The sequence below is a fragment of the Gracilinanus agilis genome, chromosome 3 (assembly GCF_016433145.1).
Source record: "Gracilinanus agilis isolate LMUSP501 chromosome 3, AgileGrace, whole genome shotgun sequence".
Lineage (NCBI taxonomy): Eukaryota > Metazoa > Chordata > Mammalia > Didelphimorphia > Didelphidae > Gracilinanus > Gracilinanus agilis.
Genome location: NC_058132.1, coordinates 600978604 through 601122782, shown reverse-complemented (window position 1 = coordinate 601122782; position 144179 = coordinate 600978604). Strand labels below are relative to the sequence as shown.

General features: G+C 36.4%; 1 protein-coding gene and 1 long non-coding RNA gene across 4 annotated transcripts; both read right to left on the bottom strand.

The window, feature by feature from the left end:
* Nucleotides 1–41729: 41729 nt before the first annotated feature.
* Nucleotides 41730–89894, bottom strand: ZDBF2 (zinc finger DBF-type containing 2). 2 transcript variants are annotated; one of them, XM_044670682.1, is made up of 8 exons: nucleotides 89760–89894; nucleotides 89034–89120; nucleotides 86799–86850; nucleotides 85773–85824; nucleotides 83723–83828; nucleotides 80373–80500; nucleotides 63389–64020; nucleotides 44155–44489 (listed from the first exon to the last, which is right to left on the bottom strand). In XM_044670682.1, exons 3-8 carry the CDS (start codon nucleotides 86848–86850, stop codon nucleotides 44401–44403), a joined length of 1059 nt encoding a protein of 352 aa, XP_044526617.1. In that variant the 5' UTR covers nucleotides 89034–89120; nucleotides 89760–89894; the 3' UTR covers nucleotides 44155–44400. The 2 variants fall into 2 exon arrangements, with proteins under 2 accessions (XP_044526618.1, XP_044526617.1); XM_044670683.1 differs by lacking the exons at nucleotides 44155–44489; nucleotides 85773–85824; nucleotides 89034–89120; nucleotides 89760–89894 and adding an exon at nucleotides 41730–42922 and having other exon boundaries at nucleotides 86799–86852.
* Nucleotides 89895–89902: 8 nt separating this feature from the next.
* LOC123242711 lies at nucleotides 89903–104498 on the bottom strand. Of its 2 annotated transcripts, none has more exons than XR_006505835.1 (4): nucleotides 104288–104498; nucleotides 98867–98921; nucleotides 91147–91301; nucleotides 89903–90022 (listed from the first exon to the last, which is right to left on the bottom strand). It is a non-coding gene; the product is annotated as an uncharacterized LOC123242711 (long non-coding RNA). The 2 variants fall into 2 exon arrangements; XR_006505834.1 differs by lacking the exon at nucleotides 104288–104498 and adding an exon at nucleotides 103708–104024.
* Nucleotides 104499–144179: the final 39681 nt, after the last annotated feature.

The following is a 144179-nucleotide window of genomic DNA, read 5'->3' as shown; positions in this document are numbered from 1 at the left end:
CAGAGATGGCCCATGCAATATGTCAGAGAAGAGGAGGTAGGTTCCTCTAATTCTTTTGACACTGCAGAGACAGAATCCAGACTGTCCATCCAAGATCCACCTTCTCCTCTAGCCATACAGCCTTTTCACTACATCATTTATGCCACCAACCCACCCATGCCCATTTGCGCTTCATCATTTCTCACTTGGTGGCCTGAAAGGTTAATTCATCTGAAACTTCTACTCATAGACATGCAACCTCACCAAAAGAATATTGGATTTTTCTTCAAAGGGAGACACAGTGGTAAAGGGAAAGGAACGCTAGCTCTGTAGTCAGAAAACTTGGGTTTAAATCTCACCTCTGAAAATTACTACCTGAGTGACCTTCTATAAGTCTTTTAGCCTCCCTGAAGCCTCAATTAGCTCATCTATAAAATGGGAAGTTTTAACTAGGTGATTCCTAAGTTCACTTCCATTTCTAAGTCTATGATACTATAACTAGCAGTTGAAAGCCATTAGAGGCATGGCGCAATTTCCCAAAGGCAATCTATCCCAGTTTTTCCTCTTTTTTCCATCCTGGACCTAATTCATTACCCATTTTCAGTATCAATCCAAAAGGTATATATTTCTAGCAAGAAGATCAAGATCAAGATCAGTGTATATCTTCTGAAACCCAAAAGTATTCAGTCCCTTCCATTCTTCATGGTGGTAAAATACCAAGGAGAAGCTTCATAAGAGACAATGGTGTCAACAAGTGTTGAAAGCATGGGGAGATCCATCAGAGGACAGTCAAGCTGTCCAATAATATAATTGCTATTGCCATGGCTGCAAGTTCACCTACCCAAGGCTACTACCATTTCCATTGTGAGCAAAGGGGAGACATTAAGAAAATTTGAGCCAGATGCAAGAGCAGGTGCTGGGACTTCAGCCATATCCTTCAAGAAAACCAAGAGGAGGAAGCAAGATACTGAGATCAGCAAAAGCAAAGGGAAATGGTTGCCATGGAATTAGAAGCAGAACTGTAGTTGTTAGGCCAGAACTAGGCTCTGGGGCCAAGAGGTATATCTGGGGAGACCCAGGACTTTCTGAAATTGCATGAGGAATAAATTCAAGAAGCTTATTGTATTCCCCACTACTTCCCTACTCCTCCCAGGAGAGCATGTGTATCTATTTCTTTAATGTTTATTTTATACTTCTGTCCACCTAATCTCTAAAAAGCCATTATTAAGATAAAAGTGTGGTTAACCACTACATGGTTGTCTGTATGTTTCATTTGCTCCAAGGCAGTGGAAAGGGAAGCTGTAGTGAGCCAGGTCCCCAGGAAGAAAGAGATAGATAGATTCCCTGTCTAAATGGTGAGTTTTTTCCTACCTTGAGGGTAAAGACAAACAAAGAAAGTTTTATTAATTGATACTTTATAGATTCCTAAATTTAGAGAAAAACAATTGGTTCTGGTCCCTCTAGGACATAGAATAAGAGTGGCAGCTTGGTGGAGGCTCTATCTGAAATAGAACATAGGACTTTGGTTTCCCCTTCCCCATTGCTTCATCCTGCACAGCAGGTTTAATAGGAAGCTCATTCCTCAAGGATGGAGGACAACAAAGATAGAGAAACTAGTTCTTTTTACTCAGGCAAACACTTTCTACTCCTACACAATTCTAGAAGCACTAATTTAGTGGTTTGTCCATTCAAATACATTTGTAGTTTGGACAATTGGCATTCTCCATCCAACTTGGTTTTTCCTCTGTGAATAGCTAGAACAAATTCCTTTGCATGATTATGAATCTTATTTGTAGAGGCTCTGATATATTTTTGGACTTTGTGCAACCAGCACAATTTAATTTAGAAACAACCATTTGAAAGCCTTCACTCTTTATAGGGAATCCCTCTCCACAATGGTCCCTGTACTGGGCATGGCACATGACATAGCAAATATTCCATTCTCTTTGATGCTTTACTTAATGGCAATCATATGAAAGAGGTTTTCAAACAAATTCATCTCTGTTGTCATCACTTTCAAGGAATCATAGTATTCTGTCAATGAGAAGACACTTTTTTAGAGGAAAGCCATAAAGGCAAAATTTTGCTCTGCCCAATCAAATGAGTTTGAATAGTCAACAAACAATGAGCACAGTAGGATTTCATAATCCTTATTCCTTTTAGTCAGGTGCATGACTATAAAGATGTGATCTGCTGTAAAATGTTATTTGTGAAAGCATGCCTGTGTCCTCCTCCTATTTTTATCAAGTACACCTTGGATACAGGTGTAGATCATTCACATAACATTTTTACAGACATGGCAAAGTAGGTATATAGGACAGCAATTATTATTCTCAATTATCTATTTTATAATAGTAAGGTACAAGAGTTTTTCCCATCCATATCCTCTTCTCTTTCAGATATCCTTAAGAACTTCAGCACCCTCAAAATTGTGCAGCGTCTGTGTATCCTTAGTGTGGTCCAGCTGCTCTTCTCATTTTTTGTTTTCTGTAGTGAATTTCTGCATCCTGATATGGAAACTTAAGGATTGTGATGTTAGAGACCAAATAGGATGGTTTCATTTTTATCGATGGTGAAAGGAGTTTACTATAAAAGTGTTTATATGTCTTTCCCATTTTTCATCTTCCTATTTTTAATCTTTAAATGACTTTGCTTAGTCAAATCCTTTAAGGAGCTCCACACAAACTAGTTCTGTTTTTCCTCCACTTCCTCTCCTTGTTATATATGATTCTGCTTATAATCCTCCACTATCCCCCACTTATAACATCTTGAAAATGAATCTGTTCTCTAAATGAGTATTGCCCTTGTTTCACATCTTTCCACTTGGAAAAATCAAATGTTTGCTGACTGAGGCACTTTCTGGGGTCTTTTAGACTTTTTTTGTGTTAGAAAATGTTATCTAGACGCATGTGTTTTCAGTCACTTCCTTTTTTTTAAGGTTGAACATTTTAAACACAAGATTAAGTTTGTTTGAGTTACACACTATCCATAGGTTCTAATTTTTTATTCCATCTACTTTGATAATGATTTGATCTTTCTTCTAACAATTCAATTGATTGTCTGTACAAAGATATGCAACTACAAATTATTCACACATCAATAGCTAAAGGAAATCAGAACTTAATACATTTTTATTGGATTGGATTAAATTGGATTTAAGTATCTGAAGTACTGTCACGTGGAAGAATGATTGGTATTGTGCTTTTTGACCTCAGATAACAGAACAAGGAGAAATGGGTAGAAGTTACAGAAAGGAAAATTTAGGCTTGATAGTATGAAAAAAAACTTATATCCATCATAGCTATCAAAAAAATGGAACAGGCTGCCATGGGGGAAAATGAGTTCCCCATCAATGGAATTCTCCATGCTGAGGTAGTATGACCATGTTGGATACGTTATAAGGTGGAGTTCCTTGCAGGTAGGGGGCAAAATAAATAGCTACTAAGGTCCTTCCAATGATAAATTCTGGAATTCCTTAAAAGATGATGGTAGAAGTTCAGGTATCATAGGATATGGTTATTGGGCTGTCTTTAAATAAAAGACAAGCATAGGCACTAGTGTCACCTTAAGTAATCTATACAATAACAGTGTTTTTAAACAGTTAGCTGGAGTTCATGTTAGCATAGACAACAATAATGATACTAACTGAGATCAATGGGAACAAAAAACAAAGGGAGAAAAGTCATAATTCCTAAGAATCTAGGCACATCCTGCAAAGGCAATAGTTAATTTAAATTATTAGGATAGAATTATCACCAATAAAATTCTTGTTGCATTTTAAATTTGTCCTGAATGATGGATTTGTATTACTACTCTTGAGGTGATTTCTTTCATTTTTCTTTTCCTCTTTAGAAACTCTTTCTGGTTTTCCATCATCAATTCTATAATCATAAGATGATTGCCCTTTCCCTGATTTTTTCCCCTAACTCTGAGGCTTCTGGAACATCCAAAGGCATGATATCAACAATTCTGCAAAGAGCAAAGATGTTTTTGTTTAACATTGTCAGAAAGAAGTCTACTAATTTTTATCCCCTCAGCTTGTCATCAGCAGCCACTATAAAAAATCCTCTTCAAGTATACAGATCTCTTAATCCATCACTGAAATTATACTTGAATCTAAAAAAAAGAAATCGCTGTTGAAGGGTGATTGAGTAACAGGTTGCTAGGCAAAAAAAAAAAAAAAAACATTTTATGTTTGTATACAGAAAACTGTTTATCTTCTTGGTACAGTCTCCATAGTTCCCAGCAGCCCTGACACTGACCATCAATATCATTTATGCACTTTCTTCTACTATTTAGTAAAGACAGTCTTGCTGACTGTCATTTTGCAGGCATAATAATAGCACTTGACATTTCTGTAATTCTTTAGATTTTACTCAGTGCCGCTACATATATTATCTTATTTGATCATAATAACTCTGCAAAGTAAGGAAACTAAGTATTATTATCCTTATTTTCCAGTTGAAGACAATGAGGTTCAGACATTTGCCCAAGGCTAAAGCTAAGACTGAAATTCAAGTCTTCTGACCTCTAATGGTCTTTCCCCTGCGGGACACCATCAACAGAACATGCTTTCTCCCACTTTATCCTCTCCCTTTGACTCTTCACAATTGCCTTTAAGAACATCACAGAGGGGACACCAAGGTGGCTCAGTGGATTGAGAGTTGGACCCAGAGATGGGAGATCCTGAGTTCAAATCTGATCTCAGACACTTCCTAGCTGTGTGACCCTGGGAAAGTCACTTAATCCCCTTTGCCTAGCCCTTACCACCCTTCTGCCTTGGAACCAATACACAGTATTGATTCCAAGATGGAAGATGAGGGTTTTAAAAAAAAGCATGATCCTGCCTTCCATTTCAAGGCATACACAGGTCTTCAGTGACTATTTCCAGTTGACAAAGGCTTTTAATTGGCTACTGAGCTAGAATTGAGTATGCATACAAGACACTGGCCAGCCAAATCAACTCTTTTTTTTTCCTGGTAGTGATGTACTCATGTAGTGATGAAGGAAAGAATCCTCTGGGTGAGGAGAGGCTTCTGGCCCTTATCTCTACCCAGAAACACAAAACCACCGATTTATTTCTATGTTGTATCTTGTTCTTTCAGGTTGTCAGTGAAGTAACAGCAATTGCATGATGGAACTAAGTCCAAATAGCTTTCAAAAGCTGGTGCTTAAATTTTCAGTGTGAGCTCTTTCACCTTTGAAATCACAAATGCTACACATCACAAATGCTACAAATTGATTCTTAAGTGTCTAGACTTAAAAAAGTGATGGATAAAATGTTACTAATACAGAGTAAGCTCATGTGTTGTATGTACAACCCCATCCTACCTCCACCCAGATCCAGTTGTTAAATATTTACCAGCACACCATTCCCTATATAGTACTGGGGAAGCAAATGTGAAAGAACCACCAGATAAAGTTTTCTTGCTGTCCCAGAGAGATCAAGTAATCAAACCTAACGTTTAATCCTTTAGGGGAGGAAAGAATTTGTTCAAAGCTTACCTGAACCTGTCCTCAAAATTATCTTGCTTGTCCTACTGTTTAGTGAATTTGGAATTTCATTTGAACTGTGTTTGCAATGTCAGGGACCCATGAAAAATTGGGGGTTCTCAGGGACTTAGAGGAATGCTACCGAGAAATTTTATCTGGAACTCCAGTGGCATTCCTTGTGTTTAAGGGATCTCTGAAGGAAAAAGATGGCACCTTATGTTGTTGCAGAAATGTAGATTTGTTCTGGTCTCTAAGTGGAGTCCCTATGATAGGACCCTTGGGAAAATTTTAGTATGCCTTATGTAGGCATAGTAAAAAAAAAGGGGGGGGGGAGGGACATCTAGAAATTTTGTCCAGACCCCTTGTTAGATGGCCTTTTATGCACTGAATCATGGAAGATGTTCACCCAGGACAGTTTGATGCCTCACTTGAGTGTGAAGGAGTAACTATTGGTAGACCCACTCATAGCAGTTTTGGTCCGCTTCCTGCCAGGGAAGAAAGAGTCCATTTGGCCAGTGAGTATCTTTTGTGGGCACATTCAGCATCCAATGGAAAGGCTTTCCATGATCATGAAGGAGTCTACAGAAAACACCTATGCATGATTAAAAAGGAAAGTCAGGTGCCTTCCATTTGGCTTTTTTTTTAAGCCCTTACCTTCCATCTTAAAATCAACACTGTATATTGGTTCCAAGGTAGAAGAGCAGTAAGGGCTAGGCAATGGGGGTTAAGTGACTTACCCAGGGCTGTGTTTAAGACCAGATTTGAACCCAGGATCTCCCATCTTTGGGCCTGGCTCTCAATCCAATGAGCCACCCAGCTGCCCCCTTCCATTAGACTTTTGAAGAAGCTGGCTCCCCGCCCTCAAGCATGGTTGTGTAAGGAATTAAAATTAAGGGTTTTACTAAATATGTGAGAATTCTAAATTAATATTGTGGTCACCAATTCAAAAATATTATAGCCCAAGTCAAAATGACTTCTAGTAGCTTTTATTTACAAAGACGTGGAAAGAGTGAAAGTAGCGAAATACAAAAAGAGGGTAGATAAGATATTTAGCCTATCACACTAAATATTGCTCTTGTGCTCAGCTCAGCCTGGTAGGGCTTGTTAACCCTGGTCCAGAGGACTTGATGTTCCACCCACGTGGCCTACTCCAAAGGGGGAAGGCCTCTCTGGAACTAATCTCCCTCCAAAAGCCAGGAAAGGAAAGCCAGCTACTCACTCACCCAGGAAACAGTCCAAGAACCAAGGTCCCAAGTCGAAGCTGAGGTCCAAGCCAAAGTTGTAGCTCTAGGCCGTAGTCCCAGTCCAAGATCCTCCAAACTCCAGTTTCAAGCTTGTAGATGACTATAGCTGAAGAAGTTCAGGACTTTTTATAGTCACTTCTTGTCCCTTCCCCTCTTCACAGGGGCCAATTACAGCTTCCAAAATGCCTAGCATTGCCCAGCTGGGCAGTGTTGTGGGATCCACCTCTTATCCTCTGAAGGTATCAACTCTTATCAAAGGATTCACAAATTTCTGATTGATGGGGTTAAAAGAGTACAGGTCTTCAAGTAAGTGACTTGTCAATTCTCTTACTTGGTGGCTAAATAGGGGTTAAGCAAGTGTTAACTCAAAATAGACAAAGAGAATAAAGAATTCCCTTTCACAATTGGCAGCAGGCAGAGTCTACTTGTGGGGTCCCTAAATGGGCCCCAATTGGCCCATAACATAATAAGCACTTGTTGATTGAATGAGTCTTAAAACCTGAAGTCAGAACTTTACACAATGTTCGATATGTGTTCTAACTCTACACAAGAACATCGAAGATAAGAAAACTTGTCACTGAGGCAGGTCTTTTCTCTATGTTCATACCATTCCAGAACCATTTTTGTTTAATTAGGAAGTGGATAGGGATTTATTGCATGTGAACTGTGTGTCTAGCACTGGAATAGTGTCTAGCCCTAAGGAATAACGTGGGGGCCAGATCTGTGGTTTCACTATTGAGCTTCTAGGGGAGGAAGCTGAGTGGTGAAATGGATAGAATGCCAGGCCTGGAGTCAGGAAAATTCATCTTTCTAAGTTCAAATCTTGACTCATAGACGTATTAGCTGTGTGACTCTGGGCAAATCACTCAACCCTATTTTCCTCAGTTTCCTCATCAGTAAAATGGGTTGGAGCATGAAATGGTAAACCACTCCAGTACCTTTTGCCAGGAAAACTCCAAATGGGGTCATGAATAGTCAGATGCAACTGAAATGAACAACAATGAAAGCATATTCCTGGCTACAGAAAACAAAAGGCAGAGCAATGGAATTAGAAAGAAGCACTCTGAAATTTGGTACATAAAAAGACTTCCAAGCAATCAGAAATACCCCTTGAGAGGTGGTAGATCTCCCTACACTTGAGGTCTTCGATGGCCTAATGATCACATGGTGGTATTGTAAAGGGAATTCCAGTTCATATCGTTTCATCAAGATGCACTCAGAGGTTCTTTCCAATTCAGAGAATTTGTGATTCTGTAATAATTTGCTTCCTTTTCCACCCCTTCTCTTGATTCCATACAAAACAGTAGGTCTGAAGAAAGAGCCCCCCAAAATGATGTGATTTGATTGAGGAAATTTTCATCAACAGTCATAACCCCATGGAAACAGGAGCTGAAGTCCTCTAAATTTAGATAAGAAACTGTCTAAAATCTAGACCTATTTTATTGTGCTCTTGGAAGCTTAGTTATCATTGCAAAGGACTTAAGGTAGCTTAGGGAATATACCCTCTGGAGAACTCTAAGGCCATTGCCTCAAAACCACATAACAAAAGACCTTGATTATTTGCTTATGTGATTTTTTTATACTCCATTAACTTTTTACCTTTCTACAAATATTCCAGAGACTCTCAAAGAACTTGCTAAATCTCAGTAGTTCAATTTTAAATGTGTTCATTAATTTCATGAACTCTGCTATAAACCATTGATCTCCCACATTTCTATATGTTGTCCTTCTTGTACTTAGCCTCCCATCATTTTATTTGCTCTCTCTCATTCTTTGATTTGGTTCCCTAAGACCTTAAAGCAAAGTTTTGCTTTGCTCTTCCTATTGAGGCATCCTTGTTGTCCAGATCTTCTTGGTGTTTTGCAGTGATACTGTCTCTGGTGGCTACAGGTTGGTCAATAAAAGACAGATACCTTGGACTTGCAGCTAGGAAAGTCACAGTGATGCTTCTAGGTGTCTTTGGACCTACCCTAGAGTTTAAAATGCAAAAGTTATTATTTTGCTTCTATCCTTTATAGGGTACTGTAAGGCATTAAATTTAGGGTTTGACTAAATATATGAGAATTCTAAAATAATATGGTAGTCACTGATTTAAAAATATTATAGCTCAAGTCAAAATGACTTTTACAAAGAGGTGGAAAGATTGAAAGTAAAGAAATGTAAAAAGAGGATGGAGAAAATGTCTAGCCTATCACACTAAATGTTGCTCTGGTGTCCAGAGCAACCCTGGCAGGGCTTGATAACCCTCAACCAGAGGACCCAGTGGTAAATTAATGGGGATTCCACCCATGAGGCCTCCTCCAAGAGGGAAAGGCCTCTCCAAACCTAATCTCTCCAGAAGCCAGGAAAGGAGGGTCAGCTAATCACTCACCCAAGACAAACTCTGAAGTAGAAGATCTACCAGAAGCAGTTCAAGAACCAAAGACTCAGTCCAATTCCCAAGCCAAAGATCCCTTGGACAAGAAGTTCAGGCCTTTTTATAATCCTTTTTCCACATCACTTCCTGTCCCTACCTCCACTTTACAGGGACCAATTGCAGTCTATCAATTTACTTAGCACTGCCCAGGGGGTGGTCAGTCACCTCTGGGGGTTTTCACCCACCTTAGTAAATGACTTGGGAACTCCCTTACTTAGCATTAAGGAGGGGTGTTAAAGTTTGGAGTTGATTAATTTAAAAACAGGCAAGGGAAATGCATATCAGCCGTGGGGGAGGGGGGGAGGTTAGGGGGAGAAGGGGAAAGTAAGAGCATAAATCATGTAACCATGTTAACTTTTCTAAAAAATAAATATTAATAAATGGAAAAAAGTGAATTGCACAGGTTATTGTAAGGCCTTTATGTGTTTTCTGCGTTTTCTGTGAAATAAAATAAAGACCTGTCCTATTCTCAAAAAAAAAAAAAAAACAGGCAAGGGGAGAGTTAATCCTATTTTTACAGTACTGAGGAGCAAGCTCTCAAGAAGGAAGATGATTGCATATTACCTGAGTGACCTAGAAGTACCCTGTAATGGCAAAAACTTTAAAACTCAAATCTTTTTAAGGTTATCTCTTTGTAGGAGGTCAATTAAGAGAGTTTCTTGATGAGTATACAGGGTGCTGAGCTCTTGGTGGTGGGGGCGGAGGGGTCAGAGCTTTTTATTTTGTCTTTCCAAGGAAAGTAGACATTCCTTTTTTTGCAGCCAAAGGATGGGTCTTGGTAATTATGGATGAATTAATTGGCTTCAGCTCCTATGGGATGGACTATTATTAGAGGAGTTCCTCTTTTGTGCTAGCCCATAAAAAGGAGTGGAGGATTTTTATAATTTTTTTCACCAATTTCACTTTTTCTGCAGAATCTTGAAAGTACAACATGAGGAGCAGAGGGTGAGTCCTAGAGGGATGAGGAAGGTGCCGTCTGTGAGGAAATATTAAAGGCTACTTTGATACAAGGTACAGGGAGTTACATGTGTCCCGAGGGAAAAGTTCCTTGCCTTGGCCCTAGAGTTACCATAGTATAATCTCTCAACTACATGGCATAATCTCTCAACTACATGGAGAGAGATTCATATAGTCTTTAACCCAGAAACCTATGTAGTTGGGGGGAATGTAGCCTTCTCCTTAGAGAAGGAGTTCCGGCAAAGTAGCAGCTTCTGAAATTCAGGCTTTTGTCAGAGAAGTGAAAGTTCCTAAGGAGTTCTTCTTGGGGAGAAGAGAATCTTGGACATGGCCCCTGAGGCTGGGAAGGCACGGCAAGGGACTAAAGCCACAATATGGGCAAACAAGGGATCTTCCACTTTTATAGTGAGAGATATTTAGACAATGTGGTCAATAGAAAGGAGACTGCCTATCTAGCAGTCCTAAGGGTGCTGCCTAGAGGGCAGTAAGGCTATATTCTTGTATAGATGTGTAAGGGATGAGTGTGAGCCCATGAGAATATCACCCACTAGCAAGTTCAAGTTTGATTCCCTAGTTGGGGAGTCCAATCAGTAGGCTGATCTATACCTAACATACGCACTGCTATCTTAAATGTGTGGTGTAGGGTCTGGGGGGTGCTTTTCCCTAGATATGTGAAGATCTAAATACAAGCCATAGTATGAAATTCCCCCATAGAAGACTTTGGGTGATGGCATAAGGAGCCAAAAAGTGATATTTGTGTCCTCAAGCCTAGACCAAGCAATCCTAGGAGCTTCTGGTGACAAGTTACATCTTCACTCTCTATGTGGGGCCTCTTACTGTTCAGCAAAGCGACAGGCCATTGCTCAGCTTTATTTTTTTTTTAATTCTTCACTAGAATTTCCACAGGAAGCCCAACTGGAGCTTACACATGAACAGCTGCTAAACTAGTGCCATCTTGTTTGAAAGAATGTTTTTTTTAATGTGTCTCTTGGATTGATATTAAGGGTTAAGGTTTTGTAGGATTAAGAGTTATGTCTTCAATTTAGAAAAGTCATTTTTATGTTTACATGTTGTTACTAAGCTAGAAATTCTAATCCCACCCCCAATTCTACACATGTACTAATCTTTCTCAAATGCCTCTCTCAAGCAGAATTGTCTATTTCTTCACCAGGATTCAATAGTCAATCAACAAAAACATTATTAAGTAACTACTATGTATTGTAGACACTAGGCTGTGTTGGCCTTTGGGAGATTGGAGGGATGAAATGTGAGCAGCAGATAAAGATAGATAGTGTACATGTGTTGTATACATGTGTGTGTCATTCCCTTCTGTGCATGTCAGAAAAAGAGAGGGAGAGAGAAAAGAGAGGGATGCAAATATGAAGAATGAAGCCATCTCTACCAACGAGGAGCTTAGAGTCTAGTGAGGGAGATGACAAGTGCATATGTAAATGCACACAACATAAATGTGATGACATACTAATTAAATTCAAGGTCATTTGCAAGGGAGGGCACTCGCAGATAGATCATGTAGAATTCAGTGCTTGAGCTGCATCTTAAAGGAAAAGAGAACATGAGTCACAGGAAAGGAGCATTCAGAGCATTCATTCTGAGAAGGAGCAGAAGCCCCCATGGACTGGGTCACACAATGTGGAAAGGGAAGGAATTTTCATTGGAAAGACAAGTTGGTGTCAGGCTGCAATGAGTCTTCAAAGCTAAACAGAGGAGTTTACATTTTATTCTAGAACCAACAGAAAATCATGAGAGTTGATTAAGGGAGCCACACAGTAAGATCCATATTTAGGGAATATTATTTTGGCAGCATGAATGAGGAGAGACTTGAGCTGGGAGACCAATTAGAAGGCTGTTGCAGAATTCCATTCTTCACTTAATTTCTTCCATGAATTTTCCTTTGATCTAAGCAATATTTATCTTCTTTCACAACATGATGAACATGGAAATATGCATTATATGATAGCACATGTACAACCTATATCATATTGCCTGTTGTCTTGGGAAGGTGGAGGGGTGGGAGGGAACATGGATTGCAAAATATCAGAAAATGATTCCTAAAAATGGTTCCAACATATAATCTGGAGGGGAAAATTAAGAACTAAAAAAAAAAAAAAAAGACTATAAGAGAGGTGATAAGGCCCAGAACCAGGGTAGTAGCTGTGTGAGTGGAAGTAAGGGTTTGCCAAATGGGAGATGTTATACATTTTGGCAGAAACCAAAAGATTTGGCTAATTTTGGCTATGTGGGAAGAGATCTGGGATTTGAACCCAGGTCCTCAGACTTCTAAATATAGCTTTCCACTGTATTACTCTACCTCTATTAAATATCTTAACTGGATTTTCTCCCTATTAGCTGCTGATGGAAGATCAAAATGAGAAGAAATTACTTCTACTAGGGTACCACTCATATATTGACCATATAGTAGATCTACTACTATGTCCACTGAGTCACAGCAGCTGGAAAGCTAAAACTACCAGACTAGTTATGCAAACTAAATGATGGCTAAATTTTCTTATTTTCTAAGGGACCTCTGAATCCATAATTATCTGGAAAATTACCATGCTCCTACCCAATAAGTTCCCTGGTTCCCTATAACCTCCAGGACCATATATAGAGCATGTTGACATTTAATCAACCTTTTATCTACAGTAATCAACAATCTTTAATCAAGGGGAATTAGGTTTTGAAGCAGATAAAGTACTGGGCTTCAAGTCAGGAAGATATCTTCCTGAGTTCAAATCTGGGCTTACTCACTAGCTGTGTGGTCCTGGGAAAGTCTCTTTACCCTGTTTGTCTCATTTTCCTCATCTGTAAAATGAGTTGTAGAAGGAAATAGCAAACCACTACAATATCTTTGCCAAGAAAACCCCAAATTGGGTCAAGAAGAGTCTGATACAACTCAATAACAACATTTAAAACATTACAGCCCAATACGTTACTCTCCCTGTTCAGATGATCTAACTACATTTAGAATTTTGTTCCTTGAAAACATCACTCCATCAGCTATCTCTGAGCATTTATACTGGATGCTTCCCATACCTGGAATGTTCTCCCTCCTCACTATGTCCCTGCCCTCCTTCAAGATTTAGCTAAAATTCCACCTTCTTCAAAAGGACTTGAATAATACATATAAAACCCAGTGGAATTGCTCATTGGCTCCAGGATGGAGGAGGGAAAGAAAATGAATCATGTAACCATGGAAAAATATTCTAAATTAATTAATTAAATAAATATTTTTTTTAAAAAGACTTTGTTTTCTCTGTGGATGCCTTCACACTATGAATACTGTTTATTCTCTCTCCTTTCTCCCATGCTAAATATATATATATACATTTATACATATATGTCAGTATATATATATGTCTGTTTACATAAGTACATACACATATTTGTATAATCTATGTAGGTTTTTCTTTATATATCATCTCCCCAATTAGAACTCTGGAGGGCAAGTTTACTATTTTTGTCCTTTTTTATATTCTCAGTATTTAGCATGGGTCTTGTCAAATAGAAAGCATGTAAGAAATGTTTGTTAACTGAGGCTATAAAGTCTTGGCTACAATGAAGCAAAAAGGTCTTGCAGAAATGACTTTATTTAATTATGAATTACACCTTAGCCCAGTTTACATTCATGTTGTAACATGGAAAATGGCAGGGTGGAATGTCTTCTGGAGAGAAAATAATCTGTCAACTCTGATTAGCTTAGCAATGAAGATGTTGAAGTAAACCAGACTATGGGACAAGACAGAAAGATTTTTCCCCCTAAAGGAGTTCTAATTTTAAATGGAAATGAGGTATAAGTTGGCCTAGAAGGGGGGTGTGTGTCAGTTTTCAACTGGAATTATTTAGTGATAAAAGTTCCTATTGAAGTAGACTGAATAAATGAAATAGATTAGAGAATAAAGTAGAATTGAATAATAGATTAATCCAGTCCTGCATTATTTAGGAAACTGACCTAATCCCTCCAGGAGGCCAACCAACCTACGCAAATGGTGGGTCAGAGTCATAATTTCCCCCTTTAGATATCAAAAGGACACCAGTACAAACAAATGGGTCAGAATGGAATACGAGGGAAACACTCATAGTTAACTGGGGATGAGTGTTTCCATACATACAAATAGGTTAAGATAGAATGTAGGGCAAACATATAGCTAACTAAGGTTGAGTGTTTAGGTATATGTGAAGAGTAAATATCCTAAATGTCACCCACTTATCACTATGGAGGTTTTGTGATGAGTTGTGTCTAGACAAATAAGAACCTGGATGTGAAAGGGAATAGCCTTGTATCATGTAAACCTATATAAGCTGTATTGTCTACACAATTTTCCACTAGGGGAGACTGTCCCAGCTGGTAATAATACTAATTTTTCTCTTTTCTCCTTCTTTAACCAATAAATAATGATTCCAATTATTGAATTTCTGGGTGTCTGGACTCGTGTTATGAAGTACCCCACTTCACTCTTTGTCCCCATAATGACAAATCATTTGGGATTTATTTAACCACTTGGATAGTTTGTTCTGTCAATCTAACTAGAACAAGCTAACCTAGACAATGAATTCTAATAATAGTTTTAGTAGGTGTCAGGGGAAAAGGGAGGTGGGGGATGAGAAGGGAAGGGGGAGGGAGAGAGAATTTAGGTGGAAAGAGAAGGCAGTGGGGGATGAGACCAATTTTGAACAATTAATTAAAATTTAACCGCTATATCATTCCTTCAACATAATTTCCTCCTCTCCCATCATCTCCTCCCCTATCCCAGAGGAAAAGCAGGCATAAATGTGAATTTAACAGGGTTTTATCTGTTAATCGTTGAAAGATAATTGAATTTTCTATGTTAAATTCTAACAATTACATCCTATGCTATGTAACCAAAAGATTCACTAATATGTCTTCCTGAAACATTTTCACTCACGGAACTGTCCCTCTTCCTGAATTCCCTAAGTCTATCCTCATGAAGTAATTCATTTAGCAGTTTGTGTTCTTTGCAAATGATTGCGGGGCACCAACAAAGCTAAAGGCAGTCCCAGTCCCTACTTTTTATTAGGGGTTGGGGTAGAGAAGAAAGCTGCGTGGACAAAGTCAGTGTGACATTTGGAAGTGAACGTGCTTGGGGCCGAGTGCTTTGGAGCGATCACTTAAGAATTTGAGCTCATTCTCCCCAGGAACTACTGAGTAGTACAGGGGAGAGGGCGCCGCTTGGTCGGGGGACAAAATATTTGTACTGCCCTGCTTTAACTTCTCCGTAAATACACCACGGTGAAGGCTAACGGGACTATTAAATGTCCTGGGGCTCTGAATCACGGACCAATGAAATAGTCGAGAGAATCTTCCGCACGAGGGCTCGCCAGTCTCTTCCCAGAGGGCAAAGTCCCTCCCCGAGGAAGGCTGGGAAGTAAGCCGGTTGGCAGGTTTTCTCAGTGACGTTTGTACCGCTGGCGGGGGTGTCCGGGATATGTGACAACATCCTCTGGAAGGCCCGATGGCCAGGGGAGGAGGAGGGAGGCTGGGGAGCTAACGGAAACGTAGGAAGGACCGAAGGAAGACCATTGGGGGCGACAGGTGGAGTATTACTCTGGGTTAGTTAGATAAGCCCCGTGATCAGCCATTGTTAGGGGAATGGAATTCAACTCTTCCCTCCCTCCAACTGGATGACCATAGACTTCCCGTGGCCATTTCCCGGCTCCCCCGAGGGCTCCCGCTTTCCCAACAGCGCAAGAATCCCTCTTAGTCACTGAAGTCCCACAAGGTGGGCAGTTCAGATCAAGCTTAGGCTGTGTCTCTTTGGCCAGTCGAATCGTGATCTTTCCCCCCCTAGTAAAGCGTCAGTAAATTCGTCCACCCTGTAAGAGGGAGGTAAAGGCATCAGACATCACAGTAATCTCCCAGGTTAGTTAAGTGTTTACTTTTCTCTTCACAGGACGCCTTCAGACCAAGGTAGTAACTGTTTCAGGCTGGACATCTGAGAGTCCCAGAATGCAGTGCGGATCTACCTGGGAGTGTAAAATTTTGGCATGTGATTTTGTAAATGCTTATTAAATATATAGAACTGTCTATAAAGCTTTGTATAAATGCAATTATTACTGCTACTGCGAGTTTATAAAAAAATCTCTTTAAAAGCACGTAAGAGGTGGGTTTTGTTTTTTCTCTTCCGTTAGATGGTGACCTCGAGAACCTGAACTGTTGTTTGCCTTTCTTGGGATCTCCGGTGCTGGGCGGACACGTAGTAGGTGCTTCATAAATGCTTATCGATTTGATTTGACAAGAATGAATGAAATCAGGAGAGCACAGTGCTCCTTCCCAAACCCGTCTGCAGAAAGGTCTAGTTCAAATGAGCTAAAACTAGGGGAAAAGAGGAAAGCTACCGGTGGTAGAAGAAGAAATACCTGGTGTTTTTCTGCCTGGCGCCGATCTGATGGAGTAGATCCAAATCAGACCTTACTGATTGACTGGCAGGCTGCCAATGACCCTTCCAATAATCCCAGTTCCTTTCATATTTACAGTTTCCTGGATTTGTGGGTGGCTCTTTTCTTCCTTCCTTCCTCCCTTCCTTCCTTCCTTCCTCCCTCCCTTCCTTCCTTCCTTCCTTCCTTCCTTCCTTCCTTCCTTCCTTCCTTCCTTCCTTCCTTCCTTCCTTCCTTCCTTCCTTCCTTCCTTTCTTCCTTCCTTTCTTAATTTCTTTCTTCCTTTTTTCCTTGGGTCTAGTAAATATTTTCTGTCTTTCACAATCCTTTTAAATTGCAGAAATCTTTTCTAAACTGGGTAATTATGGAAATGTGTTAAGGTAACTAGTGTTACTGCACAGTTCCTATATTCTTAAGCTCCTCTTTCTGAAGCTGATATAAAACTAATGACTATAAATACAGTTATATGGAGCAGCCAGGTGGCACAGTGGATAGAGCACCAGGCCTGGAATTGGGAGGACCTGGGTTAAAATCTGGCCCCAGATACTTCCTAACTGTATGACCCTGGGCAAATCCCAGCCCCAACTGCCTGACCTTCCTTATAACATAGGATGGAAAGTAAGAGTTTTAAGAGAAATCGAAAAGAAAAAATTAATCAACTACATGTTGCAGATTAATGACTATAGAGAGGAAGGTTCTCGACTCATTTTTCATTCTCTGATTTCTCCCTTTACATTTTAGGTTGGTGTTTGTTTTTTTTCTCTCCACCTGATCATATTTTTCAGTGGCACCTATCCAATGCAGTTCTTAATTCTTATTCACATACCCCATATGCTTTCTAAATCTACTTCTATGTACTTTCCTCTTTAGTATTTTCAATAATGCCTTTCTTCCTTCTCTTGGAAAAATCAAGTGATTGTTTCGTTTTCACCATTTCCTTTCTTCCACTTATCATCATCACTCAGCTTTATTTTCCAAAATTCTGGTCCAAGAACTTCTACCTTCCTCGTGAGAAGAAGGCATAAAACAAAGCATTTTTATTACTCTTAGTCCCAAATCAAGAAGAAAGTGAATCAGAAAACCTGACAGTTCTTTGCTAAGATTTATATTTCAAGTGCTCTTTCAGGTATTGGAATAGTCTTTCTCAGCATATAATAGATTAATCAAGATTTTTTTCAGGATCTTGCTATGTGCTAGACACTGTGTGAAGTGTTAAAAATAGAAGCAAAAAAAAAAAGAGAGAGAGATAGTCCCTACCTGCTAGTAGAGAATGGAACATATTAGCATATATAGAATATATTAAAAATGAATATGATATAGTTTAGGGAAGGTGTGTGTGCAGCTAGATATTGCAGTGGATAGACGACTTGGCCTGGAGTAGGGAGACTTAACTAGCTGTGTGACTCAGCAAGTCACTTACCCAGTTTCTGCTTGCCTTCCGTTCCCCATCTGCAAAATGAGCTGCAGAAGGAAATGGCAAATCTATATCTTTGCCAAGAAAATCCAAGACTGGGTAAAAGAGTTGGACACAACTGAAATGAAGGAACAAAAGCAAGGGAGGGTTCCAATAGAGTACCTACTATATTCCCAGCACTGTGCTAAATGTTGTACAAACATCATCTCATTTGAGCCTCACATAACCCTACAAGGTAGGAGCTTATTATCCCCATTTTACAATGGAGGAAACAGACAAATAGAGGCTTTCCAAGGTTACACTGCTGGTAGTGTTTGAAGCTAGATCTCAACTGGTTTTCTAGACTCTGGGCCCAATGTTCTATCCCCTTTACAGCCTGGCAAAGACTTCATAAAGAAGTAGCACTTGAACTGAGTTTTGCAGGGAACCAGGAATTCCAAGAGATAGAGGGCATTTCAGCATGGAGCCCAATGTGCAGGTGAGGAGGGTGGTCTAGGGAGAAGGCAGCACACTAGTATGAGAGTGAAGGAATATCTGGACAGCCACAAAGGCCAGGCTGCAAAAGACCTCTCGATGCCATACATACAAATTGATATTTGGTCCTGGAACCACCAGGGAGCAGAAGATCTTCATGTGGCAGGTGCCATGACCAAACCTTCACTTTAAGAAGTGACTTCAGCAGCTCCACAGAAGATGTGCAGAGTAAAGTCAGGTTCTGAGAGCCCAGGATGCTTCAAGGATCCAAGAGAGGGGGAGGACATGTGGAGGGATCCAAGACACTGAAACAGAGTCTAACAAATATCTGAAGAAATGGAGCAAGAAGTTACAAAGCCAACAGATGAAGAGGATGCTGGTGCCATTAGCAGTAACAGTGGCAGAGGACTAATTCTGTCTTGGATGTGGCCAGATTAAGATGTTCCTGCAACATTCATTCCAACCCTGCCCCAAAACTTACTTTAAGGGTTAATCAACCTTTCTGGTCAATAAAATGCCCAATATTTCAAAATATAATCAATGGATTGAAAGCCAGGCCTAGAGACAGGAGGTCCTAGGTTCAAATATGACCTCAGGCACTTCCTAACCCTATATCCTTGGACAAGTCACTTAACCCTCATGGCCTATGTAAGGCCACTGATGTGCAGGTAGGAATATATTTTATCGTAGTAAATATCCAGTAATTTCTCTTTTTTCTTTTTAAAATTTTACTTTTTTCAATCAGCTAAAATCTTTCTCTCCTTTTCACCCTACCCTCTATCCCAGAGGAAAAGAAAAACAAAATGTCTATTACAAATATGAAGTGAAACAAAATGAATTTCCAGATTAGCCATTTTTTAAAAAAAAAAAATTTCATTTTAGACTCTGAGTCTTTCAGTTCTTTATAAGATGGAGAGCATGTTTCATCATTAGTACTTTGGAATCATAGTTGGTAATTATATAGATTAGAATTCCTAAGTCTTTCTGTCATTTGTCTTTACTATATTATTGCTTTTGGATTAATTATTCTCCTGGTTCTGTTCACTTCACATTAGTTCACAAGTCTTTCTAAGTTTCTCCAAAACCATCCCCTTCTTAAAACTGTATGCCATCATACCTATATACTTTTAACTTGTTTAGTCATTACCCAGTTAATGAGCACTCCTCATTTTCCAATTCTTTGCCACTGTGAAAAGAGCTATGAATGTTTTTGTATTCTTAGATTGTATTTTACTTAGTAATACTCCCTCCCTTAATTTGCTTTCCCTCTAATCCCCTAGTCTCCCTTCTCCCCCATTTTCCTGATGAGAAAATTTCTGTATCCAACTCTCTATATGTATTGTCTTGTTTAACCAACTCAGACAAGTGAAATTCAAGTATCACTCACTGAACAGCCCTTTCTCTGTGTTTATGTAAATTTTCACTCACACACCCCAGTGACTTAAGATAATTTTCCCAAATCTTCCCCTCCCTTTCTTCCCCAGTACATTTCTCTTCCCCTCTCCATTCTTCTTTTAAGATCATCAAGATATAACAGAACTGCTACCTGGCCGTCTATCTAATGAGATTCCTTCTGTGACCTTTGGTGAGTGTTCAGACAAAACACATGAATCATCCTCCCATATTGGAATATAAGCAGGAATCTTTGTTTAGTCCTTTATTTATTTTTGTTTACCTTTTTATGCTTCTCTTGACTCCTGTGTTTGCCCCTCAAAGTTTCCATGTGGCTCTGGTCTTTTCATGAGAAATGTTCTATGATATTAAAGATCAATTTTCCTCTCTAGAAGATTGGATTTGGTTTGCTGGGTAAGTCATTCTTGGCTGCAGTCTATATCCTTTGCCTTTTGGAGCACTGTATTCCACACTCGAATCATTTATAGTGGGGACTATCCTAAATAATAAGTGATTAACTATGGTTTCTTGTTCCTTGAATTTTTTCTTTCTGGATGCTTGTGGTATTTTTGCCTGGATTTTTGGTATAATATTCTCGAGAACTTTCATTTTGGAAGTTTTTTGAGGGGGGTGACCACTGGATTCTTTCTGTTTCCACTTTGTCCCATACTTCTAAAAGATCCTGTAAGTTTTTAAGACTTTTTGAAATGTCTGGTTTTTGGTCATGGCTTTCAAGTAGCTTTTCCAGTGGTTCTTACATTTCTTCTCTTCAACCTATTTTCCAGATCAACTATTCTTACTTTGAGATACCTTACATGTTTTTGTTGTTGTTGCTGTTGCTGTTTTTTGTCTTTTGACTTTAATATTTTTTGTTATCTCATGGAGTTATTGGCTTTTATTTGGTCCATTCTAATTTTCAGGGAATTGGGTTAAGGGTTTTACCTATTAGGTCAAGCTGTAAATTTACATTCCAATTCTTTCTTCCATAGTTCTGATTTCTTTTCCAATTTTATCTTCTAGTGTTCTCATTTCATTTGTAAAAAAAAAAAATAAATTTCTAAACATTTGCTTCACCTCACCTGGAAATTCTGGTCGGCTTTATGATCAAGCTATGTTTTTTCTATTTTTTTAAATGATTTATTTACAGCTATTTGGGAGTCATTCTCTTTTTGGTTTTGAGCCTCCTGCCAACATAAACAGCTTTCTTGTCATTGGATTCTTTTCATTTCTTTGTTCATTATTCAGTCCGCTTAGTGGCTTCACACTTTACGGTAGGGCTAAGCTTGGAGCACTTTTTGGAAGGAATGTCTTGGATGGTTTTGGGAACTGCAAGCCCTCAAGATTCAAGCTCACTGCTTCCAAAGTACTCGGATCCAGAGCAAAGTGTGATCGCTACCCCTGCTCTAAGCTCCAGAAGTCCCCAATACGTCTTTGGGTCTGAGCCACACCTGGAGAGTCCGGAGGCTGCTGCTGGATTCCACTATTCTGGCAAGCTCTGCTGGTCCCGGCTTTCAATCCCCAGGACTTCCGGTCAGGAGGCGGAAACGGAACCACGTGGGGGTGAGCTTGTTTCCCTGCTCCAGACCTTCGGAAGCCCAGGATCACTCTACTCAGCCTTAGTCAGCCCTACATCTAGAATTCGGACCTGTGCTGAGGCCAGCTCCGCAGACTTTTGGCCTCTCTACCTGTGTGACCTTGTCTAGACAAATGAGCCGCAGGGAGTTTTTTCCTTGGATTTTCTGATCAGGTTTGAGCATGCTATATTTTCTAGATCAATTTGGAGCTCTGAGGGGCAGCTTCCTACACGTATTCCTGCTACTCTGCAACATTGGCTTCACTTTTCTCTTGAATTCACCTTCAAAAAGCTGGAAAGGAGACTTTGAAGGGATTGATCAAAGAATAAGAGTTCATGGAAGATGGTTCTCCAAGAGAATCCTACATGCTAAGTGACTATTATTCTGTTTCATGAAGCAAACCATTACCTAAATTTTGTGGACATTCTCTGTTTTGATTGTCAAATTTATTTATAAAACCCCCCTACAAAATATAACCTTAAAATTACTTATGTTGAGAGACATGGGCACTGGGGACATGAAGGGACTCGTCAATTTTGCCATGTCTTTACACAGAAAAATTTTTATGTTAGAATAATTTTAATGAATAAAAATGTTTCTGACAGGTTATGCCCAAAACAGAGGATACGGTCTTTTTTCCTTTTTTTTTTTTTTTCCTTCAACAATACAATGGGACATTCAGTTCCGAAATCGACTTTGCAAATATCCATTCACCTGGAATATATAACTTATGTGTTGTAAGTGAAAGGAATATTTATCCTCACAGGACGACAAATTTAGAGTTGGACAGAATTTCAGAAGACCATTCCCTTCTGGAATCATATCATGAATTAAAGGTGGGAAGTGGGGCAATCCTGTGATTTGAAGTTTTTTCAGACTTTGGAAGTGTTCACCAGTCTCAGTTTGCTTTAGTCTCAGAGTAACAATTTACAACATTGGAAGTGTTTGGCTCAGCACAGGTAACATTTCATCCTAAAGCATCAGGCACAGGAAAGAATATTCAATAGGTGCAAACACGAGCTTTTACATCAAATATATGTCGTAGGCAGAAAATCATGCAAAAGGAATCTCTCCATTTCTCCTGAGCAGCGCTGCCTGGTTTCTCTTCATTGCCTCCTCCAGGATCAAAAGCTTCCTTGCCATCTCATCCCCACGCAGACTGAGCTAGTGGACTCCCTCTCTGCGCGGAAGCTGAAGAGCTGAAGGGCGGCACACACTCCTCCCAAAGGCCTCCTTTCTAGGGCGCTCTCCCCTCCCCATTTCCCCGCCCCTCCCTTGGTGGTGTCTTCTCCAGGGGATTTTTAGCTCCCAGAGAGCCTGGACAGTCTTCTCTGACTCCCCAGGGCTTAACACGGTGCCTGGGATAGTGTAGGGGCTTCATGAATGTACAAACGTTCCTATGTATTCACGTGCGCCAACACTGGAAAATGGAGGCATCCGAAGATGATTCACAGACACAGTTCCTTTAACCAAGCAACTATCAATAAAGATAAGAAATGTTAACAAATAGGACACTGAATGGAATAGGAAAGGATATAAAAGAAGTCAGGGAAACCTTTCCCCAGATAACATTGTGGAGGGGGGAATTTGGGACTTTTTGGCAGAACTTTTAGTTTCGTCAGTTAAACCAGCGGTCCTCCTAAGTTCATTCCTTGTGTTGGGGGCATCACCCTCCTTCCACGTTCCACACACCCACATGACCCTTGGCTCTTCGCCCTCCCGGCCTCCTAATCAGAGCCAGCCCCTTCCGATCAAGTCCGCCTTAATCGTGTGGTTAGAGCACAAGTCCTTACTGCTCCTCCCCTTCCGGTTTGCCCCTTCCAGTCTGATCTGTCATCCCAGCAGCCACCACAGCGTTGACCATGCTACCCTCTTCCGTCAGTGGCTACCAGCTGTCTCGACGTGGAACATCTACTAAGGACATGGCCCAAATCTCTTTCCAGTCTTACCTTATGGGCCTTACTTCACAAGTTATACCTCAAACCTGGAATGAATCGTCTCCTTATAATACCATCTAACACTTGTAAAACATCTAATATGCACTGGGGAGCGGACTAAGTACTTTACAGATATTCATTTGGGTCTCAAAACAAACTTTGGAGGTAGGGAACATTATTATTTCCAATTAACAGCTGAGAAAAAGTGAGATGAAGTGACTTGCCCAGGGTCATACTGCCTATGCCCAGATTTGGACTCAAATCTTCCTTATTCCAGGTCCAGCACTATCCACTTAGCTGTCCCTTTTACTTCTTAGAAACTTCAGCTCCCTCATGTTGTCAGCATTCTCCTGGTTCTCGATTTACCTAACATTTACCTGTATTGACTTAAAATCATAGATTTTTACTGGGACCTTAATGGCCATGTGGTCAAATCCTTTTTATTTAGAGAAAAGCAACCTGTAGTCAAAGAAAACCAGTGCATTACATAAAATCACATAGGTATAGGTACAAAATCAAGATTTGAACACAGATCTTCTAACTACAGATGCAGCAACTGGTATCCACTACAGTACTCTCCTTATTATATGCCCATTGCAAAATCTAAGTTCCTTGGAAGCAATGAATTTCTCATTTTTGCTTCTATACTGAAATTGTTAAAAAGGGTGGTCACCAATTGTAATAATTACAATTAAAGTTATGAGGCTGTTAGTAGTTTTAACAATTTAGTTTAATCAAAATAGAGAGATAGTAAAACAAGAGAAATGTAGGAAGGAGATAGAGGATTGCCTAGCCTACCACCCTAGAATCTGCTCTGATGAAATCCAGCTCCAGCTCACCACTGCCAAAAAGCTCAATCTCTGATCAGAAGAGCAGGAGTCTTTTCAGCAAGAGTCCCCAGAGTAAGCATCTCCCTTCAGGCCAAGTCACCAACGCAGGAATCTGAATCCAAAAGTCCCTTCAGCAAGGGCCACCAACGCAAGACCAAGCTCCTTCAGCTAGAGCCTGGAATCCCAGTGCCTCCAGAGTTTGAGTACAAATCAAATCACAATCCCTACTTCGGGCTGGGTCTCACCTTATAAACATTTTTCTTCCACCCACTAGTTCTTCCACATCACATCTCAGGAACCAATCATAGTTCCTTAATTTTTCTCCCTGCCCAGAAGGCAGTGCCCATGGGATCAATTTCTTGTCTCTGAGCGTGTGAACTTTCTTTCTGTCAATGATAAAGGATCTTTAAGTTCCTGACTAAGTTAAAAGGGAGGGGAATTCCAAGTTTCTGATTGATTAAATTTTTTTTAAAAGGGAGTGTTAATTCCTTTTTCATAGTACCTACTAGTGTTGTTGTAAATGAAAGTGCTTAATAAAAGTTTAAGTTGAGGTTTTAGTGGATAAAGCACCTTTTAAGTAGACATTCATTTTATTAGCTTCTGTAATTCTTCAAAAGTCAAAATAACAAAATAGTTTTGTTTTTAAGGACAAAATCATTTACAATGGAATGTTAGCATAGAATTACAATGAAATGTAAATATGATAACCTAAAACTAATTCTACAAGTTTCTATTTCTAATAATGTTATTTACCTGAGATTTATGATAGAAGAATGAAACTACCAAGATTATCATATAAAACTAGTTGAAACTTTTTATTATCAATTCCCAGGGTCATGTGTGATGCAAAAGAATTGAAAAATGGATTGTTTTTTGTTATTTTTATTTTCCCTCTGTGTGGGAAGAGATTCAATATGTAATTCTCAGAGTATTATTTAGCTTGTAACCCCAATTCTCAAGACCCCTTAGTGTTACTATTCCTTAGACTAAAACTGTCTGCCCCCCCTTACCCCCACCCCATAAAACTTCTAGTTTTCCTGACCTATTATCAAAAACCTTGAGAAGAGTTTATCTGTACTCTTGAGAAGAGTTTATCTGGAAGAAAGCCAACTATAAGATAAGCTGAAGGAGGGAAAGTACAGGAAGTTTCAAAAGTATCCCTATGGTCCCAGCCTGGGAATCCCATGATAGTCATGGGTTTTCTGGACCATGGGGGTCTTTAGGGATTCGTAAATGTTGAAAAACATGCGCTCAAGACTGTAAACATCACAACCCCACCTCCTGTGGGATTGGACAGAGGGGAGGAGGAGAATCTTATATTAGGATAATTATAAAAGTCTGTGATTGAACCTACAAGAAGGGAGGACATTTTTGCCCCAAGCAAGCCATTTGTGTGGGCAGAATCCCTTTTCCTTCTTCCTTCCTGAAGCCATCCAGCAGCTCCACAAAGATTCCTAGTGGGTTGGACACTTAGAAAGGGGAACCAAGGACTGAATGAAAATGGGTAGCAGGTTAAAATCTAGTGGAAAGAGAACATAAGGCAAGAATAAAGACACGCAGACATAGAAAGTTTTAGGATATGATAGATGGACAGCAAGTAAGCTCTGGTGGTTGAGAACTTAGATGGTTCAGAGCTCTGATGGTTAAGAGCTTTTTTCTCAATTGTCATATGGCTACTTTTATTGGGGTTACAACTGTATATGGGGGGGAAGGGGAGAGCCAAGTGGTCTGATACATACATAATCATCAGGAGATACAAACTGTTGGAACCTGAAATAACAGGTAGAGCAAATATCTAGATCAGGAATCCATGAGGCCTAAGGTCTTGATACAAATGTTGATTGATTGAAGGTAAGGCAAGGAGACTGAGATAACTGACCAGTCTTCCAGAGTGTAGCCTTAGGGAAGGGCTAGGAGTTTGGCAAGGTTGAGGTTTAATTCAACTCAAGGTTACAGAAATCAATCATAAGCAATACAAGAGTCATTTTTTGAGCACTCTTAAAATAATATCAAGATTAATATATACCTGGATTGCTACACTTCTCTTCTCCTACCCTTTCCCCTCCCACCACTGTCTGATGTTTTCTCCAAATAAAGCATCTTTTCTCTGCCAACATCTTATCAAGTCTCCTGTCTGCTCATTAGAGTGATTCTGGGGGGTACGAGCCTCCCCAGAATTCTACTCCATATAGATGAGGGCCTGCTTGGGATTCTAGAACAATAGTAGTGACTCAGTTTACCCATCTGGACAATCTGAGTCCTTCTGTATGCTTCTAAAAGAACCCACAAGAGAGCAGACAGGGAATGGCAGATGCAAGAGAAAAGACTGGAACCAACACTCCTAACATGGAGATCATTCATTTTGCATGAGTATAAACAGAAAACCTGGGGTGGAGAAGGGGCAGTGTAGGTCTCGTTTACTCGGAGAGTCTAGGAGGCTTTCCAAGACCAAGCGAAGCAAATGGGAGTCCTCATTATTATGGTTCTGTATCTCCACAAGGAGAACAGCTGCGAATGGGACAAAGCGCCTCTGTATGTATGTGTGGAGCTTCAGAGAAAGAGACAAGTCATGAGAAAGGGAATTTCTAATTAGGAAAGATTGAAGATGAAAATGGAATAATAAGACTAGGGATAAGGGAATAAGCTGTGCTTCCAAAGGGGAAAATCCTTCAGCTTTGAATACCAGGTAGAAAGATTCAGCAAGTAATCTGAACTGGAGATCTTGTCAGAGGCCTGTTTATGATCATGTTGGGCAGTTTTCAGGCAAGAAAACTGAAGTAGTCCCCAGTTTATAGGGAGCCGGCAACTGAAAAGTACAGCAAGAGAAATGGCAAGAGATAGGGCATGCTAGGCAGTTTGCCAAGTTAAGCTGTGCCTGAAAAGAAAGCAAGATTAGAAATTTCAAGACAGAAAGATGGGGCAAAAAGCATTAGCCCAGAGGAAGAAGTCCACAACAGAGGATATAGATCCATATAAGAGAGAAGTGAACACAATTCCTAGAGACAGGTAGGAATTTTTATGGGCTAAATTGGACGCTTAGAAAATTTGCCCTCAATATGAGCACTTTGACCCAGGCATGTTCATTGAGTATTGCTGTTTTCAGTGGGCAGATCTGGAGACTGATGCATAACCCTATGGCCAAAATTTGGATCTAATGATTATATGGTTTGTGAGAACCTAAATAAGACTGTTAATAGGAGAAAATTTACAAATGATAGGGAGATAGCATACGCTGCCTTATGGTGGCCAGATGTAGATTTTGGTGATGAAAGAGTGGAGGAAAATAGAGCAGTGGAATCTGCAGTTTCACTGCTTGCTCCTCCTGTGCCAGCACCAGCACCCCCAAATAGAACCAGAGCCTATATCAATGCCTCCTGTGGCACCTATAGTTCCATCGGCTCTCCCACTGCCAAAACTCAAAGCAGCAGCAGAGGCAGCAGCTATTTTTCTGCCAGATCTCCATGAATAGGTGAACAGAGAAGTTAAGAGGTTACCAGAAGACCAGATGAATTTCCCGTTTGGGGGATATATTCAGCAGTATTCACTCAGAGAAGTACCAGTAGGACAGGGGCTAGGATATGTTAGTGCCCCTCTCAGTGTCTCTCAGGTTCAGAACTTTAAAAGAGACATCAAAGTTCTGTTAGAAGACCCTATGGGTGTTGCTGATCAAGTTGATCAAATTTTAGGGCCAAATTTATATTCATGGCCAGAGATGATGGCAATTTTGAAGTAATTATTCACTGAGGAAGAAAGAGGTCAGATTAGAAAAGCAGCTATAAGAGAATGGGACTGTGGACACCCAGAGGAAGGAGGTCCCAATGGCAAGGCCAAATATCCTATAACAGATCCTGGCTGGGTTAACAATGAACCTGCCCATCAAAAAAATATGAGAGATCTTAGAAAGGTGATTATCCAAGGGATAAGGACAGCAGTACCTTGGAGTCATAATATGTATAAGATTTATGAGACCAAACAGAGAAAAAAATGAGACTCCAACTGAGATTATACATAGATAAGAAAGGCATTTAGTAAGTATTCTGGAGTAGACTTGACTGAGCCTGATGGACAAAATGTCTTAAAGAGCTATTTTGTCACTAATTCATAGCCGGATAGAAGTATATAGTAAGATAGGAGAATGGATAATGAAACCTCTCGATGAATTACTCCAGCAAGCCCAGTTGGTATGTGTCAGGAGAGAAGAAGCCGCCAAAAGCCCATTAGGGCTGTCTGAGAGGTGATACAGAATGAATATGCCAAATTGAGAAAGAAAAAGATGAAGGGACAAGAAAGTCCCCAGAGAAAGCAAGAGCTCCCTTAATATACTACAACTGTGGTGAGGAGGGGCATATTAAAAGGAGAGACCCTAAACAAGAGATAGAGTGTAAAACCTACTCACTCAGAAGTAGAGAAAGAGGATGAGCAGGAATGCTCCCCTTAAGAACAGAACACTCCAGTCCCTCAGGAGAATATTGTTCAGGGCATAAGAACAGATGTGCCCCAGAACCAGAACCTGAATGAGGTTATGAAGTCAAACAGGAGAAAGATGAAATCTCCACTGATTCTTTGAATTCTGGCCTAGATGTAAATGCTAATCCCTGGCCAAATAGTAAGAGAAAGCTTCAGAAAATGGAAGATTGGGTGAATAATCCATTAAAGGAGCTCTTCCAGAAAACTCAGATTAAGAATGGACAGACTCCTAGGAAGGAAGGATGGAGTAACCTATTTGGAAAGCCTCCAGGGGCTATATGTAATAAATAGCCATGGAAAAATAGACCACTTGAAAGAGAATTGTTCTAAACATGAGAGCAGGAGATTCTCTCTCACAGAGACCAAAGGTTCAAGGATATTAAAGTATGAGTCCATCTTGTTAGAGAAAGATGACCTAGTTCTGATATCAGATTACAATTTGAACCCTGCGAAGTTTTTGTGGGGAACTAGGAAAGAAATTCATAAAGAGCAAAAGGAAATAAAGATGGAAGTGAAAGACTAAAGTGAGGAAGAATTTGCAAGAGTCTCCCCTACCTGGGGAAAGTGAACTTATTTATAGACGGATCCCTAAGAGTCTCAGATGGAAAGGGAAGGAATAAGTATGCTGTAACTGAGGAAAGCAAAGAGGCTCTAATGGATAGAGGCCACACTTCAGAGGCCTGGTCAGCCCAAACCTGTGAATTACATGCATTCAACCAGGTTTTGAAGATGCTAGAAGAGAGGCCTGATTTCTAGCAAAGGGAAAAATTAGTTTATGTGGAATTACTAAATCAAATGCTAAAGAACTTGCTGAAGCTAGAACAGCTGGAAGGACATTACTCAGACAGTGACTAGAATTTTACTTGAGCACCCTGTGCCAAGATAAGGACTCATCAAGAACATTGATTCTGAGAATAAGATTCGTTTTGCAGTTTACCGGGCTGATAATGGAGACTCATTTGCCATGGACTAAATGTCTTCCTTTGGCCTTACTGAAGTTAAGGACAAAGCCTTGAGTGACAAGAGGTTCTTGTCCTATGCCTGAAAACACAATTGTGAGAAAAATATTGAACAAGGCTGTAGAGCCTCTTATTCCCGGGATCACTGATGAAGCATGCTTTCAAAGTTTATGTTAACTGTTATGTTTTTGTTGTCTGTGACCTTGTTTTGTCATATGTGCACACAAAAAGGAAGGTTGGGAAAAGAAACCTCAGTGATTTGGGGATAAATCTGTTTCTGTCCAATCATTCCAGAAAATGGGAGAACAGAAAGACCAGAGAATGTATTTGAGAAATTCAAAAAGGAACGTGAATTTTTGGACCTTTTAAACTTTAAGACCATCTAAGTAAGTAAAAAAGGAACTTTGTTCTCAACTTTTAATAGGGACAAAGGCAAAAAGATTTGTTCAATATTTTTCCTTTCCCCTTTTTTTGGCTGGCCACCAAGGTGGGATAAAAGGGAAGATGAGAACAAGAGAAGGGAGATTTGATCCCACCATTTGATTAGATTTTAATTAGGATTAGTTTTTAAGATTGATGTATACAATTTTGGAAAATCACAAATGATTATGAAATGTATCTTGTGGAATTGTGTGAGATGACTGTAAAGTGATTCAGTGTTGAAAATTGTTATCAGTTGTAGAAGATTCCAGGTAAAATTGCTTCTGAACTTAATGATGAGAGAACTGTTAGTTCTCACTGATCAATTTGAAATGAACAATGGTTAGAGATTTGAATGTTTGGACATACCTAAAATGTTTGTTAAACAGAATTTGAGAATTGACTTAATGTAATTAATAGTCAGCCTGATGCAGAAGGGGATTTTTACTTTAAAGAAGTAAACTCCTGATAAGTGTTGTGCTGGCTGCTTAATGAATATAAAGGTTTAGTAAAATGAGTGTAAAGTGTGTAAGAATTTAGTGCCAGGTGAGAAGAAAATGTGATGTAATATGGAGAAGATTCTGTATGATCTAAATTTTGGATAGACAAAAGACAATGTGAAAAAGTTATTCTAGTATATGTGCTATTGAGTTAAGCAACAAGTAAAAATGTAATGAACATTGGGGAAGAGCTTTAAATTTGGAGATTTGAAATGAAATGTATTAAGAGTTTGGAATATTAAAAAATGGATTTCTGAATTTGTAAACATTTGTTATAACCATTTGGGACATATGAATTATTGTCAAAATATGTACCTTGGGTAAAAATGATTTTATTACTGAATGTAAATATTGATTTAAATGTAATCTATTTGCCTGTAAAATGTAATTTTGGGGGAACACACAGGATTTAATTTGTACTCTGAAGAAAACTAATTTCTGAGGTGAATTGGAATAGACAATATGTAAAGATATGAAATTTAAATTATGTATGTGAATGATGCAATTGGTAAGAATGATAATCAGGGTCCTTCTGAGCCACTAATAGCAGGTGACAGAATACCTGGTGGAAGTTGAGTAATGGCAAAAACAAGTAGTAGGAGGTGAGAGAGGTGTAGAATAAGCACATGAAAGACATAAGGTATAAGAGACATAATAGAATCTAGGGACTCTTTATGAGGGCCCAAGGCAGACATGCTGTAGGAACAATGTAGGTAGGTACATGAAGGTGTCAGAAGGGGAATAATGAATGTGATTCTGCTTGAAGCAGAAGTCTTGAGGTAGAAAAGAGTGGATGTTTAGAGATTGAGGAAGTTTAAGTGGATAGAGCAAGAGAGTCTTTTGAAGACCACAGTAAGGCAAATATAAATAAGTTATAGAATAAAGAGATACAGAATTGTCATTTACTGTATGAATAAGTTAAAGAGAAGAACACTTATTTTAGATAAATTTGAAGTAAGATTTTTAGAAACCATTAGAGTAAGTAAGCAAGCAAGCAGGAAACTTGTTTGAAATTATGGAAAATGAATAAAATTGGAACACTAAGAGAAAAAGTTTTCTCTCAACTATGATGGATAGGATTTTTTGTCATTTAAAACAAAGGTTTATGGGAATCACACCTAATATTATGGTGAACTTGGAATTCCTAATAATTGAACCACCACTGGAAGAGAATAAGAAGATACTGAGAGGACAAATGAAAGTCCTTATAGGAAGTTGAGAGGATGATTTCAGTCTGAAACTGAGGTAGGATCCTTATGACTTGGTAAGGCACACCAGATTATGATGGTTCCTGAGTGAGCCAGTGGCATGAGCCAGTGACAGCTGTAAAGGTTAAATTTAGAGGTTAGACTTAAATTATATGAAATAATGTGGTTGCTGAAGTTATTATATCTCAAGTCAGAAGTTTATTTACCAAATTAGAGGGGAAACAATAAAGTAGAGAAATGTTGAGAGAGGTTAGAGAAAATATTTATACTAGTCCTCAGCCAGGAGGACCAGTAGTAACTAACTACGAGATCTCCTCCAAGATGGAAGCTAGTGTCTTAGGAAACTAGGAAAGGAGTCAGACCTTTCCACTCACCCAATGAAGTGGTCCAGGAGTCAGAATCCAAATTGGAGCCACAATTCACACCAACATCTCCAGTAAAGTTCCCTTGAATACACTCTCCATTAGACTCAACTTACCAAGATTCCCCCAGCCCAAGGATTTTGAGGCTTTTATGGTGGTTTCCTGTTCCTGCCCTTCTTTACAGGGGCCAATCACAGTTTCCAAATTGTCCAGCCCTGCCCAGGGGCAGTGTCTGTCAATTGACTTGTCACTTCTAAAGGTGTTAACTCTCCTCCTAGGATTTGTGTATATGGAATTAGCTCAAGCCCATTTATAGTTAAAACTCTAGCCACCAGAGATGTCATCCCCACCTCCCTTAGAGGGGAGGGGAGATGAGTTACCCACACGTGACAACAAGTAACAAATCAAGAACAAGGGACTCCCCAAAGGGCAGTCCAAATCAGTGTAGAGGCTGCCATTTGTCCACTTGAATTAGAGGTGGACCCCCGGGAAGTGATGAAAGACTATCTCTTCAAGTATGTGGGTTACTTCCTGGTGAGGGAGTTCCCGCTTTCAACTTGGTGCTGAAGGATCTCGACTGAGACCTCAGGCAGCTTCCCCTCTGAATTGTCATGTGGGTAAGGTAGGCTGACTTCCTTGGCCTATGTTGGCGTTTCCAGACTCTCTACCTTAAGTAGGCTTCTTGCCTCTCTGATTGCTAAGGCCTTGTGGCCTGTAATCTAGTTTAATCAGCCTTTTAACCCTCTCTCCGTCTGGGCCTCTGCAGGCTCGGACTAGCCTCTCCCTCTATTTCCTTGCCTTCTACCTTCCTAATTGTAAATAAACTACCATAAAACCCATCCTGATTTGGGTCTATTTTAATTATGGAAATAATCTGAATTATTGATTCCTGGTGACCACACCTTAAAATATATACCTATATAATATCTAATTTCTCCATTATTACAGTTTCACACATTTCTGAGTTGTCACCCAGTTTGGATTCACACATTTCTGAGTTATCACTCAATTTAGCATGTAGGTTGCAGACTTCCCCCTATTTAAGGTTAAGCAGGGGCATCTTCCTTTTGGAGGTGTAAACTCCTGTAGTAAGAGTTTCCCTTACTTTGGGGTTAAGTATGGGTATATTCCTTTTTGTTGATTAATTCAAAAGTAGACAAAGGAGAGTTAATCCTGTCCTCACAATCTAGTGAGATACTAAGTAGGGGTATTTAATTGTTAACCAAAGTTTTAACTACAACTAAGTAAAGAGAATAAAGGATTCCCTTTTCACAAGATTAAACTCAGAATAGCAAAGAGAACCAAGAATTTCCTTTCACACAGCTCTGATCTGAACCCCTGAAGTCGGTGTTGACCTACCCATTGTGTCCTTAAAAGAACCATAAGGACAATTAAAGATCATTTTCCCTGCCTTTCTTTTGTGATAAATTCCTACAATCAGCACAGGATGCAAATTTTAAGATGGAAAGTTTCCATTTTCCAAACAAGCAAGTTGACTAGTAGAAGTTAGAATTGATTAAGTGATAAACAAGTGAGATTTTTTTGATGATCTGTAATTGATATTGATATTCCATAGAAATAAGTAGTAATAGTTACAAGAAGCTAAACTTTAGACTAAAAATTAGGGATCAGGAATTTCTGGATATCCTACAGAACCTGAGGTATAAGAATTAATTTTATAAAATGTTAACTTTGCAAAAGAATTCTTGTTAGTAGAAGGACCCTGCCCCCAAGATTCTGCAAGCAACCTGAAACAGAAGGAGCAGAGTCCAGATGAAGATGATTTCTGAAGATGAACTCTCCAATTATGCTTAATCAATGTCATTAGTTGTTGTTGCATATAGTGGAAACTGAGGCAAGTGATAATTATACAACTGAAATTAAAAAGAGGATGGTCTAGGGGCAGCTAGGTAGCTCAGTGGATTAAGGGTCAGGCCTAGAGACAGGAGATCCTAGGTTCAAATCCAGCCTCAGACACTTCCCAGCTGGGTAACCCTGGGCAAGTCACTTGACCCCCATTGCCCACCCTTACCACTCTTCCACCTAGGAGCCAATACACAGAAGTTAAGGGTTTAAAAAAAAAATAAAAAAAAAAAATATATATATATATAAAGAGGATGGTTTGTGTGGGATGATACTCCATGTGTAATTCTCAGACTATTATTTGGCTTGTAACCCCAATTCTCAAGACCCCTTAGTGTTACTATTCCTTAGACTAAAACTGTCTACCCCCCCTACTCCCACCCCATAAAACTTCTAGTTTTCCTGACCTATTATCAAAAACCTTGAGAAGAGTTATCTGTACCCTGAGAAGAAAGCCAACTATAAGATAAGCTGAAGGAGGGAAAGTACAGGAAGTTTCAAAAGTATCCTTATGGTCCCAGCCTGGGAATCCCATGATAGTCATGGGTTTTCTGGATCATGGGGGTCTTTAGGGATACGTAAATGTTGAAAAACATGCGCTCAAGACTGTAAACATCACAACCCCATCTCCTGTGGGATTGGGCAGAGGGAAGGAGAAGAATTTTATATTAGGATAATTATAAAAGTCTGTGATTGTACCTACAAGAAAGGAAGTTTTTGCCCCAAGCAAGCCATTTGTGTGGGCAGAATCCCTTTTCCTCCGATGTCTTCTTCAAATAAAGCATCTTATCAAGTCTCCTGTCTGCTCATTAAAGTGATGGGGGGGGTGGTACGAGCCTCCCCAGAATTCCACTCCACACCTTCTTACATTATGGCCTGATTTGTATTTATCAGTAGATATTATAGATGGCATATTTATTCAGAAGCAAGAGAATAAGAATAAAGCATCATTTCCTTTCTCCAAGCATTCATTTCATGTTTTATTTTACTACATCATATACAATGTGAAAACTATAAGGTCCAACTTATTTCTCATTAGAGCCTGTAAACCTTCCTGCAATAATAATGCTGAAATTTCCACTGCCTTTTCTGGGACTGTGTCTCCTATGAGATTGTGCTCCATTCTTCCCTTCCATGGATATCAAGTACCCTGTTGTGTACATGCCAGTGAGAAGTATAAATCTTTACAGCAAAGGAATAGCTGTTTAAGAAGCATAATTTCACAGAAAACAGAAGCACATTTTTTAAATGATGCTTGTTCTGCTTCTGATTGGCTCTATGCTCATTGATTACATATAGGTATTTTATACTTACAGTAGAATGTAAACTCCTTGGGATTGTTAGATTTTTCTTTATACCTATCACTCATCATGACACACAGCTGATGCTTAACAATAATCTGTGGCACTGACGAATTCAACAGATTTCATTAGAAATAATCCTACAAGCAAAGGCCAAAGTCCGCCCATGCCTTTGCATCTTGTGTGACTTTTATCCAAGAATTTCGAATGTGCTAGAAAGTATACTCCAGTTCTTTTTATTATTTTTGCAGAAGCCTTTAAAATACTTGGCTAATCATGTTATATCTCGTTTCTTGCTACTGGCAATTTTTCTCTTCTAGTCACATATTTCCTTAACAATGTCTTTAACACTACAACGTCTATGAAAGGCAACCTTAATAAATACAGCTGCTTATTTATACATAAAATGTTCTTTTCAATCCCTTTGGATTACCCGAAATTGTGATTCTTCTGAGAGAGATCTTGATAGTCTAGGCTTTATAGACCTATAGCATTGCTGGGAGAAAGCTGGTATTAAAAAGGTAATGGTAATGAGGACCTTTGGAGCAGAAAACAATAAACAATTCCTCTAATTTGGTCCAATTCAATTTCCTCTCCCTGGATCTGGCCTTTCTCATTGTTTATCTGTGATGTCTGTTCAATATGTATATGTACTGATGGATGAACTTAGTGGCCTAATCAATTATATACCACAATTGGGCAATAAGAAGACTGGGCATGCTTCAATGGCTTTATTTTTCCTATAAGGATAGCATAGTAAATCATTTTTTACCACTTTTGAATTTTAAAAAAGTTACTTTATTATTATAATTTTTATCATCAGCTTTTGTTTTTTAGATCACTTTCATTTCTGAATATCTCACTCCCCTTTTCAACCAAGTAAGCCATCCCTATAAAAGATAATAAGAAGATACAATTCAAAACCCAGCATGTAAACAATCTGACAATCATTTAATATTACAATATTCTAGGACTTGGTATATTTTCTCAACTCTTTTCCAGGATTGAGTTAACTTGGTTCTTATCCTCAGTGTTCAGATACTTTTTTTGGTCTCTCAATTTTCAGTGTTGTAGTTACTGTGTATATCATTAATCTTGTTCAATCTATTACTCTGCATCAGTACATGAGATTTTCATCATATTTTGAATTTATCATATTCATTTTTATGGGACAGTATAATTCTATTACTTTAATATACTTAGCTATTCCCCAGAAGATGGGCATCTACTTTACTAACACCAAAAATGCTGCTACAAATATTTTGGCCATTATTCAATCTTTTGACCTACTTGAGGATATTAGTTCAATCACCTTCAAATAACCATGGATCTCCCTGAGGAAGTCCTACAGTTTTTATGTACTCAGTGAATTTGTCACTTTTATCTATTAAAAAGGGACGATTGTAAAGTTCAAAGTTGTTAGGGAATATATTTTATTTAAATTTCACGAAGTGCAACTGCTATTGCAATGGGAAACACCATTTTAAAAATCTCATCTCCATGTTTTATGCTTCACTTGATATTGATACTCAGGCTACAAAATAAAGTTATTTCCATGGAAATATCTGTCATGGAATAATCTCAATACATTCATAAACTAACATCTTGGTTTTTAAATTTTTTTTCTTTTAAATCCTTACCTTCTTCTTTAGAACTAATACCGTGCATTGGTTCTAAGGCAGAAGAGTGGTAAGAGCTAGGCAATGGGGAGTTAAATGACTTGCCCAGGGTCACACAGCTAGGAAGTATCTGAGGCCAGATTTGAAACCATGACCTCTCATCTCTAGGCCTGGCTCTCAATCCAATGAGCCACTCTGCTTGCCCCCTAATATCTTATTTTGAAGATAGTTTTTAAACCTACTTTTTAACAAATCAAATGTTTTTGTGTAATCAGTCAACAATAGATGTAATAACACCATATATTCTTTGTACCTCTCAGTCAAGTGAGTGTCAATGTAGATGTGATGTGATGTACAAAATCACTTGAGAATTTTCTCTTCTCATATTTTTATCAAGGGAACTCTTGTTTAGAGGTAATTCTTATAAAGATGCTATAGAAATAAGAAAGTAAACATATGACTCAGTAGTTGCTCATTTTTCCTATTGTTTTTTGGGAATTCTATTCTTTTGAAGCTTTCCCTCTTTGGAATGCCTTGAAAATTAATTCCTCAAGTGTCATTAGGTCTTGTTGCTGCCACTTGTTCATTTCTTCCTTATTTATTTAGTCGGACTAAATCACAATTCCCAATCTCATCTTGTAGAGTATTACTGCCAGCTTTTTACATAGTTCAGCAGTATCAGAAGTAAGAAATCCACTATCATTACTGATGAAAATTAATCACTATAGAAATGTCACCTTAAATTTAATTTTATACCTATTTGTTATCCTTGTGATTTCATTTGCATATTCTTTCAGGATCACGTCTCAGGGAGAACCTCATATGAGCCATACAGGCTTTTCCCCTTGCCCAATTTTCACTATTCTGTGACTGCTACTTGTAATCTTAAACCAACCTTCAATATTAATGCTTTACAAATGACTTTATTGTCTTTGGCTGCCACATTTCCAAGTGTGCAAAAAAAAAATCAAATATTTGCTAGCTAAGGCAATTTTGATACTCTTAGCTTACTATACCCCAAATCTTTTGCATGCTACATTTTCTCTAAAACATGGTTTCATAATTAAGGTAATTATATGCTGACTTTTATCTACTTCCCATTTGGGGTAGTCAATAGCTTGTTAAAAGATTAGAATAGTAATACTATATCTTCCCATTTTTATTCTTTCTTTTAATTTGTTATTGGTTTTAACTCCCCCTAATCATTCTATGTGTCTACACATACAAAACTGATTCTTAAGTTAACTCCCACAATGGCAATAAGACATTTCCTGTCTTCATTTAATGCAATGCCTAACACATAATAGGCATTTAACAAAAGTCGGTTAATCACTTGTTAAAAATGATTTCATTTTGGGTCATTCTGTTTGGCTTTCATTATATCCAGCATCTTCTTCCAATTCTCTTCATGATGGACAGACATGAATAATATATAATCCTTTGGCTTCTTTAATATTTTGATCCCAAATTATATCTTTTACCATATTTCTTACTTTCCTCACTTGTGCTTATTTTTGCACGAGGTCACCAAGTAGCAATGTATGTCTTAATGTGAAAAATATTACCAAGTTTAAAAGAATGTCTTTACTTCTTCATTGCCTATAATAGATACTGGACACATAAGTTACATTTTTTTGTGCTTTTCTATTTTCATATGTCCTCCATAAACAATGCAAGGTGAGATCTCCAAGTTTCCCGTAAAATGAAGTTTCTTTTCACATATGAGCACAATTCCAACTCCTATATTTTTCAAGGAGACACTGAGCACTACCCCTCCATTTATCGGTAATGTCTATCTTCTGGTTTCACTTGTAGAGAGAATGTCAATATGGATATGATTAAGCAGTAATATTCGGTGACCACTGGAAAAGAATTATATATATATTTAGAGTATAATCAGTTAAATTAATATTGGTACACAATCCCTAAAAACTATGAGATACCTAGCCACTCCATTGCCATCATTGCAGAAGATAGCAGATAACTTTGCATATATAACCTCAAGCATGACCTACAATTTAGACATAAGTTTTTGTTTCATGAGAGATCTGAGCCTTCCTAGCTGGGTCCTAGAAATTATAGGCTACTCATTCCTTTCCTCTTCCTCTGGCCCACGCTTGGACCTTACTCAGTCTTGTGCAAAAGTGTCCTTGCTGTAGTTTCCTTTAAAAAGCTTGTACAGGGCAGCTGGGTAGCTCAGTGGAGTGAGAGTCAGGCCTAGAGATAGGAGGTCCTAGGTTCAAACCCCGCCTCAGCCACTTCCCAGCTGTGTGACCCTGGGCAAGTCACTTGACCCCCATTGCCCACCCTTACCACTCTTCCACCTATGAGACAATACACTGAAGTACAAGGGTTAAAAAAAAAAAAAAAAAAAAAAAAAAAAAAAAAAAAAAAAAAAAAAGCTTGTACACTTTCATCCTATGCTTACATACCGGGTATTGGATTAGTCTACTTCAAAACTATTGTCTTCACATCACTATTCAAGAGTAGTCTGGTTCCATTGAACCTACCAGATCAAATCCAAATGCTTCCACCTAGCACTTACGGCCCTTTAACAAACAAGAAGTTTAATGTCTTTATCTTTTCTCATTACTTCCTAATATAAAAAAGTAAGTTGAGCTATACGTCTGCTGAATCCAGAAAACACTAGCTTTTAAGTTGTCCCAAGACTCACTTTGGTGCCAAGTACACAGCAGGCTTATATGATCTAAAAGATATAGAGGTGTGCAATCTACTTTAAGACAGATGGAAATTCTTCCATATTAACAGATGGTCTTCATGAATTGATAGGACTAAAAATCATCACTTAGCCTCTAAATTTAACTGTTAGAGATAACTGACACCATACATTACCAAGCCAATATTTCAAGCCCCCTCCAGCCTCTTAAAACCTACCAGTTTGTATTTGCACAAAACAAATAAGTAAATGCAAATTAAGTTCAAGGCTTCCCAAATAAACTTTTAGTGTTTTCTAGAAAAGCATTATTTTTTTGGCAAACTAATTCTTTATGATTATTTATGATTTCACAGGAAAAGATTATTAACTTAGCAGAACATACCCGGCAGTAGAATAACACAGCTCCTGGTACCCACTGTCAGGAGCTAGAGCTGTCCTGAATGCATGACCAAGCAGAGTCCATGCCCCACCCGTTGGCCACTCAGGGTTGAAACCTACTGCACTATGGTCTTTTGCAAATCTACACCGAATCACTGAAAAAAGATGACAATGTTGCATTAGCACCAAATTCTCAGCCATGTGGAGGCCTCCACTATCATCAGACATCCTGTGCCAGTCCCACCTGGAATTTGGGTTTGCAAGTCTCCTTGTCCTAGAATCTAGCCCCTCTTTTTAGAGGTTGTGCCTGTTCTCCTCCCATCACAACAATGCCACAGCAGCAGGGGTTCTCTCTGAACCCCAAGGCTCCCACCTCTTATTCCTCCTTTCCCAATCATGGTCTAAAATTGAGGAGAGGTCATTAATCCCATCCCTCTTAGGCTAAGCAGAGCTGTCTCGGCCTTGTGTAACCAGGAAGGCACCAGCCGCCAGGCTCCCTCCAAGATCTAGGCTCTTAGAACTTAATCTAGAAATAGGGCCTCAAGCATCGAGCCTGACCAGAAGTTAAGCACATGCTCCATAAGATGTATATCTTCTAATGTAAATAAAAGGGAAAGGCCCTAGAATTTGAGCAAGACTTCAATCAGGATGCTGGGGACCTAATCACCAGGCTTTTACTGATCCTGCCTGCCTAGGCAAAAAACTACCTTCTCATCCTGCCCTTTCAAGTTCTCATGACCACCCATCCATCACGTCTCTATCCACTTGTTCCAGAGGAACGCCTCTTCACTCCTTAACTTCCCTTCACCTTAAGGTTTCTTTACATACTCCTATGTGCTAAGCAACAAAATCTGGCTTCTCCCAGAAGACACAATCTCTTTCTTCCAGGTCTTCCACATCAGGCCAAGAAGAGGAGGAGGTACTGGCATTTCTAAACCTTTTTTTTTTTTTTTTTTTTTTTTTTGCTATTCATTTCATTAATCTATATCAACATATCCAGGTTCTCTTCTTGTCATTATCCATTCATCCTCATGAAGAATAAAATCCTCAATTTTATTTGCATAAAATGAATGAACCCAGGGGTTCTAAATTAAGGCAACATTTTTCCTCTTTGGAATACTTGCCCTTTAGAAGTTGAGGCAGTCTTATATGCTACCTCCATGCCTTTATACAAGCTACCATTCTCCACTATGCTGGAATACATTTCCTCTTTTACTTAGCTTCTTAGAATCCTTAGTTTCCTTTGAAGCCTAGCTCAGATGTCATTTCCTAGTGCCCTTCTCCAAATCAAATTAAATTATAATTAGTTATTTTTGCATTTGTTGTATTCTCCAATAGAATATAAAATCTTTGAGAGTAAGGATTGTTTTCCATTTTGTCTTTTTATCCACAAATGTGCCTTATAAATATGGCAGATTGAAGTTTAATAAATGTTTCTAGGTTTCTCCCAAACATCTAGGTTTGGAAAAGACCTTAAAAGTTCATCTAGTCTGGCATCCCCACCCATATAAAAATACCTTCTCTGACATCTCTGACACATAGTGATCCATTCTCTACTTTCACTCCCTCAGAAACTTTTTGCTTTATTAATATTCTTGGAAAATGGTTAAATTTAGTTACTACATGTATAAATGACTAAAAATCAAACCTCCAGATTCCTTTAAGAATGAATTTGAACTAAATAACAATTAAACAAACAAGTAATATCTCTGTAAAACTGAACCCATGTTTCTTATACATCAGGCTCATTTTAATAACATACAAAAATAACTCTCTTAATAATTAACTATTAAATTCCTACTATGTGTTAGGCACTGGAGGATACAAATGCAAAAACAAAATAGTCCTGGCTCTCAAGAAACTTATTCTGGTTTTTTAGGAGATACAACACGTTTACAAATAAGTAAGTGTAATGGGTGCTGATCAGATAAGCAAATATGGATTAGATCATGATTGATGGAATAATGACAGGAATAATTAATGAGAATTAAGAAAAGAATCTTGAAGATGGCAATATTATGGGTTCTGAAAAAGGTTCCAAAAGCTAGTGGTGAGTGGGAAGAGCAGCAAGGCCTATGCTGTCATGGAAGCGAGATATGCTGGTCATGGTTAGCATTAGTCCACTTGGGCAAAAGGGAAAAGATTCCTGAAAGGAAGTAACATGTATTTGAACTGGAAAGATAAGCTGAAGCCAGTTTGTGAAGAGTTTTAAATACCAAACAGTAAAATATGTATTTTATCCTAATGTCAATGGAGAACAACCGAAGCTTTATGAACAAGAATGACATGGTTGGACCTATGCTTTACTCCCATCAACAGCAACTTCATGAAGACTGGAGAGGGGATAAACTGGTTCTGGGAGGCAGGTAGTAAAATAGTCTAGGGCCTAGAGGTAGTAGAGGGCCTAGTCTTGGATTTGGGTCATTAAATATTTATTATACCAATCAGAATAATAACATAGTCTATTTAACATTTTTTTAAAAGGAAGAAATTCAATTATATGGGAAAATGCATATTCCCAAGACCATGGAGGAACTGGTACAGGACCAAACTAAGTAAAAACCAAAAATTAGTAATATTCTAGACTGGCCCAGTGACCTTAGAAATGAGGAACAAAAAGCATTCATAAGAAGCAATAGGATGGAAGAAGAATTTGGAGCAATGACTGATGAATATTTAAGAAAGTAACTCTTATGTGCCTTTTGATACTCCCTGACAAGTTATTTGAAAAAAAAGTACCTACCAATAAAGTTTTCATTTCTGAGTCAACACTTAAGGTGCTTTGGATAGCTTTGGAAAGACTAGGCTGTTAAGAGTTATCTTTTTTTTTTTTTTTTTTTTTTGGTAAATGATAAAATCTAGACTTACCCACACAGTAGTCCTGATGGTACTCTTGCAAGTCTCTGAACTCTAATGTTTCTCAAGTCAATTCCATTTGATTCTTATGCGATTCTTGACAATTCTTTTCACCAACCTAAAAATGTCTCTACAGTTTTTGTTGGATGATGTGTTCTGTGCTTTCATCCTTGAATGCAGTGTGGTTCCTGGTTAAATGACCATGTTCAGAATACATATCATTTGCAAAGCCTGCTACTAATACAAAATTCTAACATAAATATGAAGTGAACTCAACAGAAACAAACCAAACATAGACATATGAAGGAACCACAAGAAACTGCCTATCACTGATAATAAAATAAAATGATATAGTAATCTTTGTAATTATATAACTTTCTTAAGGTGTGTCAGTTAACTTTTAAAAATCATTTTCCTTTAGTCCACATACACCTCTGGAAAGCAAAGGAAATCTATAATAAAAAGATCACTGTTTTCTCATATGAAACCATTTGTTACATTTTATATTGTGGAGATCTGAAGGGTTTATTTGTTTGCTCCCTGGGGCTGATCAAGATGGGGTTAAGGCAGCATTCCTTAAGACAAAGCTGAGAGAGACACTTAGAAAAGACTTTGCATTTAGCTCTATCGCCCTCCTCTTATTCCTATTGCATACTAGTTTCTCCAAACCCCTTAGAAATTATCATATGCACCTTTTTTATCCCTCAAAATAGTTGCTTAGCACGGCTCTTGTGTGTATCAAAAGTAAAGAATATTGAGCTGGCTATGGTTTTTTCCACAAGGGAAAGTCTACTTCAAAAAAATATATATAATGGATGATTTTTCATGTATATATGGTTATTTGTAGTACCATTTTTAGTAAGTTCATGTCATTCCTCGACCACTACTCAATCAGTATTCTAAAGTGTTACATAGCTATTTCAGATTTATTATATGATTATGAAGTGAAGTCAAATAATTTCTGTTAAATATAAAACGCTAAAGAATCTATAGTCTTTACCTAAAGTAAAGGAACAAAACTAATTTTCTTTTAAGAAACTCTTTGGAAACACTTTGCCTCATTGTTATATGACTAATAACATAAAATAGGTATTTTAATAATGAAGGAAACACAAACACCCCAAACCCAATCTTTTATTGTTAAATCAAGATTTATGATTTTTCTCAAAAGGTTTGGTTAGAGGAATAAACTGATTCGTAGCTTTAAAATACTGCAAAATTAAAAACCATAATTTCTGGGTATGCTCACTGATAAATCTTTAAGTAACCTACTGCAAAAAGGCTCAGGTCTACCAAAACTATCTTCCTATTTGTTATTTCTCTAATTGTGGCTGTTGGTGATAGCAACACTTTTCTAAAGAGAAAATTAAACATTTGGTATGTCTAGATGATACTTTAATTTGATGTGGTGCTCTTTGAGTGGAAGAAATTTGTCCCAAATTTGGGGGACCTCCAAAGACAAAACAAAGTTTCCAGAATTCAAACCAGCAAATATTTATTAATGAATTACTTGTCACATATGAGGCACAACTATACATTCCAGCAGATATTTGGTGATTATCCTCAATACTATTAAATTTGCAAAACATAAGCCAAAATTAAATATTAAGATGAATTTGGAAATAGGGGGAAAATCAATAATCCTTCAAAGGTCAGATTAAAAAAATTATTTGAAGTGAAATGACTTGGAGTTCATTGAAAAACTCTTTTGTGGGTAAGACATCAGTTCTGATATGTAGAGGGAACAAAAGAGATCTGAAAATAAAATATTAAGAGGTATAAGGGAGATAGCAAAAATTCCAAGAAAAGAACATAAAAACAATCTTACAAATTAAACAGGCCAAAAAATTTTAATAAATGTTAGCTTAGAAGTATAAGTAACTGAAAAGAGATCAAAGGATTTTAAGACAAAAAATTTTTCAAAAGGAGTAAAAAAAGTAACTTAGAAAAGGAAAAAACAAGGCATTGCTCAAATTAAGGCAGTGGTCTTGGGCATATGTGACTATGGAGTAATGAGTGAGGTTGGTTCCATAAGACATACACAAAAGTAAGTTTCATAATTTATAAGCCACATATCAAATCATTTATGAAAAAAGGAAAGTAAAAAACACCCCAATATTTTAAGATCTTTCCTATAGAAATTTTAATAAATTGTCTTGCATTCAAACTTGTGTATGAATTTTTGTTAAGTATTTTACACGAGACATAAAAAAGTGTTAAATGTTCTATATTTGAAATATGTGAAAGACTGGAGATTTCCACAAATCTTTTATTAAAAGGAAAAAAAAATCTATACACACTCAGATCAGTGGTATGTTTAATGACTTTAACTTGGTAATTTACTTGGCCACTTTTGACAAAGTCATAGAAGGCATAAAATGGATTCAGGGAAGGGCTGAGGATTTTTGTTGTACAACAGGGAATAAGAAATAAAATTATGAAGGAGGAAGGAAAAGAAAAAGTAATCTAAGGAATAACCAAGGGAGGCAGGAGATTTGGAGAGGGGTGGGGGCAGAAGAGGGAGAAAAGAACCAAATGTTGTTTTAAAGTACCATGTTAAATTTATGAATATGTAATCCTTAGAGGAACAAAAATTGGTTTCTTTTCAACATGAAGTACCTCAGTTTCATCATCTATAAAATGAGGGGGGATGGACTAGTTGCCACTGAGGTCCTATCTGGCTCTAGCCAAGAAGAGCTGGGTTCAAATTCTATCTCTTGTAGTTATTAGCTGTGTGACAGAACAAGTCTCTAGACTTTTTTAGGTCCAGTTTCTTCATCTGTAAAATGAAAGGGTTATATAAGATGGCCTTTTTAAAGTCCCTCTTAGCTCTAAGAACTATGATTAATGAAAAGAAACAAAAAATCAAAAAGATTTAAGCTGTTAGGGCCATAGGCTGAAAGCCTAGAGATGATCTACTCCAACTTCCTTTCCTCATTTTAGAGATAAAGAAACTGAGGCCCAGAGAGCTGAAGTGATTTTTCTCAAGGTCACACAGATGGTAAGTGGTAGAGCCAAGATTCAAGCACATGTTCTTTGACTCCAAATTTATTTTTCTTTCTCTTTCCATGCCACCTTCTCATTCCACAATATTGTATAAATGAGGTTATAATTAAAACAATCTTTTCTCAGACATGAGAGTGCTTTGAATGTTCAGAAAACTCACTGAGCACCTGAGCTCCCAGATTTCACTTCTATCAGTCTCCTACGGCTGCTTCCTCATCCAAAAGGAGCCTCAGGACACCGAGTTCTAGAATTGCAAGTTGGTCAGCACTCTATGCCTCAGGATTCTCATTTTAAAAATTAGCAAGTTGAAGCAAATAATCTGTAAGAACTCTTCTAGTCCTAAAATTCTATTATTTTACAATTCTTTCTCTTTAATAGCTGAAAATGAATAACAAAAAAAGTCTGTATTTCAGATATGAGGGAAACAGAATGAAAAGCCTGTGGGCAAACTGCATTCAACATAAACAGAAGAAAATATTCATACTAAAAAAAATAAAAATTAGATCATAGGTTTTTCGTGTGTGTGTGTGTGTGTGTGTGTGAAATGCAAGAAAATACCATAAAAAACTTCTGGATGAGTTCTATTTTATATATATATACATATATGTCATATATACACACACACATATATTTACAAACACACATACAGATACTTATATATGTACTATATACACAAAAGATACATGAATACTTCAAGGCACAGCTTGATAAATATACTATTATTCTAATATCTAAATGGAGTATTAAATAAGTGACTATTACCCCTATTTTCCCAAATTACATTTTGGTACCACATTTCTAAAACATTTATATTGGATATTTTCCAATTTTTAAATCTTTCCTTGAGTGGATTTTAATCCATTTCTCCTCTAATAATTTCTCCTATTAAATAAGAATGGGAATGGAAATTGTTTGCTTTAGGAACCCTCAGACCTCCAGGGCTCTCTACCTCTAAAAACAACTACTGTCAAGGCCAAAGGCACTGTACTGATATGGTTACTTTCTTCTATTTAAATCAATGCCAAATGACATTTTTACAATACCCCAGTTGGCAACAGGACTGAAGATATCCCTGATGCAGGATATTTGAATTGCGAAACCAATCACTGTTACACTGATAAATTTTATTATGAGTAAATGAAGTGATGCATTACAAAGTACTAACTTTACTAGGGACTATTTGACTAGGGCAAGAACATTATTCTTTTTAAAAAAGTATTTCTCATAGTGTATCTGCATTCTTTACAACATCAGCAATGTTCACAACTCACCATACTTCCTAAGGTTTTTTGTTTGTTTTTTTTTAGTTACTGGCTCCTTTATTGTCAAACCAACTTTAAAATGTACTTTGGTTGTTATAATTCTCAGATTTCTTGAGCATTCCCAGAAAAGGTTTCTAACATGTACAAAAAATATAGGCAATGTTCAACACACAATAATACATTTTGTTATCTGGACATCTTTGAAAACAAAAATTTACCAAGACTTACCCTTCAAATGTCTTTCTTTAAAAAAATAGTACACTGTTAGTCTTTATACTGGTTTTAAAAGAAAATATATAATTATTTCAATGTTTACTTAAATATAGTTGATCTTTATAAAAAAAAAGTGTTACCCTGATTAAGAGCCCTATTTACATTAAGGACTTAAATGCACAAATGGAAAACAATCTTTTACATCACAAGGTCCACATACTTTGTGTATCTTACTAGAGAGTTAACAATAAAAAGCTCTATTATAGGACAGGGACAAAGTTAATTAACTATTCATGACAGTGGCACTCAAATGTTTACTATTAAACTTTTCATGTATATTCTCAATAAAACATACAAAATAATCACACATTCTCTACCATGATGGCCCAATGTGTAATCTGCAAAATGGGCAAGAAAATATTTTGGCAGAAAAGGCTTTTTTTGTATCATACAAAATTCTGCTAGCAATAAATTTCCACAAGGTATTAATTTTGAGTTAAATTAGAATTGTATTTTAAAACACTCTTATAATGTATGTAAAGTGCTTTGTAACCAAGCGCTATATAAATGGAAGCTATTATTATTACTAAAATGTTAACAAAATTCTAACCTGTCAAAAGAAATAATCAATACTGTATCATAAGCTCTTATTTTCAATAGTTTTAGACAACCATAATATTCTTTTTCAAACTGAGACTTAAAATGTATTTCTATCTTTTAAAAAAGTTATTTATATGCAAATGTAAAAATGTTTGGTCATTTCTGAATTATAAGGAGTTCTCCTTCATAACAGCTATAATAATAATACCTTGCACTTATGTAGCGCATTTATTTCCAAAGTGCTTTCACATATATTATTTCTTTTTTTTTCTTATAACAAAAGCATGCAGAATTACTATTAAAGAGTACTTAATGGAATAATGCATGTGCATTTGAGACCCCCCCCACCCCATCCCACACCAGAAATATTTTTACATACCAATAATTTCTTTACTTCCCATCTGCAAAAGGATATATTTTTCTTCTGAGACCTAAGTTTTATAGGTCATTATGGGCTAGTGGTCCATGGCATTTTAGACAAAGAAATTAAAACATGTTTTGCACATTTACATGTGAATTTTTTAAAAGATATTTACCTTTTCTTTACATCTTATTTCTGATTCAATGTAAGAGCTTGCAAAATATAGTATAATCCATTGTTATTAATATCGTGTCTTTTGAAACATAGCTGCATACATTAAAAGTATGCTGGTAAATTATCCTACAAAATGAATTATTCTTATTCCCTAATATTAGTGTTATTTTTAAAAGGGGACTTCATCATACCAGGACGAAAAATTTATCAAGCCAAGTTATTTACTGAATAAAGATATTTAACAACATCTAAGTCAATGTTGTTATCACAAACTATAGCCATTACACCTCTTTTTGCTTGTCTCTAGAGTCCTGGAATTAGTTAACGATTTTAAAGATACTTAATGAAAGAATGTGAGTGTTCATAAAATAGACATCAGCATTTAAATAGTAGTCTAACTATTATTAGGTCTTTTGAAATAGTGAGTTTAAAAAAAAATTTGAATTTTATCTGCTTATATCACCTGACCAATGAAATTTGATTAGAGCTAAAAAAAAAAAAAACAACTAAATAGGCTTTTTTGACACATATTGTTGAAATATGAGCAGCAATGTGTTATAGGAGATACAAGTCTCAGCACAAGGAAAACACAGAATCAAGTCTCACTTCTGACACATAGTGGCTATATGAGCTTGGGCAAATCATTTACCCTTAGTGCATTCTAGGCAGCTCTCTAAGACTTTTACAAAAAAAGGTGCCAACCTGCACTGTGAGAAAGAGTTTCTTCATCATGGAGGTCCCAATATCAATAAATTCACTCTCTCTCCCTATCTCTATTTTTGGACAACATAACATCAAAAGATAACCTGAATATTCATATTTTAACTATATGTTCTGTGAGTTTAAAAGTCAAATGTAAATTTTTCATTGGGCAGGTTAAAAAAAAAGAAGTAGGACAAAAAAACTGGAAAGAATGAGATTTTCCTCCCACCCACAAACCTAAATTGTTACTATTTGGAAACTCGCAAGGATTTGAGCTTTTTTTGGGGGGAAGTGGGGCCAAATGAATGAAATTAGAGCATGAGAGAGCGCATATTTAATAATTGAAAAACTGATGAAAAATTTTTTGTTAGCTGGGAGATTTTGCAACTTTTTCCCCTATAGTCTTAAAAACAAGGTTAATTTTCATTCACCTAATCTTTCAGTTGAGATTCTACCAAGAAAGGAGGGAATTCTCTATTTGACATTTCATGGTCCCTTCCAGTCTTATGATTGAACTGTACTTACTTCATTTTCATTTACTAGTCTCATTCTGTACTGACACTGCTCCCAAAGCAGTCCTAAACACATATAATGTATGTGCATACAACCACTAATTTGTCATAAAAAATATGACGGTATTTGTTTCACTATATTTCCTGGGTGTCATTTTGACAATTTATTACAATCTGAGGCTACGAGAGGTACAATCACAAAGACTGAGAGGGAGAGCATCAAACTGGGGGCCAGTTTTAATATTTTATACTAAATTATATTATACAAGATCACAGTTTTTCTGCAGAAAAGGGTGGACAACAAGTGCATTTAAGTCTAAAAATAAGGCCCTAATTGCTAAATTCAAACAAATACAAAATTTCTGAAAAAACATTTATAGCAAAACAGTGCAATGTGTACTGTGCCCATATCCCAGCCATGTGAACTGAGTTATTAGCTTATTAATTTAAAATATATATTTAGCCAAGGTTTTGACTCCTCAGCTAGACAGCACAAAAATCTTTAGTTCATTTTCTCATTCAACTTGCCACTGGTTGTTGGCAAGGAAAGAGTTTTTGTGTTAAATAATGGTGTCCTCGTAGGACAAGATAAAGCAGGTAGTGTAGCAGTTCTAGAAGGCTGTTTTTCTGTGCTAAGTAGTCTTTGATCACTCACCTCCCACCTTGTAACTTTGGAAGAAGTCCACTCTGACTGTTCCAGAATAGACTCTGCTGAGGGTCTCTCTGGTGTTTCAGTAGCACCTGATGTGACTGTGGAGTTCAAAAACATTTTCTTGGGTCTTTTCCTCTTCTTTAACATTTTAAAATCAAGTTTTTGCGTCCTCAGGTATTTTCCCACAATAGTTTTTCTAGCTAGATGTCCACAACCCAAAACAGCAGAATATTTTGAGAGCAAAGGTGATATATACTTTCTTATTATTTCATTCTTTCTGCTCCTAATCCAGGGTATCTGTTTGCCCAAAGTGTTCTTAGTTCTTACTCTAGCAATTCCATGATGGAGAACCAAAAGTCCAGAAGCCTTTTTGGAAAAACCTGGGTCCTTACTATTTGCCTCCTTCCTTTTCCAGATTTTCTTTGGATTCTTCATTAGTAGCTTACTTCTGATTGATTTTACAGGTGTTCTGGTAACCCTCTGTTTACATGAGGCTGATCTGGAATAATTTTCTATTTGAACATGCCTGGTGGCTAAGGGTGAGACTGCTGACTGCCGATAAAATTTATTTACAGAACTGTCATTCAAAACTTCACAATCCTCTGAGGAAAGGTAAGGTCCATCCAGCTTTTGATTTGATGTTAAATCATCTCCCTTAGCTGAGGAAAGGTAAGGTCCATCCAATTTTTGACTTGATATTAAATCATCTCCATTAGCAGGGTCTGATGTAGAGGTATCAAGGTCTGATAAGTCAGAAGACTGGCTAGCTGGTAAACATTCTGTGTGAGAAGCAATATCTTTGTTCAACTTGACATTTAGGTTGAGACTTTTAAACAATTGTCTTACATGGGCAGGTTTTTTATCCTTTTCTCCTAATAAGTCAGTAGGAATTGTTTTCACGACTTTATTAGTCATTGGATCATAATACTTAAAAGAACATCGTTTGTATTTATATTTTATAGAATCTTTATTATCTATGGAATTGTGGTTTCTTCTCATTTTAAGATCTTCAAGATTTCCTTTACTCTGATTAGTCTCTGGGCAAGAAAGAACATAAACTACTGTTTCAGGTTGCACAGGGCTCAAAATTTTGGTATAGGATTCAGGAAGTTTAAGTGTACAAAATCTGGTACTCGTGTTTGGTGTCTTATCATTCTCCAACCAAATACCTGTCTCATTGTCCAATAGCTCTTGCTCACTAAATGCGTGTCTCCCAAATATTGAATAGTCTACCACATTGGTCTGAGTCCCATGGCTGACTTTAACAACTTGGCATCGAGAAGCCATACGCCACGTGCGCTTTTTAGGCCTCTTAGCTGGTGGAGCTTTGCATAGCGTATCTGAAGCCTCAGAAAAGTTGCCAAAACTACAAACACTTGCAGTATCATCAAATTCTGGCAGTGCTTTAGCTGATGTCTGACCTTTCTGATTATTTTCACTTGTTTTCTTAGTCTCAGGTTCATCATTAAAGTAACAACGGAAATTCCGGCCTTCCCGGAATTCACGCACCAGAGCTTCAATTTTTAAATCATCTTCATACATTATTTGAGTCCATGTTTTTCCCACAAAGGAAGGAGGCACATGAGGAAGAGCAGGAAGCACCGGCTCATCATAGCATTCCACTGTATTCATGTTTGCTTGTTGGGTATCCTCTAAAGAACCAACTTTAAGAACAGAGCTCAAACGAGATTGATAGTTTGCATCTTCCAGGTCCACATGCACCTCTGTCAGAAGGTCTATTTCTTTCATAGCTAATGTATGCTGGTCAGCTATTGATTCAATTGGGGCATCACAATCAAAACTCATTTCAGAATCTGTTGTTCTGTCATGATCCAAAATGGCAGATATATTAAAAAAGGAACTCTCCTCCTCTTGGCTGGACTGTATATTGGGCAGAATGACGTCTTCAACGACTTCGTTAACAGGAACTGTACCAATACTGCTCAACTTTGTTTCTGAGTTTTCTCCTAATGTGGGGGTGGACTCAAAGTTTAGTGAGCCACCAGTACCCATACACATAATGCTCAATTTTGTTTCTAAGTTTTCTCCTACTTTGGGAGTTGAATCAAAATTTAGTGAGCCAATAGTACCCATACCCACACTGCTCACCAATGTTTCTGAGTTTTCTCTTAGTTTGGGAATTGACTCAAAATTTAATGAGTCAACAGAACCCATACCCAAACTGCTCACCATTGTTTCTGAGTTTTTTCCTATTCTGGGAACTGACTCAAAGTTTAATGAGCCAACAGTCCCCGTTAGCACACTGCTTACCATTGTTCCTGAATTTTCTCCTAGTTTGGGAGTAGATTCAGTTAGTAGGTCATCAGTACCCAAATCCATACAGATCAATGCTATTTCTGAATTTTTTCCTAATTTGGTGGTTGACTCCAAGTTTAGTGAGTCATCAGTCCCCATATCCATACTGGTCAAGTTTGCTTCTAGTTTTTCTCCTAGTCTGGCAGTTGACTCAAAGTTAAATGAGCCATAATTCCCTATATTCATAATGGACAACAATGTTTCTGAGTTTTCTCCTAATTTGGCAATTGATTCAAAGTTTAGTAAGTCATTAGTCCCTATATCATCAATATTAGTCAATACTGTTTCTGAATTTTCTCCTAATTTTGGAGTTGACTCAAAGTTTAGTAAATCATCATTGCCCATATCCATAATGGTCAACACTGTTTCTGAATTTTCTTCTAAAATGCCAGATGAATCAAAGTTTAGTGAGCCCTCAGTCTCTATGTCCATATTGGTCAACTTTGTTTCCGAGTTTTCTCCTAGTTTAGGAGTTGACTCAAAGTTTAGTGAGCCACCAATCTCTATACCTATATTAGTCAAATTTGTTTCTGAGTTGGCTCCAAGTTTAGGAGGTGACTCAAGGTTTACTGAATCACTAGTCCCCATCACAATATAGTTTGCTATATTCTCTAAGTTTTCTCCAAATTTGGGAGGTGACTCAAAGTTGAGCAAACCACCAGTTCCTATATTCTTATTGATAAACTCTGTTTCTGAATTTTCTCCTATATTGGAAGCTGACTGAAAGTTTACCAAGTCATCAATTTCCATTGATATACTGATCAATCTTTTTTCTAGACTGGGAGTAGGCTCAAAGTTTAGTGAGTCATAAATCCCCATAATATTGATTAACCTTGATTCTGAATTTTCTTCTTGTTTGGGAGCTGACTCAAAGTTTAGTGAGCTATCAGTACCCACTCCAATATCAGTCAACAATGTTTCTGAGGCTGCTATCGGTATGGGATTTGGCTCAAATTTTGGTGAGTTCAACATAGTTTCTATGTCTTTTCTTATTCTGGGCATTGACTCAAAGCTTACTGAGTTACCAGTCTTCAAACCTACATTGACCAACTTTGTTTCTGAGTTGTCTTCTAATTTCGGATTTAACTCAAAGATTACAGTACTACGATTCCCCAAATTCATACTGATCAACTCTGTTTCCCTCACTTTTGGAGGTGACTCAAAGTTTGGTGAGCCATTAGTTTCCATACCCACACTGATCAATCTTGTTTCTGAATTTCCTTCTTGCTTGCGAACTGACTCAAAATGTAGTGAGCTATCTCTACCCACTCCAATATCAGTAAATAGTGTTTCTGGGTTTGCTACAAGTGTGGGACTTGGTTCAAGTTTTGGTGAGTTTAATACAGTTTCTAGGCTTTTTACTACTTTGGGCATTGACTCTAAGTGTACTGAGCTATCTGTCCTCAAATTCACATTGAGCAACTTTGTTTCTGAGTCTTCTAATTTGGGTTTTGACTCAAAGATTACTGAGCGAGTCCTCAAACTCATACCGATCATCTCAGTTTCCTCTACTTTTGGAGGTGACTCAAAGTTTGGTGAGCCATTAGTTCCCATACCAACATTGATTAATCCTATTTCTGAACTTTCTTGTTGTTTGAGAACTAACTCAAAATTTAGTGAGCTATCAGTACCCACTCCAATATCAACTAATAATGTTTCTGAGTCTGTAACTGGTATGAGACTTGGCTCAGGTTTTGGTGAGTTCGATGTAGTTTCTAGGCTTTTTCCTATTTGGGGCATTGACTCAGAGTTTACTGCGCTATCAGTTCTCAAATTCATGGTGACCAATTCTGCTTCCTCTACTTTTGGAGGTGACTCAAAGTTTGGGGAGCCATTAGTTTCCATACCCACACTGATTAATCCTGTTTCTGAATTTCCTTCTTGTTTGTGAAATGACTCAAAATTTAGTGAGCTATCAGTACCCACTTCGATATCAGTCAACAATGTTACTGAGTCTGCTACAAGTGTGGGATTTGACTCAGGTTTTGATAAACTCAAAATAGTTTCCAAATCTTTCAATACTTTAGGTATTAACTCAGCCTTAATAGAGCTATCTATTCTTAAACTCACATTAACCAACTTAGTTTCTGAGTCTTCTAATTTGGGATTTGACTCAAAGATTACTGAACTAACAGTCCCCATACTCATACTGATCAACTCTGCTTCCCCCACTTTTGGAGGTGACTCAAAGTTTGGTGAGCTATCAGTTTCCATACCCATGTTGATTAATCCTGTTTCTATATTTTCTCTTTGTTTGAGAACTGGCTCAAAATTTAGTGTGCTATCAGTACTCGCTCCAATATCAGTCAACAATGTTAGTGAGTCTGCTGAGTTACTGAGTATAGGTATGGAACTTGGCTCAAGTTGTGAGCTCAACATAGTTTTTAGACTTTTTCCTACTTTGGACATTGACTCAAAGTTTACTGAATTGCTAGTCCTTAAACCCATACTGACCAACTTTGTTTCTGAGTCTTCTAAATTCGTATTTGACTCAAAGATTACTGATCTAGCAGTCTCTAGATTCTTATCGATCAACTCTATTTCCCCCACTTTTGGAGGTGCCTCAAAGTTTAGTGAGCCATTGGTTTCCTTACCCATACTGATTAAATCTATTTCTGAATTTTCTTTCCGCTTGAGAACTGACTCAAAATTTAGAGAGCTATCAGTACTCACTCCAATATCAGTCAATAGTGTTTCTAAGTCTATTGCTAGTGTGGACCTTGGCTCAAGTTTTGGCGAGTTCAACATAGTTTCTAAGTCTTTTCCTACTTTGGGTATTGTCTCAAAGTTTATTGAGCCACCAGTGACCAACTTTGTTTCTAAGTCTTCTTTTAATTTAGGATTTGATTCAAAGATTACTGAGCTACTAGTCCTCAAATCCATTGTGATCAACTCTGTTACTTGCCCTTTTTGAGGTGATTCAAAGTTTGGTGAGCCATCAGCTTCCATACCCACATTGATTAATCCTGTTTCTGAATTTTCTTGTTTGAGAAGTGACTCAAAATTTAGTGAGTTATCAGTACCCACTCCAATATCAGTCAACAAAGTTTCTGAATCTGCTATAGGTATGGAATTTGGCTGAGGTTTTGATGAATTCAACATAGTTTCCAAGTCTTTTCCAACTGGGCTACCATTCCTTAAACTCACACTGACCAACTTTGTTCCTGAGACTTCTTCTAATTTGAGATTTGGTTCAAAGATTACCGAGTGACCAGTTCTGAAATCCATGCCAATAGACTTTATTTCTGAGTTTTCTCCTACTCTGGAAGCTGACTCAACATTCGGTGAGTCATCAGTTTTCATATCTACATTGATCGTTTCTGAATTTTTTCCTAGTTTGGGTGCTAACTCGAAGTTTGGTAGGACATCTTTATCTTTACCCATAATGACCAACCTTCTTTCTGAGTTTTCTTCTACTTTTGGAGTGGGCCCAAAGTTGAGAGAGCCATCAGTTACCATACCCATACCGATTAAGCTTGATTCTGAATTTCTTTCTTTTCTGGGAATTAACTCAAAATTTAGGGAATTACAAGTCCCTGTTCTATCAGTTTCTGAGTTTACTCTACGTATGGGACTTAGTTCAATGTTTGGTGAACTACTAGTAGTCCCCATAACAATACAGTTCAACATAGTTTCTAAGTTTTTTCCTACTTTAGGAATTGACTCCAAATTTACTGAGCTACCAGACAGCAAATCCATACTGATCAACTTTGTTTCTGAGTTTTCTCCTAATTTGGGAGATGACTCAAAGTTTTGTGAATCAGTTCCCATATCTACATCAGTAGCCTTTGTTTCTGGATTTTCTCTTAGTTTAGGAATTGAATCAAAGTTTAGTGGGCCACTAGTTCCCACACTCATAATTACTAACCTTCTATCTGAGTTTTCTTTCAGTTTGAGAGTGGACTCAAAATTTAGTGAGCCACCAGTCTCCAAATTCATACTGTGTAATCTTGATTTTGAATTTACTTCTTGTTTGGAAATTGGCTCAAAATTTAGTGAGCTATCAGTTCTCACTCCAATATTGGTTAAAAATGTTTCTGAGTTTGTTCTAGATATGGGACTTGGTTCTGTGTTTGGTCCTAAATCCATACTGATCAACTTTGTTTCTGAGTTTTCTCTTAATATGGGATTTGATTCAAAATTAACTGAATCACTATTTCCCAAATCCATACTGATTGTTTCTGAGCTTTCCCCTACTTTGGGAGCTGACTCAAAGTTTGGTGAGCTATCAGTTCCTAAACCCACATTGATTAAACATGTTTCTGAATTTTCTCCTAATCTGGGAGTAGAATCAGCATTTAGTGGGCTACTAGTACCCACACACATAATGACCAGTCTTCTTTGTGAGTTTTCTACCAGTCTATGGGTTGACTCAAAATTAAGTGAGTTACCAGTCCCTAATCCATTATCAGTCAACCATGTTTCTGAATCTGTTTTAGGTATGTGAGTTGACTCAAGACTTGGTGAGCTCCTAGTTCCTGTAACATTACAGCTCAACATAGTTTCTAAGTGTTTTCCTACTTTGGGTGATGACTCAAAGTTTATTGAGCTACCAGCCCCTAAACTCATACTGATCAATTTTGTTTCTGATCTTTCTCCTACTTTTGGAGCTGTCTCAAATTCTGGTGAGTCACTAGTTTCTATATTCACATTGATTAACCTTGTTTCTGAATTTTCCTCTAATCTGGGAATTGAATCAACATTTAGTGGGCTACTAGTCCCCACACCCATAATTACAAATCTTTTTTGTGAGTTTTCTCTCAGTTTAGGACTTGTCTCAAAATTTACTGAGCTACTAGTCCCCAAACTTATCAAATTTGTTTCTGACTTTTCTCCTACTTTAGGAGCTATCTCAGCTGAGCCACTAGTTCCTATATCCATATCAATAAACCTTGTTTCTGAATTTTCTCCTTGGTTGGGAGTTGATTCAACATTTAACGGGACACTAGTCCCTACACCAGTAATGACAAACTTTCTTTCTAAGTTTTCTTCTTTTGGGGGAGTGGATATAAAGTTTAATGAGTTGTCGGTCCCCAAACCTACATTAGTTAACACTGGTTTTGAGTTTGTTTTAAGTATAGGAGTTGACTCAAAGTTTGAGGAGCAATGGGTTCCCATAACAATACAACTCACACTAGTTTCTAAATTTTTTCCTACTTTAGGAGTTGACTCAAAGTTGGGTGAGCCACCAGTCCCCATACCAAAGCTGGTCAACTTTGTTTCCAAGTTTTCTCCTAGCTTAGTTGACTCAAAATTTACTGAACTACCAGTCACCATGTCAATGCTACTCAACTTTGTGTCCGAGTTTTCTACTAGTTTGGTAGCAGATGAATTGTTTACTGAGTCATTTGTCCCCAAACCTATATTGACCAGCTTTGCCTCTGAGTTTGTTCCTAATTCTGGACTTGACTCAAAGTTTACTGAGTCACTAATCCTTGAATCAATACTAACTAACTTTGTTTCTGAGCTTTTCCCTACTTCTGGAGCTGACTTAAAGTTTGAGGAGCCACTAGTTCCTATACCCACATTGATTAACCTTGTTTCTGAATTTTCTCTTAGTCTGGGAGTTGACCCAAAGTGTACCAAGTCACTAGGCCTCAAATTCGTACTGATCAACTTTGTTTCTATTTTTTCCCCTGTTTTGGGAGTTGACTCAAAGTTGAATGAGCCACCAGTCCCCATACCAAAGCTGGTCAACTTGGTTTCAGAGTTTTCTCCCAGTTTAGTTGACCCAAAGTTTACTGAACTACCAGTCACCATGCCAAAGCTGGTCATCGTTGTTTTTGAGTTTTCTCCTAGTTTGGGAGTGGAAACAAACTTAGGTGATCGACAAATTCCTATACCTAAACGACTCATTTTTATCCTTGGCTTTGCTTTTAATTTGGGGGTCAACTCAAAATTTAATGAACTACTGGTCCCTATACCAACACTGGGAAACTTTTTTCCTGAATTGTCTTCTACTTTGGGAGCAAACTCAAGATTCAGTGAGCTGCCAGCCCTAAAACCAAAACTGGTAAACTTTGTTTGGGAATGTGTTCCTAATTTGGGATTTCCCATACCAAAGCTGGTAAATTTTGTTTCTGAGTTTGCTCCTAGTTTGGGAGTAGATGCAGTTAAGTAGTTAAGTGAGTTACCAGTCCACATGCCCATATAGTTCAACTTTGGTTTTGAGTTTTCTCCTAATTTTGGAGTTGATTTAGAGTTTCCTGAGAAAGTAGTCCCCATACCCATACTGAATAATCTTGTTTCTGAGTTTGCTCCTAGTTTGGAAGTTGACTCAAAGTTTACCAAGCCATGTTTTCCCATATCCATGCGGCTAAACATTGTTTCTAAGTTTCCTCCTAGCTTGGGAGCTGACTCAAAGTTTAAAGAACCAAAAGTCTGCACACCCACACTGATCAATTTTGTTTCTGAGTTTCCTCCTAATTTTGGAGTTGACTCAAAGTTTACTGAATGAAAAGTCCCCATACCCATACTAATCAACTTTATCTCAGAGTTTTCTTCAAGTTTGGGAGTTGACTCAAATTTCAGGGAGCGACCAAACCCCATATGATTCAATTTTGTCTCTGATTTTGCTTTTATTTTGGGGGTTGACTCAAATTTTATTGAGCCACCAGTTCCCATGCCAAAACCAGCAAACTTTGCTTCTGAGTTTGTTCCTAATTTGGGAGTTGACTCAAAGTGGAGAGAGCCACCAGTTTCCATACACATACGGCTCAACATTGTTTCTAGATTTTCTCCTAGTCTAGATGTTGACTCTAAGTTTATTGAGCCACTTGTCCCCATACCCATACTGATCAACTCTGTTTTTGAGTTTTTCCCTCTCTGGGGAATTGATTGAAATTTCACTGAGCGACCAGTCCTCATACTGATCCGGCACAATTTTGTCTCTGGCTTTGCTCCTAGTCTCGGGGTTGACTCAAATTTTAGTGAGCTATCAGTACTCATACCCATGCCTCTCATTTCTCCAAATTTGGGAGCTGACCGAAAATTTAATGAACTACCAGTCCTCATACCCATATTGACAAATTTTGTTTCTGGATTTACTTCTGGAGTTAACTGAAAGTTTAGTGAGCTACCAGTACCCATACCCATATGGTTCAACATGGTTTCTAAGTTTTCCCCTAGTTTGGGTGAAGCCTCAAAGTTAAGTGAGCTACCAGTCCCTATAACCATAGTGGTTAACTTTGTTTCTGAATTTGCTCCTGGTTTAGCAATTGACTCCAAATGTAGTGAGTCCCTAGCCCCCATACGCATAAAGTTCAACTTTGTCTCTAAGTTTACTCCCGTTTTGGGAGTTGATTCAAATTCCACTGAGCTTCCAGTGTCCATACCAATACTTTTCAACCCTCTTTCTGATTTTGTTTCCAGGTTGGGAGCTGTCTCAAAGTTTAGTGGGCCACTAATATCCATACTGACCAACTTTGCTTTTGAATCTTCTTCTAGTTTGGAAATTGACTCAAAGTTTGCTGAGCCACCAATCCCCATACTTGCAGGGTTCGACTGTGTTTCTATTCTTTCCCCTAATCTGATGACTGATTTGGCCTTTCCACTATGACCAGTGTCCATATTCAAAGTGCTTACCTTTTTTTCTGAATTTTCTATCAATCTGGGGGTTGCCTCGAAATTTAAGTAGTTACTAGTGTCCACAGGTATTTTACTCAACTTTGTTTCTGAGCTTTGTCCTAATTTGATGACTGACTCTGCCTTTAGTGAGCCACCAGTACTGATATCAATACTACTCAGCTTTGTTTCTGAACTTTGTCTTAATCTGATGACTGATCCAAATTTTGGAGAGCCACTAGTATGCTTAGGAATACTGCTCAACTTTGCTTCAGAACTGTCTCCTAATCTGATGACTGACTCAAATTTTTGTGGGTCAACAGTTCTCATACTAGTACTACTCAACTTTCCTTCTGATTTTGTTCCTAATTTAGGAGTTGACTCAAATTTTAGTGAGCTATCAGCCCCCGTATTCATAGAGGTCAATTTTCTTTCTGAGCTTTCACCTAGTCTGATGACAGATTTAGAATTTAATAAGCCACTAGGGTCCAAGGCCACACTGCTAAAATTTGTTCCTGATTGTTCTCCCAGTTTGAGGGTTGATTCAGAGTTTAGCAAGCCATCAGAATCCTTACAAATACTGCTCAATTTTGTTTCAGATTGTTCTCTTACTATGGAAACTGACTCAAAATTTCCTGAGTAACTACTACTCATAGAAGGACTGCTCAACTTTATTTTTGATTTTTCACCTAGTTTGAGTGTTGACTCAAAGTTTAGGGAGTCACTAGTACCCATACCACTATTGCTTAACTTTGTTTTGGGGCTCTCTCCAAATCTAATGATTGACTGAAAGGTTTGTGAACTACCAGTACCCAAATCAATACTGGTCAATTTTATTTCTGAGCTTTCCCTTAATTTGGGAGCTGCCTCAATGTCTGGAGAAACACCAATACCCAGATCTACACCGTTCAACTTTGTTTCTGAGATTTCTCCGAATGTGGGAGTTGATTCAAAATTCTGTGAGGTACCAGAATCTAAAATAATACTGGTCAATTTTGTTTCTGAGCTCTCCCTTAATTTGGGAGTTGCCTCAATGTCTGGAGAAACACCAATACCCATATCTGCACTGTTCAATTTTGTTTCTGAGATTTCTCCTAATGAGGGAGTTGATTCAAAGTTCTGTGAGGTACCAGCATCCAAAATAATATTGGTCAAATTTGTTTCTGAGCTCTCCCTTAATTTGGGAGTTGCCTCAATGTTTGGAGAAACACCAGTACCCATATCTGCACTGTTCAACTTTGTTTCTGAGATTTCTTCTAACGTAGGAGTTGATTCAAAGTTCTTTGAGGTACTAGCATCCAAAGTAATACTGGTCAATTTTGTTTCTGAGTTTTCTCTTAATTTGGGAGTTGACAAAATGTTTGGTGAACCACCACTATCCATACCTATACTGTTTGACTCTCTTTCTGAACTTATTCCAAATTTGATGATTGATTGAAAGTTGTGTGAGCCAACCATACCTATACTACTCAACTTTGCTTCTGAACTTTCTTCAAGTTTAGGGAGTGAATCAATGTTTCTTGAGCTACCAATAGGTATGCCAGTTCTGCTCAATTTTGGTTTTGAGTATTCCCTTAATTTGGAAATTGTCTTTAAGTTTTTTGAGCCACCAGTTCCCATATGAATGCTTCTCAACTTTGTTTGTGGGCTTTCTCCATACCTGATGATTGATCTAAAGTTTCCTGAGTCACCAGTATCCATGCCCACACTGCTCAATTTTGTTTCTAAGTTTTGTCCAAGTCTGATTATTGACTTAAAATTTTGTGAGCCACCGGTACTCATACTGCTCAATTTTCTTTCTGAATTTCCTCCTACTTTTGGGGCTACCTCAGAGTTTAGTAGGTTACCAGTTCTCATGTCACTAATGCTCATCTTTGGTTTTGAGATTTCTCCTAGTTTGGGAGTTACTTTAACATCTTTTGAGCCACCAGGACCCACACTGCTGAATTTCATTTCTAAATTTTCTCTTAGGTTGAAGGATGACTCAAAGTTAAGTGAGTTACCAGTTCCCTTATCAAAACTGCCTAACTTTGTTTCTGGGCTTTCTTCTAATTGGGAGTTTGACTCAAAGTTTTCTGAGCCACTAGTTTCGATACTCTTATGGGACAATTTTGTTTCTGAACTCTGTCCAAATCTGATAATTGATTTAAAGTTTTGTGATCCACCATTATCTATATCTGTACCCCTCAACTTTCTTTCTATATTTCCTCCCAATTTTGAGGCTGGTTCAAAATTTAATGAGTCACTCTTGTGTTTTTCAATACTGCTTAACTTTGTTTTTGAGTTTTCTCCTAATTTAGGGATTAACTCAAAATTTAGAGAGCCATCACTTTCCATATCAATACTGCTCAATTTTCTTTCTGAGCTTTTTCCAAATCTGATGATTGATCTAAACTTTTGTGAGTCACCAATACCTATACCCATACTACTCAATTTTGTCTTTGGATTTTCTCCTACTTTGGAGGTTGACTCAATGTTTTGTGAGCCACTGGTACTCATACCAATAGTACTTAACTTTGTTTTTGAGAATTCTCCCAATTTGGGCATTGAATGAAGGTTTAGTGAGCTATCAGTATTGAAATCAATATTGCTTAACTTAATTTTGGGGTTTTCTCCTATTTGGGGGGTTGCCTCAAAGTTTAGTGAGCCAGTAGTTCCCATACCAGGAATGTTCAACTTTGATTCTGAACTTTTTCCAAATCGGATGATTGACTTAAAGTTCTGGAAGTCTATACCCATACTAGTAAACTTTGTTTCTGAGTTTTCTCCTGCCTTGGGGGTTAAATCAAAGTTTTGTGAGCCATTAATACCCATACTAATATTTCTCAATTTTGTTTGTAAGTTTTCTCCTTGTTTAGGGGTTGAACCAATATTTAGTAAGTCACCAGTTCCCATACCAATATTGCTCACCTTTTGGGGGGATTTTTCTTCTAACACAGGGGTTGAATCAAGGTTTAATGAACTACCAATTCCCATACCACTACTAAACTTTGTTTTTGAATTGTCTCCTACTTTGGGGGTTGAATTGATTCTTAATGAATCATCAATTTCAACACCAATACTGCTCAACTTTGTGTCTGAGCTTTTCCCAAATCTGATGATTGACTTAAAGTTTTGTGAGCCACCAATACCCATACCCACACTGGTCAACTTTTCCCCTACATTTTCTCCTACTCTGGGGACTGACTCATATTTTAATGAGCCACCAGTACCCATGGGTTTCCTGAGTCGGAAGTCAGCCTCCCAAGTTTTACCCTGAGATTGTAAACCATCTCGTTGCAAAAATGATTTACCTGAGGTCATATCCAAAGAGTTCCCTTGTCCAACTTTAGGGCTCTGACGTAAAACTGAAGAGGTTCCTAACTGGAGTGATGACTCAAAAGAGTTAGGACATTTGTCCAAGTGTACATCCTTATTGCACGTATCCTTCCTGTTTGGGGTACATTTGATAACAGAAACCGAATGAGTTTCTGGGGATGATGAACTGGCATTTTCGGTCGCAACTGGACTTACAGCAGGATCTCGAGGTAAAGAGTTAACAGAATTGGGGAACTCTGTAATCACTGGTGTAAACTGGATTTTATGGCTACTATGTGTAGTTTGCAAATTTTCCTCAGGAATGTGCTTTTTCATGTTGTTATCAATGCACATAGTCTCCTCCTGAGGGTCCTCTGTAGACAGTTGCTGTTCATTCACTGCTGCTTGGATAACTGACTGTCGAAGAGAAACCTCCTCCATATCCTTCTGAGATTTGTAAGAAAAAGAACCTGAATCTGCAATGGATTTCAAGTTCTTTGTAGGTGAATCTTCTCTGTCACCAACAGTTCCTTTCTCAGCCCCCTTTTCTGGAACCCGATCAACATCCAATTGAGCCTCCTTGGGAGGTGATGGACGGCTGAGTAGTGGTATGTCATCATATGTTGGTCTAAAATGTGGGGGAAAAAATTTCCATATAAATATTCTAAAAGTACAGTTAGAATTTTAAATAAAAGGTTTTCAAAGAACTTCAGAAATGAAGGCTTTTATGTAGAAAGGTCAAAGTAAGGGAACTGAATTATTCTCTGTGCTATTGCTGGGCAATTCAGGGAACCTGTTAATGGGAGGAAGAGATGATTTCTCCAACTGGTGCTATAAAATAAGCCCTAAAACTATACTCAGTTGAACAATATTCAACAAAATAATTAATTAAGCATTTACTATACACAAGTCATCATAACTACATAAGAAATGCAAAGCAAGCACTTACTATCCAAATAATCAGATATAAATTGGAAAGAATTTGATAAAGATAACACTTACTACAATATAATTTTCATCAACTGCAAAGGCATTTTCAGAATTGTTAATAATAGTTTAATATCATCATTTTAAAAACAGAAAATTATAAGTACTAAAAATTTTTATTTCCAGACAAAGGAAAGAAATTTTACCCACAGGATAACTATACTTGTTATTAAATAGTTGCATAAATTTTCCAGGATATTCTGGTATTACATAATAGAATAAGACTGACACTTTTCACAACACTGAATTTGGGGTTTTGCAATCCCAGCTATGTGACCTTGGAAAAGTCATAACCTCTCCAGGTCTCAATCATGAAATCTGTAAAATGAAATAGGCCAAGTAACATCAATTCCTATTTATCTATTATCAAATGAATCATTTATATACAGTGCATTGCAAACCTCAAAGCATAATGTTAACGATTATTATTCTTTCAGGCCAGCCAGCTCAGACCACAGCAGAAGTCTGTTATATAAAAGAGAATGGAGTTTGGACACACCTTACTACAAATGGATGCATATGGTTCAGGTGGCTGTGACTCTGCAGATCCCTTGAACTCAGGCATAGTTCCTGTCTACCTCCCAAATCTGATGAACTCTCCTTGAACTTCTGGATTTTCCCACTTTACTACTCTCTAATTCACTAAGGGAAACCTTGTGCTCAACCAAACACAGTAATCTAAAGCCCTGGGATGCCTTACAACCCCTTTCAACATCAGCTTCTCAGTTGCAGTACAAGCTTTAGGCAGAGTTGCTGCCATTTCTTTAGAGTCCAGGCCTTGGGGCAGGATAATTCTGCCTCCTCTGAGGCACTAGACACAATCAATATCATAAAATTTCTTTTTAGTTACATGATAGATATAATGTAAGGATCTAGATTATAAGATTATTTTTAAAATTTTGCTATTCATGAATCCTTCTAATTACCATGTGGACAATTAATCTGATCATGTGACAGAACCAGTTTAGCAATTTTTCACTTACCTTAAATATGTCAATATTACTAAAGAGGAAATAATATTGAGTTCTAGATTAAAATTTCAGAAATCATGATTAATTCTCAACTTTGGGGAATTTTTGTTTTTTGTGAAATTTTTTTAAAGTTATATAACCATAGATGTTGTTAAAGGGATCCAAAGTAAATGTTAAAAGAATATTTATTACTAAGAATTTGAGCCAATTAGTGTCAACTCTGCATAAAGACTCATAAAGACTCAGACCTATGAAAAACCTTAATATGACTACCAGAAAACTGGTAAGATTACAAACTTCCATTTTTATTATGGTAATTAGTTATTCTCCATTCTCACAGAGAACTACAGAAGTAAAAAAGGTTCAAATGACAACATGATGAGGTACTTGGGTGAGATATGAAGAATTATTACCCAATAGTGAGGACTATTAAACACTGGAATATTATGGGATTATCTAAACTCTGTATCATAAAAAAAAGTATATTCACTTATGCTTATAAAATGTTTTGTCAGTGTCCTACCTGAAAAACAGAATGGAAGGCAAAGGTAGTCAAACTATATTAGTTCTAAACCAAATCACCATTAAATACTATGTAAGTTACTATCATAAAAAAAGTTTCTGTTATCTACAGAATAAAATTATGTCCTTTTACAAATGGATCACTGGAAATACTATTTAGAACCAGAAAAAATCTTAAGAGTGCCTCTAATCAAATCCCTTCTTTTTACACATAAGGAATACAGGTACATGGTAAATTAAGGTAACTTGCTCAAAGTCCCATAGGTATTTGAGTAGCAGAACTGGGATCAACCTGAAATCTAGTGCTCTTTCCACTTACCCCCTAGATTCTTATGTCTTGAAATTAAAATTAAATTGTATTGATTGAATTAAATCGTGAGGTAGGAAAGACAACAGCTTCCACCTGAAATTTCCCTAACTTTATGGTAACTTTAGTTTTTTAGTCATATCTTCTAAATAAGGAATTTCTATAAAAATTTGAATAAAGGAGTAAATTTTCTTAAAATTTTGCTTCAAGGAATAGATTGCAGTACTATTTCCAGAATAAGAACCACTGCTAATGCTAAGAATCTCAATCACTATGATTAATTGAGATCTAAACTACCAGACAGCTAAGAGAATACTTTCTGATGACAATTATTTTGGAGAAAATAGCGACTAAAGAGAGACTCCCATCTTTTGTGGGTTAGTTTCCTTGAATTCCAAAGGTGTAGTATTTTGTTGCTGAGAAGTTTTCTTGTAATACTGAAGTTTTGCTGCTACAATGATTATGGTCATCATAAAAATCACTAGAGAGAGCACACTTAGGAATTTTAAATAACATTTGTCTATAGAAAATACATATTATTTTACAAAAATGCACATAGATCTGTATCTATATAGCCCATTGTATATCTCTCTCTCTACATATGTACAAAGTATATATGCATGCACTGGATAGATTTCTCTGTCTACTTATATAGTCTCTGGCCATCTTGTCACCACCTGCTTTACCAAAGCAGATGCTCTTCAACAGTCCAAACCACTCTGTCCATTAGTGGAATTATAATCAAATCAATACTGTAATTGCTACTAGAAAAGGCATATTGACATACTCTTCTACAGATTATTAATCAACCCCATAACTTTCCAAACCAAAATACTTAACCCTGGAGATCATTCACCTATATGTGTTGTCTCCTCCTATTGTATATAAGCTCCATGAGGGCAAGGATTGTCTTCAATTTTGTATCTATATCCAGAGAGCTTAGTACAGTGCTTGACATATAATAAGCACTTAAAATATTCTTTTTTCATTTGTTTATTCATTAATTCACTCAATCATTCATACACTTATGCATGTATTCATGTGTACATTAACACTCTAAATGAAAATCAAAATATTTTAATAATTTAATAAAATATTATTTTAGCAGTAACATTTCAAAAACCTAATGTGTCAAAATAGCCTTCTTGATAAATATCCCTAAATTCCCATTGATAGGACTGTGCTTAAAAACTAACCCAATTAGATAAACAAAGTGATAATGAAATATTCAGAGCAATATTTATTTTTACCCATTGTAAACTAATTATAAAATCACTATATAAAAAGTGAAATTATTTCATGCATGCAACATTTTATTCTTAAAATATGTATTTTAATCTTGAAATTGAAGATAATTGTAAAGGGGTATATGTATATCATCTGTAATTTATTAATATAACTTTAATTACAGCCATTACTGTTCCTATCTTATGAAAAACCTGTTATTTTCATTAATATTAGGTTGCATTTTGATGTTACAAAATACTATTAACAGTATACTGTATTTAAAAAAAATTAAACTGTATTCATATCTTAATTCATAACAAAATAAACTTTGGTGTAATTATTACTAGTGCTGGCTAATTCCCCAGAATGTCCTTATTTATTTGAAAAGATATTTGAAAAATTTATTAATCTTCATTTCAATAATAATCATGGGTCCTAAAGAGCCAATTATTAGAGGAAAGAATCATAAAAATAAATCGAATAGGCTAGTAGAGCTTCGTAAACAATTGAGCATGAGTGATTTTGTGCTATGTGTGTGTGTGAGGCATGTATATATCATAGCTAAAATGTATTAAGATTTATATATATGTGTATGTGTATATGTGTGTGTATTTATACACACATACATAATTTATAAAGGTTTTTTTGCATTACTATTACATTCTATCTTATCTCAAAATTAACATTCATAAAATAAGTGGTACTACTGGGATAATTCCAGCTTTCATATGATAAAAATAAAAGCAACCTATGAAACTGTAAAGAATGCATCCCAGGGGGCAGCTGGGTAGCTCAGAGGATTGAGAGCCAGGCCTAGAGACCAGAGGTCCTGGGTTCAAATCTGGCCTCAGACACTTCCCAGCTGTGCGACCCTGGGCAAGTCACTTGACCCCCCCCCCCCATTGCCCACCCTTACCACTCTTCCACCTATGAGCCAATATACTTTAGTGATTCCAAGATGGAAGGTAAGGGTTAAAAAAAAAAAAAAGAATGCACCTGTTCCGATTTTGTTTATTATCAAAAAACAATACTTGTTCTATACAGATTTATATCTTTATCATCCTATTTTTTTCCAAACATCGAATTCCCCCCACCCCTTCCCTCTCAGTGGTTAGAGCATTAGGTCCAGATACAAGTCATTTAACCTGTTTATCTCAGTTTCCTCATCTAGAAAAATAAGGATAATAATAGCACCTACCTCCCAGGTTTATTGTGAGGATCATATGAGATAATAATTACAAAGCACTTAACTCGGTGTCTGGTACATAGTAAATCATAATATGAATGTTAGCTATTGTTATTACTATCATTTCAATTGATAGGTAAAGGGGTGGAGTCAAGATGGAGGCTTACAGCTCTGAGAATCCTTTCAAATTAATTGATAGGTAATCCATTACTTTCCAGTTCTTTGCTACTACAAGAAGAGAAGCTATATAATTTTTTTTGTACGTTGTTGGTCCTTTTCCTCTTTGTTTTATTTCTGTGAGGCACAGCCATAACTAGATCAGAGAATATGCATAGTTTAGTGATTTTGGAGAGCAAACCCCATATTGCTTTCCAGAATTGTTAAACCAATTAAAGCTTGAACAATGTATTAATGTGCCAGTTTTCCCAGCACCATCAACATCAGTCATTTTTCCTTTTTTTGTCATCTTTGCCAAGCCAGTGGTTGTGAAGTATCTCAAAATTACCTTCATTTATATTTCTCTAATTAATGATTTGGATCTTTTTTATATAGTTATGTTGGAATTCTTCTTAGGAAAATTGGTTGCTCATATCCTCTGACCATTTATTAACTAGGAATATCTGAATTCTTACAAACCTGAATCATTTCTTTGTATAATCTTAGATACAAGACCTTTATCAGAGGAATTGATAGAAAGATTCTTCCCCTCCCCCCATCCTGTTATCTGTTTCCCTTTTGATTCTTAATAGCATAAGCTTTGTTTATAAAAATTTTATATAACCAAAATTGTCCATTTTATTTTCTGTGAGCCTCTCAAGAACACTTTTGAAAGATTTGAAGGTCAATTCCTTCCTCCAAGTCATATATCCATTTGGAGTTTATCTTGGAATATGGCATGAGATGCTAGTTGACGACCAATTTCTTAGACTCCTTACTAGTATTCTCAGTTATTTGGTAGAATGAGTTCTCACCTCACTAACTGGAGTTTGGGCATTAATTGCATACCATGCTAACTATATTAATATGATTTCATGTTATGGGGTATAATATGTACCTCTCTCCACTGTTCAATCTCTCTATTTTTTAACTAATATCAAAATGTTTTGAAAATTACTGTTTTGTAGTATATTTTGAGAGCTGATGCTGCTAGGACTCCTTCCTCACTTTTTCCTCTATTACTTCCTTTGAGACTCTTGACTTTTTGCTCCTCTAGATGAACTTTATTAATTTTTTCTAATTCTATTTAAAATAACATTTGGGTAATTTGACAAGTATGGCATTAAATAAATTAATTTCAGTAGTATTGGCACCTTAATTATATGTCAGCCTCCCCATGAGCTTTTTTGGTCTTTATTTGGGTCTTTATTTCTATAAAGTGTGTTTTGGAATTAATTAATAAACAAAAAGGTTGTTTTAGTAAGTAAGCTTCTAGATATTTTACACATTCCAGTTAGTTTTAATTGAATTTTCCTATCTTGTAGGATTTTATTGGTAATAGAAATTATGATGATTTATGTTAATTTACTTTATATCCTGAAAATTTGCTGAATCTATTATTTCAGTAAGTTTCTGACTCTTCAAAGTTCTCTGTATATCTCTATATATTATTATATCATCTCCAAAAAGTGACAATTTTCATTTTTCTTTGCCTATACTTATTTCCTCAATGTATTTGCCTTCCTTTACTGGTGTCCAATGAAATTTTAGTATTGTGTGGAACAGTAGTAGTGCTAATGAACATTTTTTTTCCCCAATGTTTACCTTCCATCTTGGAATCAATACTATGTATTGGTTCCAAGGCAGAAGAGTGATAATGGTTAGGCAATGGGGGTTAAGTGACTTGCCCAGGGTCACACAGCCAAGAAGTGTCTGAGGTCAGATTTGAACCCAGGACCTCCGGTCTCTAGCCCTGGCTCTCAATCCACTGAGCCACCCAACTGCACCTCTTCCAATGTTTTTAAGAGAAACAAACAATGGATTTTATCAAAGTTATTTTTAGCAACTAATGATAATCACATCATTAAGATTTATTATGTTTAGTCTTCTTTACATTTAACCAACTTTGAATTCCTTATATAAATCTAATATGATCATAGCATAAAATTTAAACATGTAGCCTATTTGCTTTTATTTAAAAAAATTTTAAGTCAATGTTGATTATGGATACTGTTCTATAGTTTTCTTTTTCTTTTATCTGCCTGGTATAGGTATCAAAGACATATTGGTATAATAGAATGAGATCAGAGGGATCCATCTTTGAATTTTTGCAAACACCATATATGATAGAAATAATTGTTCTTTGGCTATTTAGTAGAATTCACTTGTAAATCTCACTTGTAAATCCATCTGGTACTGACATTTAGTTCTCTTCTCCCTCACTTTGGGAATTTAATTATAGCTGTTAAATTTCTTTTCATAATATGGGGATAGTTAAATAACCTACTTCTTCTATTATTCTGAGCATTTTATATTTTCTTATATGTCCACCAATTCATCTAAGTCACTGGCTTTGACAAACACTTAGGCAAAACAGATTTTTATTTTTTCCTTTAATTCCTCCTCAATTATTATGGAATTTCCTACATAATTTTTGATAAAAACAATGTTTTTTCTCTTTTTAATCACTTTAGCTATGTCTATTTTATTGTACTTTTTCCAAAAATAAGTTTTATGTATCAATGCAATGGTTGCTTTTTCCTTTCAGTTTTGTTCATCTCTTCTTTGATTTTTTTATATTTTGCTGTTTAGTTGCAGTTTTGTCTTAGTTGATATTCTCATTTTTTACTTACATGACTAATTAATTGATTTTTTTCTTTCCTTTTATTGTCAATATAAGCACGTAAGCATAGGAATTTTCCCCTCAGGACTACTTTACCAGAAAGGAATATTTTGGTTAGCTGTCTCATTTTTTAAATTTTGACAGTTTTCTAATGTTCCTGTGATTGACTCTTTGATGTAAATAGTTTATTAGGGTTAAGCTACTTTAAATGTTGATTCTATTTTCAAAGGTTTTTTATTGAATATATTTTTAAGATACTGTGAATAGTAAATAATATATTTAATATTCCTGATTTTCTGCATTTTTTCCCTAAGGAGATAGGGTTGATTTTTGTAAAGGTGTCATGTATATACAACTGATATATTTAAACACCTTTCTGTTCTCATCAAATAATCACTAACGCTCCTTCAACTCTTTAAGTTCTCTAAAATCTATTTAGATCTTTAAATTCTTGCCTATTTAACGTTTTTTGTTAAGCTGTGTCTAGATCTGAGTTACCATTAAGGGTCCCCACTATTATGGTCATACTGTCCATTTCTCCTATAATTTAATAAACTTTCCTTTTAAGTATTTAGATGCTATGCTGTTCAGAGTATGTGTGTGAGCTATAATGTGGTTTGCCTGCTTATCTCTTATGTCTACATTTACTGTACCTTTATTTGAAATCATGACTGGTGTCCCTGGCTTTTCTGAGTTCACCTGAAACATAATGGATTCTGTTACAATCATTTACTTTAACTCTTTGTAAATCTTAATGTTTCAAATGTGTTTCTTCTAAACAAAATTCTGTGGTTATCCACTGTTACCAAAATCTATTCTGTTATCATCTTCTATTTTATGGCAGAGGTTCATGCCATTTGAGTTTACAATCACAGCTATTGTCTATTTCCTACTTGTACTTGTTTCTCTCTGCCCCAACCCACTCTACTTCAACCTTTACAAATAAGGCAGTAAAAAATAGGGTATTGACCCAGCCACCTATGATTGATAAATGAAGTGATTTCCCTTTCCATGACCATTGATTTTTTATTTTCCCACTTTCCTTTAAATCTCCCATTGCTACTCCCAACAATGGAGATTGTTTTGTCCTTACTGATGCTACCTTCCTTCTTTTTGCCTCCTCTTATATAACCCTTATTGCTTTTCATTTCTTTGTTGCATTTGATGCATTTCTAACCCATGATCTGCTTGTATGTGCCCACTTGCAATTATGTTCAATCTTCCTTTGCCTAATTCAGAACAAAGTGAAGTTCATGGGATACTATTCCTCTTAATCCTTCTTGCATATCTAAATGCTCTTCCTTTCATATACCTTTATTTTGTGAAGTGACGAGTCCTTCCCTTTCTTCTTCCCCAGTATTCTCACCTATCCCTTCCATTTTGGTCTTCTCCCAGGACCATCAAAACAAAACTAACTTCACTCAACTCCCAGGCCCTCTGCACAACTTACATACTTTTTCCAGTGTCACTTAAAGACATGAGGGTTCTAAGAATACATTTTTTGTCCTATTAGCAAATAAGCCATTTATCTAATACGGTCCCTTCCAAATGAACAAATGTGCTTTTCTATGTTGTTGTTTTTTTTACCCTTATATTTCCATTTCAAAGAATCTAGTCAATTATAGACTTTTCATTGAGAAGTCCAAGAGATCTATTTCATTAAAAGTCCATTTTCCCTTGGGTCAGCTTATATTCAATTTTGACAGGTTATTTCTTAGGAATATCATTCTCATCTCCCTTCTCCTTTTAACATCACAACTGCCAAGTCTTTTGTGGTCCTCACTGGTTCATCCTGTTCTCTGGCTGATTACAATATTTTTCCTTGATCTGGAAGCACTAGGATTTTGGCTATGATATTCCTTAGTGTTCTCATTTTGAGCTTTATTTCTTAGGGATCTGGATAGCTTCCATTTGTGAATTCTTAAAATACTGTGTCCAAGTTTTTTGTCTTGTTCTGTTGTTTTAGGTCATGATTTTTAGATAGTCCAAAGATTCTTGAATTATCTCTCCCTTCATCTGTTTTCCAGGCCAATTTTATTATTATATGCCTTACAATTTCTTCTACTTTTTCAATATTTTTATTTTCATATTTCTTGTTGGTCAATGAGTGATTTTTTTCCCCTATTTAGTACCTTTTAATTTTCCAGAGTATTTAATTCCTGGGTATAGCTTTGCACCATCTGTTGTTCCCACCATAAATCCTCCTTGCCATTCTTTCCTCCCTAGATATTCCATTTTGTATCACTTGTTTCATTTCTTACAAGGACTTCTGCATTCCTCATGAAAAGAATGTTCTCTTCTCTGAACTTCTACTTAGAGTCACTCTTTTTCTGATTGAGGCTATAGAGAACTTTTGGTTCAAGATATTTCTTCAATGTATTTGTCATTTTCTTAGATTTGTTCATATTCCAAACATGGATTGTTTAGATCAGTTATGGGCAAACTATTCCCTGTGGGCCAGATCCCACTGGCAAACTACAGCCTGGATCTGGCCCACAGGGAATAGTTTGCCCATCACTGTTCTAGACTGGGGGGTGGGGGGAGGCCTGTGAATGAATACAAACTCTGCTCATAGGGCAGCTGGGTGGCCTAGTAGATAGAGCATCAGGCCTAGAGATAGGAGGTCCTGGGTTCAAATCGGGCCTTGGACACTTCCTAGCTATGCTCCCTGGGCAAGCCACTTAACCCCATTGCCTAGCCTTTACCACTCTCCTGAATTGGAACTGATACTCAATATCAATTCTGAGTCAGAAGGTAAGGGTTTAAATAACAAAACTCAACTCATATTATTGTATGGTATGAGCAGGCCCCAATCTACTAAATAAATTGTTTGAATCAGCAGCTATGACTCAGCAGAGTTTTCTTGGATACTGACTCAGGGCTCTGGAGCTTCCCCACTGGTAAGGGCCCCTCTTTTGCTGCCCCCTCGAATGGGCATCCCGAGACAACTTCTGCTCAGAAAATCTCTCTCCTGCTATTATGAGTCCCTGGGCACTGCCTTGTATGAGGTGCTGTTCATTGTTTTTCTACTCATGGCAGGGCTCTGGGATCAACTTGTCTGTGGTCTATCAGTTATGTCTCAAAATAAAAGTAGTACACAAGTGATCCATTTCTCTGGCCACATATTTCTCTGAAACACTATTTATGCCATACCTTACATGCAGTTCTTAGTTGTTCATGGGTTGCAGCTATAAAATCCATGATTTAAATTTTTTTTTTAATTTAAAATTTTTAATTTAAAACATAAAATTTTTTTTAAATTGAAAAAAAAAACTTTGAGAAGAATTTCAGGGAAAGAAGCTTGCTAACTCCTTGAATCCAGAAAATGAACTGTTTGGAGAAAAATGCTTACAGAAACCTACACTGTATCAGAAGATCCAGAATGAACTTTGGGGTGTAACTGATTGAACTGAAGGGGGATGAACAGAGTTATTCTGAATATAAACTCTTATGACAAACGGGACTGCCCCCAATTGGCTTTTTGTCAATGCACCTAGCAAACATTGGTTTTGCTCTCTCTCTTCTATTTCCCTCTTATCTCTAACTATTGTAGTTTCCTCTTAGAAGGTGAAATATTGTATGCACCTGTAGTTAGAATATTTTTAAGGGTACAAGATGATTATGTCAAATGATACTTTAGGGAGATTAGTCACCCAAAGGATCACAGAGGGAGATTGTGAAGATGAGATTAACTCTCCCTTGCCCACTTTTAGATTTAATCACCAGAAGCATATACACCCCACTTTATGCTTCAGTGGAAGGAGGTCTATAACTTGTGCTAAAAGTGGTTGACAAATCAGAAGTGATTGACTGCCCCCTGGGTAGTCCTAAGAAAATTTTAAGATTGCTATTGGTCCACATAAAGTGGAGGAAGGCACAGGAAGTGAAGCAAAGAAGCATCTTTAAAAGCAGTTGTAACTTCCTCTGAGGGAGAGTTCTTCAGGGTTCAGAGTTTGAGTTCGAGTTGGAGGCTGGTGAAGGATTTGCTTCATGGACCTGAGACCCTGACATTGATGAGGCAGCTCTTGGGACCTTCCTTTGGAACTACCATGTGAGTAAGTGAAAAGGCTGACTGCTTTCCTGGCTTTCTAGAGGGATTAGCTTCTAGAGAGGACCTCATCTTAGAAGAGGCTTCTTGGCTGGAGGTCTTGTTTTATTCATCACCAGGCCCTCAGCTGAAGGCTGAGGGCCCTCTGGCTGAGGACTAACTATCCCTGTCTGGGTTGAACCAGGGATCCGAGCAAAATACCTATTAGTGTGTTAAGTTAGATACCTTACTCTATACTCTTTCACATTTCCTTTACTTACACTCTTTCCTTTTGTAAATAAACTACCATAAAAAGTCATTCTGACGAGTAATTAATCTCAGCAACCACATTTCTCATAAATTTAGTTTAACCTTTAATTTTAACCCTTACACAGCTTATTCTGCCTATTATGCCCCCTGCTTTTAAGGACTAGCATTTAACTAGTCCTTTATAATTTACTTAGTATAGTTTTAAATTTAAAATCCTAGAAGAGGAAAGTGAAATCTGAAAATCGTTGCTATTTCAAAACAAGAACAGATTCAGGACCACCTTAGGATGACTGATAAACAAAAGAATGAATATGCACACATACACATGTATATATGAGTATACACACACATACATATATGTATGCACACACTAACAAAACCAAAGCACTAAGAAAGCTTAAGAAGGGAAGAATGGAAGGAAGCGTTATTGTTTGTTTTTTTTTCATCCCAACAGGGCTCTGAATCTGTTCCAGTGGTCTTGAAATCATAGCTCTTATTAGACAACTTCTCACTCTGGAGTTTTAAAATTAAAACTATTCTGAACAATTATATGGGGCTAAAACAATATATAGAGAGGTGTGATAGACAAAAACAAGCTACAGAACATTCATGGCTGGGGGGGATATATATGAATGTATATATAGATATGTGTATACACACACATACACACATACACATATATATATGCAAATATATATACACACACATACATATATATAGAGAGAAAGTACACCTTAGTTAAGATTTGTTTTTCCTCTGTAGCACTTTGAGACTGTCTTCCCTCAAAATTGCATCAGAAAGAAACCTATACCTGTAAAAAAAATTCTTGTCTTCTTTGCTTATTGAGATCACTTTCTTTTGTTTTAATTTTAGCTGTTAAATAGATTAGCTCAAAGTAAAAGAGAAGAAAACCTGAAACTTCCACTTATTTAAGAATATATCTTACCAGTAACTATTAAACAAACTGAGACTATCTCAATCATGGCACCCATGAACTCTTCTAATACAAAATTTTCTGTAGGCTTAAAATGCCTTGCCACATGATTTATTAAAAAAAATTTCTGTCTTAGAAAAAAGAAAATGTACAATAAACAAAAGACAATTGGGACACTTTAGCAGAAACAGTTAAATGAACTAATGAGTGCATACATGTGAGTTTATATTTTAGATCAGAACCTTTATTTCACTTGTATAACTTCTAGAAAGGAACTGGGACACTAAGAGGTTAGGTAACTTGCCCAGTTGTAAGGATGGGATTTTTGGCTGGCTCCTCTCTCTATCTTACACAATGTTAGAGAAGACCCAGGTAGAAGTTTCCCCTTTAGAACATTCTGGTTCTGTGCTGCCCCTGGTCACAATCTTACAGTACACTGGGCTCTCCAGAGTGGCTAGGCTGCACTGTCTGACAGAAGGAGTTTTCTCTGAGTCAGTCAACCAACAAGTACTTAATAAGGGTTTACTACACAAGCCCAATCCCTGCTCTTGAGGAGCTCAAATTCTAACAGGGAAGACAACACACAAATGACTATGAATAGATGACTATGTATATCCCCTATAAATGGAAGATAATTGCTGAGAAAAGAATTTGGAGAAAGGTCTCCTGCAAAACTTGAGATCTGAGTTTTGTCGTGAAGGAAGACTGAGAAGCTAAGACTTGGTCATTCCAGGTGCAGTGGCCTGGACATCTAGTGTCGAGGCAAAGAGACAGCAGATAAAGTATCATGTTAGTAGATCAGTTTAGTTATATTATAAAGTATGCAAAGTAGAGTAAAGGTGAAAGAAGTCTGCAAAGGTAGGAAAGACCAAATTATAAAAGGTTTGAAAAATCATGGGGAGGAGAGACAACAACACAGTCCAACTTTTTTAGTAACAAGATCCAAATTTTTTCTAAGCCTTCTTTTCTTTTAGATCCTTTGACAAATGACCCCTCAACATCATTCAAATTGTACTGCTTCTAGAATGGACTTCCTCTGTGTACCTTCATTCTAGTCTGGATTCTCTTTTTTGGTTGTTTAACAATAACCCTTATCTTCTGTATTAGAATAGATACTAAGTATTGGTTCCAAAGCAGAAGAGCAGTAAGGAGTAGGCAATTGGATTAAGTGACTTGCCCAGGGTCACACACCTAGGAAGTGTCTGAGGTCAGATTTGAACCCAAGACCTCCCACCTATCTCTAGGCCTAGTGCACTATCCACTGAACCACCTAGTTTACCACTACCACCACCACCAAATTCTCTTCTTATAATTGTTTTCTTCATTGACGTTTCTCACTCAGCATACCCAGGATAATAATGCTAGAATCCAAATATAATAGCTCCATTATCACTTAGGGCAAAGAGTTGTTATGAAAACATTTACAGATCACCTCAATTTTTCATTAATGTTCTGTCTTTCTATTTTCATTTCCAAATGCTCTTGAAATAACTTTGTTCTCATCAAGCTTCCTGTAAATGAGCTTCTCTACTGCTTCCCTCTGCTAAGAAAATATTACTTGTAATCTTCCATACCACTTCTCTTCTATTAAATTTCACAAATGACTTTAAATTCCAAACTGGTATTGCCCTTGGCTGTTCTGTCTCTCCAAGCAATGCAATCAGAGGTTTGATGGGACAGGCAGTTTCTAGGTTCTTTGGATGCCATTAGAGCAATCGTAAAACATTGGCTCAACTTCCTTAAGAAAAAATGGCAGTTGGGTCCATTTATATCCCTTAATTTAATTTCCATTTATTTTTAGCTTCAACATTTTGATTAAGTAGATTCAGATAATTGTTTTAGTCACACACTATATCTTATTATTTCTCCAAGTAAGCAAAAAGCACTGACTGAGCACTTAATGCATGCCAGGCACTGTGCTAAGCAGTGGGATTACAAAAAAGGCAAAGGCGGTCCCCCTGCCCTCAAAGAATTTGCTTTCTAATGATAGAGAAAATACCTAAATCAAGAGGTACATACAAGAAACACAGAGTATGCTTTAATCAATACCAATTTGATCTTTACTAAAGAGTGCTGGATTTAGCAAGGATCTAGATTCAAACAGTGACTATTATTTATTTACCACCTATGTGGCAAGTCATTTAACCTCTCAGGTTCCATTCCTTCATTTATTAAATGAAGGGGAACCCTTCCAGCTCTACATCTATTTTTTTCTTACTATTATCCTTGGATGCATGATTAAAGCAATTCTTCTAATTTCTTTGCTACTCCAAGGAAAAATTTTAAGCCTTTTTTTCCATTTTGCTTTAACTTCCTTTTGTCCTCTGCTTTCATTTGTAACAAGAATGTCAAGATTGATATAATTCATATCCTGAAGAATACATGCTGGTCATTCAACAAATAAAATAACAGTATTTATTAATAAAACTGGCCATGAGCACAGAATATGATTTTTTGTCTCTCAAGCTATCACATGCAAGGTTTCCATTAAATGAACTTATATCCAAGCCCTGCCATATGGTTGTAGAATGTACCAAAAGGTTATCCTAACTAGGTCTATATGGTTCATAAAGAGTTTTCTATAGCAGTTTATTTTCACCATAATACTATGTTCTGAATTTTTTAATTCAACAATTTTAAAAAGTCTCCTGATACTTCCATGTCTTAGCTATTTTTGGGTAGACCTGCTTATATAGCCTATTCTGTCTTATCTTCTGTCTGTGCCAACTAGTTTAAATGTGGCAAATTTACAAGTCTGATTTTTTACATTTCAACATATTTCAAGGGTGTGTGTGATTTCATCTACAAAGGTCCTCCCTACAAAAGGTAGACCTCAAGCCCTCCACTATGTAACTAAATGATTAAATGTTTCTTTAATAACTTTTTTTAAATCATTACCTCTTAATCAACTTTCTGATACTAAAATTCTATTAACTCAGCAAGGACAGTCCTCATACACAATGAGGACTGTTGTCAAAAGCTTCTCATTTGGTAAGACCTGCCCAGACCTTGTGCTTCAATGATGTAGCTTTCAAAGAACACCAGGTTCACTGTTAAAAGAGGATCAACAGAGTAAGACTTGTTTATTCCAGCACTTGGCAAAAAAGAAAAAAGAAAAAACCCAAGACAATAAGTATAATATAACCACTTAATTCAACAAATATTTACCCATTCATCTAAAGCTAATACTATGTAAAGTATCATGTTAGGTAATATTTGGAAGAAAAAGATGAAGACAACCCCTGCCACAGTGGAGCTTCCATAAAATATCACAGAAAAGGCAGCTCTAAGTACCCTTTCTTTCAGTTTTTCAATTATTACAAAACTTAATAAAGACTTCTGGCCTATAATTAATCTTTTTCACTAGATTTTCAGTTATTAATATTTAAAAAGTTGGTTTCCAAAGCATTATTTATTCCTGTTGAATCCTATGTTGAGAGTGAATTATATTCTTACAATAACACATTTTTTCCCAGTGCTCTATACTGAGGTATCATCCTTTATAACCACTGAGCTAAGGCTTTCTTTAGGGAAAAGCAAGAGAAGAAACCAAATCTGAATCAGTGAAATTTCTTATTTTTAAAGACCGAAATAGTTACCAAAGTTTCCTACTCAAACTTTTCACTTTATCCTTTGTTCTTGGATATAAAAATTAACTTTTAGAGATGTATTCCACTAAAACATTTCATACTTCTATTTACTATGATATGGACTATAGCAATGTACTACTGATATCTTCCTTCATCCCACCCACCAACACCCTGGTTTACCTGTTATCATAATACTGATGTGGATGATACTGCATGACATCATGAAGGAAACGATCCAAAAGGCTATTGGTACCCATCCGATACCTACAGTATGTAGCAAAGTATCTGTGTTGGGGGCTGATTATATGCTGAAAAGAAAGGGAAGCTGGGCATTACTCAAAGAGAAACACAAATTATATGAAGCTGAATTCATGAAAAGGTTATACAGTTTAATTCCATTCAAGCCAATAAACATTTTTTGAATGTTATCTGGGATGTACTATTCTTTTTTTTTTTTTAAACCCTTGTACTTCTGTGTATTGTCTCATAGGTGGAAGAGTGGTAAGGGTGGGCAATGGGGGTCAAGTGACTTGCCCAGGGTCACGCAGCTGGGAAGTGGCTGAGGCCGGGTTTGAACCTAGGACCTCCTGTCTCTAGGCCTGACTCTCACTCCACTGAGTTACCCAGCTGCCCCCTGGGATGTACTATTCTTGATATTGTAAAAGTGAAATTTGGGAAAATGCCATCTAAAAGTGTATATATTTCTATGGACATGGAAAATGTATCAAAACTACATTTCCTGTGATCCAACATGGTCCAACTGGTTTCCGTTTCCGGGTCTTTGGGGCATGGGGAGGCCTACGTCGACGCAGAGAGGGTTTAAAATCTCCTGGGTTAGGAGGGAGTGGCCTCTTTGCGAGTAGGCTCTTGGCCAGGAAACAGGAGACAGTAATGGAGGCGGCAGTTTTGAATGCTTACAAGCGCATGGTCTAATTATCTATCAGCATGGCTTTAATTAAATTACTAATTTATATTATTATACCAGCCTTTATCATTTTTAATCTTTATAATTATTTCCCTTCATGGTCGCCAAATTTTCCCAAATTTCACTTTTACAATATTAAAGGTAAAAATTCCTTTCCATGTGAACTGGAAAGACCTCCAGGAATTGATGCAGAGTGAAAGGATTAGAGCCAGAAGAACATTGTACACAGAGACCAATACACTGTGGTAAAACTGAATGTAATGGACTTCTGAACTAGCAGCAATGCAATGACCCAGGACAATTCTGAGGGATTTATGGAAAAGAACGCTACCCACATTCAGAGAAAGAACTGTAGGAGTAGAAACACAGAAGAAAAACAACTGCTTGAACACATGGGTTGAGGCACACATGATTGGGGATGTAGACTCAAAACAGCCACACCAATGCAACTATCAATATTATGGAAATAGGTCTTGATCAATGACACATGGTTAAAACCAGTGGAAATGTGTGTGGGCTATGGGGGGAGGTACTTAGGGGGGGTGAAGAGGAAAGTAAGAACATGAATCATGTAACCATGGCAAATTTTTCTAAAAAATAAAAAAATTTAAAAATAAATAAAAATAATAAAAATAAAAAAAGATAAAAATTCCTGATTTTAAAATTTAAAAAGCTAGAAAAAGTTTGTGTAGTTTTTTAACTTTATTTTCTTTTTGAATTTCTCATACATTGGACCATTCCTTGGCACTTTATACATTCTGCCTTTCATTATATTCATTACTATACAGTTCCTACTTTCCCTATTAAACTGTAAATACAAACAATTTAAAGTAAAGAAGCCTAAAATAATGTCAAATCACCTGATAATCAGACAGCTGCAATCAAGGCCCACCAAGGTGAAGTAATCCACCAAAGATCCCCCCAGAGAAACAAGAGTCAGCACTAAATCAAGCATTATAATTCAATGCTCTTCCCAACAGACCAAGCTCCTTGATGGCAAAGATTATGTCCAATTCCATCTTTGTGGACTCCTAAACCTGGAACATACTTTGGTCTAGCTAAGAAATAAATTTAAATAAATGAATTCACTACATAATGTTTAAAGGTTGCGTCACTTTTACTTGACTATCTTTGGTAAGGTGATAAACACAGCTGTATTACATTTAAGTCACATTAACAATCCTGAACATTGAATTGGTTCATAAGTGGATATATGTACTTTCCAAAATGTAATCTATAGAGAGAACTATAAGGAGTACTTCCTTCCCAGGGTTATCTGAAAATCCCAATCAACTACTCATGATTATCACAATCTCATCTGGCTCTAAGCCTCCAGCAGCTTACTCATACAGGCCCTGACACTCATGAGTAACCGCAGAGATGAAGAGAACAATCTCAGAGAGAGGAAAAAAGTAAGCAAAGCTACATTTAAACCCTACTCTAATTCTTCTTATCCTCACCTTGTTCCTCCAAGAAAGGTTATATCCATATGGGCAAATTGATGATAAAAATAATACTGGCTAGTAAGAAATCACACCTAAAAACTCAACTACAAACTTCAATTTTCCATCTCTTTGTTTCCAAAAGATCTACCATCTATCTCAAAAGAAAATACTGAGACTCCTCAAAGAGACTTTTAAAAATATAACAGAATACATGTGTAAATCAAAATTAACAAAAAACATTTAACATTCTAAACTTTAGAGAATATACTTACACTATTGTCTAGCAAAAGTGCAAATGGACCACAAATTCCTTATCAAGTGATAATATTGGGTAACTAAGGAAAAGATTTAATAGGGAAGGCAGACATACTGTTAGTGGAATAGTGAATTAGTCTAACTCATCTGGAAAACAACTTAGAATTATGCTATAAAAAAGTGACTAAAATGTCCATATTCTCTGATTCACACACAGTGCCAAGCATATATTCCAAAGGAAATCAGTGTCAGAAAGAAGGGACCATATCCATCAAAATTGCAACAGAAGCACTTTTTGAAGTAGCAAAGAAATGAATGCCCACTGATTGGGGAATTGTAGTACATGAATATAATTGAACATTACTGTATCATAAAAAGTAATGAAGATGAAGGATTCAGAGAAGCATGGACAACTTATGTCCTGCATGACTACCGTAATTTAAGTGAAAAGGAAAAATGAGTGTTATATTTAATTAAAATGACCAAGTTTGGCCTCAAAGAGAAAAAATGAACTTCCCTCTATTTTTTGCAGAGGTGGGGAACCAAGGGCCCTGAAATACTAAAGGCAGAGTGAAATGTATTGGTTAGTTTTGACAAAGGGCTTTTCACTTTTTAATTGTTCTCTAAGTAAACAGATTGGGATGACAAATAGATTAAGAATGAAAGTGATATAAAAAATTAATATGAATTTAAAATTAAAAGAAAAAGAACTTTATTAAAACACTAAGAAAACCTTTCAAGTACGAGTCCTAAATAGAAGAAAACCTTAACTATGAAAACTGAATCTTATTTCTAAAAACAAAGGTCCTTAAATATTATTATAGTCACAAGACTCGAAATGAGAAAAAACAAGAATGAAGAGCAAGTTTCTGTTATATCCTGCCAAGTTATCAGCCACTTCTCACCTGCTCAAGGTTAATATAGTGCACGTGGCAACAGTTGCAATACCCTTGTCGGTTCTGCATGATGGATCTCCTAAAGTCAGCTGCCTCGTCGCTCTGAACACTCAAACTAAAATGAAAAGATATAAACAGCATTATAATACCAAATAAGAAATTTTCTAAGTATTTTTTTAAATTTATTTACTTATTTTAGTTTTTAAAAAATTTTAATATCATCAGTGGACAGCAATTTACTCTGAATACTATTCCTTCCTATTCTCAAGGCAGTATGTGCTGAATCTGGTGAGACACAAGCTACTCAGTCCCTCTTTGAGGATTGCAATAGGCACTGAGAAACAAGGTTTCTGAAGAACAGTTTCCAACACTGGGGAACAGTGAAGACTACATTTGTAATATTTTTTTGAGAATTAGTCATTTTTATAATTAAGAGGTTGATTCTATAAGAGTAACATCCTGGGGAATACCAGAATCAATCTTTTTTAAAAAAGATATTTTATTTTTTTCCTTATGTAAATATGAAAAAAATTTTAACCTTCATTTAATAAAAATGTTTGAAACAAATTCTATTGCTTGTTCCCTCCCCTTCCCAGCAAGCAATCTGATATAGACTTTACATGTACAATACTGTAAAACATGTCCATCTTTTAATAAAAATTACTTACTCTAGGACATTAGTATGCTAATCTAGTTTACTCACCTTAAAATATGTATCTTGAGTTTTAAAAATTCAAATATTTGTATCACATTTCTGTACTTGCAAAAAGTTCCTTTACATTTAAATTAAATATTCCAACAGAGGATTTGTGATACAATAATGTCATGTGAACACCATAAATGTGATATTCTTAACAACTCACTCTTATTATCTCCGATTCCTTGTTGTTAACATTTCCATGGCACATGATCTTTTCTAATTAGATCAGAAATAAAGAAGACAAATGTCTAATGATATTTATAACTGGAGAAGGAAGAGGACGTAGACCTGTGTCATTACCTTGGGGAATTCCCTCCATCACTGTAAACAAGAAACTGATCTGTAACTAACAATCTTAGAGAGCTATTTAGGATGTGAAGAGGTGATTGTAACCTGCCCTAGTTACCCACACAAGTGTTTTCCTGACCCCCAATGGTGGCCTCAATTTCCTAATGCCCCAACAAGTGGGACTTGAAATTAATTTAGAGCTTGAAATTTTAGGCAAATTCTACTATAATGATTTTACTCAGATTAAAAAATATATGGATAATGTGAACTGGAAAGACCTCCAGGAAGTGATGCAGAGTGAAAGGAGCAGAGCCAGAAGAACATTGTACACAGAGACTGATACACTGTGGTAAAATCGAATGTAATGGACTTCTCTACCAGCAGCAATGCAATGACACAAGATGGCTCTGAGGGATTTATGGAAATGAATGCTACCCACATTCAGAGGAAGAACTGCAGGAGAGGAAACACAGAAGAAAAACAGCTGCTTGAACACATGCGTTGAGGCGGACATGATTGGGGATGTAGACTCGAAACTACCACACCAATGCAACTATCAACAATTTGGAAATAGGTCTTGATCAATGACACATGATAAAACCAGGGGAAATACACATCAGCCGTGGGGGGTGGGGGGTGAGGGGGAAAGTAAGAGCATGAATTATGTAACCATGTTAACTTTTCTAAAAAATAAATATTAATAAATGTTTAAAAAATATATATGGATAATATATAGGTGAATTTTTTGCATTGATGTTTTAGCTTTCTCCATCCACCTCATCAAGTTTTCTGATGAGGAAACAGAGGCCCAAGGGAGGTAATGGCCTTCCCATGTTTAAATGCCTATGTTTAAGTCACTGCACTGAGAAGACGCCTGATTTTCCAATGGCTTCACTTAACATTGAAAATATTATATGATTCTTTCATTGGATCATTATGATTAAAACAAAATAAACAGGACATTATCTTGCAAGTGAAAAGATTTTATCATTAAAATAAATGAAAAAACAGATATAATAGCTTTAAATTGTTTATATATAGTAAGTTAAATGTTCATTGCTACCTGTTTACCTGAGATTTCTTTCTCTACTCTGAGATCCTCCAATAGCCTGTCTTCCTACACCTACAAGAAACATGAATCAATACTTACTGTGGAAATACTATATAAGAAATGATTTGCAAGTTTATCTTTCCCTATACTGCCTTACTATCACTGACACCTCAAAACATTTTAACAATTATAATTATAGACATAGAAATTTTCAATCCTTATTTTAATTGGGACCCTTAAAAAAAAGCATTTTAAAAAAGAAATAATATTCCTGAAGATAACATACAAATATAAATACTATTTTCACAGAAGTCTCAAAAGACTATAAGATTTTTCAAGTTTTTCTCAAAATATGTTCCCTCAAAATAAGCTTTAATGATTCAAATTTAATAATCTGCAAATATTGTTTTCTACTATAACACCAAAGATTACATACAAAGTGATTATGAATAAAACCAGACCTGAAAGCACAGAATTACTACTATAGATTATAATTTCTATTTAGTAATAAACATTTAGTAATTAAATATTACAATTCTTACATAAGCTTAAGGTGCAAAATAGACTTCTAATGAAAGAAATAAAGGAATAAATTATTATTATTCAAACAAGAGATTAAGCAAATGACTGTGATATTTATAAGTATAATCTATGTGAATTTAAATAATGAGTAAAATTCATTCGAGAAACTAAGAACAACACAAATATGGCCAAAAAATAACAATGATAATAACAATTGGTCACTTCTATGCACTATATCACAGGCAGTGGCAAGTAGCCTAAGAAGACAATCAGGTGAACATTGAGGTTTTAGCTCAAAAAAAGTTTTCTATGTAGTAATAAGCCCTACATTTGAATACCAAATAAATGGTAACACTGTCTAATTAATCAATGCAGACTAATGGGGAAAAGTAGTTTACTTAGAAGTTCTGCTTACACTAATTTAGATGTTTGAGTTCAAATACATATATCTTTTAGTGAATCTCATAAGCTTTACAGCGCCCTACTGATACTTCATATTTTAATAAAATTAACAAATTCTTTACCTTGTGTAGAAGAAGCAGAGGCCACCTTGGTACTTTTAATCCTGTAAGACATCTTTGAATTTAAAAGAAACAATGAAAAACCCTTTAATTAGAGTACTCTGGAGTTGTCTGTTCTTGAGTTTAACACTGACGTGACTGAGAGTCACTTTCATTTCAACCCAGGGCTATCTCTAGCAACAAATACTGGTCTCACCACCAGGTATTATTTCAACCCAGACAAGATTTAGGAGGATTATTTTTCAACAAAAAGCCCTTCAACAACTTTTCTTCAAGTTTCACAAAATAACTTCATCAGAAGAATGCTGGGTAAGAATGCTTGGAGCATCAAATTCATTATGAAAACCTAAAACTCTAGGGAAAGGAATTAATTGTCAAACATACAAAACAAGTTCTATACTATAGCTCTTAACTAGGATAAGAAAAAAGGGCCAACACAGGAAAAATCCAATCAGCATATAAATAAAAGTCTAAGTCATATGGTAAGAATAAAAGGGATAGGGAAAGAAAATAGCAAACTCAAAAGAATCTTCAAGACCAGAAGGAATAAAATATATGAACATAAAAAGTAATTTATTTCATTAAGTAAAAGGAGCTTCCAATGTGAAAACTCCATCTACCCTGCTAGATAAGATCATAACTAATGCCTGAGGTACATGGAAGTTAAGGGACATGCAGGAACTATTAACATCTGAGGAATAATTTGAACCCAGGTCTTCTCTAATCCAAACCCAATGTTTTATCCCACAAGGTATCTTGTCTCCGGAAAAGAATTATTCTACACAAAATAAACCAAAATCTTAGGTACTAACTGTGACAGGTCAAATTCTATTTTTCATTACTGACATTAACAATAGTACAAAGAGGAAAAAGTAACATTTTATTTCTCCCTCTTATGAATTACTATGAGTAATAGCAGACAGTTATTATGGGTAATAGCAGACAGCCTGAAGAGCTACTACTAACCTAGATAAACCATGACCTTTAGAAGGCAGTTCAATTAATCAATAAGTACTTTATTAAGCATCTGGCAAATATGTTATTCAGGGTGCTAAGCAATGAGTATACAAAGAAAAAAAATGGAATCATCCCTGCCCTCAAATTGTTTATTTTCTATTGGGAAAGACAAATATATGTAAATTACATACAAAACATAGAGAAGAGGTAAAGAAAATGAATACTTAATTGATAAAATAAAATTTTGAAAGAAAACAAGGAAAAATAGGCTAAGTTCAATTTATGTAAGGCCTTGAATACAAGATTCGACAATTCACTTTATCCTATGGACAACAAGTTTATTAAGCAAGGCACATCAAATGGAATTATAAGAAAATTCCTTAGCACTGGTGCTCTCCTGACTCAATGGAATAATTCTTCCATACTGCTTCTTTAACATCATGGAACTATTTAGCATAATAAAACCCCTAATTATCCATCATGTAGAATCTAGCTCTCTGGAGTTGACAACACTACAATTAACTCATGCATCAATGAAAAACTGGCAATGTTTTTCAGCCCAAAAAGTGAAAGCCACCTATGATTTTAGTTGTAAAAATAAAGCCTGGTTCTAATCATTTTTAATGCTGATGTTTTCTTTAAAAAAATTAAACAATCATTCAACATCATGATTGCAAGAGATCTCAGATGCCTTCTAGTCCAACCATAACTGAGCAAGAGCCTGTTCTTCAACAAGAGAATTATTCCTCCTCCCTGGAAAATTTGCACTGAGGTTCTGGAAACCTACTTGAGTACTTCTTGAGGCAAGCTATTCCATTCTGGACAGACTTAATTTCCAGAAATATTAAAAAACATTTTAAAACACACTGGTACTAGGAATAAAAGTCCCAATATGTAATCTTAAAGATAGATGGAAGCTTTTTGCCAACTCTACTTTATATTTTCTTTTTGAAAAGAAAAATGAAAGGTAATTCAATGAAATGAAAATTGCTGCTGAATACTTTTATAACTCCTTGAGAGAAAAAAATTCATTTAAGGTTTTCATCTTTACAATTTTACATTTTCCTAGCCTCGAATCTACAATTTTTTAAATTCCCATGTGCAATACAATCTGCCATAAGCCTTGGGAATAGAAAGACAAATACTTGCTCTCAAGAAACTTAAATATCACAGCCTTCATAGCATCAAAAATGCAAAGTTGAATTTAAAGAGGTCATCCGTTCCAATCTCAACATTTTACAAATGAGGAAATTGAGACACAGAAAAGTTCAAATAACTTACCTAAGGCCATACAGGTAGGAAGTGGGAGAGCCAGGAATCAAACACAGGTCCTTTAACTATACCCAGCACTCCTGCCACTGTACTATACTGGGATTAGAAAGGGATATAAATCAAAATGCAATCAATCAACAAGCATTTATTAAGTACATGCCAAGTATTGGGGCTACAAAGACAAAAACCAAAATAGTACCTACTCTTAAGGAATTTACATCTGTGAGGGAAATCAGAATAACACAATGGAGCTGTATGGAAATTTTTGTAATCTTAAATAATTTTCTCTTTGTAGCAAATATAAACAAGAAAGCAAAACATTTGTGTTTATTGTCTACCTAATAGTACTCACCAAAAATTTTCCTTTTTCCAATAATTCTAAAACTTTGAGACTTACCAGCATTGTTAAAATACACATGAGAAAATTAAAGCCAATAGCTTTGTATCAAATTAGCAATGTATCATTACTGATATCAATGATATCACAATATCCCAATCAAAAGTGGGTAATTTCCACAAAAAGAACTTTAACTTTTTAAGAAAAATCCCTTTTTTAGCAACATTTTGGGGAGATGAATATTCCTATAACTACTTAAAACCAGAAAAGAAAAAGAAGCCTCAGATTATAAATCTCAAACTGGAAAAAAAATTAATCCTTATGCATTGTTCATCACTACATGCACATTTCACACTTCATTTTCACATGCAAAATCAAAGAATCAATAAGGTCCTTACATTTCTTACCAGAGCATGATACAGAGATGGTATTTTCATCAATAAAACCTGTTGGAAAGATAAGTACAAAGGGCCCAAATTGCCAATTTAGTTTTATAAGTCTTAAATAGAAACTAAAGGAAGATTACTAGATACTAACCTTGATATTAGCCCTTTCCCCCATAAAAAAAGACTATTTCAAAAATGTCAGACATTAGACTTCAAAGTTATAGCCTTCATTGGTCTTAGGGCATCAAGTCAGGATAGTCATCTTGGCTTGAAACCTAAAAATGAAGAAAAACATAGGAGTTATTATTTATGGATATTCTCTAGCAATCATTAAGGAAAGATTAAATTTCTTAAAACTGTCCTAAACATAAATCTCCCTTATTTCTATGAAAAATCTGTACACAAGATATTTAATGGTTTTTATATAAAAGAAAAATCAATAAATATTTACTAAATGTTTATTAATGTAAAGCATAGTATCAAAATATCCTAGTGACCTTGTCTTTAAAGAGTTTATTTAGGAAAAGAAGACAAATTAATTATAAAGTTAAATAGCATATCTAGTCACCTTTTTGGAATCCAACTTAATATCAATCTCATACATATAGACCATAGCTAAGATCAGGAAATAAACAAAAAGCACTCTAACCAGCTGCAATGCATCCATCCATTCATTTAATAAATCAACATTTTTTAAGTGTCAACTGTGTGAAAATAACTAGGCTAAAAATGAAATAAAGAGAAAGTTTAAATATTAGTCCTTCTATAATCAAAGTAATTGCAGATAACTATAATAAATAATATTAGAGAATATAACAATGTTAAATACAAAATGCTAACTGGAACTCAAAGGGATCTTATTGATATCAAAAAGTTCATGAACCAAGCTCATGCATCCTTTTTATAGGTAAGTGCCTCTGACTTCTCAAATAAAGCTAATTTATTTTTATTTTACATAATCAATCAAGTACTAAGAACCCACTACCTCATGCATTGTGCTAGGAGCTGGGAATATAAATAAAAAGAAACAATTTCTAATTGCAATCTACTGTTTAGTTGTTTTCAGTAATATGATTCTCTGTGACCCCTTTTAGGGTTTCCTTAGCAAAGATCCTGGAATGGTTTGCCATTTATTGCTCTAGTTCATTTAAAGATGAAAAAACTGAGGAAAACTGGGTAAAGTGACTTGCCCAGGGTCACAGAGCTAGTAAGTGTCTGAAGCCAGATTTGAATTCCAGTCTTCCTGATTCTAGGCCTGGTGCTCCATCTACTGCATTACCTAGCAGCCCCAATAAGCTTATAAACTCACTGCAATAAACTTTTATTTTAATGGGGGAGATAAGTACATATAAAACATATGTAGCATAAATAGAAAGTTTAAAATAATATATATACCTACACAAAAAGTAATCCAGTACAAAATAATTTAAGGAGGAGGATACTAGCAGATGGGGAGAACAGGAGAAGCTTCATGAAGATAATGTCTGAGCTGTATCTTTTTTTTTCCAATTAGTTGACATTTCTTTTCTCCCCTTTCCACCTCCCTGACTACAACTGAAAAGAAAAAAAAGAAAATAAACTCTTCAAATAAATGCAAATAGGCAAACAAATTCCCCCAATTGGCCATGTCCAAAAATGTTTCACATTCTGCATCTTGAATTTATCTCTGTCAGAGAAGTGTAGCATGTATCATCATCACTGGCCTAGGAATTATGGTTGGTCATTATAATTATCAAATGTCTTTCATAAATTGTCTTTACAATGTCGCTGGTGTATAAATTATCTTTCGCTTCTGTTCACTTCACTCTCCATCAGTTCATATGAGTTTCCCCATGTTTCTCTAAAACTGTTCCTTCTGTCAAATATAAATTACTCACCTTTCTTTTATCTCACCCCAGATACATCATAAAAATAGAAACATTGAGATCAATAGCAAGAAAGAGCTAGTCAAGCAAAGGCTACATAACTCTCTCTTAGGGATATTATAAGAGGAATTTTTACATTGAGGAAGAACTTGAGAAAGAAACTGGACTTCTTTAAAGTTCCTTCCAATTTTTAAAAATTCTACAATTCACATTGTTTTATATGAATGCTGACCCACAGAGGCACTACAAGTGGTGTGTGTGTGTGTGTGTGTGTGTGATATCATTTTGACTACAAACATATACAGGGTACTCAAAGTCTTGGTGGAGTTTTGAGCTAACAAAATTTTAGAAGTGCACTGGGACTTTTGGGGCACTGCACATTTATACATATCCATTTGTATGTAACTAAGCTTAACAATAACAAAATGTATTTTTTCCAAAAAAGATCGTATAATTTATTTGTTCATTCACTTAATAACCATTTTATTAATAAGCACCTGTGCTAAGAGGTAAGGAGGAAAAAGAGATAGGACAAGGTTCCTGCCCTCATAAAGCTTACAATCAGAGGGAATACAACAATCGGATAGAGTGCTCAATTTGAAGTCAGAGTCTAACATTTATATGGTCAATTACTTAACCTCTCTGAATATCAGTTTCCTTATCTGTAAAACAGAATGATATCTGTAGTACCTACAAACATTATTGTTTTTATTGTATTTTATAATGCTTACAATACTATATAAATATTTTTCAATTAGTAACAATACTTTACATACTCCCCTCCATATGCCCCAGACTCCAAGCAAGTCACGTCATTCACCCATGTCTTGTACAAATTCAATGTTTCCCATTCCTGTGACACGAACATAGGAAGTACTTAATTAATATATGCTTACTGAGTTGAGGTACAAAATAGCACACAGATTGAAGAAAGGAGAGGTAGGAGTTTGAGGAGTTCTGAGTAGGAGCTCAAGAAGAATTTCATGGAGGTCATTTGAGTTGGAATTTAAAGGAATCGATAGTATGTTAACAGGCAGAGACGGAAAGCCATTTCAAATATAATAGCATAACAGTGGTTTAAAAAGTGCCAAATCGATCAGCAGATACAAGAGAAGCTAAATAACTGAATGTGGTCAGAGTAAAGGGAGTCTAGCAGGCAGAACTGTAGGATAAAGATAAAAAGGTAGGCAACATCAGATTGTGGAGGGCCTTGAATGCTGGAATACAGGAGGATGTGCATTTTCTTTGGTTAGCAATAGGAAGACATTAAGGGGTTAAGAGCAGAGGAATTAACTAATTAGATCTGTGTATATTTTTTAAAAAGATCAATTCAGGAAGAGTGTAAAGAACAGACAATAGCAGAAGAGAGACTGAAAGATGGGGAACTAGCTAAGTGGATAGTGTGTAGGACTTGAAGTCAGAAAGACCTGAGTTTCAAACCCATTTGGATTTGCAAAGACATCATAATTGCTTTATGGACGACCATGCAAGCCCCAGAACCAACTTCCTTTCAGGTTAAGTCCTGGGGGCAGCTGGGTGGCTCAGTGGATTGAGAGCCAAACCTAGAGAGGGGTGATCCTGCATTCAAATCTGACCTCAGATACTTTGACGTTGGGCAAATCATTTAACCTCCATTGCCTAACCTTTACCACTTTTTTGTCTTAGAACCAATAGACGGTACTAACTGTAAAATGGAAGGTAAAAGTTAAAAAAAAAAAAACTTTGCTACATAAATGCTGGCATTATCATTATGTAAACAGTTGATGCAATCGTTTAGAATGTAGAAATGAGCAGCGGTACTAAGATGCTAACCATGGAAATTCAGAGTAAAGTATAGAAGAGAGAAAAACAGCGGAAGCCCTATCAACATACCTTAGTAAATAACTGGAGGTAAAGGACAATCAAAGTCATAGTTTTCATGCATAAAAACTAGATGAATTGGGTCCCATTTCTGCCAAAGGTTTTCTACATCCACCTCAACCCAAACAAGTCCTCCTTTAAAATATGGATGCCCAGAATAACTCTGGAATTTCACTCAATTCTGGAGCCCTAATATCCCTAGAATCACCCAAGTGTCTCAGATACAGATGATCTAATCTAATAAGATAGATATACTCCTCACTAGAGGATTTCTGACTAACCTGTAAGACAATTATAATCCTCCTTTCCTTGAACTCTTTTCTCCCAGACTCTAATTTAAACTAGAATAAGATATCTTGGTGAAGCTAGTACAATAACTTCTCATCCCAAAATGTCTCAGAATTTCAAAGAATTCTGAAATCAAATGACCTGTAGATTTTCCTGCCCATATCTAAAGTAGACCTCCTTAATTCCATCTCTGAGGGGGCAGCTGGGTGGCACAGTGAATTGAGAGCCAGGCCTAGAGACAGGAGGTTCTAGGTTCAAAACTGGCCTGAGACACTTCTTAGCTGTGTGACCCTGGGCAAGTCACTTAACCCCAATTGTCTAGCCCTTACTACTGTTCTGTCTTAGAATCAATACATTGTATTGGTTCTAAAGCAGAAGGTAAAGGTTTAAAAATAAATAAATTCCATCTTTGATTCATACTACCTGAAAGATCTGGGATATTTAATAAAACATAGTACTAGCTAAGATTCCAACTTACACTCATATTGTGTTTTTATCTCTATACTACTTATTTTACTGAAATAAAATTAGTAACACAAAAACTTACAATTTCTCTCACTTTCCTAAGAAGCAAAGGAAGTAAATGAGGATTATATTCATCTTACAGAGATGCAAAGGTACTAAAATAATTAAATGACTTACTTGAGGTCATAGAGAATTAAGAAAATAGATACCCAAAGTTAGTATCTTCAAGCTCCCTGTATTGAATTATATAACTCCTTCAGTTTTTACATGCAGCATTAATTTAAATTTTAAAAATTAATGTATAATAGGACTAACTAAAGATAACAATAATGAGCAGGCAGATGATAAATCATCATAAAAGATACAAGTTAATTCTAGTTCTGGAATCACAACAAATTAAATGCTATTTGGGGAATTACAAAAATTATTCTACATGAAATATATCCCTGCACATCAATAACACAGCTGGAAATAAAAGAATAATGCCTGCCTTTAATTTTTCGAAAAGAAAAGATTTCTTAATGGAGACTGCAGTTAACATAGCTCTAATGCTCCCTCTACAGACCCATCATGAAATATTAGGTTTTTAAATGAGATGTGTTAGTAGCAATGTTTTCAAATAACCTGACCAACCTCTTCCTCACCCTACCCACTATAAATACACTATAATGGACAACATTAAGAGCACAAGATATTCCTGAGAAAAGGCAGTAATGTTAGCAATGGAAAAGAAGACAAAATGAAAAATAATGAAGCACAATATGCAATTTATCAATTTATGTACATAACCTATAGCAACTAACAACAGAATAAAGATAAAACCAAACTAAACTGTCTTTAAGAAAGGCAGCTCAGCACTTCTAAATTCCAGGGCCAGTTCAAGAAATATGCCAGTATGATACTTGTCCAAAGGAGGCAATAAGTACAATAGAAAAAGCACTTACTCTAGAATTAAAGCACCTGGATTCAAACATCTGAGGATCCAGAGGCCACAGCTTTGGTTAATGCTCATTAAGGAGTAATATTCACAAAAACATTCTGAAATTCCTCATCAAAGTTACTAAGATGCCTTCCATCTCTAGTTAATAACATGCTCTTCGCATGTTTATCACTAAAACAAAGATGTCAGTGTAATGATGAATAAGAACTAGATTATTCCAACGGCTTCTTCAATGTTCTCCCTGCCAATGTAATTTTCTTTAAATGCTGATCTGATCATGTGACCAACTCAACCAACTATAGTGGTTTCCTATTACCTCTAAAATAAAAAGTTAAATTTAAAGCCTTCTACAACCTGGCCCCACCCAAACTTTTTAGCTTTTTTTTTTTTTTTAAACCCTTAACTTCTGTGTACTGGTTCCTTGGTGCAAGAGTGGTAAGGGTGAGCAATGGGGATCAAGTGACTTGCCCAGGATCACACAGATGAGAAGTGTCTGAGGCCAGATTTGAACCTAGGATCTCCCGTCTCTAGGCCTGACTCTCAATCCACTGAGCTACCCAGCTGCCCCCCAAACTTTTTAGCTTTAACTGTCATCTACCCCCTTGCTATCCCTCACAGCCCTCTCTGCTCCTCACAGTCTGTCTCTCCTGTCTCTCATGCCTAGGAAGCATGCCCTCATTTACTTTTAATGTCAGAGTCCCTTCTTCCATCAAAATGCAGCTCAGCACATCCAGATCCCCCAACTGCTAGTGCTCTCCTTTCCCAAATGTTTTTATCTAATTACTCTGATGGTGTATATGGATTTAACTTTATGCTTTATATAATTTTATATGTACATGCTATCTGCCACTAGAACATAAGCTTGTTAGTAGGGAATGAAATATGCTGTTCACCTCTGATAGAGGTGAAGGACTCAACAGCACAGAATGAGATATAAAAATAGATACAAATGGGACAGCCATTGCTTAAACATGTTTGTAACTATAGTTTTCTTTTTTTTTTTTAAACATACACAGAATAAAAATAAGGGCCTGGAAAAATCACTATGTATTAAGTAAATTCAAAAAAATAGTAGCTACAATCATGCTAACAAAGCAAAAATAAGCATTCAAAACATAAAAAGAAATAAACAAAAAACTACATTACACTGAAAGGAACCACAGATAACTGTTACAAATAATATTGATATAGATGGATATATTAAAAAATATTAATAGTTTATTTAAAGGCATATTGGTAATTAAGGTCACGTGCCTGCTAAGATCTAATTCAAATGCCCCACCATTACCTTTGCCCACGTGGCTGCCTCGTACGTACCAATCAAGTTTTCCCTATTTAAGCTCCTGTTTACATAAGCCCACATCACCACGTAAAGGAAGTTCGTTGAATCATGGGAAGTATAGTTCTCAAGAACCCTAAGCATCCACAGGAAGTTTATATCATAGATCTTGATATTAAGACCAAGTACCCCAAATTTCTACTAACACACAACAAACCAATATCAATATTAAATCCATATGCTCTAAAAAACTTGGGATTTAAATTCAGAAAAGAAATGTTACCCGAGCTACAAGAAGATAACAGATTCCAATGTCTCTCACTTCTGAATAAATCTAATGTTAAGATAAAACAAAAAGGAAAATAAAGATTTGAACAAATTGATTGAGAATCTAGAGCTAAAAAACTTATGGCACTTTTATTAAATAGGACTGCAAAAGAATATGTGAATGTTTCCCAGAACTTTTCCTTTTAATCAGTAAGGCTCAGAAATATTGCAAAAACAAATGAAGAAAGGCAGAAATAGTAAACACATACAGACAAAACACAATAAAAATAGTCATTGGTTCAGGGAACACAAACAAAAGACAGAGCCAAACAGATAGTTAACAAAGAAAACCTAAATAATAGATACATCAAAGAACAAATCATAGAAACAATAATTATATGTAAGAAAATTACTATGAAAAAATGCCAAAATTTTGAGGGTGCAGCAAAAGCAGTTCTTAATAAACCTAAGTATAAAAAGGGATACTATAAATTAGAAGAGAAATAAATAAATTAGAAACAAAAAACCTAGAAATAATAAATAAAAGTAAAAGCTGGTTATTTGAAAAGTCTACTAAAAGTGACAAACTGATTAAAAAGGGCAGAAAATCTAATCAATAAAATAGCAAATGAGCATGGTGAAATCACAATGAAAACAGAATAAAAAGAATAAAGATAACAGTAGGTAGTTATATTGCTAACAAAATAGCAAACACACAAGAAGTAGATGAACAACTTAAAAAATATAAAATAAACTATCAGAAGGCCAATTAGAGATCCTCAATAATATAATCTTGGAACAGGAAATAGAGCTAGTTTTAAAGGAACTAAAAAAAAAAACTGGTCCTGATGGATTCACAGGAGAATTCTATCAAACCTTTGAAGTACAAAATACCAATACTTCACAAATTATTCTCAAAAGACAAGGCAGAAAATACCTTACTAGAATTCTTTTATAAGATATAGTCCTAATGCCTGAACTAGGGAAAGATAAAATACAGAAAGAAAACTATAGACCAATATCATTAATGAATATTGATGCAAAGATTTTAAATAAAAATGTATCAGACTACTGAAATTTATCCAAGGGATCATTCATTATGACCAGAGTTTATATCAAGGATGCAAAGAGGGTTCAACATCATTAATGATATTTAAAAAAAATCATCCCAAACCACAAGATCATCTCAATAAATACAGAAAAAGCATCTGACAAAGTGCAATGCATTCTTGACCATACAAAAAACCATGCAAAAGACCCCAAAGAGATAATTTTAAAATGGCTGCACAAGAATATTCATAGCCATACTCTTCGTGGTGGCAAAAAATTGGAAAATGAGCTGTCCCTTGATTGGGGAGTGACTAAACAAGTTGTGGTATATGATGGTGATGGAATACTATTGTGCTGTAAGGAATGATGAACTGCTTGATCAATGAAATGATGCGGAGTGAAATGAGCAGAACCAGGAGAACATTGTACACAGTAACTGAAACATTGTGGGATGATCAAATGTAATCTACTTTGCTACTGATAACAATGCAGTGATCAAGAACAATCCTAAGAGACTCACGAGTAAGAACTATTATTTGAGATAGGTTTAGAAATGTTACTAGCTACAGCAAAAAGAAAAAGGGAGGATATTAAAGGTATAAAGAATGAAAGAGATCAATCAATCAAAAAAGCATTAAGTGCCTAATGCATGCCACTTGCTGTGCAAAGCTCATGATGATAGCATATATAGAAATTCCTAGGGAATCAGCAAAAGTACAAATTGAGGCAATAGTTTCAGCAAAGTTGCAGGCTACAAAATAAATCTAAAATCAACTGCTTTTCTATAAGAACTTCAAACTACATTATAAAGCAGCAGTCATCAAAACCATCTACTATTGGTTAAAGAAAATAGAAAGATAGTCAATGGAAGACACCAGACAAGACAGAATCAGAAACAAGAAAATTCAATTAACTCAGTATCTGAGAAGTAGAAAACATAAATTACCTAGGTAAAAAAATCTATTTAATTTAAAAAAACTACTGAGAAAACAAAAACTTTAGAAATTAGGTCTAGCCCAATATCATATTCTAAAATATATCCTAAATGAATACGTGGCCTTAATATTAACAAACTAATAAAAAAAAAGAGAATCAGATCACATACCTTTCACAGCTATGAGTAGGAGATGTTTTCTTAATCAAACATCAGATAGAGGCAACTGCAAAAGATAAAAATAAATAACTTGGATTACTTGAAACTGAAAAGCTTTCAGTAAAGACAAAATTCATGCACCAAGGATAAGAAGGGAAGTTAACTAAATGGGGGAAAAAATCTTTGTATCAAAATTCTCTGATAAGGTTGGTATCCAAAACATATAATTAACATATATATGACTAACAGCTATTCCCCAATAGATTAATAGCCAAAGGATATGAACAAATTCTTCAAAAGATGAATTTTGAATTACTTACAACCACATGAAAGAATGCTCCAAATAAGAGAAATGGAAATCAGAATATCCCTAACATTTCGCCTCACAGTTTGAAAACTGGGAAAAGATTACTTTAAAAAAAAAAAAAAAGGCAATGTTGGAACAATTGTGGAATGGCACACTATTACATTATTAGTGAAGCTGTATTTAACAGTACAACCATTTTGGAAAGCAATCTGGATTATGCAAATAAAGTGGCCAAGATGTTCATTCCCTTTGAACTATAGATTCTATTATTGGTCTTAAACTCCAAGAAAGCCATTGATAAAAAGAAAGTTCGCATATAAACCAAAATATTTATAACAACATTTTTTAGAAACATAGTAGATGCCCATCAATAGGAAAATAGCAAACAAATTTTGGTACATGACTGTACCAGAATTATCACTATGCTGTAAGGATAACTGTTTGCCTCAATTTCTTTCTTTGTAAAATGAGCTGGAGAAGGGAATGGCAAACCACTCTGGTATCTTTGTCAAGAAAACCCTAATTGAGGTCACAAATAGCCATACAAGGGCTGAAAAGTACTGACCAACAACAATTTGTTCATGAGATGGCTCTCTGGGAGGGTAAAGGTGAAGAATTCTGGAGAAAACTAAGTTGATATAAAAAACAAAAGGCATCAGCAAAAACTTATTTAAATTTTTAAGCTAAACATAATACAGATTAGAAGTTCATATTTCTGTTCTTGGTATAATGACGAACCTTTTAGAGACCAAGTACTGTGCTCTCCCCCACAAATGTTGGGCATTAACACCCTTTACCCCACACAGAAGGAAGCTTCCATTGGACTGCTGAGAAGAGGGTCAGGTAAAGTAAGGAATGTCTTCATCAAATGTAGAGAGGGGGAAGGGGAGTGGCCTAAGCACTCTGCTCCCCTCCAGCTCTGCTGCCTGTGAGCCCCTCTGTGTGCTCTCATTGGCTGCTGGGAAGAGGGGAGGGGGATGTGAAAAAATGTCCCTCAGAGGGAGGGGCGCAGCTTTGCCCAAGTCCCTCTGCCTTTCTAGTAAGTGGGCAACTATGGGCATGCCCACAGAAAGTGATCTCCGTGCTATCTCTGATATATGGACATGTTCACATTTTTTGATGTTGGTCATCATACCTACCACAAAGCTGCCAAATAAATGTTTTCTAATTTACTGAAAAACATTTTTAAATAAAAGGAGAAAAAAGTAAAACGATATAATATTGTTAAAATATATAATGTTCTAGGATTATAGTATTTAGATCTTGAAGCATGTCAGAGATCATTTATGCTGAATTTTTTTTTAGTCCAATACAGTGATATCAGATTGAGGAACACTAGGTGTGGAAACTCCTTCCACTGGTACTATACACAGACAGTTTTCTGTAAACTGGAACCTTAAGAGGGTTAGTTGCCTGAGGCACTCAGATTTTAAGTGACTTACCTAAGCAAGTCACTTGAAAAAGTGAAAAGAAAAGTTTGAGAAACCATTAAAGAACCTAAAATCCCATTCATCTGGAACCATATTACACTACTGAACTTTTGTTGAGCATTAATCCACTGAAGCCCAAGATCACCTTGTGAAGAGTTGCTACTAACTAGGTCTCCTCCATCTATCTGTACTTATGAAAGTCATGATTTAAGCCCAAGATACTTCTTAATAAAGCCTTTCTTATTCATTTCAGTCCAACATTCTAAACTGCTTTTTTTTCCCCTTCAGATCCTGGCCCTGTCATCCCATCTACTAATTATGGCACTTAGCTATATGGATCCCACACTTTGTATCACATGAAAATGTGATGTGAACATGACCTCATCAAGTCATTGGTAAAAAGTGTTTAACAACACAAAACTACTAATAACACAAAATCCCTGGAGCATTAGAGTATGGAACTCCTCTTGAATTGTCAATGGCTACTCTTTAGGTCTAGGTATCTGACCACCTTTAAATCTACATATCTGAACTATGATTTGGCCCATATAGTTCCATATTATCTTCAGTTATACCATAAGAGACTATGCTTTACTGAATCCAGGTATAGTCATGTTTACAGCTAAGGAAAAAGTTCTTTCTCCATCTACCCAAAACAACCAAAATAAGGGCTATGGGTAATCACAATAAATAAAATAGGTCATTTCAATTAAATGAAATTTAAACGTTTTTGCATGCACAAAATCAACACAACTGAGACATGGGAAGTAAAGACTAAAGGAAAAAATCTTAAAATTAAATATCTAACAAGGGATGGATAACAAGATACATAAAGAACTAACATATCAAAACTAGAGTCAATCCCTAATAAGGAATTAAAGGACTTGAGCAAGTATCTCTCTAAAGAATATAAACCATTAACAACTAGAAAGTGGTCTGAAGTGACTAATAATAAGAGAAATGCAAATCAAAAAACTTAAGTTTTAGTTTTACTTCATATCCAGCATATTGCAAAAGATGAAACAAGATGCAAAAATCAATGTTGGAGGGGCACTGGAAAGAAAGACATTCTAATAGGCTGCTATATTTCTGAATTGTTCCAATTATGGAAAGTAATTTGAAATGACTAACCATCTATATCTTATAGCTACAACTTTAGAACCATCTTTAACCTAAAGCTCACATTGCTAGGCATATACCTTCCTAAAAATATAGAGGTCAAAGACATAAAAATCCCATATACATTCAGTCAGCAGAACTTTTTGTAGAAGTGAAGAATCAGAAACAAAGTTGATGCCCATCAACTGGTTTAACAACTAAACAATATCACAGCTCTCTAAGAAATAATCAGGAAGACATATGAAATGATAAAAAGTGAACTAGATATTACCAAGAAAACAATGCACCCCAAAAGTGAAACTAAATATTGTGCGATTATGATCATACTAGTCCTTAATGAACAAATAAGAAGAAAACACGCTCCCTTTCTTTGCAGAGGTGAAGATATATAGGAATGGAATAATCTTTCACAATTGGTTGTTGTGTTGGTTAGATTTGTAAAATTACTTTGTCCCCTACCCCTTTGCTTTTTTAGTCTTTGTTCTAAAGGACTGGGTAGGTGAAAGGGTGAATATAAAGCGTGAAAATAAAGATATCAATTTAAAAAATTTTTAATTAACAAAAAAGAATGAGGTTCCAGAGAACTGATGAAATGCCATTTCTCAGCTCTCAGTTGAAAGAGATATAAAATGTTCAATAAGCTATCAAATGTATACTGACTTGTTACAAGAAAGGATGGGGGGGGGGGGATTTAAGGAGAAATTACTGCCATAAAAACAAAAGACGATAAAAAGTTTTAAAAAAAAATAGAAAAAACAGCACAGTGTAAAAGGAAGGCAACGAGACGTACAGTAAAGAAGCAATTGTTAATAGTGTTAGGAGAAAAACCTCATTGAATCTGTCAATAACTGTTTATGGGCAACCTGCAAAGCCATTTTCATTAGAACGTTGGGAAAGAAACCAAACTGCAGGTGGGTGTGGAGGAAGTGAAAAAATCTGCCCGTACAGGAGGGAAAGGAGGGTAAGGAGGGTGGGGGTGAAAGCAGAGCCGAGAGGATGCAGCTTAAGAAGTAACAGAGCGGAGGGACTTATTTTTCTTGGTTGTTTGTTTTTAAAGGCTAGAAGAAACCAGAGCCCTAAAAAGGGAGAGGAGGAGTTAACTCAAGATTCAGAAGATAAAACAGGGACGCCTGATAGAATGAGGGCCCCACCCCCACCCCCCCACCGGGAGACCGGAGGAAGGTTATCCTTGGCTAGGGAGTCTTCCACCTCGGAGTTGGGGGCAGGGGGAGCACAAAGGTATATTTTAGGCTTGAGAGCCATCGGACCCAACCTGCTTCTTTTCCAGAAAAGTAAACTGAGACTCAGAAGGTAGCCCACATAGTTACGTGGCAGAGCCGGGAAGGCACCTAAGTGTTCTGACCCCAAACCCAGAGAGCTGTGTGCCCCCCCCCCGGGGAGAACCAATGGAGAATAGTGGGGTGAGGCCCTCACGTTCCGGAACCTCCCCTTCTACCCAGTCAAGGCTGAGCGCAGAGGCCGAAGGCAAAGCCAGGAGAGGCGGGACTGCTGTGGGGGGGCTGCGGCGCTTCGTTTGCCTGCCCGCTTGTTCCCTCTTTCCCACGCAGGCGCGTGCCTCGTTTCGAGAACGGCCGCCAGGCACCGGGAGGGGAGGTGGAGGCGGGTGGGGGGGGGGGAAGGGGCGGAATCGGTAATCGGTGTAAAAGGCCGGCGAACAGGAGGTCCGTAGCTCAGGGCCCAGACGAGGAGGCAGAAGACAGACTAAACCAAGACTAAGCAGCTTCTTCCTCCCGAGCCTCTGGAACGGGCCAGGCCCCGCCCCTTGGGCGGTGCGCTCCCGGGGGCGGCCGTGAGCCCCCCGCTGGGCGGAGCGGGTGGTCTGCCAGAGCCCGCTCGGAGCCGGGCCACGAGACCCTGGGCCCTTTCCCAGGCAATGACTGGGGGCGTCCCGCGGGCACCAAGGAGCCCCACGCGGGGTCGGGGGGGGCTTAGTCCCCAGTCTTCTACCCCATCCCCTCCCCCTCCCCGACACTCACCTCCGCCGAGTCCCTCGCGGACTCCTTCCGGGCCGCAGAGGGGTCGGAGCTTGGGGGGAATAATGTGGGGGGGGGGTTCTTTTCCTTTTCCGGGGTCAGTGAGGCGGAGAGCGCCTGGGTTTAGCGAGAAGAGGGGCGGGAGGGGAAGAGGGAAGGAGAGGGAGCCAAGCCTTGGTGAGCTCGCGCGACCCCGAACGCCCCCCGAGGGAAGGAGGGAGGCTGCGTTGCAGCTGTCCAGCTTGCTCGCCCAAGCTGGGTGAGGGGAACAGCGGCGGCCTTGACGGGCCACTCGGGATTGGGCGCTCTCAGCCGACTGACCCCACCTCCTCGCCTGCCGCCCCAGAGCTCTCCGCTATGCCTCCTGCCTGGTGGCCCCCAGCTGCGCCCGCCGATACCCTTGGCCCCGCTCAGCATCAGCATCGAGGATGCGGAGCTGGCAAGGCCCGGCCCCCTCTCCCTCAGGTTGCTGTGTCCACCCCCACAATGCACTGACGAAAAGAGGGCAGGCCCAGAGAGGGACCTGAGAATCCACACCCTCACCCCAACCCCCAACACACACGCGCCCCCAAGTTCAGCCAACCTCTCTGGTTACCGATGAGAAAACCGAGCCCTCGATGCAGCTAGAATCAAGGTCCTCTTGACTGCAACTCCAAACCCAAAAGGAGGCGATCCTATGACGTCATTTGCGAACATTTCTTTAGCGTCATAACTATTAGGAAGGCAGCTAGGGCGCTGGACCACTGAAGTCAGAAAGACGCACATTCACACGTGACCTCAGACACCACCTGAGTGACCCCAGGCAAGTCATTAAATCCTCGACTCGCTCTTCTATAAAACGGGAATAATAGCACTCCTTTATCCATAAAATGGGCACAACAATAGCACCTTCGCTAGGTGCAGGTGGGGAGAAAAAGATCAAATTTGTAAAGTGCTTTGCAAACCTTAAAGCACTATATAAATGCTAGCTACTAATAGTAACAAAAACAGGCACCTTTGAAGCCACTGTTATGTGGCATGGAGATGCTACCTTTTCCTTGGATTTCTCCCCACTCCTACTCTCCTGTGCACTTAATCGTGTTGTTTCTTTGTTATTACTGTACAACGCTGGGTAGATATTTTTATATCCCCAGGGCTTCTCACTAAGCACCTACTAATTAGCCTATGCTTGCTAAATAGTTTTTTTAATTCACCTGGGACCGGGATAGTTTTCTGATTAGGAAGTACCCAGGGGATTCAAATAACCCTCTAAAATTCTAAGCAGCACAATCAAATGCACCTTTTAAACAACTAATTCAAATCTTTGACCACTAAGAGATGAATAACAAGTTAGCATTCTTTATAGAAATTCTTGTACTAAATTGTACTTTGGCTATGGATAGGCTTATGTCAGACGTTTATTTTATTTTTTTTCAGCTCAGATGAGTAACTTCTATTCATTAAAGAACATAATGGGTTGGGGGAGCGGGGTATTTTCCATTTTCATAGTCTTTTTTAATCTCTTTCCTACGAGGTCTTAATGCCTTTTTGTGTCTTCATTTCCCAAGTAAGGCCCATTGTTCTGAGGTATTATATTTATATTTTTATATATTTATATTATATTTATAAACCCTTGGGAGTATAGTTGTGATTTCACAGGTAAAGAAACTTGTTCAGTGCAGATCAGCATTTCTATAATTTATAATCTTGGAAAATTGCCTAGTGCAACTTGCCCAGGTTCACCAAGCTAGTTTGTGTCACAGATAGGATTTGAACTTTAGTCTTCTTGACTTTTTGGACAACTCTGTCCACCACATTATGGCAATCTCCTTTTACCAATTAATTGGTCTTGTTACCTAATGTCTTTCCTTCAGGCTTTCCTGCCTGTGAGTAAAACGACATAGAAACTTTACCATCATTTAGAAATAAGTGTTACAGCCTCATTTATTCTTATATTCACAAATAATCCTACTTCTTTTCTGATATTGTTACACAAAACTCTGAGAATATAACCTAAAAATATATTAGGTCAGGCCAGCAGTCTTCCAGCCAAACTAGTATTCTGACAGTGGTAGCATGAAAACTCTGAACTGAACTCTCTTCTCATTTCTTTCTGGATTCAATTATTACCTCTTACAGAAACAATTCCAAAATCTCTGTATCTACCACTAATATTTAACAAACTCTACACACCACCCAGATATGCCATAGCTGACTCATAACTTATCCCAAACTAAAATTATCCTTTTCTCACCCAAATTTCCCTAATTTTGTTGGAAATGGTACTACTTTTACACTTACCTAGGTTCAATAGTTCCAGTTTATCTTTGATTTCCAATTCCTCTCTTCATCCATATTCTTTATTTATAACTATTAAACATATTTCCTATCCTTCCCTTTTTTTCCCATTCATAGTGCTTACACTTTAATTGAGGCCTTCATTACCTCTCACCTAGATAATTGTAATAGCTTTGTAACTGCTCTCCTTGTTTTCATTTCTCATTTCCTGACCATTTTTCACAAGGAGGCTTCATTAGAAGTGTTGGGAGCATTCTTCTCATTCTCTTGATGTTGAGTAGACATCAAAAAAATCACTTAAGCCATCAGTTATCCATTTTTCTTGTCATGTGACAAGCCCATCTTTTTTTTAGTAGTGTTGCACTTATTCAATGACATTCTTTACCCCATTTCTCTTGTTAAATTCCTTATTCGTAATGTGTTACAACCTCTGTATTCATTTCCACCCCTGAAAATGATCCATACTGTCTCTGTATCTAATTTACAATGAGATTCATTTTTAAAGTGTTGATTTTTAAGAGCAAAGGATCCCTTTATATGGATATAAATTGATAAAACAAAAAAACCTATAACTAAATTACATATTATGAACATCTGACATAAAATCCAATAGTAGTATTCAATTGTTAAAACAAGATGAATAAGAAAATGAATTGATCTTGCTCTTGCTGAAAGATCAAGTTTATAAACTGTAGTTAGTTGTTGCTCTATTCTGAAGTTGTCAATGCCAACCACAGTGCCTTATTTGGTAAGAATATGCCAAAGGAAATGAGAAGCTTAAGAAAAACAGTCACCAGTTTGAGATTGAGGTATAGAAGCATAGGGCACTTCAAAAATTGGGACCCCTTCTGGAGCTCTCTACCAAAAGCAAAGTTGCTAATAATTTCTGCCCTCTTTTCCCCCTAATCACAGCTGCAGAAGCGAGCTTTTGGACAGGCAGAAGAATTTAATCACATGGGTTTACTTTTTGTTAGATTATTAGGTTTGAACTTCTATCTCTTTTAGTTTATTTTCTTTCTACTTTGTCATAATTAATAAACTTTATAAAATATATTTGGAGTTATTAGATATTAATTTTAAATCTTACACTATCTTGCCCTGGATATTTCATCCTTCAAAAAGATAGAAGTAGCAGGTAAGGAAACTGCTATGCTTCTGAAATAGATTCTTCATAATAAGAAGGAACTGGTTGCTGAAGTAAAAAATGAGAGTAACCTTGAGTTACTAATAAAGGTAAGAAAGCCAGGCATAGTCTAAAATACATATTAGAATTTGTGATAGAAGGGGGGCATCTGGGTAGCTCAGTAAATTGAGAGCCAGGCCTAGAGACAGGAGGTCCTAGGTTCAAATCCGGCCTCAGACACTTCCCAGCTGTGTGACCCTGGGCAAGTCACTTGACCCCCATTGCCTACCCTTACCAATCTTCCACCTATAAGTCAATACACAGAAGTACAAGGGTTTAAAAAATTAAAAAAAAAAAAAAAGAATTTGTGATAGAAGATTTCAAAGAGCTTAGAGAAAGTATAGGTAAGATCCCAAAGGCTATAATTCTACAGAGAGAAGTGAACCCAGGAAGGAACAAAAATTCTCAAAGGTAAAATTCTGAAGACACAAAGAAACAATTTCTGTGATGAAAAAAAAAAAAGGAAAATATCAAGAGACCAATTTGGATACACAATTGACATAACAACCAACTTAGATTTTTTTTTAGGTAGACAGAAACATAGACCAATATCATTAAAATAAATCCTGGTAAAAAGTAGTATAGCAACTTATCAAAAAATTATTTACTTTGCTTAAGTTGGATTTATACTAGAGATGACGGGTAGTTGAATATTAGGGAAACAATTATGTTAAAAATAAAAACATCCCAAACTACACAATTATATTAATAAATGCAGAAAAGTCTTTGACAAAGTATAACACTCATTTATGCTAAAGAAAACTCTATAAAGCATAGATAGAGCATCTTTTTTTACACATTAAAAAGCTTGTATCCATAAAAGCATATTTTAAAACCTTTTTAATAAAAGCAAAAACATTAAAACTCACTCTACAGATCCTCAAGTCCTTTCCACTCTCCTAAGGAAAGTCCCTTGAAAATATGGGTGGTTAAAAAAAAGTAAAGAAAGGAGGAAAAGGAAAAAAAAGGTGGGTGATAAAGACAAAGATCTTTCATATGGAAATGGATTGAGAACCATAACCAAGCAACTTTTACTTGGTTTATATCCTTGTCCTGACCCCAGAAGTGATTGGACTGAGACCCAAACCCCCATTTGAAAAAGGATTGAGATTCTGATTCTAGAGAATGTCTTTTTTTAAAATCCAGGTCATGATTCCTTGAGAGAAATGATTGAAGAAGTAAAAGCATGGTGACTTTATTACTCAACCATTTTTGGAATATTAACCCAACCTCTATTTCATCAATTCACTTCCTTGTGCAAGATTCCTATAAATGTGGCCTTAAGTCATCTTGAGGTAAAGAATAATGTCTGAGTATAAGGAAGACTATGCCAGTTTGGATATCTCTCTCTACAAGCTAGATATTCTTGAATATTTGATTAATATTGAATTATATTATAATAAATTTCACCCTAAAACACAAGGACAATGATAAATATTAGTCACATGTTCAAAAACAATTCCTGAAAGAGCTCAGAAAGGAAAAAAAAATCAAATGAGATGAAGAGGAAAAAATGGAAAAAGAAATTAAAGTGAGGGAAGAAAATTATAGCAGTTTGTTAAAGATGGAAAAAAAAATTCCAAAGAAAATAAAATCTTTAAAAAAAGGAAAAATTGACCAAATTAAATAGGCACAAAATCCACTAAACAGAGGAATTTCTTAAAAAGCAGGTACAAAAATCAACAGAAGAAAACTTAAAAAAGTAGAATTGACCAATTAGGGAGGCACAAACGCTCACTGAAGAAAATAATACATTAAAAACTGGAATTCGGCAAATTGAATCTAATGATCCTGTGAGACATCAAGAAATAAGACAAAGTCAAAAAAGTAAAAAATATAGAAGAAAATCTGAACTATCTCATTGGAAAAACAACTGACCCAGAAAATACATTTAAGAGAGATCATTTAAGAATTACTGGAAAAAATGAATATTAATAAACATTTAAAAAAAAGAATTACTGAACTACCTGGAAGTCATAATTTTATAAAAAGGGGGATGGGGATAGGAATGGGGGTTGGGCATCATATTTCAAGAAATTATCAAAGAAAATTGCCCAGATATACTAGAACTAGAGTAAAATAGAAATTGAAAGAATCCACCAGTCATTTTCCAAAAGAGATCTAAAAATGAAAACCCCAGGAATATTATAACCAAATTCCAGAGTTCCCAGGTCAAGGAAAAAAATACTATAAACAACCAGAAAGAAACAACTTAAAAATCATGGTGCCACAGTCAGGATAACACAAGATTTAGCAGCTTCTGTGTTAAAATATTGGAGGGCTTAGAATATGATATTCTGGTGGGCAAAGGAGCTAGGATTAAAACCAAGAATAATCTACCCAGGAAAACTGCATATAATCTGGGAGGAATTATATCTTGGAGGAGCAGGGGAGAGGAATGGATATGCAATGAAATAGAGGACTTTCAAGTATTCATGATGAAAAGACCAAAGCTGAATAGAAAATTTAACCTTTAATACATAATACAAAAGAAGCATAGAAAAGTAATTATGAAAGATAAATCAAAAGACATTCAATAGGCTTAAAACTATATATATTCATAAATGGGAATATGATACTTAGAATTAGTTGATTCTAAGAAACTTAACAATATTAGGATAGTTAGAAGGTGTATACATAGAGGACACAGGTATAAGTTGGCTATGATAGAATGATTTCAAAAAAATAAAGGTGTGAGAAAGAGAAATGCATTGGGAAGAGGAAGATGGGAGAGGTAGAAAGGTAAAATGGGGTGAATTATCTCACATAGAAGAGGTAGGAAAGAAAGAGTTTTTATTGAGAAAGAGAAGATTGGGAGAGGGTGACAGGTAATGCTTAAGCCCTACTTGCCTTGAAATTACACACTGAGTAAAGAATAGAAATATGTCTTGTCCTACAGAGAAATATGAAGGGAGGGGGGCAAATTAAGGAAGGTGGAAGATAGAAGAGAGAGGTGCATTGGGGGAAGCAATGGTCAGAAGCAAAACAAATTTTTAAGGAGGGACAGAGTAAAAGGAGAGAAAGAGAAAGAGAAATGGGGACAGAGGGGGTTGAATAGAATGGAGAGAAGTATGCCATTAATAATTATAGCTATGAATGTGAATTGGATGACCTCACCCATAAGAGGAAAGTAGATTAAAAACCAGAATACAAAAATATATTTACAACAAACACATTTGAAGCAAAGAGACACATACAGAATAAAAATAAGGGACTGGAGCAGAATCTATTATGCTTCAACTTTCCCCTCTTGGTACTAGATAAATATAACCAAAAAATATATGAGGAAAATGTTAAAGAGATGAATATAATTTTAGAAAAGTTCAATATGATAGACCTCTGGAGAAAACTGAATGATAAAAGAAAGCAATATACCTTTTTTTTCATGGTCCATGGAAACAGCACAAAAATTAACCACATATTAAGGCATTGAAACCTTACAACCAAATACAGAAAAGCAGAAGTGCATCTTTTTCATATAACTCAATATATGCAATAAAAAATACATTCAATAAAGGACTGTGGAGACATAGATTAAAAATCAATTGGAAACTAAATAATCTAATCCTAATGAATTGAGCAGGTCAAAGAACAAAGAAACAAGCAGTAATTTCACTAGATAGAATGACAATGAGACAGCATACCAAAATTTATAAGATGCAGCCAAAGAAGAACTTTGGGTAAAATTTATATCTCTAAATACTTACACCAATAAAATAAACAGCAGTTCAATGAATTGGATGGACCTGCAATTTTTAAAAACTAGAAAAGCAACAAATTTAAAATTCCCAATTAAACAACAAATTGGAAAGCCTAAAAATCAAAGGAAAGCTAAAAAAATTGAAATTTAAAAACTGCAGAACTAATAAGTAAAACTAGGAGCTGATTTTACAGAGAAAATGAACCAAAAAATAAATAAATCTTTGGTTAATTTGATTTTTAAAAAAAAGAGAAAAAAAACAAAAAACTAGCATCAAAACCAAAAGGTACAAATTCCCAACCAATGAAGAGGAAATTAAAGAAATTATTAAGGGCCATTTTGCCCAATTATGTGACAATGAATATAATAATCTAAATGAAATGAATTTGCCATATAAATAATAAAATTAAATTACATTTACAAAAATGTGAATTGCCTATATTAACAAATGAGGAAATAGAATATTTAAATAATCCTCTCTTAGAAAAAGATGTTAAACAAGCTACAAATGAGCTTCCTAAGAAAAAATTGCCAGGACCAGATGGATTCACAAATAAGTTCTAACAAATATTTAAAGAACAACTAATTCTAATACTATATAAACTCTTTCAAAAAATAAGCAAAAGAATCCTACCAAGTTCCTTTTACAACAAAAACATGGTGCTAATACCTAAACCAGGAAGAGCAAAAACAGATAAAGAAAAGTATAAAGAAATTTCTCTATTGAATATTGCTTGCCCTTCTCAAGTTGGAAAGAAGGGATAGTGAGAGAGAGAAAATTTGCAACTCAAAAATTTTTAAATGTTAGAATTGCTTTTATGGGTAGTTGGAAAAATAAAATATAATAATATAATAATTAAAAAAAAAGCAAAGCTATCAATAATCATATGAAAAAATGTTCTAAATCCCTCTTAATTAGAGAAATATAAATTAAAACAACTCTGAGGTACCACCTCATGCCTATCAAATTGGCCAATATGAGAGTAAAGGAAAATGATAAATGTTGGAAGAGATGTGGCAAAATTAGGACACTAATGCATTGCTGGTGGAATTTTGAACTGATTCAATCATTCTGGAGGGCAATTTGGAATTATACCCAAAGGAATGCATACATTTTGATCCAGTAATACCACTGCTGGGTCTATATTACAAAGAAGTTTTTAAAAAATGGGAAAGCACCTGTTTGTACAAAAATATTTATAGCTGTTCTTTTTGTGGTGGCAAAGAATTAGAAACTAAAGAGATATCCCTCAATTGGGGAATGGCTGAACAAATTGGGGTATGTGATAGTGATGAAATACTATTGGGCTGTAAGGAATGATGAACAGGATGATGTCAAAAGAGCTAGAAAGACCTACGTGAACTGATGCAGAGTGAAATAAGCAGAACCAGGAGAACATTATATACAGTCACTGAAATATTGTGGAATGATCAAATATGATAGACTTTGTTACTGACAGCTATACAATGATTCAGGACAGTTCTGAGGGACTTATGAAAAAGAATGCTATCCATCTCCGAGAAAGAACTGTTGGAGTAAAAATGCAGATGAAGACATGATTTATCACTTGTTTATTTAGGTGTATGTTTTGGGGTTTGGGTTCTAGAAGATTATTCATTTATAAAAATGGATAATATGGAAATATGTTTTGTATGATAATACATGTATAACCCAGATTGAATTGCTTGTCAGCTCTGCGAAGGGGGACAGAAGAAGGGAGGGAGATAATATGGATCATATGACTTTGAGAAACATGTGGAAATTTATTAAAATTAAAAAATTTTAAAGAAGCACATATAGTATAAATACAAAGCGTAAATGCAAGGTAGTTTGAGAAAACAATTTATCAATTGAGGTGTTTAGAGAATGCTTCATGTAAAAGCACCTTAAATAGGTACTTGAGAAAAATGAGATTCATTATGTGTTGGTGGAGGGGGAAAACACTCCAGGTATAAAAGTATGGGGAGCCTTTAGTATAACACCATAGAATTAGGAGATGAAGTAAGAAATGTGAGAAACAGAAAAGAGAGATGTTAGCTGGATCTTGATAAGGAAAGGAGAGGAAGTAATGTATAAGGCTGGAAATCTCATCTGAGACCAAGGTTAGAAAGGTTTTAAAGTAGAAGAGTTTATATTTTATCCTAGAGTCAATGGGAAGCCACCGGAGTCTGAATCAATAGGGAAGTGATATGGTTAGATCTATGTCTAAGAAAAATCATTTTTAGCTGCATCAAAAGATCAAGATTATCATAGGAAATAATGAAGGGGAAATAGCATTTATAGATTTCAAACTATATTATAAAGTAATAACTATCATAAGCATTGGTACTGCCAAAAAATGGAAAACTAGATAGATGAAACAAGAAGAACTGAACATATAAATTACCAGAGAAAGAACTTTCTATTTGAATTAGTGAAAAAAAGTGGAAATAAGTCTGGCAGAAATTTGGTGTAGACCAACATCTTACACCATATACTTACACTACATATAACATATGCACCATACTTTTAAAATAATTTTTAAGTGGGCATTATCTGAATATTAAAGATCATGACATAAAAATTTAGAAAAGAATGAGATTATATACATGTCAGAGCTATGGGTGGATGGTGAGTTCTTAAAACATGGAAGCAATTACAAAAAATAAAACAGATCATTTCAATTTCATAAAATTGAAAGCTTCTGATGAAAATAAGGAAGGAGAGAGGAATGGCCAACTGGGGGAAAGCTTCTTATCAAATCTAAGGTTTTGATATCCAACTTATGTTGACAACTAACAAGAAATAGATAAGATGAAAAACAGATACATAGTCATAGGATATGATAAATAGTTCTCAAAAGAATTGAAAACTATTAATAGCCATATGAAAGAATGGTCCTAATCACTAATAAAAGAAATGCACATCAACACAACACCAAAGTTTTCCTTATCCAGAAAATTGGCAAAAATAACAATGGGAATAGTCAATGTTTTAAGGGATGTACAAAGGTAGGAATACTTTGCATTGTTGTTGGAGTTGTAAATTAGTAGGTCTATGCTAGAAAGGTATCTGGAATTAATTGAAGAAATTAACTAAAATATTCTATATTTATTTAGAATCTCTAGATCCATATTCTTTGACCCACAATTCCACTGCTATGCATAGACCATCAGGATAAATGACAGAGACCTCATGACAAATAGACAAGTTCCCTACACATATAAATATTTATAGCATCCCTTTTTATAGTGACAAAAAAACTAAAAACAAATAAATGCTCATTGACTGGAAAATAACTAACAAGTATGGTAAATTAATGTAATACAGTATTCCTTTTTTATAATAAATTATGAAAATGTAGTTTAAAAGATTTCTATGAATTCATGCAAAATGTAATAAAATAGAATTTTAAAAAACACTATATAGAGAAACTACAACAATGTAAAAAGGAAGTACAACCAAAGAACCAAAATTCAATGGCACAAAATTATAATAACCAAGTTGGCCTCAAAGAAGAAATATGAGAAGACAGTACTCCCTTTACCTTCTTTGAAGAGACTGGGAACCAGGAATGTGAAACACTATATGTCATGTTAGGCTTTTTAGATATATTCTTTAGTTTTGCTGAACATTTCTTCCCTTTTCCTTTATTTTTCAAAAGGGGGACTCTGGGGAAAAGTTTTGGGTAGAAACAGTAGAAAATATAGAGGAAATGTAAAAAAAGATACCAATAAGGATTTATTTTTTTAAAGTTATGTGCAAAAGATGAAAATGAGGTCAGAAAGTTAATAATTTTATTATTCCCTTCTATGCATTCTATTCTCTGGCCAACTACTTGTTCCTTGAACTTAACAAACTATATCCCATGTTTTTGTGTCATTTGTCTCCCATTGCCTGAAATGTACTCTATTCATCTCTTCCTTTTAGACCCCATACTTCAGTTAAATACTTTTCTCAGGATGGACATCCATACAGGCAGGCTTTTAAAAAAAAAAAAAATATATATATATATATATATATATATATTACCAATCTAAGCTCCTTGAGGATAGGTAATGTTTTTTGGATTTGGCTCTAGCTGTCTGCACAGTGCTTTTCACAGAGTATACACTTATTAATGTTTGTTTTATTGAATAAAATAGGGAGTTGAAACCCAAGATTAGTAGTATTATAACCAACTTTTTGTGCTCTTGATAAGTTTAGTCACCAAGGCTCAGGGGACCTTCATACAAATTTACTGACAGATATAGTGCAAAAGAAATAGTCGGTGTAATTGATTAGCAGCTTTTAAATGATATTTGGAATGGTGGGGAATGGGAGAGGATTTAAGGAAACACTATTGTGTTGGTTTTCAAATTATACACTACAGATTTTGATTCTTAGCAAAATCCTTGAGTAGAACTTATTGAAAAGAATGGGGTGATCACTAAGAGACAGTCAGTATATTTTAATCAAAAAACAAGGCATGATTAAAGAAACAATTTAAAAAAGAAAAAAGAAAGATAAGAACATGTATATATTTGTAGCAGCTCTTTTTCTGACAGCAAATAAACTGGAAACAAAATGGGTGCCCTTCAACTGGGGAGTGACTGAATAAACTGTGAAATATGAATGTGGTGGCAGATTGTGCCCTGAGAAATGATGAATATGGGGAATTCAGAGAAATATGGGAAAATTTGTGTGAAGTATTAGAGAATAAAGTAAGCAGAACCAAGAAATTAATACACATAAGGGCTATAATAATAGAAATAAAAAGAACTGTAAAAGAAATAGAAGTTTTGAGTTAATTGTAATGATCCATTTTGGTCCTAGAGGCAAATTTTTTTAAGTGTCCTTTCTTTCATTAGTGACATGAAGGCTGTAAGTATATATCATATGCACTATTATAAACAATCACCTTATTGATTGTTTTTGCTTAACTGTTTTTCTTTGTTTCATTGGGATATTTCATGCCAAAAGAATGATTATGGGAGAAGGCTGCAAAGTATATATCTAGAAATTACTCATTAAAAAGCAGCAACATCAATAAAACTTACTATGAAAAGAACAAATCATTTCAAACTAACCTTATTTTTAGGGGAGGAGAGTGTTAATAGAATGAGAAGAGAATGCTTTTGACCTACTATATCTTGATTTCAGTAATACATTCAACTTGAGTGTCATATGCTATTCTTTTAGAAAAGATGAATAGATGTGGCATAGACAATAGTGTAGTTAGGTGGATTTACAATTAATCAAATGACTAGTCCCCAAAAGTAGCAATTAATGATTGATTGTCAACTTAGAAACAGATCTCTAGTACCCAGGCATCTATCCTTTTTTTCTATGATGTTGATTCATATTACACTTACAGTCCACTATAACCCACATATCTTTTTCATATAAACTGCTTTTTAGGTATACTTCCCTTACCTTCTATTTGTGAAGCTGATTTTTTGGGTCTAAGTATAATATTTTATCCAATTAAATTTCATTTTATTAGATTCAACCCAATGTTCTAGCATATTTTGGGATCCTGATAGCCTGCCAGCATATTAGCTATCTAGTTTTGTATTATATGCAAAATGGATCTATGCCTTTATCCAAATCATTAACAAAAATGTCAAAACAACAAAGGAATCCATAGTATTCTCCACTTATTTTAGAGTTACAGACAAGTGGCTCTTGTACCTTGGGGCCAAGCCCAAGATTTGGGTTAGGAGATTTAACAATCTAGTCTATAAAAGAGAAGATGTAATCCAACCCTTTCCTCCAAAAAAAAAAAAATTAGGTTCTCCCAATTCACCTATCTTTGATTCCATAATTCTCCCATTCACTGGGGTTTGAACTTAACAGTCACCATTATGTCATTTCTCTTCTTCATTCCCCTTATAGAAAGCCATCAGTTCCTATTGGGTTTTCCTTCACATGCCTTATAGACCAATCCTTTCCTCTATAGAGACCTTCAAGTTTAGCCTTTCTTCCTCTAGTAAGTTTAATCCTTTCTTTATATTATTTTCTTACTAAAGCCCTTGAAGCACTACATTCATTTATATCACAACATATTTAAGACCCTCAGTACCTTTCTGTTTTCTGTAGTACAAAATCCAAACTACTGTGCTTGCTTTTCAAAGCTGCCTAAAATCAATCTCATTCCTCAGTTAACATGCATTCTCAGCACTGGTCAAACCAAACTATTGTGCCGCAAACATATAATATTTATTAGTTTTCACCTCTGTAAAGGCCATCTAGTACAAGTCCTTCATTAAAGTTGAGAAAACTCAGGATCCCAGATCAGGGGATTGATTAAAATCACTCAGTTAATACTTGGCAAATTAGAACTCAAAACTAGCTCCTCTTATTCTAAGTTTTGAGTTCTTTCCAATATACTGCCTTACCTTTCACAGGAAAGTTCCCTAATCAACCTCCTCTGCTGAAGCATCACAATATTTCTCTCATCCATCCTCTTCTCTCCATTTAAATTCAAACTCAGCATGTCCAAAATAGAATTCATTATCTTTCCCCCAAATTCTCCCCTCTTCCCAATTTTTCTATTATTGTCAATGATATCATCATCTTCCCAATCAACAGGCTTGCCACCTTGGTATCCCAACTCTTCATTTGCACTTACCATGTATATCCAGTCAGTTGTCAAATCTAGTTTCTACCTTCCCAATATTTTTCATATATGTTTCCTTCTCTTCATTCACATAGCCAGCACCTTCATCACTTCTCACCTGGACTATTTCAGTAGCCTCCTAATTGGTTTCCCTGATTCAGGATCTCCACATTCCAAACCATTCTCTTCTCAGCTGCCAATGGAATTTCCTCAAAGCTAAAGGCTTACCACGTCACTACCCCTCCTCATTAAACTCCATTGACTTTTATTTCCAGGATCAAATACAAAATCTTCTGCTTTGATTTTTTAAAACCCTTACCATCTGTTTTATAACTGATACTAAGTGTTGGTTCCAAGGCAGAGAAGCAGTAAGGAGTAGGAAATTGGGGTTATGTGACTTGCCCATGGTCACATTGGAAGTGAATGTGGCCAAATTTTAACCCAGGACCTCATGACTCCAGATCTGGCTCTCTGTCCACTGGGCCACCCAGCAACCTCTCTGCTGTTCCACCACCCAGACTCTTCCTACCTTTCCAGACTTTTTACCTTTTATCATTCTCTACACATTCTCCAACTGAACTACTCTGGCCTATTTTCTATTCCTTGCACACAACAATCCATCTCCCATCTCTAAGCCTTTGCATGGACTGTTGTTCTTCATGCCTAGAATGTTTTCTTTCCTCCCCTTCAACTCATAGCTTCCCACTCCCTTCAAGACAGTTCAAATCTCATCTCACTACCTTAAAAAAACAAAACCAAAAAACTTTCTTAATCACCAGGTCGGTCCCTTCTTTCCACCCATCCCTCTAAGTATCTTCCATCTGAGATTAATTTCCATTCACTCTACATTTACCCTCATACATAATTATTTTTATAGCTTCCCTCATTATAATATGAGCTGGTTGAAGGTAAGAACCATGTTGGACTTTTCTGTGTATACTCAGTGCTATGCACAGTGCCTGGCATATAGTAAATGTTTAATAAATCCTTGTTGCCCTACATTCTTATAGACACTACTCTACTTGGATGTTATCCTGATCAATCGTATCACTTACTATTATAATCACCACCTAATGAGTCTTCCTCCTTCCACTCTCTCTCCTTTAAAATCTAGCTTCCAAATTGCTAATAAACTGATATTCTGTTTTTAAAAAAATCTTATCATGTCAAAGATCTTGAATAGCTTTCTATTTTCTCTAGGATAAAATTTAAAATTCTTAACCTGACACTTAAAGCCCTACAAAATATGGCTTTCACTTGCCATTCCAGACTTATTTATTGTTTCCCTTCACACACTCTCCGTTTCAGTCAATGGCTATTCCCTTGCAAGACATTCTGTGTCCTGCCTGAGTCTGGAATGCACTCTCTATCCTCTTAAAATCCCTAGCTATCTTCAATGTACAGCTATCTTCAATGTACAGCTCATAAACTACCCTGTCTGATCTAACTCACTTCACCCCTAACCTGTTCTCTCTCCCTTCTGAAATGGTTTTCATTTACTTTAAGTTTACCTAGTTGTGTACATATTTATAAGTGAATTTCATCAGTCTTGCTATTCTGGCTATAAAGCAGAAGAAAGAAGGAAGTTGTAGCTAAATGGAAAGATGGTTCATAAGTAAAGGAATTGACACAGTGAGATTTATCATGTGCTCAGAAGCAACAAAAAACACTCTTTAATGGGATATTTGATCACCATGTACTATAGTATTAATGCTAAATATTTGCTTATGTATCAATAACAGTTGCTGAAAATGAAGAGGTAGAGAAATTCTACAAAGAACTTGATAAAACAGGCATAAAAAGTATGAGAAATGAGAATATGTAAGTAAGAGTTGGAGAAATACAGATAAGAAAGAATGGTTCAAGAAGAAAGAATGAAAGAAGCTAGAGATCAGTAGCTTAAACAGAAGCTTCACATCTCTATATCATGACTTCTTTCTTTAAAAGAAGAAAGTTAGAAAGACATGGCAAGCACCAAAATAAAAATTAACTTGTCAGTTAATATAATTAGTTTTTTAAAAAAACAAAAAGAATGAATCAAATATGGCATATAATTAAAATAACCCTGAATTTTTCAAGTAAATAATTGAAAAAATGGGAAATGGACAACAAATTATTTTACTTCAAAGTATCTCCCATCCATACATCAAAGTCAATCATTATTCCTTGGAAGCTATAACAACAGAAATAACCCTTTTTAACAGCTCTCTAATTATAAGTATATAGCAGAAATAAAACAGGCAGATGCATGCTCACCAAAAGATTTTGCCACCATGATGGAGGAGATCCAGGCCAAATTCCAGGTCAAATAGGAATTCTTTGTAGATAGTGAAGTCTTCTAGATGCTCCTATTATTGGACGACATTGTGTTAATTGTATCAAATCCCAGAATATTTCAGAGCTTCCTGAAAGAGATCTTTAATCATTCCAAAGTTTGTCCTGCCCATCCACATAGGAAAGACCAAGTGAACAAAAAACGTCTGTTGCCCAGATTTCAACATTTTTTGTCTTGATACCCTATAGAGCTTGTCCATCAATGTGTTTATATATGGGAAAGACAGTGCAGGTACACAATGAATTGAGCCTAGAGTTGAACAGGAGGAGAACAGGCAGGATTGCTTTCAGAAAACTGCCAAGCTCTTTTTTCTAAAACAAGCTTCCCATGAAAGCAAAAGGTTATTTTTTTCTATGCCAATATTCTACCAGTATTGCTACCAGGCTGCAAAACAAGGACTATGATTGCCTTTGCAGAGCCAAATTCCAGGGCAATGGAGTGTCATTATGGGTGGAAATAGGCTACAACATAAGATCAAAGAGGACCTCAAAAGGACAGGCGTAAAAGACATGATCAAGAAATTGTAGGATAAGAAGAAAAGAAATTATGTGATAGGGAAAGAAAATGGACTGGTCACATGACAAGAATGAGATATGACACGTGGATAGCCAAAGTGCTTCACTGGTGCTCTTTCGGAATAAATCAAGGAAAGCCTCCAGCATTCTGAGTGGACCTTTGGTGCTGATTTTCTAGAAGAACATGGACAAGAGATGCACAGGATGGGCAGACAGGGATGGGCTTAAATTTGCATTGTTGGTGAAAATCAGTAAATGGATGAAATCACAGATCTATTTGAATATCTCTATACTTGTATTCCCCCAATGGAATGTAAACTCCTTGAGGTCAGGGACCATTTTGTTTTTTGTAAATTCTCAGAATCTAACACGATGCCTTGCACATAGGAAGCATTTGATAAATATTTATTGAACTTAATTAAATTGAAGCACTAAGTTAGGAATAATAGTATTGCTCCAAATTAATACATTAGCAATTTTTTTCTCATGGTACAATATAAAGATAATAAAAACGTCCACCACAAATAAGGCATATTTAACAAATAGAAAAAAGCACTTACATTTCTCAAGTTTTGTAATTTGTGTTCTATTACCTTTTGACAACTATAATTTAAACTTAAACTGATAACTACCTTCCCACTGAATTACCTAATAAAAAACAAACAAACAAACAACAGCACAATACTAGACCTTAGAAATGCAAAAGCTAAAAAAAGAAAAAGAAAAGCAATCCTCTGCCTTCAGTTTGTTCTTACAGCTAACATGCCAAGCTAATCTATTTCCTATCATATTCACTCACCAGTCGGAATCACCCACTCTTACCCCGTTACATACCAGCTATTTGCCTTCTACCATCTTCTTCTGAACCCTCATGCCTGTTCAGATCAGCTTTGCTCCTCCCAAGGCCCACTCTAACCAAGCAGGCTCACACCTAAAACCCCATCATTTCACACCACTGTACCACTTCTAAGAGCTTCAGCTTCACATTTTCATTCTCTAATCACCATCTCCTTATCTGTCCACCTTTCCCACTCCCTCCTTCACAATAAAGCTACCTTTCACCTGGATCATGCATGACCTCTGTTGTCTTCATTCCTTTTTGTTCACCTAATTCATCTCTACTATGGCTTCACTTGTCTCTGTAACCCCTCTTAGCTTGCCATTTTAAGTGAGCATTTCCATGGAAACAGGAGACGCCCGGAAGTATCTATGGCAACTAAACAGGCTTTTACCCACTTTTCATAGGACCTGTTATGCAGACCTCAGAGGAGAGAACTCTGGGAAGAAGAAGGACGTAGAGAATCCATCTTGTCCAGTCTCGGGGGTGGGGGGAAATAAATATGGGGGGAAAGGGGAGGGGAGGCACGGAGGAAGGCAGTAATTCAGGGGATCCCCTGGGCTATCTCACACACACAAACACACACTGCTGTGCAGGTGGCTGACTTAAACAATAGAATGGTGGTGAGATGAGAAAAGGCTCTGAGCCAGGCAGATCTGAATGACAGCAATACATACACCAAGCCCTTCTCACCTTCCTTTATCCTCTCCATCCCTAGCCAGCAAGGGACCATCCCTGAACCCTCAAAACTATTTGCTTCCCAGCTCTTCTTCTTCCTGAAAAGGGGAGGATTTAAAGGATAAAAACCTATTCTCTTCCCTCTCCGGGATAGCCACAGCCAGCCAACATTCCAAAGAAATGGTTTCTTTTCACTCTCCTTTTGTTGCTTAAAAGTTTATTCTCAATAATCCCAAAGAAAAGCTAGTGGAGACTAAAAACCTGATTAGCATAATTTGATGATAGCGACTCTCAGCAAGATTTGAGAAGAGGATTGAAAGGGAGAAAAGACAGACAGAGACAGAGACAGAAACAGAGAGAAGCTCGTCATTGTGCCTCAGACACCTCAGACCCTCAGTTAGTGTGACCATTGAGACAAATATGAGCCACAGAGAAAGAGACCTCAGTCACTGTGAATACAGGAAGAGGGATACTAGCTCCTGACTAGAACTGAAGCTGTTTGGGTTTGATTTGCTGTAGCTAGTCATTAATTAGCTAAAAAAGATTTCTACCCCCAAGCCAGCTAGCTAACTTCATGCCTCACAAGTGAAAATAGATACATGTATTATTATTGTAATAATCAGATCTTCCTCATTAGATACATGTATTATAATTACTCTCAGACTTTCCGCATTAGATACATGTATTATTATTCCATGAAGACCTTCCTCATTAGATACAGGTATTATTATTACTCTCAGACCTTCCTCATTAGATACATGTATTGTTATTACTCTCAGACCTTCCTCATTATTATACATGTATTATAATTACTCTCAGACCTTCCTCATTAGATACATGTATTATTATTCCATGAAGACCTTCCTCATTAGATACATGTATTGTTATTCCACTCAGACCTTCCTCATTAGATACATGTATTATTATTCCACTAAGACCCATCTCATTAGATACATGTATTGTTATTACACTCAGTCCTTCCTCATTAGATGCATGTATTGTTATTACTCTCAGACCTTCCTCATTAGATACATGTATTGTTATTACTCTCAGACCTTCCTCATTAGATATATGTATTGTTATTACTCTCAGACCTTCCTCATTAGATGCATGTATTGTTATTACACTCAGTCCTTCCTCATTAGATACATGTATTGTTATTACTCTCAGACCTTTCTCATTAGATACATGTATTATTATTACTCTCAGACTTTCCTCATTAGATACATGTATTGTTATTCCGCTCAGAACATCTTCATTATCACATTAAGAACAACCAAATAATGGAATACTATTGTGTTATAAGAAATGATAAGCAAGAGGATTTCAGAAAAAGCTGGAAAGATCTATGGGAACTGATGCAGAGCAAAATAAGCAGAGCTGGAAGAAAAATGGTCATTAGTAACAGCAATATTGGACAATGATCAACTATGAAAACTTGACTACTCTCAGCAATGCAATGATCTGGGAAAATTTCTGAAAGACTTATGACAAGGAATTCTATCCACCTCCAGAGAAAGAACTATTAGAGTCATCTTTCACATGGGTAGTTTTTTGGTTTTATTTTGGGGTTTGGGTTATATATGACTTTGTTTTTACAACAATGACCAATATGGAATGTGTTTTGCATGACAATAAAAAATGGACATGATAAGAGAAAAAAAAACAAAAATCAACTAAAAATGACAGCTCTCTTTAAACTTAGGAGTTCATCCTTTACATTAAAAAACTTTCCTTAGAATTATAGATGTGGAAAGCTATATGCATATACTTATACCATACATGTATATTTATTATAATTCTATATGTTTGTCATACCTCTATAACAAGACTTGATCACATGATTTTCTATACTGATGATTCACCAGCCGATCCTTGAATCTTTTCCCCCCTTGCCTTTTGCTATTCCCAAACTAATTCTTATCTCTGAGTAATTCCCATCACCCATGTTCTCTGCTCTAGATTCTAGCATTAGTGAATAATCTCATAAAACTGAGCTCACCTGCTACAGATATAAGAAACATAATCTAACTTCCTCACTGCAGCTCTGTAATCTTCCTAATGTACTCTTACTTTATTTTTAAATCAGAAAAAAATAGGAAAAGACCTGCTTGAACAAAAAATATTTATAGCTGCTGTATTTTTTGTGGGAGAGAAATGAAAACTAAAGGGATATCCCTTAATTGGGGAATGACTGAACAAATTGTGGTATATGATTGTGATAAAATACTATTATGGCATAAAGAATTATGAACAGGATGATTTCAGAAAGAACTGGAAAGACCTACATGAAATGATGCAAAGGGAAATAAGCAGAACCAGGAAAACATTGTACACAATAACTGCAATATTGTGGAATGATCAATTGTGATAGATTTTGCTACTCACAGTAATACAAGGAACCAGGACAATTCTGAGGGACTTATGAAAAAAGAATGTTATCCACCTCCAGAGAAAGAACTGTTGGAGTAAGAATGCAGATGGAAACATATGATTTATCACTTGTTTATTTGGGTATATGTTTTAGAATTTTGGTTTTATGAAGTTATATGCTTATAAAAATGAATAATATTGGGGCAGCTGGGTAGCTCAGTGGAGTGAGAGTCAGGCCTAGAGAGAGGAGGTCCTAGGTTCAAACCCGGCCTCAGCCACTTCCCAGCTGTGTGACCCTGGGCAAGTCACTTGACCCCCATTGCCCACCCTTACCAATCTTCCACCTATGAGACAATACACCGAAGTACAAGGGTTAAAAAAAAAAAAGAATAATATGGAAACATGTTTTGTATAATAATAGATGTATAATGCAGATTGAATTGTTTGCTAGCTCCTAGAGGAGGGAGGGAGACAATTTGGATTATACAACTTTGGAAAACTCATGTGGAAATTTATTATTAAAATTTTTTAAATAAAAATAAATCAGCAAAAATCTTCCTTCTCATCCTCCTACATTCTCCCTTCATCTCTAATGAAAAGTAAAACAAAACCCATTACAAATATGCATGATCAATCAAACCATATTACACACTAGCCATATTCAAAATTTTTTGTCTCATTCTGCACTTTGAATCTTTCATCTCTTCATCAGAAAATGGGTAGCAATTTTCAATATTCCTCTAAAATCATGATTGGTCACTACACTGAGAAAAGTTCCTAATTCTTTCAAAGTTGGGTACTTTTACCATATTGCTATCATTGTAAAAATTGTTCTGATTTTCTTCACTCCACTCTGCATCAGGTCTTACAAATCTTCCCAAGTTTCTCTGAAAACATCCCATTCATCATTTCTTACAATATTATTATATTCCATCATGTTTACATACTATTTGTTCATCCATTCCCTAATTTGTGGTCACCCCTTCAGATTCCCATTCTTTGCTATCTGAAAAGTCCTATAAATATTTTTGTACATCCTTAGATAGAGTTTGTTTTGTTTAGAACTAATCTGTCCCTTAATTGGCCCTCCTTATAATTCCCTCTCTACTTCCCTTTCCCTCTTGTTTCCCTTTGAGTTAAATTTACTTCTATACTCAATTGTGTGTATATGATCTTTCTTTTACCTAGTACAGATGACAGTAAGTTCAAAGTGCTAGCTGCTTCCCTTACCCTCCTCCTTCTTGTTTATATAGTTGCAAACCATCATTATGTGACACAATTCTCCCTAACCTTCCTTTCTCTTCCCTCACACACCTTAATGCATTTCACATTTCTTGTTCTTTTTATTATTCTCTTATGATCATCAAGACATAATAGAACCACTCCCAGATTTTGTCTAGAGTCCCTCTATGACCCCTGATTACTAAAGGGTTCATATGGACACTGATATCATCTCCCTATATTAGAATGTAAGCAGTTAATCTTCATTTACTACCTTACTGTTGCTCACTCATTTTTTTTAATGTTTCTCAATTCCTGAGTTTGAACTTCTGAGTTTCTATGCAGCTCCAATAGTTTTATCAGAAATTCTTAGAAGTCTTCTATTTCATTAAAAGTCATTTCCCCTCCTATAACATATAACATAACTCTATTATCCTGAAGAAGTTATCCTTAGCTGTAAGCCTATGTCCTTTGCCTTCTGGAATATTCTAATTTCACCATTTCTTTATAATGGTTGCTACTTGACTATGCCTCCTCAGTATTTGAATTCTTTCTTTCTGGCAGCTTTCAGTATTTTTTCTTTGACCTAGAAGCTCTGGATTTGGGCTATGAAGTTTTCATTTGGAGGTGTCTTTTAAGAGGTGACTGATGAACTCTTTTCCATTTCCCTTTGAGCTGTGGCTTTAAGAGAGCTGTATGGTTTTCTTTCCTTTTTAAGATTTCTTGAAATGTGATATCTAGGTTTTTGTTTTGGTTTTTAGTTATGGCATTCAGATAGTTTAATGATTCTTGGTTTTTTTCTCCTCAATCTGTTTTCTAGGTCACTTGTTTTTACTCTGAGATGTTTTACATTTTCTTACATTTTTTCAGCTTCTTGATTTAGCTTTAATATTTCTCAATGTCTCATGGAGTCAAATGTGCCACAATTTACTATTAAATGTAATACGTATTATTTCTCCATCACTTTCTTAAGTCTAGAAAATCAATAGACCAAATCCTGATATTTCCATTGTGTAAATCCACTGAAAATTTTAACAATTTCTTTATTTGTCCCTTGTTGTGGGCTGCTTCTGACTGTGCTTTCCTTTATTAAACCCTTCTTAGTCAGAAGAGCAGCAAGGACCAGGCAATCAGGGTTTAGTGATTTGCCCAGGGTCATACAGACTGCATTTTCACTGGCTGTTCCACATGCCTGGAAACATCTTTATTCTTCCCCCAGCTTCCTTCAAATGTCAGATAGTCTTTTTCTGCTAGAAGCCTTTCTTAAGTCCTCCTTGATCTTAGTGCATTCTTTCTGAGATTGTCTCCAATTGATCCTGTCTGTCTTATACCTAGCTATTTTAATGTCATCTCCTCCATTAAGCTGTGAGTTCCTTAACAGCAGAGACATTTTTATTTATAAATATATATGTGTGTGTGCATGATTGGGTGCATTTTGCCTTTCTCTAGATCCTCAGTGCTTAGCACAGAGCCTGGTACATAGTAGATGGTTAATAAATGCTTTTTAACACATGTTAAAACCAGTGGAAATACACATCAGCCATGGGGTGGGTGGAGCTTGGGAGGGTGAAGGGGAAAGTAAGAGCATGAATTATGTAACCATGTTAACTTTTCTAAAAAATAAATATTAATAAATGTTAAAAAAAATAAATGCTTTTTGACTTGACAGAGTCCTCTGCTCAAAAACCTTCAATGACTCCCCATTGCCTATTAAATATAGTTAATACTCCTTTACCTGGCATTCAAGACTCTAAAGATTCTGATGCAATCCTATTTTTCCAGTCTTATCTCAGAATATAATTCTTCTTGCCATTTGCTCTATACTCTAGAAAAATTAGACTATGCCCTTTTCTTCAAACAAGTCCTTTATTTCCTCTGTGTTTTTGTTTATACCATGCCCACTAAACCTGATGTATTCCATCTACCATTCACTTTCACAAATTGAATTCTTACATATCCCTAAAATTAAGTATTAGCTCCTCTGGGAAACCTCTCATGATCTCTCCCTTTAGTACTAGCTTTCCTTCCTTGAACTTCACATAGATTCATATCTCATATTTTGCTTCATGTCTCATGCACTCAAAATACATTATTTTATAGAATACTAGAGGCAGAGTAGAATGACAGTGACAAATGGCTTAGATACATTGAGGGAATTACAAGCAGAAGAGTTCTGAAGCAGTGAGACCCAGCTGGTTGCTAGGATACAGGACCAGGAGAGGGGTTCCTGCCATGGTACACCTATTCCTCTTCTCAGAACATGAGCTAGTCAGAAAATGCACAGGAGGCTAGACTCTGAATGTGTATGTGGGTTTTTTCTTTCATTATTTGTTTGCTTACCTTGCTTTTTTATCTCAATTAACTGCTTTGCTAGTTGAATTATGGTTCCTCCCTGCTGACAGAAAACGGACTGGATAAGGACTAGAGTCATATTCTCATAATTAATCAAAACACGTACCCTGAACTTCAAATAAAAAAAGAAGTTCTAGAATTGAGAGAAACTGTTGCTAAATTTGTATATAGTGCTGATCATCTAGAGTTGTTTATGATTTTTAAAGACCTAGACTAGAAAATATGCCCTGGAAGTTTTAACCCTTTCCCCTCTGGATTCTCCAACATAGGGACCTTCGACTCTGACTGATAACTTATTCACCTAGCCTACTTCTTTGGAGCCATGCTTCCTTTCACTCACCAGAGATCTTGAAAACCTCTCCAATAGTCTTGCCACCTCTCCAAAACACAATCTCCTCTCCATTTTTTGGAACCATAGTCAAATCTACAGCCATTTTTTCTGTAAGGTTGTGACAAGTATCACACTATTTCTGAACCCCTTCATTCCCCTATTACCCCATACCCCATCCCTGTAATTTTAAGGAAAAAATTGTCTCTCTGTTCACTACTCCCTTAAATGTGTTGTCCCTTTCTTTTAAATGTAAACTCTATGAGGGCTTTTGTGTTTTTTATCTCCAGAACTTAAAACTGTACTTGGCTTAAGAAAAGTTTTTGTCATTCATTAATTCATTTCTTGTGGTTGAAATCTACCTGAATTTATATTGCTAAAAATTTATTGAGAACATTTTCTCCCCTCCCCCCCCTCAAGTTCTGGGCTCTAATTTGAAAACTTTTTTTTCTAGAAAAAGCTTTACAATCTAGGAGGTAAATTGAATCAAGGTATGTGTATAGAATTATATTGAAATTGCCTTCTGTTTTTAGTATTTTTAAAAAATCCTTACCTTCTAATTTAGAATCAGTACTAAGTATTAGTTCCAAGGCAGAAGAACAGTAAGGGCGAGACAGTTGGGGTTAAGTGATTTGCCCATGGTCTAACAGTTAGGAAGTATCTAAGGTCAGATTTGAATCCAGGATTTCCTTTCTCTAGACCTAGTGCTCTATCCTTGGTGCTCTAACTGCCCCAATTTCATTCTATTTTGCATACTTGTGTTGGGATGAATAGTCACAGGCTTCTCAGAAGAAGAAATGGTATTTAGTGGTGAGATTAGACCATTACTGGACAGTTGATTAGAAGCTATGAGACTGATAAAATTCCCTCTCTAATACTTATAACTGATTCATTTAATCTGGTAGAAGTAGATGAGAAGTAGTAGAGAATAAGGACAGATAGAATGCTGAGGCATTAAAAAGCTTCACAGGACTCCAGGCAGTCTCCTCAGATGTCATCCCCTGAGTCTGAAGTAAAGGAGAACATCATCGATATAGCCAAGGCTATTGTCTGACAGACCACTGTTGTGAGCCATTTCTTCCAAAGGCCAAAAGGAGGCTTGGGTTCAGAGAATGAAGAGGGAACAGATAAAGAAACTGAGTTGCATTTTCCTTCAACTGTGAATTAGATGTGTATACATATTTGAGAGGAGAATCCTATACTTTTTCCACCAGAAGATTAATCCACCAGACTGGCATCAATAAACAATACCAGGGATGGATGCTATCCTAGATCTTTAAGAGATTAATCACTGTACCACTGACCTTTCTGGATTTTGTTTTTTTTCCCCAACTTTAGTTCACAAAATAACATGTCAGAGTAATAATGAGAGTTCTACTGTAATGGACAATGAATTCTAAAGGATCATTATATTCTAGCCAGTTCTACTGTGCATTGGCAAAGAAGAGATCTGGAACAAAAAAAGGTTTAAGAGGCAATGCTAAAAGCAATGAGACACAGCCAGGTGCCAGAGAAAGGAGCCTTTCATAAGAGGTGTTTTAACCAGGAAATAACCCTTCCAGTTCTAGGAAATGAGCTGTCTTTGGGGTTTTTTTCCCTACTAGCTTGAAAATCCGTGAGATTTTTATTCATTTTTTGTATGGGGGCTAAAAATAACACTCTTGATTTTTCCTCCTCATAATTTACCTTGTTATTTAATCAATGGTTTCCCCATGGCCTATTGGTAAAGAATGAACAAGATGGGGGCTCGAACCGTATTTGCATAATTATCACTAACTCAACTGTCCCATGCTGAACCAGGGGAAGCAAAGGGTTCCAAAATCAAAGGACACATACAACAATAGTTACTTTTGTGTACATGTTTTTTCCTCCTTTCTGAACTGTACCTGAGAGGAGGGATCATAGGATCATTGATTTAGAACTTCAGGGACCTACATTTTTGGATTTCACTCAGTGCTTTGCACGGTATTCTTCACATGATTGGTTTGAATCAGGAAAATAAGGTAAAAACATTGTACAATAGTACAATAGTGACAAAGTATCTGATGGTTGATAAAGAAAATAAATATCTTTGGAGTTCAGAGAGAGAAAAGAAGGAGACGGAAATCATAGATAGGATTATTTATGATAACTATTATGTTAAAAAAAAGTTCTTACTAACAAATAGGGCTATCCAAAAGTGAGAAGGTTGCCAATTATTGTGCTTTCTGTTCAGGTTGTGACTGGATTAGATGACCTCTAAAGTCCCTTCCACATCTGAAGTTCTGTGATGTTGTGAGATCATTTCTAGCTAAGGTTGTTAGAGAGAAGTAGAAAGAGTAGATTTTCAAGTGGCAGAAATGGGAATTCTGGTGAAGGAAATGACTAGAGTGGGGAGGTCAATAAATAATATAGTGAGCAAAAGGACAGAGGGAAAGGAATATAAGGCATACCCAAGAGACAATGACTAACTCCCTTTTGCTGGAACAAACAGTTCATATAGGGGACTAGTGAGAAATAAGAGTGGGAAGTCATAGTTTATATAGGGTGGAGCCTCCTGAAGCACAACTTTAATAATTTCCAAATAATTTCTTCTATTGTATAAAAAGTAAGTACTTTGGAAGAAGTCCTGGCTGCCAAGTCTATCACAATCTCACATTATAGGGATGGTGAATGATTATTGCAAATCATGTCATGCTAGATCAAAGAAATTCAGGTTTATTTAGAGACTAGATTATTTCTTATAAGATAAATCAAAAAATTTTAATTGAAATCTTTAAATGTTTCTTTTCCAAAATGTTGTTGTATATTATTTTTACATGATATTTTATAGTTTGACTAATATGATAAATGGAAACAATTTGAATGTTATACAATTAGATATTTAAAGTCCTGACTTGAGCCAGGACCTTTGCTCTTATTCCTGTATTGTAAAGGACAATTGTGACATAAATCAATGTAAGAGTTTAAACAAAGTTTGCTTTTCTTGGCCTTTCCAGAGGCCAAAATTCAATAATCTGGAGAGCTGCCCAGAAAGAGTGGGAGGTAAATGGTAGAAACAACTGGAGATTCAATGATCTGTAATGTTTAAACTCAAAACATCAGTTCTATCATTTTATTTCACTTATGTAAGTGTGAAATAAGTAGTATGTTAGTATTTTCCAGTGTTCCTTTGGCTTTAACCCAAAGATATAAAATTGAAAAATACATCCAAATCCATAAAACTATTGTAAGTTAAAATGACAAGTACCACAATTTGTCTCTGGCAAGTAGAGGAGATAGAAGGCAGCATGGTCTAATAGATGATCCCTCGAGTTAGAGTCAGGAAGACCTGAGTTCAAATCCTACCTCAGACTGTAATGATTCTGGGCAAGCCTCTTACCCTTACAGCTTCCATTTCCAAATCTGCAAGATGGGGATAATGAGTGTCTTCTTCACAAAACTATTGTGAGCATTAGATAATGTATATAAAGTGATTTGTAAACTTTAAAGCACTATATACACTTCTACTATATACTACTTTGTGAAAAACAAAACTCAAGAAAAGAAACTAAGTTTCACAACTAGCATATTGAGGCTGCCCTCATCTTCATCAACTCATCCTTTTCTGGTGTTGCTGTATTATCTTGAGACCTGATTGACTATTCTTCTACTGTTTTCTCCTTCCCTACACACACACACACACACACACACACACACACACACACACACACACACGTGTGTGCAAACATACACACAGAGGGATGTGAGTCAATGTGATGGGGCAAGTAGCCTGGCTATTTATTAGGAAAACAAAATATTTTGTATAACTTTACATGGAACATTTATCTATTTGGCAAAGGAAAAATAAGGAATTCTAATGTAAATTTAATATTTCTAACTGGAATAACAAGTGACAGTTGTCAGAAAGCAGAAAATTAACCCTGATTCCATCTCTACATTCAAAGGTCTCCATCTCCTCTCTATCTCTGAAGAGATCAAGCTACATTAGAGTAAAATAGCACATTTTCAGGGTGTTAGCTACTTCTCCATTTCTGTAAGAGAATCTATGGATTGGAATTCAGGAACAAGCTTATAAATAGCCTGTTTTACCTTACTAAAATGTACATACTTTGAAGTAAGATCAATCAATAAACATTTATTAAGTGCCTACTACGTGCCAATCACTGTACTAAGAGCTAGTCAGCTTACAGATTTTCTTGGGTAAATATCTGTGTGTCTTATAATGTGTTTGAAAGTCCCATTATTTTCCATTTCTTTAGTATGCCTCCTTCTAAGAGACTTTTTTCTTTTATTGATGGATCAGTTCAAATGGCCTTTGTTTAATAAGATTAATGAAATATGGACTTTCCATAAGACCTATATGTATCATGTATACCATTGACAAAAATAGCTCTGAACTCTCACAGATCTGAATTTAGTCTCAGGGGCTTTTCAATAATCATACCAATTGATTCTAACAAGGACCCAGGTTTTCCTCTTTTAGCTCTTCAGGGTTATTCGCTTTCATTCTGTAACCAATGGGGGCTTCCAAGGGATTTAAAATTCGATTATTTAGGAAAATAATGATCAGAGGAGAGACTAGAATCCCAGTCACTTTCACAAAGGTGTAATTATATATTCCACTTCCACTTAAGTGCCACTGATTCCTGCTTCTCCCTCTTCTCCCCCTTAGCCCAATCTAGGACTCCACAAATAGCACTAATAAAGTGTATCTCAGTAATTGGGGTGCAATGTTAGATCCTATGGTAGATTCAGGTTCTGTGTCTCTACTGGACATACAACCTTCTTCTTTCCAGAGTTAAGCATTGCTTCTATTCTTTGCAGCAATCTCCATCAGTGTCTGTCTTTTCATGACTCCCAAAACAAATGTGCCTATCTTCTGACTAAATCTCCAATCTCACCTACTTTGTAGATCTTTACCATTTGCCTCAGATACTTTTGGCCATTCGTTTCCAGACACTAACTACAGTTATCCTATTTATCCAACACAACCATTGCTGTCTGGCCTGTCAGAAGTCTTCCTCTTCCCAAAATAATCCAATCTGCAAAAGGTTTTTGTTGTTCTCTTTTGTGCATGTATTTCTACCCTCAGCATTATGGGGAATCAAATCCTTTTCTTATCAATGCATATGCCTTCCTTCTTTCCTCTCCCTCATATAAGTAGGAATGTGGAGAGAAAAGAAGAAAAAGCTAAGCTGACTACAGCTAAATCTTACACATGCTTGATACTCTTACTCTAATAGTTCTGTGAACTCATCAAGGTAGATATTCCCTCTGTCCTGACCTATACACAGCCTTCATCTGTGAAATTCTTGTCCATGTTCTCCCACTTCCTCGAGGTCTTTAAAAATTCTCCAAGTACTGTTCTAACAAAAAAGGAATGAACTAAATAGGAATAAGGAGAAGTATTTTGGGCATCACCCACTTGGGAATTTATTTTGCTTGACTGGGTATATGTGTTACAGGGATTTTCTTTTTTCTACTTTTTATAGTGGGAGGGGGTAGGAAGAAGAGAAAAATAAATGCTTGCCAATTGAAAAAGTAAAATTTTATTTTAAACTGTCCTGGATGCCACTGTAGCACGTAGACTGTCCATATAATATCTCTTACTCTGATATGTGATCAGCCTATCTTCTTTTCTGATGATTCATTTCCTAGTCATTTCATGTGCACAAGTCATCCTTGGATATGCATTATAACCTAAGCTGTCTTTCAAGTCATTTGCAATTTTGATTTTTCAGAAGCTGGTTTTCCAAGATTCATGACCATATCACTAAGAACAATGGTATTAGAAAAAAGATAAATGTTGGGGAGCCATTTGGGACATTTAAAAGCATTGTATGATTTCCTCTAATCCCATTCTAAAGTGCAGTTGGTCTATCAGTAGACATACCTAGGCTAGGCACAGAGCTATGCTGGTAAATGTATGCCTCTCCAAAGTAGAACACACGTTTAATCTGAATTGTTAATGCTTTCTCCATCTCTGTTTTAAGACTAGATGATCAACAAAACAATAAATCAAGCCTAGATTTGTAGCTCTTGCAGATTTCCAAGGTAGAAAGGTTCACATTGAAATTTTAACAATTGGCTATCTGATAGGGTGCATCACTTCTGGATAAGCACCTTCAATGGCCAATGATCTGGGCCACAAAGACTGTAGAGATGTATTTAAGTTCTTGAGAGAAGCCCATATGAGATGTCTAACCCTCATATTTTGTAGACAGAGGACTAGATGGACTCAGAGTCAGAAGATCTTGGCCCTAGTTCCCCTGGGACTATTTATTAGTCATCTAAATTTCAGCATGATATTTAACTCTTCTGGAGAATCAAAAAAGACAAATCTACTTGAAAATGCATCGTGAACTATAAAATGTCAAAAAAAATCACCTATTATTATTCTATCTGCATTTTATAGTAAATTCTTTCACATAGTAATTGGTCCCCCCCCTTTATACTCCTAACACCCATCCAATCAACTCTCATGCTTCCCATCATTTTTTTCTTTCAACTTTCAAGTTGTTAAAAAAAAAAACCTTCATTATAGTGTATCTGTTTGCTTAAATGAAAATTGTCTCATTTCTTTTTTCTGCGCTGTGATAAAGAACACTTCCTATGTAGCCTAAAAATAGCACCGACCTATTTTCTTTTCATATCACAATGCATTATGGTGTCATGGAAAGGTGACTAGCCTAGGAGTTGGGAGGCTGAGCAGTAGTAGGAGATAAGACTGGAAAGACAGAGCAACATAAGATTGTGGAGAGCAATGAATATCAAGTTAAGAAATTTAGATCTTATTTGATAGGTAGGAGGAGACCACTAAAAGGTCCTGAGCATTGAAGTAAAGAACTTGGATCTTTGTATGAGGAAAATTAATCTGGCAATGCTGGGAGAAAGAAACTAGAAGCAGGGGGACTAAATAGAAGACAAATGCTAATAAAGTCATGTACTATGGTGGCACTGCCAAGAGTAATAGAAAGAAGAGAACAAATTTGAAAGAAATTAGGAAAATATCATTGGAGCATATATTGAAAGATGGAAGAGAAATTCAATAAAATGTTATTTAATCTAGGGGTAGCTAGGTTGCTCAGTGGATAGAGAACCAGACCTTGAGATAGGAAGTCCTGGGTTCAAATGTGGCTTCAGACACTTCCTAGCTATGTAATCCTGGGCAAGTCACTTAACTCCACATTACCTAGCCCTTATGGTACTTCTACCTTGGATACTCAGTATCAATTCTAAGACAGAAGGTAAGAGTTATTTTTTAATGTTATTTAGTCTAAAACCTTCATTTTAGAGAGGAGGAAACTGAGGCCCGGACCCACTAAGGACTTGTGCAAGCTCATACAGATATGTATATATCAGAACTAGGTTTCAGGTTCAGATCCTTTAACTTCAGATCCAATCTTTTATCAGGAGACCAGAGAGGAGCTAAGGATGACTCTGAGACTTCAGGCATGTGCAAGTGGGTTAATCACTCAAGGTATCATCTATAAAAGTAGGAAATTGAACTAGTTAATGTCTAGAATCCCTTCCAGCAATCTATTTCAGTGCTGTCACTCCGAAATAGAGTTCTCTATGACTCAAGCATGAAAGTGCAATATGGTGAAGTGAACTATAAGAATAAGTTGGTTCTCATTGTATAAGAGAAATGTATTATTTGAGGCACCCATCTCTGATGCATAGGCCCCCAGATTAGATAGCACAGGTTCAAAGTACTCTGAGGCCACATCCATTCAAAACCATAGCTTATGAAATACTCCTGAGACATTTACTTTTTTCTTTAGTCAATCAGAATATACAATTAATTTTTAAACTGCCTGGTAAGTAAGTCCCAGCATACTACCAAAAAACTTTTTTATAGAATTAGAAAAAATTATAACAAAGTTCATCTGGAAGAACAAAAGATCAAGAATATCAAGAGAAATAATGAAAAAAATGTGAAGGAAAGTGGCCTAGCAGTACCAGATATTAAACTATACTATAAAGCAGGTCATCAAAACAATATGCTACTGCCTAAGAGATAAGGGAGGATCAGTGGAATAGACTTGGGGCAAATGACCTCAGTAAGCTAGTGTTTGATACACCCAAAGACCCCATCTTTTGGGACAAGAACTCACTATTTGACAAAAACTTCTGGGAAAATTGGAAAACAGTATGGGAGAGTTTAGGTTTAGATCAACATCTGTAATATCATTTTCTGACAAGAAAATGGAGAGCAAGTTGAATGACAACCAACAGTTTGGAATTCAGAACCTACCCAGATGCCATGAGCCAAGGGGCAGGAGACAGTTGCTGCCAACACTATAAAAAGGCATGAACTGAGGCAAACAGGCTCTCAGTTGTGAGAAGGGGACCCCAGGTGCCTGGGTGGGTAGGTCAAGCAACCTGCTCAAGTTACTTGTATAACCTGCTTAATTGATGACCACACTATCATCTACCACATACCATCTATGAATATTAAATAGAGGTGTAATATACCAATTACCTGATTAACAAGAACATCATCAACCCTCAGGCCATTGGTCAGGGCCAAGGTGTCTGGCCTGACCGGGGCCAGAGAGGGAAAGGCTTCTCTTCAGCCAACTAACACAACCCGATTATCGATTGATTGTCCATCTCTATCATCTATTGTCTAGCATAGATTCCCAACACCTCATTCCTCAACCTGATCCTTCCCCTGAGTTTATTACAGTTAAATTCTTAAAGCTCACTTAGGTGAAGGCTGATTTTATCCTAAAGATCAGTTTAATATTCTGGCATCTAAGGGGAAAGGGAATACTTTGGCTAAATTGCAGTCAACCATGTTATCCATTTATCATCAACATTTATTCAATCAACCCTAACACCTATCTATCAACTCAACCCCAGAAGGAGCAGCCAGAGAAGCTGTGTGTTTCTATTCAAGGCTTCTCACTGGATTACTTAGTTCTGGGCACTGTAGGTGGGAACTGGTGTTTGGCTGAGCTGCAAACAGTTGGGGAACTAGTGTCCACTGTCTCAACCTTGGTGTTCACTTAGGCTTCCCATCCCTACTCAGCTTAGGCCATTGAACCATCTGAGGACCTTGGGCTACCTCTCTATCAGGCCCAATCCAGAAGCACCATACTCCCATAATTCATATTATACCCTATACTAAGATAAATTCAAAATGGGTAAACAACTTAAATATAAAGAGTGAAATCAATCTGGCCTCAGACTCTTCCCAGCTGCGTGACCCTGGACAAGTCACTTGACCCCCATTGCCTACCCTTACCACTCTTCTGCCTTGGAGCCAATACACAGTATTGACTCCAAGACGGAAGGTAAGGGTTTTAAAAAAATGAATAAATAAAAATAAAGAGTGAAATCATAAATAAATTAGGTGAACATAGATAAGTATACCTGTCAGATCTGTGGCAAATGAAGGAATTTAAGGCCAAGCAAGAGATAGAGAACAATGCAAAATGTAAAATGAATGACTTTGATTATATCAAATTAAAAAGGTTTTGTACAAGCAAAACTAATGCAATCAAAATTAGAAGAAAAGTAACAAACTGGGAGAACATTTTTATAATAAAACTCTTTGATAAAGGTTTAATTTCCCAAATCTATAAGGAACTAACTCAAATTTACAAAAAATCAAGCCATTCCCCAATTGGCAAATGGGCAAGATACATGAATAGGCAGTTTTCACAGGATAAAATCAAAACTATCAATAAGCACATGTTCTAAATCCCTCCTGATCAGAAAAATGCAAATTAAAACAACTCTGAGGTACCCCCTCACACCTAGCAGATTGGCTAATATGACAGCAAAGAAAAGTGATAAATGTTGGAGGGGATGTGGCAAAATTGTGACCAATACATTGCTGGTGGAGTTGTGAATTGGTCCAACCATTCTGTAGGGCAATTTGGAACTATGCCCAAAGGGCTTTAAATGAATGCCTGTCCTTTGATCCAGCCATACCACTGCTGGGTTTGTACCCCAAAGAGATAAGGAAAAATACTTGCACAAAAATATTTATAGGTGTGCTCTCTGTGGTGGCAAAAAAAATTGGAAAATAAGGGGGTGTCCATCGATTGGAGAATGGCTTAACAAATTGTGGTAACTGTTGGTGATGGAATATTATTGTGCTGAAAGGAATAATGAACTGGAGGAATTCCATGTGAACTGGAAAGACTTCCAGGAATTGATGCTATAAGTGTGGAATTGGGGTAAATCAAGGATAACTAAGCACACTTCTTGGAAGGGGAATGGAAACCTACCCCATGGAACTCTGAGAGACTTCCATTTGGGAGGGGCCAACAGGGAGAGGAGTTTTGGAAAAGGCTTCTCAATTGTTACTTCTCTCCTGACCACATGAGAAGCTGGGGGGTTGGTTTTTTGGTTAGGAGGTTTGGCTGGTGGGGTGAATCCTGAGTGAATTGGGTTCCTCTGTACTTTTATGTGTGACTATTGGGGAGACCACAAATACCAACAAAGACAATGAACAGCAATTCTCCTGTTTGGCCAGAGAGTCCAAATTCCTGGGGGAGTGGGCTTGAAGGAAGCGAGGTCCCTTCCCTGATCCTGCCTGAATCCATTGATCCTGTTACTTCCCTTTTATATATTAGATAGAAAATTGAATAGGAGACTTTTGGGGGAAGAGAGAGTTAGTATTGTGTCCAAGCCAATGAAGAAGTACAGAGCTGCTCTCTTAGGGAGAAGACATAGTTGATAGAGTAGTTCATCCTTTACCTCCTTCCTTGATTCTCCTATACCTTTTTCCCCTGTTCCCTGAATTTAATTTATCCTTTAATAAACCCCTGATAGCTTGATACTTAGAGTCTAGTTCAGTTATATGGGGGTTGGGGGGGTGACTGATTTTGTGGCTGAGGGGAAGACCATTACTTGACTCCATCTTGAGGGGTAAAGCTAATTATATTTAGGGGTTGGGGGCGGCTTGTCTCAACAGGGCTGGCTCTGGGGGTAGGATCCCATCCATTAAGATCACAACTGAACCCCAACACCTTCCTTCATCATCCCCAATATAGTTTTGCCAGTTTGGGAAGCTCATTGAGTTTGTTCCCACATAGGTCTTCCCTGGGGTAAGTGAATAGCTGATCTGGTCCATTGAAAGCTAACAAGGGGGGAGTCTAGATAACCACCCATCTACCATCAATACTCACCCACATATAATGCAAAGTGAAGAGAGCAGAACCAGGAGAACATTGTATGCAGAGACTGATACATTATGGCACAATTGAATGTGATAGACTTTTCTGCCAGGGCCAATGCAATGACTCAGGATAATCCAGAGGAACTTTTGAGAAAGAATGCTATCCACACACAGAGAAAGAACTGTGGGAGCAGAAAAGCAGAAGAAAAACATATGCTCAATCACATAGTGTGATAGGGATCTGATTAGGGTTTTGATGTTAAAGGATCACTCTACTACAAATATGAATAACACAAAAATAGGGTTTGAACATTAATACATGTATAACCCAGTGGAATGGCTTGTTGACTTTGGGAGGGGAGAGAAGAGAGCAGGGGAGGGGGGATTATGAATCATGTAACCATGGAAAAATATTCTATATAAAAATTTAAAAAATTAAAAAAAAGTCCCAGCATAATACTTTCTCTATAAACCTGGTTATACTCTCCCAGAAATATACAGTGGGGAGAGTTATGTATATAAGGATCACAAATATTGATTTGGGAAACCATGAAGATATGAATAGAAAAACAATTTGTGACATCGTAGGACCACAGAACTGATGATTTCTGGGAATGCCACTGGGAACCTGCTCTGGGTCCACTGGGAACGTTTCTACTTCATATTTCCTCAGCTGGTAATAGGCATGGAGTCCTTATGAGCCATGTTTCACATCTCTAGAGTCTCTTGGTGGCTACTGGGCATGAAGTCTCTTCTGGGCATAGCACCCTACTTCTGGATTTCATTTCTTTGAGGCTACCATCTTAGCTCCAATCTACTAGGGAAGAGTAGACAAAATTTATCTTTGATAAGGGTAAACCCACAACTATTTAGTCAATGCTACTATACATAGCTAGCAAAAGCCATATAGTCTACTCACCCTGAAAGGCTAAGATTGTCTTTTCTTGCTGATATATTTCGAAGGGCAGAGATCATAGCCCTTTGTTCCAGACAACTATATCACTTAGAGTTAGACATTCCCCTGCTCCTCTGTAACTTAGAATGCAGATGAATCTGAGCCAAAACAAAAGTTGAAGTAAGGAAGCATAGTCACTCTTTTCTATCTTCTCTGCTTCTTCCTTTTATTATGTAGATCTATTCCCAGAAAAACTTAGTTGCTTTGTTGCCATATTTTGACCCCCCCAAAAAAACTTGTTTCCTTATAAAAATACTGAGATAGTATTTTATGTGTTTAATCGTTTAATTTATATTGTAATATATTATAAAATTAATTTAATCAAATGATAAGTTAACTTAAAATACTCAGGATTTTTAAAGGATTAAAAGAGGCTAAGTTGAGCCACAACATGCAAACTCAATCCATTTACAAAATATGTAGGTTGGACACAAGATATCATCTCTCCAGACTTATTCATATTTGAACAGATATGTGCCATCATGTTCATTATCCTTTGTGTAAACAGATAACCTGTTTATGTAGACAACAGAATGAAGAATCAGTAATATACCATATTGCTAAATGAATGAACAGCTAAGGAAATTGTGAAAAAAGGGCCTTAATATGGGACTGACAGAGATTTGAGAATGTTGGATAACAGGCAAATCAAACACATACAGGATTCAAAGAAGTGGAAAAAACAAAAAACAAGAAAGAACACTTACACATCCTGGCCTGAGAAAGTAAAGGTCTCAGCTTGTGATATAATGACTATTTTATAAATTTAAAAAAGGAATATAAGCTTCAAGGAGTCACAGAATAGTACAAGAGACTTGGAGTCAGAAACCCTTGGAGTCTCGCCTCTGACCCTTATTAATTGGGTGATAATGAGAAAGGAAACTCAGGCAATTTTTCTCATCAAATCTGGTCTCCCTTGTGGAATCCTGAGAGAGTCACTTAACCTCTGATTGCCTGATAAAAGGATTTATTGGAAAGGAAAATGATAAGTCACTCCAGTATCCTTTAAAAAACAAACAAACAAACAAAAACCCTTACCATCTATCTTGATACTAGATATTGGTTCCAAAGCAGAAGAACTGTAAGGTCTAGACAATGAGAGTTAAGTGACTTGCCCAGGGTCACACAGCTAAGAAGTATCTGAGATTTGAATCCAGGACCTCCCATCTCCAGGCTTGACTCTCTGTTCACTGAGCCATCTAGCTGCTCCTACTCTAGTATCTTTTGACAAGAAAACCCCATGGTGGCTGTGGCCCATGCAGTCAGGAAGAGTTGGACACGACTGACCAACTGAACAACTACTAAGTCAGTTTTGTTCAACTTTTTTTTTGGCTCATGGAATAGTAATCTTTGCATAAGGAAATGCAGCACACTGAATGTTTATCCTGGAAACATTACAGGAGACTTGGGAGTTTTAAGCATGCATGTCTTCCCTTCAGCATAAGCAGCCATTTTTGCTGGCTTTTTTGCAAGTTCAAGGTGTATTACATTTTGATTTAGTATGTAAGTATAATAGTCAAAATGTGTTTATTATGCAAATAATATGCTTATCATATTACATAATACCAGTAAGTAAAATTTAAAATAAACAAGATTATTAATAAATTTTCTTTTATCTGAATGCCCTTTGAGAACTATTTTTTAAGGTTGTATTTTTTTAAATTGCAAGTATTTATTTTTTTTATCTTCCATTGAAAAAGAAAGTAAAAACAAAACATTTGTGTTCTTTTATCCCTAATGCCTAGCTGGACATAGCAGGGACTTAGTAAATATTTGTTGATTGACATCACAAATGAATCAATAAACATTTATTAAGAACTGTCCTAGGTAGGAAGCAGCTGGGTAGCTCAGTGGATTGAAAGCCAGGGCTAGAGACGGAAGGTTCTAGGTTCAAATCCGGCCTCAGACACTTCCCAGCTGTGTGACCCTGGGCAAGTCACTTGACCCCCATTGCCCACCCTTACCACTCTTCCACCTAGGAGCCAATACACAGAAGTTAAGGGTTTAAAAAACAAACAAACAAAAATAAAGAACTGTCCTAAGTACTGGACAAGTCAAAGATAACACTAAACTTTTGAATACAAGAGATTAGGTAAATGGTGGTATTATTGATTAAACAGTGAAATCAGAAGAAGGATGGGGTATCATCAAAACTACGATAAGCTTGAATTTGAAGTGCTGGTGGACTATTTCAAGTACCTGCATTTCTTTAAGCTGCCAGTCAACAAGCAATTATTAAGTATTTTCTATATGGCAGGAACTGTGATAAGTGCTGAGTATTTAAAAAATAAACAGTCCATAGCTTCAAGGAGCTCAAGTTCTAATGTGGGAAACAATATTCAAGTAATTGTATACATATAAGATATAGAAGGTAAATGAAAAGCAATCTCAGAAGAAAGTCACTAGGAGTGCCAGAAGATTAAGCAAGATCTCTTACAAATGGTAGAATTTGAGCTGTGGCTTGAGATATTGAAATGACATTCCAGTGAGATGTTGACAATAGAGATACTGATTTCAGAATCATCTTTGTAGAAAGGATAATTCAAACTCTAGAAGTCAGATGAGTTTGCCAGGTGAGAGAATGTAGGAAAAGAGAGGCCAAGGACAGAAGGTGTGACTTATGAAGGAAGACAAGAAATCAGGAGAAAATAGAATCTCTGAAACCAAGGGAACTGCTCAGTGGCCCTTTTAAAATCAAGTTAATTTCCAAATCAAGCAGAGAATTCCAGATGGTAGTTAGATATCTCCAATTTCTTTCCTTTGTCTACATTCTCAGTTTTAACTTACTAGCACACATAATCCCATAAAAATTAAATACAGGTTATATTTAACTTTCAGGAATTTACCTGTGGCATACATCGAAGCACACGTATACTTTGATTTTCGACTATCTACTTAATAAGCATGACCTATGACGACCTTCTTAAAGAACATCAAATTTTAGACATATGTTCCATTTTCAAATATTGTAGGAAAAGCACAAGTGCAAGCATTCCCTCTAGGTTTAGGTAAGGAACATATCTTGAATTGAGTGTTTGAATGCAGAAAATGCTTTCATTTTATTTTTCCATAAGGTCTAATTAAAAAATTTTATTTAACAAGTAAAGTTTTAAAAGGTTTATAGAAACCAAAAGAGGACACAACTTTGGACTTCATTATTCTTTATATCATTTTTGGCTTTCTGAATGTTCCACATCCTTTGTCCAAAAAAAAAAAAAAAACCACCTCTTCTACTAAATCCAACACATTTTTGTTATAATGTAGATTTATGAGATCATGGCCCCTGCCTTCTGCCAGGTCTAATTTGTAAAAGGAAACTTGACTAGAATCAAGTTGCAAGATGATGGGTTTTCTCCCTGGACACTTCCAAACAGCTGTTTTACAACTTGAGGTTTGGCAAAATTGTACCATGTACTACATCCTGCCTTTTATATTTGTTAGAATGAAGAAATCTATCCAGTCTCAGATGAATTTTTTAAAATGTTAAAATGTCAACAGCTGAGGCAAACTTAAACAATTTTGGCACCATCCATGATCTTGACTTTATTGCACTACAGCTGTGTTTCAGTCAGTAGATTAAGGGTTCACTTTCGCTAGGGTGCTTTAGTTTGTTGTTGTCATCCTTATTTTTTAAACAATGCTTATACGTTTTTCTTAGATCCAGAAGGTGTCATTAATTCATAGTATTTGATAGAAACTATTCCTGAAAAACATGTCTGCATCAGCAGATGCAGTTACTAAATCAAACCAGATGCAACCTTTCAAAAATTCTGAGCAGTACCCATCTCCCATAGACAAGAATTTCAGCCTTCTGATTATAGGCTTTGCTCTTTTTTTTTTTTGTCCATTATTACCATAGGTTGGTGACCAGAGTTCCCAAATTGAAAATATAGTTGAAAGAAAAAATGACAAAGAAGCCTCCTGCTACTGTCATTGGAGTGGTGGTTATTGTTTTCCTTCCCTCACCCCCTCACCTCCCATTTTCTAATCCATCCTTCATGATCAGGAAATTAGTTTTGC

Excerpts from the sequence above, each read along its gene's own strand:
- ZDBF2 (XM_044670682.1), bottom strand. The coding sequence starts at position 86,850 with ATGTCTTACAGGATTAAAAGTACCAAGGTGGCCTCTGCTTCTTCTACA. Across the intron at positions 83,829-85,772 it reads AGTAGAGAAAGAAATCTCAG|TTTGAGTGTTCAGAGCGACG; the intron begins GTAAACAGGTAG and ends TTTTCATTTTAG. Across the intron at positions 64,021-80,372 it reads CATCAGTATTATGATAACAG|ACCAACATATGATGACATAC; the intron begins GTAAACCAGGGT and ends CCCACATTTTAG.